The sequence below is a fragment of the Lampris incognitus genome, chromosome 10, assembly GCF_029633865.1.
Source record: "Lampris incognitus isolate fLamInc1 chromosome 10, fLamInc1.hap2, whole genome shotgun sequence".
NCBI lineage: Eukaryota > Metazoa > Chordata > Actinopteri > Lampriformes > Lampridae > Lampris > Lampris incognitus.
In genome coordinates this window covers 12,537,379-12,677,574 of record NC_079220.1, presented here as the reverse complement: position 1 = coordinate 12,677,574, position 140,196 = coordinate 12,537,379, and the positions used below count along the sequence as shown (strand labels likewise).

General features: G+C 43.2%; 12 protein-coding genes and 1 non-coding gene across 17 annotated transcripts in view; 7 read left to right on the top strand and 6 right to left on the bottom strand.

The window, feature by feature from the left end:
* The window catches only part of srebf2 (sterol regulatory element binding transcription factor 2), a 34,297-nt gene extending 22,784 nt beyond the window's left edge, over window positions 1-11,513 (top strand). The window contains exons 15-20 of the mRNA XM_056287355.1: window positions 2,134-2,243; window positions 4,013-4,145; window positions 4,646-4,817; window positions 5,609-5,785; window positions 8,100-8,211; window positions 8,955-11,513. Of these exons, the coding sequence (XP_056143330.1) occupies window positions 2,134-2,243; window positions 4,013-4,145; window positions 4,646-4,817; window positions 5,609-5,785; window positions 8,100-8,211; window positions 8,955-9,172 (922 nt within the window). The 3' untranslated portion in view covers window positions 9,173-11,513. The remainder of the gene's footprint in view (window positions 1-2,133; window positions 2,244-4,012; window positions 4,146-4,645; window positions 4,818-5,608; window positions 5,786-8,099; window positions 8,212-8,954) is intronic.
* An 8,411-nt stretch (window positions 11,514-19,924) lies between these two features.
* Window positions 19,925-23,272, top strand: nol12 (nucleolar protein 12). The gene is made up of 6 exons (XM_056288505.1): window positions 19,925-20,063; window positions 20,341-20,446; window positions 20,574-20,622; window positions 20,735-20,880; window positions 22,253-22,362; window positions 22,686-23,272. Exons 1-6 carry the CDS (start codon window positions 19,963-19,965, stop codon window positions 22,879-22,881), a joined length of 708 nt encoding a protein of 235 aa, XP_056144480.1. The 5' UTR covers window positions 19,925-19,962; the 3' UTR covers window positions 22,882-23,272.
* Window positions 23,273-31,731: 8,459 nt separating this feature from the next.
* Window positions 31,732-49,150, top strand: triobpb (TRIO and F-actin binding protein b). Of its 4 annotated transcripts, none has more exons than XM_056287811.1 (13): window positions 31,732-31,776; window positions 35,608-35,664; window positions 36,182-36,250; window positions 36,540-36,629; window positions 37,429-37,538; window positions 38,249-38,699; window positions 39,346-39,586; window positions 40,242-40,341; window positions 41,587-41,746; window positions 43,441-43,554; window positions 45,577-45,663; window positions 46,722-46,926; window positions 47,596-49,150. In XM_056287811.1, exons 1-12 carry the CDS (start codon window positions 31,771-31,773, stop codon window positions 46,881-46,883), a joined length of 1,647 nt encoding a protein of 548 aa, XP_056143786.1. In that variant the 5' UTR covers window positions 31,732-31,770; the 3' UTR covers window positions 46,884-46,926; window positions 47,596-49,150. The 4 variants fall into 4 exon arrangements, with proteins under 4 accessions (XP_056143786.1, XP_056143785.1, XP_056143787.1 ...); XM_056287810.1 differs by lacking the exon at window positions 31,732-31,776 and adding an exon at window positions 32,296-32,882; XM_056287809.1 differs by lacking the exon at window positions 31,732-31,776 and adding an exon at window positions 33,008-33,043.
* A 336-nt stretch (window positions 49,151-49,486) lies between these two features.
* On the top strand, window positions 49,487-52,900 carry ndufa6 (NADH:ubiquinone oxidoreductase subunit A6). Its single transcript, XM_056288061.1, has 3 exons — window positions 49,487-49,659; window positions 52,134-52,249; window positions 52,669-52,900. Exons 1-3 carry the CDS (start codon window positions 49,530-49,532, stop codon window positions 52,798-52,800), a joined length of 378 nt encoding a protein of 125 aa, XP_056144036.1. The 5' UTR covers window positions 49,487-49,529; the 3' UTR covers window positions 52,801-52,900.
* Window positions 52,901-53,039: 139 nt separating this feature from the next.
* Window positions 53,040-55,477, bottom strand: LOC130119536 (essential MCU regulator, mitochondrial-like). Of its 2 annotated transcripts, XM_056288062.1 has the most exons (3): window positions 55,292-55,477; window positions 54,679-54,823; window positions 53,040-54,423 (listed from the first exon to the last, which is right to left on the bottom strand). In XM_056288062.1, the coding sequence occupies exons 1-2, from the start codon at window positions 55,445-55,447 to the stop codon at window positions 54,686-54,688; spliced, it is 294 nt and encodes a 97-aa protein (XP_056144037.1). In that variant the 5' UTR covers window positions 55,448-55,477; the 3' UTR covers window positions 53,040-54,423; window positions 54,679-54,685. The 2 variants fall into 2 exon arrangements, 1 of the variants encoding a protein (XP_056144037.1); XR_008810853.1 differs by lacking the exon at window positions 54,679-54,823 and having other exon boundaries at window positions 55,292-55,431.
* Window positions 55,478-56,149: 672 nt separating this feature from the next.
* fam234b (family with sequence similarity 234 member B) lies at window positions 56,150-76,530 on the bottom strand. Its single transcript, XM_056288487.1, has 13 exons — window positions 76,459-76,530; window positions 74,287-74,829; window positions 65,729-65,842; window positions 65,020-65,271; window positions 64,359-64,471; window positions 63,186-63,336; window positions 61,018-61,159; window positions 60,280-60,474; window positions 58,904-58,982; window positions 58,529-58,696; window positions 58,181-58,301; window positions 57,354-57,580; window positions 56,150-56,754 (listed from the first exon to the last, which is right to left on the bottom strand). The coding sequence occupies exons 1-13, from the start codon at window positions 76,493-76,495 to the stop codon at window positions 56,752-56,754; spliced, it is 2,145 nt and encodes a 714-aa protein (XP_056144462.1). The 5' UTR covers window positions 76,496-76,530; the 3' UTR covers window positions 56,150-56,751.
* A 3,175-nt stretch (window positions 76,531-79,705) lies between these two features.
* LOC130120167 (U12 minor spliceosomal RNA) lies at window positions 79,706-79,859 on the bottom strand. The gene has a single exon (XR_008810890.1). It is a non-coding gene; the product is annotated as a U12 minor spliceosomal RNA (small nuclear RNA).
* A 498-nt stretch (window positions 79,860-80,357) lies between these two features.
* On the top strand, window positions 80,358-92,737 carry poldip3 (polymerase (DNA-directed), delta interacting protein 3). Its single transcript, XM_056287944.1, has 10 exons — window positions 80,358-80,425; window positions 81,437-81,537; window positions 81,736-82,175; window positions 83,032-83,076; window positions 83,163-83,240; window positions 83,354-83,575; window positions 85,263-85,340; window positions 85,492-85,621; window positions 85,903-85,969; window positions 90,319-92,737. Exons 1-10 carry the CDS (start codon window positions 80,358-80,360, stop codon window positions 90,521-90,523), a joined length of 1,434 nt encoding a protein of 477 aa, XP_056143919.1. The 3' UTR covers window positions 90,524-92,737.
* Window positions 92,738-93,652: 915 nt separating this feature from the next.
* On the top strand, window positions 93,653-99,384 carry rrp7a (ribosomal RNA processing 7 homolog A). Its single transcript, XM_056288322.1, has 7 exons — window positions 93,653-93,727; window positions 93,947-94,089; window positions 94,200-94,325; window positions 94,447-94,570; window positions 98,260-98,357; window positions 98,442-98,649; window positions 98,925-99,384. The coding sequence occupies exons 1-7, from the start codon at window positions 93,664-93,666 to the stop codon at window positions 99,008-99,010; spliced, it is 849 nt and encodes a 282-aa protein (XP_056144297.1). The 5' UTR covers window positions 93,653-93,663; the 3' UTR covers window positions 99,011-99,384.
* A 3-nt stretch (window positions 99,385-99,387) lies between these two features.
* LOC130119261 (zona pellucida sperm-binding protein 4-like) lies at window positions 99,388-103,896 on the bottom strand. The gene is made up of 12 exons (XM_056287710.1): window positions 103,791-103,896; window positions 103,415-103,536; window positions 103,207-103,327; window positions 102,269-102,403; window positions 101,948-102,120; window positions 101,272-101,351; window positions 100,977-101,110; window positions 100,565-100,748; window positions 100,189-100,327; window positions 99,996-100,065; window positions 99,738-99,872; window positions 99,388-99,546 (listed from the first exon to the last, which is right to left on the bottom strand). The coding sequence occupies exons 1-12, from the start codon at window positions 103,894-103,896 to the stop codon at window positions 99,398-99,400; spliced, it is 1,548 nt and encodes a 515-aa protein (XP_056143685.1). The 3' UTR covers window positions 99,388-99,397.
* Window positions 103,897-105,039: 1,143 nt separating this feature from the next.
* wbp2nl (WBP2 N-terminal like) lies at window positions 105,040-110,873 on the top strand. The gene is made up of 8 exons (XM_056287470.1): window positions 105,040-105,167; window positions 105,637-105,745; window positions 105,905-106,043; window positions 106,308-106,400; window positions 106,650-106,841; window positions 107,214-107,327; window positions 107,873-107,949; window positions 108,029-110,873. Exons 1-8 carry the CDS (start codon window positions 105,109-105,111, stop codon window positions 108,083-108,085), a joined length of 840 nt encoding a protein of 279 aa, XP_056143445.1. The 5' UTR covers window positions 105,040-105,108; the 3' UTR covers window positions 108,086-110,873.
* Window positions 110,874-112,961: 2,088 nt separating this feature from the next.
* Window positions 112,962-129,623, bottom strand: LOC130120112 (heme-binding protein 1-like). Its single transcript, XM_056288738.1, has 4 exons — window positions 129,546-129,623; window positions 118,002-118,140; window positions 115,914-116,094; window positions 112,962-113,139 (listed from the first exon to the last, which is right to left on the bottom strand). Exons 1-4 carry the CDS (start codon window positions 129,621-129,623, stop codon window positions 112,962-112,964), a joined length of 576 nt encoding a protein of 191 aa, XP_056144713.1.
* Window positions 129,624-133,310: 3,687 nt separating this feature from the next.
* On the bottom strand, window positions 133,311-136,130 carry fmc1 (formation of mitochondrial complex V assembly factor 1 homolog). Its single transcript, XM_056288557.1, has 2 exons — window positions 136,002-136,130; window positions 133,311-134,082 (listed from the first exon to the last, which is right to left on the bottom strand). The coding sequence occupies exons 1-2, from the start codon at window positions 136,128-136,130 to the stop codon at window positions 133,879-133,881; spliced, it is 333 nt and encodes a 110-aa protein (XP_056144532.1). The 3' UTR covers window positions 133,311-133,878.
* Window positions 136,131-140,196: the final 4,066 nt, after the last annotated feature.

The window sequence follows — 140,196 nt, the reverse complement described above, 5'->3', positions numbered from 1 at the left end:
TTACCCTCTGGTATATTTGATTCAGAGAAACAGAATTGAAGATAAGGTCAGAGAAGATGGCAGGAAATGGGATTTGAAAAGGATATTAAGCACACTGCTTTTTATGTTTCTGTCAGAAACAGGATTTTGAGGGTTTTTTTAAATCAGAAACTTGTACCTTTTCTGTCAGAAATTGTTACGGGAAAGAGGACATAGTCCACCGTTCTTGTTTTTTTTGAGGGAGTACAGTGTGATAGGGTCATAACTTTACACATTCCTATACAGGATGAGGAGGCACACGCTCTCTAGGTTGGCTTGCAGTCCGCCAATAGAAACTGAGAGGAAGAGGAAACTGACAAACTTCACTAATGAAAATTGACCATATACACTACCGTTCAAAAGTTTGGGATCACCCAAACAATTTTGTGTTTTCCATGAAAAGTCACACTTATTCACCACCATATGTTGTGAAATGAATAGAAAATAGAGTCAAGACATTGACAAGGTTAGAAATAATGATTTGTATTTGAAATAAGATTTTTTTTACATCAAACTTTGCTTTCGTCAAAGAATCCTCCATTTGCAGCAATTACAGCATTGCAGACCTTTGGCATTCTAGCTGTTAATTTGTTGAGGTAATCTGGAGAAATTGCACCCCACGCTTCCAGAAGCAGCTCCCACAAGTTGGATTGGTTGGATGGGCACTTCTTGCGTACCATACGGTCAAGCTGCTCCCACAACAGCTCAATGGGGTTCAGATCTGGTGACTGCGCTGGCCACTCCATTACCGATAGAATACCAGCTGCCTGCTTCTGCTCTAAATAGTTCTTGCACAATTTGGAGGTGTGTTTAGGGTCATTGTCCTGTTGTAGGATGAAATTGGCTCCAATCAAGCGCTGTCCACTGGGTATGGCATGGCGTTGCAAAATGGAGTGATAGCCTTCCTTATTCAGAATCCCTTTTACCCTGTACAAATCTCCCACCTTACCAGCACCAAAGCAACCCCAGACCATCACATTACCTCCACCATGCTTAACAGATGGCGTCAGGCATTCTTCCAGCATCTTTTCATTTGTTCTGCGTCTCACAAACGTTCTTCTTTGTGATCCAAACACCTCAAACTTGGATTCATCCGTCCACAACACTTTTTTCCAGTCTTCCTCTGTCCAATGTCTGTGTTCTTTTGCCCATCTTAATCTTTTTCTTTTATTGGTCAGTCTCAGATATGGCTTTTTCTTTGCCACTCTGCCCTGAAGCCCAGAATCCCGCAGCCGCCTCTTCACTGTAGATGTTGACACTGGTGTTTTGCGGGTACTATTTAATGAAGATGCCAGTTGGGGACCTGTGAGGCGTCTGTTTCTCAAACTAGAGACTCTAATGTACTTATCTTCTTGCTCAGTTGTGCAACGCGGCCTCCCACTTCTTTTTCTACTCTGGTTAGAGCCTGTTTGTGCTGTCCTCTGAAGGGAGTAGTACACACCGGTGTAGGAAATCTTCAATTTCTTAGCAATTTCTCGCATGGAATAGCCTTCATTTCTAAGAACAAGAATAGACTGTCGAGTTTCAGATGAAAGTTCTCTTTTTCTGGCCATTTTGAGCGTTTAATTGACCCCACAAATGTGATGCTCCAGAAACTCAATCTGCTCAAAGGAAGGTCAGTTTTGTAGCTTCTGTAACGAGCTAAACTGTTTTCAGATGTGTGAACATGATTGCACAAGGGTTTTCTAATCATCAATTAGCCTTCTGAGCCAATGAGCAAACACATTGTACCATTAGAACACTGGAGTGATAGTTGCTTGAAATGGGCCTCTATACACCTATGTAGATATTGCACCAAAAACCAGACATTTGCAGCTAGAATAGTCATTTACCACATTAGCAATGTATAGAGTGTATTTCTTTAAAGTTAAGACTAGTTTAAAGTTATCTTCATTGAAAAGTACAGTGCTTTTCCTTCAAAAATATGGACATTTCAATGTGATCCCAAACTTTTGAACGGTAGTGTACATATGGTCAATTTTCATTAGTTAAGTTTGTCATGAACTAATCATTTTATCAAATTCTGTTCCCTTGTCTTTCTGTTCTGTCTCCCTAAATCTGTCTTATTCTTTTTTGCTCTCACTCTCTCTCTCTCTCTCTCTCTCACATGCTCAGGGAGTTTGCCAGTGCCCTGGAGTTTCTCAAGCTCCTGAATAACTGTACGGAGGAGTCTGCCACTCCTTCCACTCCTTTTTCAGTCCCGCCCAATCACACCACCACCCCAGGTATGAATTCACAGGCACACCCAAGCCGAGTCACACGGGAGCGTGAATCCCATATTGTGTCTGTGCAAAGGGGCAGATTCTTATTCTCTGTTCCTTTTCTTCTCCACAGTGAAGATTAACTAGGTTGCCTTTCTCCATAAATGTGTCTGACCTGTATTGATTTTAGTCACACACTGACAATCAGTTTGGCTTTTGCAATTAACTTTTCTCAAATGATCACAAATAAAACTTCTAGTCATATACTATCTGTGGTGATACATGGCTTGTAGGTGATGAAAACACATTAGCAGTCTGATGCCTCTGAGAAGCTGACGGTAACCGGTCACCGTCTTGGTCAATAACCATGTCTGCCCACTATTCTACACATAAAGCATGTTGTCATGACAATACGAATGGAGTGGAAATCTAGTGATGTCAGGGTCGCTCCTCGGCTCGCCGTCACTGGCACACACCCTTATAATCTCTATCTCTTTCTTCACGAAGCAGAGAAGACCGCATGATGATGGCGTTGTTTTTTTTTTTTTATGAAAAAGTAAACTTACAACAAATATGCCGTACAGTGGAGGCTTCTAACTGAATTACCACAATCATGTGACGGCATCTAGCCAAGCTCACAAGTTTTCATTTACTGCCATTTCATTCACCATGTTAAATGGTAAATGGACTGCATTTTGTATAGCGCTTTTCTAGCTGCAACAACCACGCAAAGCACGTCACACTTCTTTAATACCTCACATACACACACTCTGTCTCTCTCATACAGCGATGGTGGTGTCAACCATGCAGGGTAACAACCAGCTCATTGGGAGCAGTTAGGGGTTAGGTGTCTTACTCAGGGATACCTTGAGAGTTTTGCAAGAGGGAGCCGAGGATCAAAGCAGCAACCCACCAGTTACCAGACAGTCTGCTCTACCTCCTACACTACTGCTGCCCCATCATACAGTTTTGTGCTTAGGGGGGATGGGTGGCAATTGTCATGTTTCTAGAAGCATGAGTACTGGAGCGAGTTTGGTTTGCATAAGGTAGAAATTATCCAAAGTATGGCTACTCCATTTTTAAAAAAAAGACAGACACAATTGGCTGTGTCTGAGGATTTGAAGCTGGATGTGGGTGTGTGTCCTGGTCGCTGCACTAGCGCCTCCTCTGGTTGGTCAGGGTGCCTGTTCAGGGGGGAGGGGGAACCTGGGGGAATAGCGTGATCCTCTCACGCACTACGTCCCCCTGGTGAAACTCCTCACTGTCAGGTGAAAAGAAGCGGCTGGCGATGCCACATGTATCGGAGGAGGCATGTGGAAGTTTGCAGCCCTCCCCGGATCAGCAGAAGGGGTGGAGCAGCAACCAAGACAGCTCAGAAGAGTGGGGTAATTGGCCAAGTACAATTGGGGGAGAAAAAAGGGGAGGGGGGGTTGAAAAAAAATCCAGATACAATTATCAAAGCAGCCTGAAATTCCTTTAACCAACTGGAGCTAAAATCCCAAAATGTTACAAACACTAAGAATTGTGACAGGTATTGTGGTGATAACGGGCAAATACTAAGAAGTTAGGAAAGCCAGGGGTGATATTATTGAGGAGCCACAGAAAGAAAGATTATAGCAACATTCAGTCCTTGGGCAGTTGTTTGAATTTACACACCAAGTCAAGGCACCAAAATGTACCCTTTAATGTGGGGGAAGAGACGGAGGCTCTTCACAGTTGGCTTTTTAAAACATTGATGGGGCCTGCTTTCCCCTTTATACTTCCTCATCATGTCCCTGTGTTCCTCCTGCCAGTTGGAGACCCAGTGTGCCGGTGGTGGGCGTTGGTCCTGAAAGCCGCTGTCTGTTGGCTGCAAGGTGACGACGCTGCTGTGAAGTCACTGCTGACAGAGGCAGAACGCATGCCCCGGGCTCTGCACACGCTTGAGTAAGTGAAGCAAAGTCTCCATGTATTTGTGTCTCTCTCTCTATATGCACTGCTGTGAGTATGCTAACAGCAAAGGATAAGGTCACTTTTAAAAGGAGTTGCACAATACATCTCAGGATTCAAGATTCAAAAGTTTATTCGTCACATACTACACTTACAAGCACAATGAGCAGTGAAGTGCTTTTTTGGTAAACTAACTCCGAACTGTGCAACAAGAAGAAGTAGAACAACAAGTAGAAAAGAATAAAATTTGAAAAGTAAAAAATCCAGGGAGTATACAGAAAGTATCCTCTGATAAATCTCTATATACAAATGTGTAAATAATGTAAATGTGCAAAAGTCTGTATGAAGCAAAGTGTCAGTCGTAACAGTTCTTGAACCTTCACCTCTCTGGAACCTGTTCAGACCCCAAAACAATAAACAAGATACATTTACTCTTAAACTTGTAATACCCAGATTGTAACCCATCTCTTGGTCCCTCTATCCGGTCTTCATCCCAGCCACCCTCTGCCCAAGGCCGTCCTGCTGCTTTGCAAGGCAGTCCAACTGAGTCTGTCCCCTCTGAAGGGAGAGGGTGCCATAGCCTGTCTGTCCCATTGCAACAGGGCCAGTAGCTACCTGCGCTCCAGCATCTCTGTGCCCCTTGCCCAGTCTGGGAACTGGCTTAGCAAGGTACAGAGAATCCCTCCAAACCCTGATCTATGATTCTCTCTCTTTTTTTCTTGCTTTTTTTCTTTCTCTCTTTCTATTTTATTGTTATACAGTCATTTGAGCACTGTCTATTTAATTGTGCACAAGAGTCATTGGGCTCCATTATAATCTACTTACCGATAGTTGTTTGAAGATAAATATCAGATGGAAGTTGTTGGATGCATTCTGGGGTTCATCATGCATGCAAACATTGGCAAAGCACTGTAAGGGCAGGCTGATGTGGGGCTGTGCGTGTGTTATGTGTGTCTGGTGTGTGTGTATGCATGTGTGCGCACAGTGTGGGTGGAAGGAGGTCGCTGTGGTGCATTGTAGTTGCATTGCATGATCCTGAAGCCCAGTGCAATGTGTCTGCAGTGCAGTACAGAGGCCTCCCCAATCTGCACGCACCCACAGCACAACCCACTACCTCCCACCAGTAACCAGTTATAAGCCTGGATAACATACACACATTGGTTTGGTGTTTACTTTTTACACGTGTGCTAGTATGGACCAGCTGGAGTAACAGTGGTGGTAGTAGCTGTAGATGGTGGTCCGGGGGTTTTAGTTTTTGTGACAGTAGCAGCATTAGTAGTGGTGGTAAAACCAGCCGCATTCAATTGAGCACCACTGTAGAAAGAGGATTCATGTCAACAGTACAAATAAAGCAGACTGTACAACGCTTTAAATGTAATGCACATTATGTAAAAGTGCTGCTACTACTGAACCAACAAAACATTTTGCCTGCCACTGAAACGGGTCTTCTTACTTTCAAGGGAGTGGAGCTCTTGGCTTGTGACCTCCTGCTAACCCTGAGGACCAGCCTGTGGCAGCGAGGAGGCAGCAGCAATGGAGAACCTGGCCCGGCCCCTGGATCGCAATTGGCTGGTTTCCAAAGAGATCTAAGCGCACTGAGACGGCTTGGACAGTGTTACAGACAGGCGCAACACAAGGTATGAAAGCCGTCCACCCGGCACAGCATGCAGTCAGGCTCGGCAGTAATGTGGTGTTGCCACTTATAGTTTATCAATGCTACTGTATCAGGATTAAATTGGGATATTGTCATTTTGGATACACAATTTTGTCGTTTCAATTAATGATAATGAGATTCTATCACCTAAAATTTCTCACAAAATGAGGTCTGAAATATTGGAAGGAGTATTATTTGAAACCATATTTTGGTTTGATATTAAACTTTACATTACCAAACATTGTGATTGTCCTTAGCTGGATTCTTAAACATGGTATATTTGTATATGTAACCGTATATTGTGATGTATATTGATATCATATAAAATACACTGTGATTATCATAATAACAATATTTTCCATATCGTCCCAGCCATAGCATGCAGGCAAAAAGTTGGCCACGAATAATTACTTTAATTACATCTAATAAGGACTGGATAACATAGGAACAAATGACAGAAAACAAACCCCTGAAAAATACTGCCGTTCTGCTTTTGAATTCTACCTGATAAAAGTACATTGCCCTAGAATGGTGCCCCATGTGTTTTCCCTTTTGAGCTTTTAGGAGTGTCCCCTGAGGCACTGATAATTGGCCCATGAATCAACTGAGTTGTATGGACTCAAAACACAGGGTCTTTCACAGCTGCCGTGTATTTCTGTTGGGAGTCACCCAGTGATAACATGCTGTATTAGCACAGTAAGGCACGTGTAATGGAAGTGTGGAAGATGTTGTCCTTGTGCCTGTATCTGTAAAGCTACGTAAGCTGTTGACAAGACAAATTTCTGTTCTTTTGTACTAGGTCAGTAGTTCTCAACCTCTTTTGGGCCAGCACCCCCCTATCCATTATCCAGGTCCCTTACCACCTCACAACAATTAAAATGTAGGCTAATTGTCTTCCCTGAGTATTAATGTTGATGATTATTCTGTATTATATCATTAAAAAAAGCATGTCATTGATACTAAATAACAGATTAGATTTAACTGGACAGTTGGAGTATCATTATCACAAGTTTCCCAGGGAGCAAAAAAGCCATATGAATAGAAATTATATTTCCATCCATCCATTATCTGAACTGCTTAGCCTGCTCTCAGGATAGCGGGGATGCTGGAGCCTATCCCAGCAGTCATTGGGCAGCAGGCGGGGGAGACACCCTGGGCAGGCCGCCAGGCCATCACACAGGGCTGACATAAATGCAACAGTTAGGCATTGGACATTTAAACTTTAATTAGGTCTCGTTATTGATCACAAGCAGCTGCCAATCAGAAAGCAATAATTTAGCACCAGTGCCAAACAAGAAGCATTTTTATTAATTGTTCCAACGGAAGACAGCCTGACCAAGGAAAAAGTCTGAGGCTACTGCAAAAAAAGCCAAAAAACAAGAGGATATGTAGGCTATCCTATATTATATGCCTATTTATCTTAAAGGTAGAACAAGTAGGATTTGTCAGTTGCTGTTTGTAAACACAACATTCAAAGTTGGCCCCTCCTCCCCAGCGCAACATCGCCAGAAGGACGCGCCCCTGACCGCAGTTGCCAGAACACATCCCAGTGTACAGGCCAACTTCACGTCGCTCTTCATCCCCATCCTCTCCTTCAGTGCTCGCCAGCGGTTGAACATCAACCCCAGATTCACTCTTTGGAACAAGCATTGTGTGCTTGGTATTTCGCCTCACTGTTTGTGTCTTTTTGGCACTGTCCACCATTGTCGTAGCTTCCTCTTGGATGCGTGCTTACGATCTGGATCTGGCACCACGTTTTTATAGAGATCCGCTGCCCAAAGGTTAATGCCCAGAAACGTCCCGTATACAGCAAAAGAGAAAATACAGGCAGAGGACGGGGTCTCTGCAGGTACAGACACCGCCACACACGTCTAGTGGGTCATAACTGATGATGAGAGGGACTATTTTTGTAGGAAAATCCTACTCATTCAACCTTTAACATTTGTAGGGAATAAGCTAAAATGACACAGTTTCCGTGTAAAAGACATGAGTTCTTGTGAGACACATTAGCCTAATGTCCTTGAGCCATGAGGGTTTCATGGCCTCGTTTAAAATCACTTGTTCACACAGTAAATACATTGGAACGTATTCAGTAGAATACTGGCGCCATTTTTTCTTGTTCTGTGCCATTTTACTGATATTTTGATATGATACAAATGCCCCCCCCCCAAGAACACCTCAGTGCCTCCCTTTCAAAAATATTGCCCCCCCTCCCCACGACGCTCTCTGAACGGCCCTAGCTGATGAAGGGATCACTGGTTCTAATGATTTCGTTTCGTGTTTTCACGCTCCCCCAGGTGTTCCTCCATGAGACCACGGTGAGGTTGATGGCAGGGGCCAGTCCCACACGGACACACCAGCTACTGGAACACAGTCTGCGACGCAGGACGCACAACTCCTACACGGCCGGTAAGAGAATACATGTTCAAGCTAGTCGAATACAGCGCCCCAATGCGGGGTCTGCAACTCCTACACTTTTACCAAGAAACCTTTAGTCAAGCATGTGCATGTGTCCGCACACACACAAATTCCTGCACAGACAAAAATACTTAGTCGCACACACCAGCCAGCAAAGTATTGCCAACAAAAAAGTGAGCATTTTAATTTGTTAAAACATCTGCATAGTAAATGGTTATGTAAATTTTGGATGTAATATGTATAATTTGTGTGGATTCTTGCCAATTTTTCTAATATACCTTAAAAGTAGCTGATATTAAGGCATCTTGTGGGCATCCACTTTCTCTTGTATTTTAAAGCTGATTAACTAGAATGCACTGAATTCATTGGTTGGAACTTTTGAATGTAACATCCCAACCTTCCAAACTGGATGGACGACTACAACCCAGGTCCAAACTCATTATGTGTATCTAGAAATTGTAGCTTTGGTCACAGACAGGGGTGTAACAACTGCCCACGGCAAACACTCTCATGACGCCACAATACATATGCCAACAGCCAGCCACACACACACACACACACACACACACACACACACACACACACACACACACACACACACACACACACACACACACACACACACACACACACACACACACTTCACTGGCCACTAATCTAGAGCCTTCCTCTTGATCCAATTCCCTTTAAAAACCCACCCTTTTCCTTTTCCCTCATCTCGTTCCCATCCTCAGAGGGAGTGTGCATCCTGGGGGAGAGAGAAAGGGCCCATGCCATCCTGCTGGCCTGCCGCCACCTGCCCCTGCCTCTCCTGACCCCACCTGGGCACCGTGCTCGCCTGCTGGCTGAGGCCAAGCGCACCTTGGAGCGGGTGGGAGACCGCCGCTCCCTACAGGACTGTCAGCAGATCCTGCTGCGCCTCAGTGGAGGCACCACCATCGCTGCTACCTGATCAGCTGCACTGCTTAAACAAACGCACGCACACACACACACACACACACACACACAAAAATACACATTAAAGCTAACACGTGATCAGCTCTAACACTGAACTTTGTGATTGGGTAAGATGGACTTGTACCAAGATATGTAAACCAGGCTACCCATTCCCACCAACATGACAAGAAGATAAATAATCTAGGACTCATTCACATCCTCACACTTGTTGAACAGCACTTAGTAAAGGGATCTATCTTTACACTGCCCGTCTATCTATCTTATAAACAGGGTTTAACCATCACAGAGGCATCCGACTCTCCATCCTTGTAGTCACACTGAAGGCGAACACACAAAGAAAGGCACAGGAATACTGGAAAGGCTATGCACGCACTTTACTAAAGCTCAGTGGTTTTGCTGCAGTGCAGTGATGCCACCATCTGGGCAGTAATGGTATCATCCTGGTTTACTGTCACATTCCTCACACCGCTTTAGTACAAGGACAATCAGGTTATATAGGCCCTAAAGGGAAAATGGATATTATATAATGGCTATTTAAATTAACCCAGTGCAGCATTGAATTGATAGGCTGCAGTACAACAAGTTGTACAATCAGTGTAAGTACACAGCATTGTCAGCGCTACAGCGCAAATATAACGTCTCATGTAACATGGAAGCTTTGGTTAAGGGCTACACTCCTTTCAAGCCTAGACAGCCAAGCTGTATTCAACTTGGCAGTCCCGTAGGACACACTTAAAACACACAAGCTAGCTTTTTAGCTGTACAGTGCTGAGTACTTTCTATTTTTATCTACCTCATACAATGTTTAATGCCAGCATTGTACAGTGCTGCAATATAGGACACCTTAGCACCACATCACTAGACTATAAAAGAAATCGAGTGACAACAAAGTGAAGTGTCAATTTAGTGCAGTGTCACTCCGACAATAGTACACTGGGCAGCCCTTTTCAAACTTGACAGCGCGGTGCGATTTAAATTTAGCTTGCTGTCGCTTTTCTGTGGGCCACTCATCAACAAACAAGGAAGAACTGGGGAGAGGATTTGAGAAATATCAAGAGGAATGCGGGTATAAGACATAAGCTTTCAGAATGGACTTGCCTAATTACACACACACATACACACGCACACATACACACACACACGCACGCACACAAGTTTAATCCATTGCTTACTCAAAATGTGACTGTATATAGGTTGTACATAGCCAAATAGAAATGCCAGTCTTAACTAGATCACACAGGACATCCTTACAGACTGCAAGAGAAGCCCATCAGAGAACGCATCACGATATCTTAAAATTGTCTTAAGCTGTTTTCATAAACGAGGCAGTTGTCAGTGAAAAGAACGAACTCTTGTTCTAATGCTAGCATTAGATAGCATTAGCATAGCAAGGTAAGCTCTGACCAACTCACCCCCCCCCCCAACTCTTGCCCTCGTAGTTAATATTGATGTGAAGATGGTTTAGTCATATTTGGTTAATTATGATCCGAGCAAGGAACGCTATTTCTGGGAAATGTACGCTGTCAAGCAAAATGGCCTTGATGTAGTTATTCAGAACTTTCATTTTGTTGTGTTTTATAAATGTCTTGGATATTCAGCAGAGTTCTGCTATTGTTGAATTTCAGTCTGTTTGCCCTTCATCTGAAATTGTTTTATGGCTTAGACATGATGCATCACTTCTCTCATTCCTTTTTTTTTTGGACTTCATGTAGCATCATATTTGCTCAAATTTTTTTGGGAAGTGAGCAATTATGCTGTTTCGTTATATACTGATATGGCAACATAGGGACAGACACCATAGGAGGGGGAAGGAGAAATTTCAACAGGAAGTTTTCCATTTTCTTGAAAAGGAAAGGTCTCCCTCAGACAAATTAGCATGCTATTTTAGGAATAGTCTTTTGCCATATGTGGGTGGTGTTCAAATCCGACTCAAAGTAAACACGCGGTGTGCTCTTGGAAGCTAACAGATGCTGGCAACCTTCAACTAGAAGAGCTTTGCTTTCCAGTTCAATACAGTTAGTTTATGCCCTGAATCAGTAGAGTCCTGAAACCGCTTTTACCCCGCTCTGTCTTCACCGATTTAGTTTGCCTGACTGGTCGATGCTCGCAAAAGAGAAAGAAATGCACAACCAGGCATTTGCAGCACACAGAATTGTTGTTGTTAATGTTCTTGTTATTATGTTATTATTATTATTATTATTATTATTGTTGTCCTTATGTTACGAAATATTTTTTTGTCTTTTCCCATGATGCCGTTTGTATTGTATTGTATTGTTTTCTGGATTTCTGTTTTCATTTTGATTCTTGTTTTTTTTTTTTTATTAAAAAAAAACTGAGGACAATGGTTTGAAATGGGTTTTCTTGAAAGATGGTCTCTCCTGCTAGTGGATCCACAGTTTTTTTTATCAAAGAACGAAATGATTACAGACAATTCTGCACAAAAAGAAGGCGCATCTTGAGATTTGGGTGAACTTGGCCTGGGTTTGAAGTGGTGTGTGTGTACATTTGGTAAAGGTGATCAATCCACGGGGCGTTTTGTTCTTTCAAACCTGGATGTAAACGGGAGAAGCCAGGATGCCTAGCAGCAGTAACACCGAACACCTCAGCCAAACTGAGACATTCCTGTGGATTAATAGAGAAAGACAACAGGCCGGGCGCACAAAAGATCCCTGACACTGAAAGGTGTGGCAGTCTGCTGCAGACACAGCTACTGCAGAAGTTTTTTCCAAGACCTCTTTTGAATTCATGAGAGGAATGAATCCCAAAGGAATCTGAGAAAAGTCAGCAAGTGTTTTGGAAAAAAAAGAGGAAAGTATCCACATCGTATAAACAAAACAAAACAAAAAACGTGTTGACACAGACTGTCAAACATGCCAGCATTTGGAACATGGTTTTATTTTGAATTCTTGTCATTAGTAAGAGTTGTCATTGCAGTTGCCTATTTCCATCCACCAACAAAGCCTTTTTGATTTATCTAGTTACAGCTGACCGATTCCCATCCTCTTTACCCTTGGCAGAAAAAAATGAAAGCAGGCGTTTTCAAATTTAGTGCACTTACTTTCCATCAACATGGCTTTACTGATTTATCTAGTTACAACTGATTTCTTTACAAGAATCCGCCTGCAATTATGACTTAGCCATTTAGCTGATGCCAGTATCTAAGGCAGGCATAGGTAGTCATGTGCCATGGAGAGCCATGTGTATGCAGGTTTTCTTCCCAGCCCAGCACCATCTTGGTTAGTCCTCCTCTTTGGTTGAAGGTGTGTTCATCGGTGAAATCAGCTGGTGTAGTGTTGGGTTGGAAAGAAAACCTGCAGATTTTCGTTTTACAATTGGGGGTACATTTCATGTCCATTGATGATAATATTTTTTTCTTACCTTGTGGTGATACACAACTGAGGGTAGATTCACCAGGGGCTGCTGCTCCTTTAAGGCAGACGTCCAGAGTGCTGACGTAGGCACTGCTTAGAGTTTCCGGGGTGGAGCCGTGTTTTTCAGCAGCCTAGCGGGCGATATTATTTTTCCCACCTGGATTCCGGGAAGACCCGCCCCTACTCTATCTCTGATTGGCTAACCCTAACCCTATCCCTAACCCCACCCTAACCCTAACCTTAACCAACCTAACCAACGGACGCAACAAGTACTAGCCAATCAGAGGCAGAGTTCCCGGAATGCGGGTGGGGGAAAAAAAACAAGGCGCCTAGCGGTTAGCTGGTTGCCACGAGAGATGGTGCTGTATCGGTGTTGTTTTGTGTGGCGAGTAAACTGAATTGACTCGATCTCTCCGTCTCCTCATCCCTGCACTCCCACACCTAGTGTTTTTATTTTAAATATTTTTCACCAATCAAAGGAAAGCATATTTTTTAAAAGCCAGACAAACATTTTGCGCACACTGTGTAAAATGACGAGTGGTCAGACGCTGGAGAACGTTTAACACGTTTATTGACTGGGAACAACAGAACTCTGTTTTTTCAACCCCCCTTTCTCCCCAATTCTGGCCCGGTCGCTGCTCCACCCCCGCATCGGCATGGGGGCGCCCCGACCGACCAGAGGAGGCGCTAGTGCAGCGACCAGGACACACTCACATCCGGCTTCCCGCCCGCAGACACGGCCAATTGTGTCTGTAGGGACGCCCGACCAAGCCGGAGGTAACACGGGGATTCGAGCCCGTGTTGGTAGGCAACGGAATAGACCGCTACGCTACCCGGACGCCCCGACAGAACTCTTTGTATCTAACCGGCAGCCCGACTGCTGACGTACTTCCTGTAGCAGTAGTAGGCGGTTACCTTGGTACGGTGGCTGTTACATGTCAAACATGTCGGAAGAAATACAACGTTCTACGTCCTTTCTCTTTAGCTATGCTTCTTTAGTTATAGTCCTGGCCATTACTGGTAAGTATGAAATAAAATAAATATGAGGTCAAATGTATCCAAATCCTAATGTCTTGTTGTATGCATATATACAAAAAATTTTTTTCCAACAACCCCTCTGATTGTTGTCCTTATACTGTTCATTGCATGTATTTTCTGTTTGGCTTTCAAACGCGGCCATCAACTAATTTCTGGATGGGCTGGACAGTCTTCTGGACAGTCTCTTGTTCACTGGCGTTTCGCTGCGAGTGTTGTTGGGGGTGCCTCATGAGAGACGGGATGACTGTCGTGTCCATGCTGGTCAGTTGGTTGTTGGAGAATGATGCTGGGGTCACTGAGGTCAATCTGTGGCGGTGGTGGTTCAAAGACAGGAAGAATGTGCCTCCTGTTTCTTCTGTACTCTTTCCCTTCTGATTATATGATGTAAGATCTTGGTTCTTGACAGCTGTTCTTTACTGTGCCCATCCGGTCAAACCCTTGCGGAGTCTGCAATCTTACTACATGTCCCTAGGCCAATGGCTGAAGGGGTCTGCTGGATATGTCATAGCAAGTGTTTTGAGCATTGCGTTTTTTGTAAGCTGTGCCTTGGCAGTTGGAACCAGCAGAGTTTTGCAGATGGGGAGGGTGGTACGTGTCTGTATTGACATAAGTCGTTCAGCTGGTGAACCAAGTGTCTGGTCACGTGGTACATTACGAAGGTTGAGCAGGTTCAGGAAAACATCTGTTCCATCTCGCTTGGACCTTTCCATCAGTTGTATATAAACCTGGATAAAATCCCAGGTTGAGGCAAACTCTTCAAAGCGTTGGCTTGTGAACTAGGCCCCACTTTCTGAGATTACTTTGTGTGGGCTTCCATGAACTGAGAAATGTCTTTTTAGTTTTCTTATCACAGTGTTGGATGTGATGTCGTGAAGCAAGTCAACCTCAAACCATCCAGAGTTTGAGTCGATCAATACTAGGTAGTGCTGGCCACTCCACTCAAAGATGTCAGGGACCCAACCCTTCAGAAAATAAGCAACATCATCAACCATGGATGGCCTACAAAGGAGTTCAGACTCCCAGCAGACGTTTGTCAGTAATTTACATTCAGGGACGAGCTCATGATCGAAGATGGCATCGTTATGAAAGGCCCAAAGGCAGTAATCCCCAAATCTCTACAAAGGGACTACATCACAATCCTACATAGAGGTCACCCCGGGACAGAGTCAACAAAACGCAGAGCCAGAGACATTGTGATTTGGCCCACTATGACAAAGGATAGTGAGAGAACCCTGTCTGTAACAGCACAAAACCACACCAACAAAAGGAGCCACTCAAGCTACATCCCACTTCTGACACTATGTAGAATGACGACTGGTCAGACACCGGAGAACGTTTAACAAGTTTATTGATTGAAACAACAGAACTCTTTGTATGTACCCGCAGATCGACTGCTGACGTACTTCCTGCAGCAGTTAGGCGGTCACCTTAGTACGGTGGCTGTTACATGTCAAACGTTTCATTTAGCTTAACATTTTCAACATTCCTAAATTGACAGTTTTTGCGACGTCCATTTTTCAATTGAGTGGGTCTTGTCCTCAAAATAATGATTAAAAACCATTAAAGTTAGAACAATCTACTTGTTAATAATTTTAAAGTTCCAAATACTTTAGAAAAATGCACTTTGGCGTCCGGGTGGCGTCCGTTGCCTACCAACATGGGGACGGCAGTTCGAATCCACGTGTTACCACCGGCTTGGTCGGGCATCCCTACAGACACAATTGGCCATGCCTGCGGGGGGGGGGGAGCCGGATGTGGGTGTGTCCTGGTCGCTTCACTAACGCCTCCTCTGGTCGGTCGGAGCGCCTGTTTGGGGGGGGGCGCTACGTCCCCCTGGCGAAACTCCTCACTGTCAGGTGAAAAGAAGCGGCTGGCGATACCACGTGTACCGAAGGAGACATGTGGTAGTCTGCAGCCCTCCCCGGATTGGCAGAGGGGGTGGAGCAGCGACCGGGGACGCCTCGGAAGAGTGGGGTAATTGACCAGATACAATTAGGGAGAAAAAGAAAGATGCACTTTATAAAATAGAGTTTCACATTTGAATTAAATAAATATCTCAGTTTATAATGTCCGCAAAAGTTCTGTCAACTATGTTACAAAGCGAACACCCCCTGTAACTAAAACATGGTTTGTCCCTCAACCATGTGACCAGTCCCACAGGAGCTCATTTCCCTCAGTGGCGGTTATGTTGAATACATTCCGGTGAGTGTCCTCTCACTTGTTCAAATATTTTATCTGTAATAGCACATTGTCAAAGAGTATATTAATTGACTGTTAACTATGTTGTTATGGTTTACAATTTTTTATGTTGAAATTTAAGGTTAACCCGATAAAGAAAATGACACGTGGTTAGCCATGCTAGCTCCTACCACTGAAAATATGGGCTAAAATACGGAAATTGTCAACTATGTTACTCGTCAACTAAGTTACCCAGTAGGGCCAAATCACAGGTAACGTTGACAGCTTGCCTGGGGACCTCAGGTTAGCTAGCTCAGTAACCACTTTTCAATCTCTTTTAAAAACTCGTTTTTATAAACAGGCTTTTTAAAATTCTTAAAGCAGTGGCTTGTTGCATTTAATTTACAGTTGAAAATACGCGAAACTCCAGATTTCTATGCTTGTCTATAATTTTGTATCACTGTTGTGTATTTGCATTTGTTGTTTTAACGTTTGGCGTCATGGTGGCGCAGTGGTTAGCGCGGTCGCCTCACAGCAAGATGGTCCTGGGTTCGAGCCCCTTGGTGGGTCATCCCGGGTCGTCCTCTGTGTGGAGTTTGCATGTTCTCCCCGTGTCTGCGCGGGTTTCCTCCGGGGGCTCTGGTCCTCCGGGGGCTCTGGTTTCCTCCCGCAGTCCAAAGACATGTAGGTCAGGCGAATTGGCCATACTAAATTGTCCCTAGGTATGAATGGGTGTGTCAGCCCAATGATGGCCTGGCGACCTGTCCAGGGTGTCTCCCCGCCTGACTGCTGGAATAGGCTCCAGCATCCCCACGACCCTGAGAGCAGGATAAGCGGTTTAGATGATGGATAATGGATGGATGTTTTAATGTTTATTTTAACTTCATTCTATCTGTATTTTATTTTATTTTACTTGTGCAAGCACCTTGTACCCTTGTTAAGAAAGTTACTGTACAAATAAAGAGTATTTTTATTATTATTATCATTATTATTATTATTGACGTGAACCTACTGGGTAACATTGTTCACTGATGATAATGGATCAGTTCCCATAGATCAGTATATTTTGTCATCGTTTAGGCCTATATGTGTCAGAGGAGACTGAGCATTAAAAGGATATTTGATGATGATTTTAAACAGATTTCAGCAGCTGAGAAATAGCGGAGATACAGGACTCGGAGCGGTGCTGATCCTGCAAGAAGGTCAGCATACTTGGAGAAATAGAGAGAGACATTGCACAAGCTTATAGAACAAGGCAAGGTCAAAGTAGTTGCAGAGATGAGTAAGAGACAAAAAAGAAGCAAGAGGGTATATTGGAAGAAAGCACAGGAAAGAAGCAGAGAAAGAAAGCACTGGCTTGACAACATGTACAATGTGTGTCCCAACTGCAAAGAGCCGGAGTTTGCCACAGCAACAGAGGGTAACCTGCAGGCAAATGTCCAAATCACTCAGTGGTCAAATGAAACAGTCATCAGGGAAAAAAAGAACAAAGATGGCAACAAAGAAAAGGTCCCTATGAACATCACTGTCAAGAAGAATGTGTACAGTGTTACATCATGCCAATAAAGCCATTTTAATTTTAATTTGAAAAACAACACAGTATAGGCAGATCTGTTAGAGATGTTTCAAGACCACTTGAAGCATTTCAAACGGCGCATATTCGACATCAGAAGTTTACCTACTACTGGGAAAGAAAAAGAAACATGACCAATCAAGAATACTTGATTCATGTGGATTTTTCAGAGAACTACTCATGCAAGCTTGCAGCAGAGATCCAGGTGATGCACTTCGCATCAAACCAGAAGCAAGCAACACTCCACATGGGAATTCTCCATGTTGGTGGGGCAGCACAGCACATGTGTTTGGCACTATTTCTGCATCAAAGGAGAAAGCCCCCCCCCCGCCATCTGGGCACACCTTTCCCCTATCCTGGATGAAGTAAAGGCCTCCTATCTATCCGTTGAGGCCGTACATTTCCTCAGTGACAGACCATGTACACAGTACAGACAGGAGGGAAACTTCTTCCTCTTCAACACAGAGCTGATGAACCGTGGCTTCAGAAGGGGGATGTGGAACTTTTTTGAAGCCAGCCATGGGAAGGGGGCTCAAGATGGAGCAGGAGGCCTCCTGAAATTAACGACTGACAGGTTTGTTAGTCAAGGCCATGATATCCCTTCAGCAGAACACCTCTACAGTACTTTGGCCAACAATGGAACTGTGAGAGTGTTTTACATCCAGGAGGATCTCGTGGAAGAAGCTACCAAAAAAATGCCATGTAGTCTGCCAGTGGTGCCCTCGACTATGCGGATCCACCAGGTAGTCACAGTGGCACCAGGAGAAATCATGTACTGAAATGTAAGCTGCCCTTGCACCGCCAAACAAAGTTATGAGTGTCAGTGTGACAACACTAATAGCTTTAGTTTTGGAGTTAAGCAAAAAACAAAACAAAACCTGTGCTGCTTCAAGCACACAAAAGTAAGGATGGTGAAATCCAGTGGGGACCTCGTGCGACTGACCAGTGGTGTACTCTGAAATACGATGGTAAAGTTTACCCAGGAGTCATTCAGGAAGTCACTGATACACATGTGCAGGTTAAGTGCGTGCAGCATGTAGGAGTCAACTGTTTCTTCTGGCCACTAAGAGATGATGTGCCTTGGTATCTGTTTGAGGACATTGTGAGAATGATTCCTCCACCAAAGCCAGTGACATCGAGTCATGTCGAAATTGATAAAGATATCTGGTCTAGTTTCTAAAAGGTCCAACTGAATGTTGCAATTATTATTCTTGTTCTGTTATATTGATTTTATAGTACTAATTTTAGGTTAGGCACTTGGAACCCTGTATAGCAGCAGTTGCTTGAACCCATTACTTAAAAAAAAAGCGTTGCTTCAAAAAACTGTTCTGTCATTCACCAGGTAGTCAAACTAAAGCTTGTTCCTCTACAACGTGTTTGCTTTTGTCTCACATCTGTAAAATTTCTAAATGTCAATGTAAAATATATTGACTGTTTTGTATGAATTTTATTAGTCACCGTTTAATTTCGGATTAAATGTGTGAATGGAAATAACTTGTTTGAACTCTTCATCAGTTGCTGGTCAATATGAATGTTTTATTCATAGTGTACGAAAGGTTGTTCCTCTACTATGTGTTTGTTTTTAGTAAATGTAAAATGTATTGTGTTCTGTATTCCTTTAATTAATCCTCAATCATGAATTCTGTATGAATTGAAAGTTTTAATTGAATGGCACTTCTGCCTTGAAATAAACACTTTGCTGATTGTTAATAATTATGTCCAGTCAACTATGTTACTGTCAACTATGTTGCTTTCATTGCCAACTATGTTACTCCTGATTTTTTTAACATTTAAACTAACTAAAATGCTGCTTCTGATATCCTTCAGGGTATATCTCACATCCACACAGGTTGCAGTTTTGCATAACATCTCTTAAAACTATCAAAATGACTTGTAAGGCAGATTTATGATTAAAAAAATGCTCCTGACCCCCATGACAGTGCTGAGCATATTACATTTATATCTGCAAAATATTAAATTTAATTTTAAACAAAATCATCGTACATGTGGCAGAATAGACACAAGAACTCCTAAAATTGTATATTACCTAAAGTAAAGCCTTTAGTCAAAGTCTGTAATGGCATACAGTTTTTCCCATAACATAGTTGACAAACTAACTAGCAAACATGTCCTTTCCCTTAAAATTCAAAAAAAAGTGTTTGATGTTTAAGCTTAGCAGCCATTGGATATATTACTCTGAAGGAATATTTTAACTTAAACCACAGACCTTTTTATTGAGAAAACACAATAATTTTGTACTTTTTTGTTTATGTGAAATGTACCCCCTAATTATAGAATGACTCACATATGCCTCTCCACGACAAATGGTTTCCTATGTAACATCTGTTGCTGACAGACCAGAATCAGAAGATGATTTGCATTTTTCATCGCTAAGATGTCCGCGGTGTAAGACATAAACCTTATACAACAACGTGATGTGTGTATTTTATATTGAAGTTATATTAATCGTTTCATAGAGAAATATCCCAGTTATTTGTGGTAAACGGAAGTCTTTTAGGATATTTAGAATGAGGAACGTGTGTGGAACCGCTACGTTTTGGACGTGTTTCTAGACGGAGGGGGTTGCACGGCGTACTCTGTCCCACGAAACAAACACGCGTAAAAATGAAGAACCACAACAACGCGTCGAAAAAAGGCAAACTCAAGCCAGGATCTCAGAAAAGAAAAAATAAATGCATTGTGATGTTTGACGACAAAAACCGACAGTAAGTTGACGTATTATTAAAACAACTAATACGTATATATTTTTAAAATATTAGCTAACAATGTTAGCGTTAGCCGCAATGGTCCTGTGTGTCATGTTAGCAACAGTCAATTTTGGACACATTTCCTATTTACAACATTGCTCTGTTTACTGGTCTCAAGTAGTCTACAGCTGTTAGGGAACTGAAAATTATTCCTGTGAACAGTAATGAGTTTTGAGACTTATGATGGCAAAATGAGTCTTTGCAGCTTCAAAGTTTAGTCCTCTGTCCTGGGCAGGGAGTTCCTCACGGGCTTCCATAAACGGAAAGTAGAAAGGAGGAAAGCTGCGGTGGTTGAAATCCAGAAGAAAATCAAGGAAGAGCAGAAGAGAGTTCGCGAGCAGGTAATTACAATATATAATTAGATAGCAAAAGCTGAAATTGAGAACAGTATGGTCATTCGATGATGAAGTGCACTGAAAGTACTGACAGGGTCAACAAATTGTGATATGGTTGTGTATCTCATCTTAGAGGCACAAGGAATACATGAAGATGTTCAAAGAGAGGACAGAGGCTCTTGGTGAGTGAAGATTTTGTGTGGTTTTACATACATTCAACTTACTCATGGCACTTAGAATCCTTATTTTACATTTCTTGCTCTTCTTTATCTCGCTTTCCATTCTGCCCTTCAGAGGAGGATGAAGATGATCTCGAAGATGTAATAACTGGTACAACAGAGTCCGTTCAGTTTGATCACCCAAACCACACCGTCACTGTAACAACTATCAGTGACCTTGACTTCACAAAGACAAGCCTTCTTGGGCCAGCAGAAAGACAGGTAACAAGGTCTCCCCCACTAATTTATAGGCTACATGTGTATTCTAGATTTTTGTCCCTTGTATGTTCCTTATGCAAGGCAAATTGTCTTGTTCTGTCATGAGAATTATTGTAGAGTTACTGTAGATCATACATAGGAAACCATTTGTCATGGAGAGCCATGTGTATGCCGGTTTTCATTCCAACCCAACACTACATCAGCTAATTTTATTTATTTATTTATTTATTTATTGAGATACTTTATTAATCCCCATTGGGAAATTCTGCTCTGCATTTAACCCATCCTAGCTGTGTAGCTAGGACCAGTGGGCAGCCGCCGTGCAGCACCCAGGGACCAACTCCAGTTCTTCTTGCCATGCCTCGTTCAAGGGCACAGACCCTAACATCCATACATTCATTAGCCAAACCGCTTATCCTGCTCTCAGGGTCGCGGGGATGCTGGAGCCTATGCATGTCTTTTTTTTTTTCTCCCCAATTGTATCCGGCCAATTACCCCACTGTCCGAGCTGTCCCGGTTGCTGCTCCACCCCTCTGCCTATCTAGGGAGGGCTGCAGACTACCACATGTCTCCTCCGATACATGTGGCGTCACCAGCCGCTTCTTTCCACCTGACAGTGAGGAGTTTCAGGAGGAGGACGTAGCACGTGGGAGGATCAGACTATTCCCCCCAGTTCCCCCTCTCCCCGAACAGTCACCCCGACCGACCAGAGGAGGCACTAGTGCAGCGACCAGCACACATACCCACATCCGGCTTCCCACCCGCAGACATGGCCAATGGTGTCTGTAGGGATGTCCGACCAAGCCAGAGGTAACACCGGGATTCAAACCACCAATCCCCGTGTTGGTAGGCAACGGAATAGACCGTTATGCTACCCGGACGCCATGCATGTCTTTTTCATGGTGGGGGAAACTGGAGCGCCCGGAGAAAACCATCCGCAGATACAGGAAGAACATACAAACTCCACACAGAGGATGACCTGGGATGACCCCCAAGGTTGGACAACCCGGGGTTTGAACTCAGGACCTTCTTGCTGTGAGGTGACAGCGCTAACCACTGGGCCACCGTGCTTCCCAAATCGATTTCACTGATTAACACACTTTCAACCAAAGAGGAGGACTAATCATTGAAATAAGATGGTGTAGTGTTTGGTTGGAAAGAAAACCAGCATACACATGGCTCTCAATGGCACATAGTTGTCTATGCCTGCCCTAGATATTAGCATAAGCTAAATGGCTAAGTCATAATTGCAGGCTAATTATAACTAGATAGATTGTAAATAAATCAATTGTAACTAGATAAATCAAAAAGCTATATTGATGGAAAGTAAGGTCACTACATTTGAAAATGCCTGCTTTCATTTTTTTCTGTCAAGGGTAAGGAAGATGGGAATGAGGAGGAGGAAGGGCAAGAGGAGAAAAAAGGGGTAGAGGAGAAAAGATGTGCAATTCCGAAGAGAGCCGGAAATCCCATCCTTAACAAAAAGTAAGCTGCTTGCCTGACAGACATGAAAAACATTCGCACATGCACACAACAAAATTAACATATACACCCTGACACTTATTAACAAGATTTCATTATGTAATTGCCATCCTGTTTCCATTCTTTCTTTCTGTGCATTCCTCTTTATTTACTTTATGATCAATATGATACCCAATGCCCCAGTGACGTAAAATGTAATTGTTGCATGCGCTGTGCACATCCATAACCCTGTGGTGCCATAATAGTCAATGTCAACAAATATTTTGCTGTTTTTACCCCCGCCCCCCATTTTACTATATTGTTCTTCTTCCCCTCTTCGTCTGTAGGATCCGCTCCCTGACAGCCTCGCTCTCTAATTACACCAAGCAACGAAAGAGGAAAGGGAAGCAGGAAGGCAGAGGAGAACGGGGCCAGCCAACCCACAGGAGGCCCGCTGTCACAGAGAACAAGAACAGGCTCGGTAGGACCACCAAGAAGCACAGGCGCCGACAGACAGGGAAGCGTGTGCATCACCAGGACTGAGAGACAAAGTGTGTTTAAAAAAAAGAAAGAAATGGGATATTTGTTGTGTGGACTATGAAGAGACTGGAATGTTTTTGGTTGGGATCCAACAAGTGACCATAATGGATTTGTAAAATGTACGGTGCTTTCATTAGAGCTGGAAGTGTCTGTGGCCAAAAAAGGTGCAGAAAAAAACAGACACTATCATTCAAGTCTGTACTCAGATGCCAAACAGAGAGCTTCTCTTCCAGCCGTTGTTCTTAGTAAATCCATAGGATCTGAGCTCTTCCTTCCTCGTTCACGTGGTCATATTTGTGCATTTTATCACAACAGCTTTTTATGTAATGTTCTGTTTCCTACATTGTACACATTAAGTATCGACATAGATTTTCATTAAATGAAAGAAGATATATGCCAATAATGTGCCTTGCTTTGCAGTCAAAGTTTTACACAGACCCGTCAACATATTCTCTGAAGATTTCTTTTTCACCGTAGCTATTGTTTAATAGGAAATATGACCCTCTAGTCAACATCCTTTTCAGAGCATCAGGAAATTCCTAGCTCTTTCAACCAACATAACTCAATAGTATTACCTGTGTGTGATGTCAAGGAGCCCTAGCCACTTTACGACTTACCACCTTATCTCTTGTGCATCTGGGAAACTTTAGGGTACAAAATCAACTGTTATATACGTTAAAGCCATACCTCACTGGTGTTTATTTATTTACGCCAACCTGAGACAGCGTGTGCCAGCTGTCACTAGCACAAGAGTTTCATTTCGCTTTCTAAAGCCCATGATATTTAATACAACCCCTCATTGGAGGAACTGTCATGCTACCGGCTCCATTTTGGCTCCGGGTCTGTCTGTAGTTTGTTGCCATACGCTGTATCGCGTAAACGCCATCATGGTGGCTGTGTATTTCAGTTTCATGCATTGTCAGAGTAGCCAATCAGACCTGTTTAAGAGCTAGGTTGCTTGAGGGGGGATAGTGAGCACGAGGAAGAGGCATGATCCTGAAGGGGGTTTGATGGGCAGTTTATCCCCTGACTTCTAATACGATGTAATACGCTCAACTGACGACGGGTGCTTTCTTCCATCAGGTAATAATGACAACCACAATTATTAGATCAAAATCACAGGAATTACACTACTTTTTTAATGCCATCAACTGCATAGTTTTACTCTTCAGATTCCCGGTCGCACTTTTCGGTTTTAATTTTTAATGTGTTTGTAGATGAGATGGTTTTAAAAGGTTTTAGATAATACTGCCTGTGCCTTGTGGTTAGTGGTAATGCTATTCTGTGGGGAGCTTTGATAGTGCCCTGCCTAATTGTGTTTCACTGTCTTGTGTCATTAGTTACTACCAAGCTTAACAGTTCCACTTCTGATTGTGCAGCAACCATGAATGAGCCTTTCAATTATTCTGAGCCTTCGCTCAGTGGTCACATCTGTCTAGTACTGAGGCATCCCACCTGGACTGTACTTTCATTGTAAAATATGCATTCGCTTCATAAGACGGTAATAGGTATTCTAATCTGCTTATTGTGGGAGGTAGTCTGCAGGTTTGGTCAGTTCTTCGATACCATCTTGGGGCGGCATGGCTCAGGAGGTAGAGCGGGTTGTCTAGTAATCAGAAGGTCGCTGGTTCGATCCCCGGCTCCTCCAGAGAGCGTGTTGAAAGTGTCATTGAGCAAGACACTGAACCCCTAACTGCTCCTAATGAGCAGGTTGGCACCTTGCACGGCAGCCTCCGCCATCAGTGTGTGAATGTGAGGCATTCATTGAAAAGCACTTTGGGTGGTCGGTAGACTAGAAAAGCGCTATGTAAATGCAGTCCATTCACCATTCATCTTCAAGTTTCTTGATTCACCACAATTACATACCAGAGCTTTAACTATTCGCCATATGTACACCTCAGATGTTTCATGCCGTGTTCCCTCACCATAGAGACTTTTCACATATCCTCATCCAGAGTCACCAGGTGGGTTTTCCTTGTGTGTTACAAAAGTCTCCGATTTTTGCAGTTTTTCTATGCGCGATGCGATGAGTGAGCAAGTGCCCCCTCGGTACGCGCCATGCCCCTCTCCGGCAGTGAGCCCATCTGCCCCAAGTTCCAGCCCAACATCTTTGACTCCTCCCGCTGCCACGACTGCCTGCGCCAGAAGCACCTGCATGTGGAAACAGCAGAGACCACAGAGGCAGCGCCTCAGCAGAGCCTCCCTGCATCAGAGACCCAGACTGGGAGTGGGACTGGGTTTCCGCCAGACAAACAAACTCAGTTACCATTGGTCCCATTCCAGCAAGGGGAGAGGGATGTCAGTGGAAAGGTAAGAGAGAAAAAAAGGGGGTCGGGAAAGCAAGAGGGAGACGTGACCCAGGCAGATGATATAAATGGATGGAGGGGGGGCAGTGTACAGATGTTGCTGGAGAATAAGAGTAGGTGGGCCAACAGGAAAGTAGGTAAATGAGGGTGTCAACATCCAGGGAGAGTATTGATAAAACACATCGGTGGAATATTAGACCATAAGAGAGGAGATGATGGGATGTTGTTTAGCTTTAGCTGGCATGACCTGTGTCTAGTAGATCTGTTTTTATGTACGGTTTCTGGTTGTCTTTTGGAAATCGCATGAGGTTTGGGGTTTAAAGAAGACATGCTGATGGGGATCCTGAACCCTGCGTCCCTGTGGGACAACACAGATCACCAGAGGCACTTAAAGGTGCAAAAACAGAGATTTCTCTTGACTCTTTGTTGCATCTAATTGTATTGAATTAAGAGAATGGTCAGAGAGGGGGGGAATAATGACGAGGAGCAGAGCAGCGGCAGTGGCTTCCATTACAAATTAATGAAGCAGGATCGTTTACTGCCTTTTTGGGAATCACCTGTAATATTAGACACATGGGCAGAGCAGAAAAAAGGACTGGCACTTTTCCATACAGTATTGAGACTGTGTAAAGCATTGAAAAGAGGAAATACTGTCAAGGCAAAGCATAAATGATTTTGTGCAGCCATGGTACATTTTTTTATTATCATTTTTCATTGTAATAGCTCATCTTTTATTTAAAAAAAATTTGTGGAGAGTAGCCAGTTGGTGGCATTTACAAGCAATGAAGGCAAAGGTTTGGTTGCCTTTTGAACATAGTCCATGAGAATGGAAGGATTTATGTCAAGAAAAAAAAACAACTGGTGAAATATTAATGAGGAGAGCCATGGTCTAGGTTGAATTACAACAGTGTAACCCTAATCGAGTGACAGACTGGGCATGTGGGTGTGTATAAGAGCAAGGTCTATGGAGGCAGTACAGTGAGACAGAAGGGGCACATGGAGAAGACGCCAGACAGCAGGATGCGGGAAACTTCAAGTATGTGAATCAATATTACTATTTAGAATTGGGTGACATGTGGTTAGCCAGTTAAGTAGTGAGGATTGGTTTGTATATACTGTGTCTTCGGTTAAGCCCGATGCTTAAAATGTGTCTGACGATCTATCAAATGTGTCACATCCAAGTTTTGGTAAGCAGCCTGGGGCCATTGCTCGTGAGGGATTTGCATCCAGTTGCATCTAGTCGTAGTGTAAATAGCACATGCAACATCACTGACTCTTCCTTTCTCAGATGCACCAATGTCACCTGGCACCTGGGGAGAAATGGTGGTTGGTGGTATTCCGTAATTGGTCGGCGTATCTTTTTCTTTCAGTCAGCCAATCAGGAGGACTCTGACGGCCTGTCGGTGGTGAGCAGCTACTGTGATGTCAGTGGAGGCCGTCCAGGTTACGAGAGGAGCTCCCTTTGTATCCTGAGCCCCGACTGTGAACTTTACATCTGTGATGGTGATGACGACAACAGCACGGACAGGTAGGGTCGCCTGATGATCCCGATAGGAAAAAGTCACTCGGGAGCTCCAAATCCAATGAATTATGGTGAAAAAAAGAGTAGAGTGTAATGTGTAATTCTTTATTTGTAGTGCTGACAGGTATGCTGGTTGACTATAATAGTTTAATCTTATTACAGAATTTCATTGAGATAATGTGTAACATGTAGGTGATGATACTTGATACACCATTAACGACTATCGCTAGACAAGAATATTGTGATAATTTAATGGTTTATGAGCACCGACAGGCAAGCTGAGTTGTGATGAATTACAATCAACCAGAAAATTATAGATTTTTTTATTATTATTGTATGATCACCAAATGCTTTCTCTACCAGATGAACAGAAGTTTGTTTTAGTGGGATCGGTGGGTTTATCACATGAGGTAGTGTCGGGTTGTTGTTGTTACTCAACAGGCAACAAATGAATATGGGCTTCTGTTTACAGTTTTATGCTATCATCATACTGTTTCTCTTGCGTCACATCAAATTGATACACTTTTTCCCCCTCCCCATTTCTCTTACCTGTCTCTTTCACTCCATCTCTCCCCCTGACTCCTCCCATCCCTGACTCTCTCTCTCCATTCTCATCATTCTTCTCCCTTCTCCTCTTCCCCTAGCTGTCATGATCAGAGTGACTGTCTAGACCTCAGTGGCTCCATCAGTGCAGAGGACGACTACCTGCCAATCCGCCACGTCCCATTTCAACTTGGCATGACCCGACTTGACCCTCCACCCCACCGTCCCAACCCCCGCGTCTGGATGGAGGAGGCAAAGTGCAGTGACCGCTTCAATAGGCACTCAGGTAGAGGAAAACTGATCATCTATTGATGCGTTCAATTGTTTCACTGTTGTTCGGCATTCACTTGGTGAAATTCTATTAAGGTACATAGTTCAACCTGTTTGTAAAACCTATTTTTTAGGCGATAAAAGAGTTTGGCTGTCTACCTTCCATGTGTATTTTCTTGATTTAGACAAACATCGCACAATGGATAGAAAATTGAACTTTAGTCTACATGCATTTTGAAATAAAATTTTCTTACTCCCATAGGGATTCAATAAGTAGTGATGATCAGTGCGTCACAGTAACTTGCTTCCTATCAGGGCTTTTTTTTTAAATGGTACACTGAAAGAGAAAAAATGTGACAGCATAACCTGTGAACATTAGCGAGCTGAGCCACCAATACCAATGATTTACTAAGCTGACAAATGTGTATCCAGTTACAGCCAAAGGTGTTATTTACATGGCAATACTGTCAGCTTATCTCTGCTTGATGTCACCAGTTGAGGTTTCTCAAACCAATTATCAGTAATACAATATAGTCGGATTTGTGTCAGGAACTCTCTGGGAGTTGCTTGGTAGTTGAACTTGGACATGTGCCTCCGATCACTCTTATCCGTTTGATCATCTTCTCCCTGTTTCTGTCTTTCTATTCTCCACCAGGGACAAGGAGAGGTAGAGAGAGCCATGAAAGCAGCTTCTTCTCCCTAGGAAGGGCAGGTGCACGTTCACGCCAGGACAAGAGCCCTCCTGCTCCTTTCCGCCATTTTGAGAGAGGACACCCAGTCTTCAACACCCGGAACATTGAGCCGAAAGACACCATCCCCTTCCGAAACCCTAATCTGGGAGTAGCCTCGGAGAGACAGAACCCGGAGGTTTTAAACCAGGATCTGACAGAGGAAATCCCCCCTCTTCCTCCTGACCCCTATGACATTGCTGTAGAGGTTGAGGCTCAAGTCGGGCCTCGTTCACCAAGTCCCACCCCTTTTAAGATAGCAGAATCCCTGGCATCCACTAGATGTAAAGGTTTTAACAGTTCATTTGGAAGGGGAAGCCTCTCCTCCTACAACTCATCATTTGGACGGGTTGATTCATCAAGACAAGGCTCTAACATACAGTCTCGTTCTTCCTCCCCGTCACATGGACAACTACTGTTCACGCGAAGTGAGACTACTACCTCCCTCAAAAGGCGGGATATTGACGGTGGCGGGTGGTCTCATGGCCGCGAGCAAACACCCAGAAGCCCCTTGCAAGCTACCTATGGACGAGGTGTTCAATCGGGAACACTACCTAGAAACTTCAAGTCAGTTGCTAGTTCGGTCAAATCCCAATCCAGTGCCATTTCGGACTTTAGGAGTACCTTGCGTAAAACAGAGGTAAATGGGCCTTTAAATGGGCATTGTCGAGACAGCAGAAGCTCATCTCCTTCAAAGAGAGATTATAGCCAGGCCTCCCTCCGTAAAACTGAAATTAACAGCAGTACATCAAATGGACGAGGAAACGATAGCCGTTCTTCTTCTCCCTCTAGAAGAATTTATCACAGCCTTCAAGATAGTCACTCCTTACCTTCAAGGAGAAATTACAGTTCATCCAGCCAACCCCTCTTTCATAAAACGGAATCAGTCACATCCCTGAACAATCGTGGTCACCACGGACGCTGTGGCTCTCCCATAAGAGAGGGCTATGATATTGAAAGCCAAGCTCAGCTGCGTAACCTGGAGGCTAGGATTGGACAAAAAAATGATCAGCAACATGAGAGCCACACCTCGTCTCCACCCAGACAGGGCTATGATACTCCAAGCCAAACCACACTGTGTAAAGCTGAATCCAACAGCTATGGCAATAGGCGAGGTCAGTACAGCCGTAGCTCCTCTCCAGGAAGGAGAGGCCACGAGGCGCCTGGGCAGTATCTACTGAGAAAAACAGTCACCAGCAGTCTGTCAAACAACTGTGGCCGTGAAAGTGTTAATTCCTCCCCTTCGAGGAAAAGCTACAACTCACCAAGTCAGTCCCTGGTACGTAAATCTGAGAATCTGAGAAGCCCAGTCAGAGATCACAATAGCTGCAGTTCGTCACCTGGTAGGAGAAGTTTTGATGCTCCTGGCCAGTCCTTGCTGAGGAAGACAGAAACTAGCAGGTCCACAAACAGCAGGAACCACGATATTCAGAACAGCTCTCCCTCCAGAAAAGGCAACAGTGATCCGCCAGGTTACTTGCTCCTGAGAAAAGCTGTCGGTGATGATTCAAGCCCCTCCCATCGGGTCAAAAGCACTCATAATGACTCAAGATATGACTCAAATCACTCACCACATTCCAGGCAGGAATCGACTTATTCCATTTGCAGTGGCTCTGTAGCTTGTGCTGCCTCACCCTCCAGAGAAGCCTCAGAGACCAGGAGAACAGCTTTCCCCCACCGGGCCTCTGTGACTACAATGGAAAGGAGTTCCAGCATCAGCAGGTCTGCTGGTGGAAGGAGGAATCTTGAGGTTAGAAGCCCCTCACCCAATGACAAAAGAACCTCTCACCGGGTACGGAGCCCTTCCCCGTCACCTCAGCTTCAAATGCGGAGGCACACTTCCTCCCAGAGCTCCATGGAGTCCTCAGAGTCAGGGCAGCTGTCTGGGGGGTCGATGGTACGGAGCAAGGAGGAATACGCCATGATGGCTGACCTGCCAAAGGTCAGGATGATCCATCAGAGGGAGGGAATGGGCCTTGTGGGAAGGCTTGAGAAACACCGTCCTTCAGGGAGGCAGGAGCTCTTCAAACCTGCCAGGTCAGAGTCATGTTACGCCATTGGGGGATGGAAGTTGTTGTAACAAGAGTAAGATGGGAGGAGGGTCATGTCGCCATACAAAGGAAGTACTTCACACTTTGTTTCCCAGTCATTTTTTATAACTTATAAGTTTCTTTATATTATGAAAATGTGTGTATATTGCCCCCTATGGTGACAGGCATGGATGCAAGTCCATGAATACTGGGATGGCATCCGGGGCTTTACCTGTGCCCCTGTCCATAGGGTTCGTGGTTGTGTCAGGAAGGGCATCCGACATAAAATTAAGCCAAATCAGTATGCGGATTGACAAGACCATACCGGATCGGTCGAGGCCTGGGTTAACAATGGCCGCCATTGGTGCTGTGCCCTCACATGGTACCGATGGACATTGTAAAATCCACTGTGGCGAACCCTGGGAAACAGGGAACAAGCTGAAAGAAGAAGAACTGTATATTGCTCCAATTGATCAGTTGTGGTAATGTCAATTTTTAATTGGTTACGTGATGATTGGACACCTCCAACTCCTCCCACCTCCTGGTTATGTTTAAGTGTGGGTTCAGTGTGGTTAAGGTCAGGGTAAAGATTTGATAGGGCAATCATCCTTTCTAGTAGACGCACTTGGAGGTGTCTGCAAGTCTGCTGCCAGACCCTCGGTGTGACATACCCTTTCTTGGATCAATTTTGAAGTCACCCCATTGCTAGCTTTAGCACCTCCATGCCATTCTTGTTGCTAGATTCGTGCACTGACAACCTCAATGTGTTATTTCAGCCATTCCTTGAGCAAGCATCCATCCAGAGAGTGGGAGGATCCAGCAGACCCTGAGAGGGAACACACAGGATGGCAACATAGTGGAACTGGGCATCTATCCAGAGTTTACTCCTCCACCTCATTGCACACACAGGTAGACGATAATTGAAAACAATTGCTGAAATAAACTGTTGAAAAAACATCTTTGGATTTGACCTGCAATTCTTTGTGCAGATAGACTTTTAATTTAGGAGTATGCCTGCACCAGATCAAAATAGTTAAACAATACTAAGAGAATGTAATACAGCTAGCAGCAATTGGACCAGGAAGTCCACCTCTCAAGTATTTCATTGGACTTGTGAAAGTACAAAGAGATAGGAGTGGGATTAGAGTGTTTGGCCAGACAGTGACACCTGCATCGTACATGTATTTACCAGTTCTGAGAGTTAATCCAGGGTTCACTCAGAGCAGCTGTTTTAAAATCATTCTGGTGAAACTAGAGTTTGAATCTATTTGTCTATATACTGGGACCACATGCAAATCTCAAACCACATGGCCCACAAGCCACACACCAGATAAAAGGGACCCTTTGTTGCTGTGAAACCCAAAGTTTCAGTGTTTGTTTAGTTGAACAAATAAATATCTTTATAACTACAAACTGCTCCTTCCCAGAGGACTGGGGGTCCTACAGTAGAGGATGGTAGTTCATGGAGAGGTCACCATCACAAATCTGAACAAATGCAGGTATGTTTTGCAGTTGGTCTATAGGTCTCTTTCTTCCTCCTTCCTCTGTATGATAGAGGGAGGGAGATCGAAAGCAGGAAGGCTACAGTGTATGGCGGTTTCCTGTCTTCTCACTGCTTTTACTAAAAAAGATAATGATTATTTCAAACCATTACAACCTTATTGCTGCATGGTCCACTTGAAAATATGTATTATATGCATCTACACGTGTAGGCACAATCCTACTGTAAACATGCACCTCTGTTATTTACAAAGCCATTCCACAATAATTTCTCTTACTGCTCGAATGAATGAACGATAGCCACCCCATATTTTGAAATTGTTTCCTTTTAACAGCTGGTGTGTCTAAACCTCACTTGAAACCCTTCCAGGCGTTTTTCGTGGCTGGTTGAGTTTTGTCAGTTGTGGTATGCTGGGGCTTGTGTTGAAATTCCTGACCTGAAGCCTACATACAGCACAGCCGCCATGAGATTAAAAATGAAAACGCCTCCTAATTTGCCTGCAGAGATTTTCGAAATTCTCTCTTTGGGTTTGTGCATGTTCAAGAAATAAATATTCAACGTGAAAATGTTTGGAGGAGGAATTAAAAAAAAGAAGAAGAAGAAGAAGAAGAAGAAGAGTTGGTTCTCAGTTATGCGTTCTGAAAACGCGATCTTCACGGCACCGCCCCGGAAGTGGCGACGGGGCCACAGAGCGAGCGCAGGTCCACACAGCAGCAGCTCGTCAGATAAATTAGTCGGCAGCTTGTTAGAAGAAAGTTTGTCTCGCCTTTCTACCAGCGGTTTGCCTGTTATCGTGTCAGTCGAAAGAAACGCGATTTATTCTTTGGACTGATTAGAAAATGTCTTTTTGAACACCCTCCCCCCTCCCTTCCAGGTCTGCTGGTTGAAATGGGTCGGAGCGGCAGGGTTTGTAATCATTTCGCGTAGCCTCAAGTGAGGAGAGAAGATTTCTAACCCGAGAGGATTAAAGGGCCAGCGAGTTAGAAAGTTGGGCAAAGGGGGGCATTACGGCCTCCGCGCTCTGTAGAATAATTCCCCCTGTTTTCTTTCCCCCTTTTGTTTGTCTTTTTACATTTTTGCTCTCTGGATTCTTTTGCGATGACGGTAAGTTGCACTTTAAAAAAAAAACCCCGACGTGTAGTTAAATCACTTGTGTCCTGCTTCTTACTCTCCTCCCCTACACTGGATTCAAACCAGCTCCTGTCAACGTATCAACGTAGTTGTCGAAGTTGAAATGTGTAGAAATGGCTGCAGCGCCCAAGCAGGTGCGTTTTCGACTGAGTGGGGTCGGTATGCTTTTTACAGCTTAACGTGCTAATTTAGCCAATTTCCTATAAATGGTTGTTTTTTCTCGTGATTCCCCGTGTTGTGCATATATGCCCGTGGCTGCGGTTTCTAAAATAGCGAAATGTTCGTGCGATTTCCAGGTGGCTTCATTGTTTGCCCTTAACCGTTTACCCAGTAGTAGGAAGCGTCTTCAGCCAGCGCTTGTCAGTTTTACAGCCTCCATTGTCTTCGCGTGCCCCCTTGTTTGCACATGTATGCATACAGAGAACAAGACAAATCGTTTTTTTTCCAGTTTTAAAACGATCAGATTACCCATGCAACACACACACACACACACACACACACACACACACACACACACACACACACACACACACACACACACTGTGTGTATATCTTAACAGACGGAGGACTCTTGTTCACTTTGTACACAATTACAGTTATATTCCATTTCTCTAAAAAGAAGTCAATAGAAGGCTAATGGGTTTAGGCATGACAATCAATGCTTTGCTTTATTGATGGCCAGCAGACCAGCTGTGGATTTTGTCTCAAATTGTATCCGGTTGCTCTTCTCTCCCTCTGCCTGTCCTCCATCGTCACTGATGTTAAAGCATATGACATTTGACCTGTTTTTGGGATGGGTCTTACTCTTCACACACACGATTCTGAAAATTCCTCTCTTCCCTACGTTCGTATTTTGTTCATATTATGCATATTCATGTTTCACCTATCCCCAGTAGAGGGATACACTGTTTGTCTGATACTTTGCACTTTGTTTACTTATTTATTTAGGTTTTTAACTTTAGGGCATTCCCCCTCATTTGCATCCCACCCAGTCAAATCCCCCCACTTGGTGCAAAACTGGTTCTCTCGGCTGTCAGTAAAACTTCATCAAGGGAAAGTGCTGCTTTCGGGTGTTGTCCATAGAGAAATAAATGCTTTGTGTGTTTCTTCCCCTTCCCCTTGACCTTGCTGATGAGCACACATTTATAAGGAAGTTGAAGGAATGAATGTACCATTGACTATCAGGGACACTGCCAAGTCAGTTTCGTTGTCAGTGGAGGACGTAAAAGATATGCCTAATCTAATCTTTGCTTAAAAATGCATTAGTGCTTCCCAGACAAGTTTCTCTTATGTCTCTATGACTCTCTCTGATCCAACCTTCAGTTAAGAACAGGATTCGTGTGTGTTGTGTTGTTAAGAGTGACCACGTGTGTATGGATGCATGTGTGCATGCAGTATAGTAGAGTAATTTTGGAGATCTCAGGGGTGTTTTCACATGCTACTGCACAAATAGGCCTACAAGATAAAAGGAATGTTAAATTGCACAGAAAAGTGTTTTCCTGCTGATCTGATGCATGCACACAGATAAGACTTTCATGAGGCGTTCCAACACCGTTCACTCCATTACGTTGTGCCCATTCCCCAATCTATTAACGTTCTCCAGACCATGTAATGTGTTGGTTTGAAGAACAAAGGCCAGCGGCCTGGTTAAGCTAAGTACAGAAAACTTAGAAGTTGCTGCAGCTTGCATCAGTAGATATGATGTAAGAAATAGACCAGAGATGAGGAAAGGGGGCTGTTTTGAGAAAAGCAAAAACGGAAATAAAGCTAGAAAAGAGAGCAGAGCAATTGGATGGATGAAGGCAACAAAGCTGAAGCAGAAGAGCATTTGCAAAAAGTGAGAAATGTGAAAAGAATGAGATCCCAAGTGTAGTTTGGGTGAGCACGAAAAGATTAAAATTGAGAAATGGACACATGCTAAGGGAATACAGATAAGAGATCCGAGTGAGGAATGTGCAGTGGAAAAATACCGGATCATCTCATCTTGAATTAGCCAACTCCCCCCCCCCCCTCACACCGTCAAAAGTTGGCTGTTGTTAAAAAATTATGGTTGATTATTCAAAACGTGTTGGAACTCTCTCCTGTGGTACCTCACGTTGAGAGATGGACAAGCTGTTTTAACAGCATGAGACAGTATTAAGAGATGAAAAGAGGAGGTAGGGTTACTGTAGAGATCTCTGGTCCCACTGTATATTGAATGAGTTTCCAAATTCCTCCCATCTCTGAGCATGCACTGCTCTAGTTTCTAATCCCTTTCACCATCTCATTGGCTTTGTCTCTCTCTGTCTTGACTTGTGACATGGTTACCATTCTCCTCCTCGCTTGCTTGTCGTTTCTTGTTATCTTTCACACCCGTAATCTGTCTCCATGTGCCTTCTTTACCTTTTTTTTCCATGTCTATGGTTTAGATAGAATCGTGAGGATATGGCAGCTTGTTGAAGCGAATGTCACTTTGTTCAGACATTGCATCAGGATAATAGAACTTTGGTTCTATTCTTATATATATATGCACACACACACACACACACACACACACACACACACACACACACATACATATATGTATATATAAAAGGCACTACGCGATTTAAAAAACAATAGTCCTTCTTTCTTCATCTTTTGCATCCGTAACACTTATTTCAAAAACTTGTACAAAGGTCTGTGAACATGAACCTGTCTCCTCTTCTTTGCCTTACAGCCTGACCTTCTTAACTTTAAGAAGGGGTGGATGTCAAAATTGGATGAAAACAGAGAGGTAAAAAAAAAATGCAAATGGCCAAGTACAGTTTAATCGGAGCATTTTAGTCCAGCCAGATGTCATGTTGATATAATTCAGTTAATTACTCTTTCATTTTATTCTGTTTTCTTGTCCTTATTTTTTGTGTCTCCCTCTGACTGCCCCCCTCCATCTCTTCATCTTTCCTAATGAGATTGGTTGCTTGTAAGACAATAGCAATGGATTATCCTTGGTATCGCAGTAATGGGTGTGCACTCGGACGTGCGACAGTTGTCTCCTTCTCACTTGCATGATAAGCTTGGACGAACAGGCGACTTAGTTCCTCACTTATTTCTTTTTTCATAATCACCTTTATCATTACTTGTGTAGATCAAGTTGACTCTAAATGCAAAATATTCATAACTTGACCAGCTTTTTGGTAGAAATTTTATTGATTCATGGTGATGAGATATTTATTATGTGTGTTGTTATGGTTGCTTTTGATTTGTTTGGCAATTGCAGAGGTTCAAATAATGTGACCTATGTGTCTCTTTAGTGGAAGAAACACTGGTTCGTCTTAACCGATGCTGGACTAAAGTACTACAGAGACTCTGGGGCAGAGGAGGTATATTTTTGACAAATCACATGTAAATTAACAGTGAATTACAATGCTCTTTTTCATGATTTTATATTAAAACAAGTTGTGACAGTGATAATATACTGAATCAGATGTTAATTTGTAGATTATTTATAATTTTAAGTGTTTATATTTAGCTTGTCATTACAACGTAGCTTGTTCTAAACAAGCTTGACATTAGGGCCACTATCGAATAGAGTGGTGTGTTTGTGGCTGTTACCTGTGGTGTTATCGCTGTAGTTTTCCATAAACTGGTGGTGCTGTGTTTTCGGGACAGAAAGATGATCTTGACGGGGAAATTGACCTGAAATCCTGTGTGAAGGTGTCTGAATTTGATGTGGAGAAGAATTATGGGTTTCAAATACAGGTGAGTATCTCTTTCACTGATCAGGTTGTCACATTTATTACAGTGTGTTTTTACTGGTTATTTTCTTTATCCTCATCCCTTATTCGCCCCACTGCATCCCACTGAAACCCACTAGCTATAGCAATAATGTGGCATCATATTATTACGTCGTCCAGCTCCACTTTTGGACAACTCTTTTTTTTTTTTATCGTCTCGGTAGTCCTTAAGTTTTTTTTTTAACTTGTTGATATTTTGTTCTTGTGTTCGAGTGAACCCATTCTTGGCCATCTCTTCTATTAATTCGCCATACAGCTTATTCTTTCTCGTGCTGCTCTCTAGTTTTTCCTGAAACTCGGGAGATGCCCAGATAACAACCAAACACTGAGTTTCCTCAGCTGACCACTGCGCACCCTTGTTATCTGCCGATTTCGTCATTATCTACCGTTAGGCTATCTCCTCTCTTCTTCCTCTGGAATGTCACACGCCCATTGATGTCGTCATGGCTCGCGCTGAAAAACCTGCTGTTTTTCGGTGCCGGTTCGGAACTAACTTTTCAGGTTCACAACCAATTTATTTTTGGTCGAAATGCTCTGAACCGTTCAAAAAAGGGTTTGCGAACCGGCACCGAACCCGTTCCCTGTTGGTGGAAAAGGGCTATTGGTATCCGCTGTACCCCTCCAATGTCCTTGAAAATTTTTTCAAACACCTTTAGTCTTTTCCTCCATTGACCTTATTACCTTCTATTGCATCTCCTTCCTCTCTCTCTCTCGCTAAACAAAATCGTTGTTTTAAACCTGTTTTTCTTCCTCCCTCTGGTCAGACACGGGAGTCCGTGTTCACTCTGTCCGCCATGACGGCAGGGATCAGGCGAAACTGGATTGAAGTCCTGAGGAAATGTGTGCGGCCCAGCAGCTCTCCAGACCTCACGCAGTGAGTAAACAACGAGAGGGAGAATAAAGTGATGGGTGGAGTGTAGTTTTTCATCAAAAGATTTTGTTTACTTGTTGGACACATCTTAGAATTTGTTTTTAGCAAACATTAGATGCCTCTATTTTTTTTTTGACTAACATTTTCTCCATGTCTCACACATTCAGTTATATACTGTCAAAGCCAACAGTGATTTGTGATGTGAAATAAAAGGAGCACTAAAAGGTTGGATGTTCTATTCCAAAATACTTTCATTAGCAGCATCATATCAATAACATGGGGTTCACTCCATTGGCGTGGACTCTTGCCTTGTTTCCCTTGGGCTGTTCCTTCCAGAGCATGTTCTACCTCAGCCTGAGCTGAATAACAACCAAATGGGAAGCGCCGTTGTTTGCATAGAGCATTAAAGTAGCTACATGCCTCACCAATGAAAAATTACATGTAGCGCCTTTCATTGGTCAGATTGTCCCTGTTTAGCCTGCTCACACAGTGACTCACCTATCACCACGCTGGGATTTTTTTTTTTTATGGCGAGGTTGTGAATGCTGAGGTATTGCCTACGCCATCAATCTTAATAAAATTGTGATTAGTCACTCGTACTTGCTATATGGGATTAATCATAGAAAATTTAAGGGCCAATCGAGGATTATTGGCAGAAATCAGTAGAATGGATCATCATGTCAGTCCCTCTGTCTGTTCTCCTTCTTCTGCAGACTGCCTGACAGCAGCAGTGACAAAGAAAACTCCCACTCTCGCCCCCTGTTATCCCTTCGTCGGCCACCTTCACGCCACGGCGAGGCGCGGTCTGAGATTCCCACTTCCGCCCCTCCCTCTCAACGCAGGTTTGACTACGTCGAGCTCACCCCTGTGCCCGCCACCTCCAGCCCTCTCCCATCCAGTCTGAGAGAAGCAGGGGAGGGGCAGGGGAGGGAGCATAGCCAATGGCAGGAAGAGAAGAACAGAGATGCCACAAGCAGGCAGTGGGAGGCTTTACTGTCCAGAAAGGGGCCAGGCTTTGGCTCGGACCCAAGGCTACGGATGGAGGAGGAAATAGAGAAAAAGTGGGCAGAGCTTGAACGAATGCCGTTAAAGGAGATGAGGACGTTGCCATCAATGGGAACACGGTTGTCCAGCCAGTCAGCCAATGAGACGCTGCAGAGGGAGGTAGTGTGTGGAGATGACTTCCCAATTTGCAAAGTTTAAGAAATTAAATGCAAATTAAAACTTCATCCGCCCAGATGAAGTAAACCTTTCCCGTTTCCTGCCTGTTAACTCTTTAATCACAATTTTTCCTGCATTGTTTTTAATTGAAGTTGCATGTCAATTTCACCTTCTCACCCTGACAAACACGAGCCTGATCAGACTTTTCCGCATGACCCATGTCATAAACTATAGTGGAAACATTGCTTAAACTCCTGATCCGTCTTTGTGTTGTGTGATGTGCTGTGGTTTTTTTTGTCTCTGTTTCTGCAGATGCTCTTTCTGTAAGATATGTTGGTGGTGGAACTTCCAGAGTAATTACTGAGTGGTTTCTAATCCTTACCTAGTTGGTTTACTCTGTTATGGCCTCAGTGATTCTAAATGAATGGCTCCTGTTGTGGAGTAAATACTTGATAATCCCTCACCATTTGGGAATTCAAATCCCTTCAATTTTCTCAATTATGGTCACACCACCTCTCAAGTAGTCTGACCCTGATTATGGAGGAACTCCCGCACCAATGCTTGTGTGCCATCACATTTAAACATTACATTTTGCCACCTTGCCCCCTCCCTCAGTGAGCTTTACCTCCTCCTGTCACCCCCCCCCCAGGTGGCGTCACTGAGGCAGCAGCTAGAGCGATTACAGGGAGGCAGAGGAGGGGGGAGAGTAGGAGAAGGTGTAGCGATTGGCTGTGGTCCAGAGGCCCCCTGCGGCCGCAGCTTGGAAGCTATGGAGCGTGCTCACCGGCAAGCACTAGAGGAGCTGCAGAAGCAACACAAGCGCCAGACCAGGGAGCTGGAAATGGAGAAGGACAGGCTGCTGCTGGAGGAGACCCGGGCCACTGCACAAGGTCAGGAGATGATGGGAGGGGCAGACAAGACAGGGCAGGATAGAGTAAATTCAATCAAGCCCATATACCATAGGCCTCAATTTTTTTTCTTTTGGAAATTAATGGATATCAAAGTGCGTTAGAGCCAGTGTCAAAAGACACCAGTGTAATTCAATCCATGTGGGGAAATGTTTAGGGATTAGGGTGGAAGTATATCGGTATTTGCTGCCGAGTACAGTGAAAGTTGAAGAAAAAAAGCATTGGTTGCATTCTTATGAATATATGTCCTATAAATGACCAGTTAAGAAGCATACATAAAGTTACACCCAGGTAGAAATTAGTTCAGATACCTCAGTAGTGTGCTAAATGGCTTTAAGTCCTAATGCAAAATGCTTTTATATACCCTATGTGGCCCCGAGGTGTGCTTTAGGTTAGGTCACGCAATGTGGAAACATCTTGTGGATCTATTTACAATTATCAGGAGTTCACATAGTTTACTCACAGCCTGTTTACTGTGCCTTCTTAGATGTGAGCTAAGGTTAAAGGTCACAGTTGGGTTTTGGGAGTCTTTGATAACATGACCAGCTCAGTAATTATCTATATGATAACACACACGTTAGACATGTGGCACATGTGTATGTTTATTTTTGTGTGTGCACGCATGTGGGTTTATTAGCAATGGAGTCTTTGAAGAATGCCCACAAGGAGGAGCTGGAGAAAGTTAAGAGACAAAGTGAAGGGATTGTGGACTCACAGACCTTGCGGACCCAACAACAGTAAGTCTCGTGCTGGCGTGGAGCATATATACACAGGCTAACCGTGTACTTGTGGGCGCAGTTATGTGACGAGATAAGCCACCACATTCTTGTCATCCCTATTTGCATTACACTGATGATAATGTCGGCAAGTCAACTATGAAAAGTCAACATCACCACAGGCTAACAAAAATATTAGTAGAGTTTAAATTTAGTTTAGTGAAAACCCCAAATCTATCTGGTTTGGATGGAATGTATGACTGGGGGATTAATGTTTATACTGTGTATCTTCCCTAATGTGGGTGTGAAGGCATGGAATGCAGTGGCCACGTAATATGTACACTTATGGAAATTTCCTTTCACCTGAATTCCACCAAAATTATTTTTTACTCTTCTTCACCTAAGATTTGAACGATACATCGGTAACTTTTAAGATGGTTGTTTGGATTTTAGGACCCCCCCCCCCTAATTGTTGAGGAAAGGGGCACAATGAAGAAGTAATAGAACAGCATCCTTGTTTATTGTCTTGTGTAGTTTGGGAAGCTCAAAATATCTTGTGCTTGCTTGCAGCATGACTTGTTTTTTGCAGACTAACATTGGTAATGTAAGTGAATTACTGTCATGTTTGAAGCGGGTGGTTTCTAGCCACAAAAGGACTTTCAATGCTATATAAGGACAGTAGAATTTGGAGACGCCATGACAACCCAGGATTCTTAAGTCTAAGGCAGGTCATTATGGTGGTGACCAGCGGTTTTTGTTTGGGACTTTAGGAATGTAGAAGAATTTGGTCATGGATTAGTTTTTACATTGTCATTTTCCCAAGGCTTTTGACTTGGCACTGTCTCAATGGTAGCTACTGAAAGGTTGCCTGCCCTGTGCTTTCACACTTCACCTGTTCTTCCCCCCCCCCCCTCTTCCCTTTTTATGGTTGTGAGCAAAAGAGGCCTTCGTCACCACAGTGGGAATGTTTGGCTGCGCTAAGTGGAAAAACTGTCTAAAATGGATGATCTCATGTTGTCTTTGAAAGCCACTGGTGTTTGGTCAAGTACATATGAATTAGGGCAGTCTTTTGTTTTAAAATGCTGAGCAGAATGGAGGAGCCAACACAGGCGGAACAGGACGTTTTCTAAGATTTTCTTTGACTGTCTGCATGTATTGTAAAAGAGGTCATTTTAACACAAGTGGACTATTTAGTCTGCCTTGCTAATCAACAACGGTGCAAATCCTCATGCATATTTTTGTTTGTTCTGTTGCCCTCCTCCTCAGGGCAGAAGCTCAGGCCCTGCAGAGAGAGCTTGCTGGTCTGTCGGAGCGGTACTCCCAGAAGTGTCTGGAGCTGAACAGGGCCGAGCAGAACAATGCTGAGAAGGAGCGGGAGATCAGCTGCAAGGAGAGAGACATGGAGCAGCTGAGGAAGGAGAACCAGGTGACCTCAGTTTATTAAAAAAGAACGTTTTCAGGCTAAGAATGTTGACATAGGACCAGTTTTCTTCTGAAGCCTCCCTGAATTAAACAAATCTTTTTTTTTCTTTTTTTTTTAACAATAAGCCAAGACAAGCTGTTCTGTGTGTCATACCTCGCCATTTTTTATGTTGCAGCAATGCATCCCAGCTGTTACAAGATCACTGAAGGCATCGCCTTGAATGGCTGATTGCTTTTTTAAAATAACACACCATTGTAATGGAAGAAACAGAAAGCCAGTAATTCATGTTTTTATTTCAGTTGGCAATACATATTAACAGTTACAGTGGATATAAAAAGTCTACACACCCCTGTTAAAATGGCAGGTTTTGGTGATGTAAAAAAAGAAACCAAGATAAATCACTTCAGTGGTTTTTCCACTTCTTTTTGAAATTGCAACCTATGAAAATATAGTGAAAACCAATCAATAATTTTGGAAAAAAATAAAAATACAATACTTAACAATAACCTGGAGATACCCTTGCAATCTGAGGGATCTAGAACATTTTTGCGAGGAGTGGGGGAAATATCGCCGAGTCAAGAATGTGCCAAGCTGATACCCAAAAAGACTGAGTGCTGTAATAAAATCAAAATGGGCTTCAAAAAAAGTATTAATTAGTTTCATATTAGTTTAGGTGTGCATACTTTTGCAACCTGGTTATTGTAAGTTTTGTATTTTTCTTTTTTTCCCTTATTGTTTGATTGTTCTTCGTTTTATTTCATCAGTTTCAGTTTCAAAAAAAAAAGTGGAAAAGGTTCTGGCATGACTCATCTTGGTTTCCTTCTTTTTACATCACAAAAACTTGCCATTTTAACAGGGGTATGTAGACTTTTTATAGACACAGTATATGTTATTCTCCCACCACACAATGTCTTAAACGGTAGGTGCTGCGAACTGACACCAGTACAAATAAAAGCGGTGAATTTTTTGGCGCATTAATATTTGAATTAATAGTTGGATGGTCACGGGATGTACATTTATCAGCTGTTCAATAATGGCTTCTACCCCCCCAGCCACGAACAGTGGACTGGGATGTATTTATTTTACAACATTTATACCATATTGGGAGAGGTTATGCTAAATTGTGAATCCTTTTGCAATTGTTTTGATACTTTTACATGGATTACAAGATTTTCTACCGTTTCATTAGATTGGAGCTTTTGTCACTTTGATAGCGTTAGTAAGATCCTCTCGTGTCATTATCATGGTCCAGCAGACTTCATAAGCTGTCAGTTTCGGGGTGACTAGAGGGTGGACTTGATGAACTGTTGTTTGCACTTTTTTTTATTGCCATAAAATTTTAAATTAATTACAGTAACAGGCTGTATCCAATTAAATTTTTTTTTTTTTTTTTTTTTGGATTTTGAGACGCTTTGTTGATCCCCGTGGGGAAATTACGCTCTGCATTTAACCCATCCTAGCTGTGTAGCTAGGAGCAGTGGGCAGCCGCCGTGCAGCACCCGGGGACCAACTCCAGTTCGTCTTGCCATGCCTCGGTCAAGGGCACAGACAGGAGTATAAACCCTAACATGCATGTCTTTTTTTTTTTATCTGGCGTTTTTATGTTATAACAAATTTTCATATAGTATGGAAATTAGCTGTAAATTTCTATCAGTGTATGGAAAACCCTAATTGTGATAACATGTTTTACTCTTTAGGATCTACAAGCTCATTTGATGGAAGAGATCAGCCGAATGCGCTCTGCCATTACAGGTCAGGGGTCAGCGGGTAACTCCAATGACAACACAAATAGGACAGCCAGTGAACTGGAGGTAGGTCAAGGAAGGTCAGGAGAGATCATCTTGCATGTCCCCTCCAACTGCATTTCTTTAACTAGGCCATAGTACTTGAAAATAGTTACACGAGATATTTTAAAGTGGACTTGGATTTTAGTGATGTGTAGAATACGCCTTATTAATTGGTTGTGTTAGCCACTTGCAAGCTTTACCACCGTGTCTTGTATTTCATCTCCTCCCTAGAAGTTGGCCCTCATGTAGGCTTATAGTTTGATATAAATGGCTACCTAGCAGCATCACAGCTGTCAAACATGAGTATGAAGCCTGGAGCATCACAAGCAAATGTTTTTTTACTCCCACGGTTGGACTAATCATTCAAATGTATTTATTAAATATAATTTTTTTTTTAATATTTGTAATGTTTGGGATTGAGATAGCAGTATTGGAGCTCCCTTCATCCTCTCTCTGTTCTGGCCGATGTGTCGGCCTCTCTGGTCCAGCTGGAGAGAGACATCAGCACGCACAGTCCAGAGGTCAAGAGGGCAGAATATATCAGATGGGCAGTGTGTGTAGTCCTGTGTTGCATAGTGCTGCTGGTGGTGGTGTGTAACATCCTTGGTCTTGTCCTGGGCCCTCTGGGATTAAAACCCAAGGCAGACCCGACGGAACACTCCTGCACAGCCAACTGTGGAGGAACCTCAAAAAAGGAACCTTTTTTGATTTTTCTCCCAATTGTACTTGGCCAATTACCCCACTCTTCCGAGCCGTCTCGGTCGCTGCTCCACCGCCTCTGCCGATCTGGGGAGGGCTGCAGACTACCACATGCCTCCTCTGATACATGTGGCATCGCCAGCCGCTTCTTTTCCCCTGACAGTGAGGGGTTTTGCCAGGGGGATGTAGCGCATGGGAAGATCATGCTACCCCCCCCCCCCAACCAGGTGTCCTGACCGACCAGAGAAGGCGCTAGTACAGTGACCAGGACACATACCCACATCTGGCTTCCCACCCGCAGACACGGCCAATTGCGTCTGTAGGGGCGCCTGACCAAGCCAGAGGTAACACGAGGGTTCGAACCGGCGAGCCGCATGTTGGTAGGCAATGGAATAGACCGCCACACAACCCGGATGCCCAATCCTGAGTTTTTTTTAATCTTGACAGGTAGTTAATTATGCTCACTCGTTGTGTCAGCACTACAAACACCCTGATCAGACAGCTGGAATACCTAGTGGAAAAGAAAACTTGCAGCCCTGGTGGTTTCTGAGGACCAGAGTTGACGGCTAGAGAAGTACAACAGCAGTGCCCTGATAGCTTGTATAGGCAGTCCATGTCTCACTCAAGCCACATTGGCTGCTTCAGTGCTTGCTGACAAGTAGGCTTTCACCAAGGTCCTCTTGATGGAAAAAGCTTCCTCCTTACTCAATATGCCACCTTGCTTCCCGAACTAACTTTCAATCACAGCAGACTAACTACCCCACCTTCAAACAGACAGGGGAGGACTGAAATCAGCTGGTGTGATGTTGGGCGGGAATGAAAACTTGTGTACACATTGCCCTCGATGGCACATGGTTGGGTATCACTGGCATAGGGTTCCTCACAACACTAAAAGTTGTTAGGGAAGAAGACTTGGAAAACAAACACAAGTGTATACATTTGGCAATATATGTTGATTTATTTAACGTACTCTTGTGTCTGAGTTATTAGTTGTTGCATGCATTGTACTTTTGTTGTAGATTAATGATGAAATGGATATATTTTCTTGAATGCAACTTTTAAAACTATTTCCAGTAAAAAGTGGGCATTAATTGACAGAAAAAAATCCAAGTCAGAGTTGCAGCGAAAGCTCTCTGTAAATTGACTTGAAGCCTGGGAGTATGTGGGGGTTATAAATTACCAGAGCACCACTACACGTAAATATTGACTGTACCTGAGGTTAATTTTACCCAGTTGCTTTGGTAGCCTATATCTAATTAAAATGGTCGTGGTGAAACTGGAGAGAAGCATAGATGGATGTTGTGTCACTTACTTCAGCTTATGATCGCCATTCTGTTTACTTCCCAGGTTCTTCTCAGGGTGAAAGAAAATGAGGTGGATTATTTGCACAAGGAAATCAGCTGTGTAAGGAATGAGTTACAGTTTCTCAAAACGGTAAGGGGTGTGTGTGCCTGCACGTGCTACACGCTACTCTCAAACTACACAAGTCGTGTGCATGCGTGTAGTGTGCATCTCTCTTTTTATGTTAACACAACCACGCCATGCTGCTTGTTGCATTTAAACGGGATCACTTGAAGTCTTTATGCATGCTCAGTAATCCAGGTTAAGAAAATCACAGAAAGTTGAATCAGTTCATCTGGACACATTTGTAAAAACGTTACGTCCAGATGAACTGATTCAGCTTCCTGTGGGTACTTGGAAGTGTCTAATATTCTAGATTCTCTTGAAAAATAAAGGTGTAACAATTTCCCAATATTATCTGGTTCATCATCATAACGCTGGATTTGGATTTGTTTGAGTGTTCAAAAGTTAACTGAACACTTCGAAGTTTCTGAAAAACAGGTTTGAAGAAGCCTTTCAGCATGCCAAAGAATCTTTTAAGTTCTAGTCTTGAAGATCATTGTTTTTGTTTAACTTTCTGAACTCTATGGGGATAGATGGTAACTGCAGTGGTGTTTGAGCATCCCGAGTCCTTGATATCTATTTCAAATGAAACGGATTATCTGGGGTTCTGTCAGCACCTTTCACATCGTCAAACAAAAGAAATGTGTTTCAATCTGGTCTTAGCCACTGATGTTGTATTAGCTGTTGGTAAAGGTCTTTTTCAGGTTTGTTCTGCCATACCTGCTTTTTCTTCAAACTCGCTGCTGCTTGGCTTCTTTCACATTTGGCTTCTTACACTGAAGATATAAAATGCTATCCGAAATATGATTGTTTTTTACCCCTGGAAAAGTTATTCCCAACAGTACCTATTAAAATGAGCAGCTCCAAAAGCATTCATAATTTGGATATTCATGGAATAAACATGGTCTTAAATACATCAGTGATAAAGCATCAAAAAGGACATTTGCTTGCATGTAAATCTTCTGGATTGTAGATTTAATGTTTTGTATTTGAGTCTTATTACCCCTAACCAGCATTTTCTTGAAGGACACTACTCTACATGGGTTATCTGCTCCACCTCGTTCTCATTTATGAATTGGTTTTCTCAGGAGAAGCGCCTGGCCTGTGAGCGATATAAGGAGGTGCAAGAGGAGCTCAGTGGGATGAAGGGCCGCAGCGAACGGGAGATTCAGAGTCTGAAGGAGCATCTGAGGCTGGCCATGGCTGCTCTGCAGGAGGGACAGACATTGGGCAACTGCCTGGACCACTGAAATGCATCCGCTGTGGCTGGTGCTCAGCTAGACACACAGACGGGTAAGGACTAAATGAAATCGCAGTGTTCCTGATTCCTAATGTGGCAGAGACAGGGATGGAGGGAGTTAAAGACAGATTCTGGACAACAGCTTGAATCAATGAGAACTGGTTGCTTGGTGTAAAGACCAAAATGAAAGAAAATGGTGGGAGGAGTATACTGTGTGAGAAAGAAGGGGGGAAACACAAGAACATTACAGTCAATACCATATTTTACCACGTCCTGTTGTATTCAGTCTAACCTTGATTCTCGTTTTTGGTTGGGCTGCAACAACAGGGCCAGCCCTACACATGCGGTTGTCTGTGAGTGGGTGGCTGAGTCAGTGATGCCGTTTAACCATAAGTTGGATGGCCGAGTTGCAGTTTCCCCGTTGGCCGTAACTCTTTCAAAATGAAATGATCGTTTTCTATCATGTCATCAGCTGTTCACGGAACCAATGTCAAAAAAACAGCTGCTTTTTAAATATAGTTGCGCAAAAACAGCCATTTGATAAATGTAGTCATGGTCCAGCCATATACTAGATTTTAACCTAGTCTTGTTTTTTTAAGGAAAGACGTGGAATAATGGCAACCTCCAGTGCTGTGTCTTATGCATAATCCTTTATTTCTTCACACCTGTTTTATTGTACTTAATGTGATTGAAATCTAAAATTATATACTTTTCTTTTCCAGTTATTTCTGCACTATGGTGACTGCAACAAAGGAGGATACAGTGAAGCAGAAGGATTACGGGACATTACTGTCTATTTAGGGGACCACGGTTGTGCCTTAGTTTTCAATCATTTTGCCAATCAGCAACATAGAGTAGCTATTAGCTGATCATTGTAATTACACTGGGCTGCATGTGATGTATATGAATGTGCACTTTTTTATTGTTTTGTTTTTACATTTTTAATTTTAAGTGAAAGTGAGACTGTGTGAGTGCATATTTGGTCAGAAAACTGGAATATATGTCGAAAAACTTTAAAAAAAAAAGTTTTTTATTACCATGTATTGTAGTGGTAATACAGAGAGCATGACATATATTTTAACTGCCTGTACCATCTTTCTTACCATTGCTCCTGTTTGTATCTACTGCCTGGATGAAACAACAGGAATGAATCCAACATTTGATTTCAAAAATAGAACTACTGACGTCTCAATTTTCCATTTAGTACATTCTTGTCAAGTTTAGTTGTGAAAACACGTTGGTTTTCTTTTTTGATCCCCCCCCCCTTTTCTCCCCAATTCTATCTGGCCAATTACCCTACTCTTGCGAGCCGTCCCGGTCGTTGCTCCACCTCCTCTGCCGGTCCGGGGGGGGGGGGGGGGCTGCAGATTACTACATGCCTCCTCCGATACATGTGGAGTCGCCAGCCGCTTCTTTTCACCTGACAGTGAGGAGTTTTGCCAGGGGGACGTAGCGCATGGGAAGATCACGCTATTCCCCCTCCCCCAAACAGGCGCCCCGACTGACCAGAGGAGGCGCCAGTGCAGCGACCAGGACACATACCCACTTCCGGCTTCCCACCCGCAGACACGGCCAATTGTGTCTGTAGGGACGTCCAACCAAGCCGGAGGCAACACGGGGATTCGATCCGGCGATCCCCGTGTTGGTAGGCAATGGAATAGACCGTTACGCTACCCGGAGGCACATGTTGGTTTTCTTTTATGTTTCGTCAGAAATGGGGGCTTATCTCCTGTAATGGCTCAATTTTTTTATTTTTTTAGAACATTTGTGCTTCTTTTAACACCTTCCCTGAAATACTATATACAAACTCTTCACTGAGGTCAAAATGGAATAGTGCAAATTTCAGACTACTTGGGAGCTCATTTGAAAATTGGGCCATGATTTTATATTAACAAATTTGGGATTAACTTTCTATGTGGATGGTCCTAAAAGTTGAACAATCATTGTCTGGCATCCAGGATTTTTTTTTAAACCTTGGCCAGGAGCCAGACTTTAAATTAACCTTATTCTCTTATCCCAATTATCTAGTATTTGCATTTCGCTACCACAGCAAATGACTAGTTTTGCATCAATGAGCCAATTGTTTTTATATCCTGTATATTATGATGAGCTAATAAACCAAGATAGCTGTTTGGGCTACATTTTCATATTTAAATTGCTGTAGAACATGTGACAGCTCTGTAAATTATCCATATTTTTATAATCAATAAAATACAGCTTAATAGAAAAATTGTTAATGTTGTCATGTACGGTTCTTCATACCTGCACGTTGTGATATTTGTGATATTGGACTATACAAATAAAATTGACTTGACGACCTTCAGACAAACATACCAACTCAGGCTATGATACAATAATCTATTCGATAACCATGTAGTGACCAATGTCAAGGAAATAGTTTTTGTACACGAGTAAAACCACTGAAGTCTTTATACCAACACGTGTATTCCAAATATCTCCTTTTCCTGAAGCTGACGTAACTGTCAGCACAAATATGACGCCAGACACGGAAGTGATGAGGAAACTTCCTGCTGGGAAGAGTCGTTAGTTCACTCTCAGTTCACACTCCTGCTCAACTGGTGGCGGTAGTGCGTCAGAAAGTTGTTGGCAAACCGCTTTAAAAAAATCAGGGGAGGAAGACGCAACGGTAACAATCATGGCGTCCACAGCGGCTACCCGAACCGCTGCCAAAGTAGTAAAACCAATTTTTAGCCGGGACCTGGACGAAGCCAAGCGGAGAGTCCGGGAGCTGTACCGGGCCTGGTACCGTGAGGTCCCAAATACAGGTATGTCGGCCTCCTTACATGGGTCCATGTTGCACAAAAAGCCTTGTGTTGGCGTCAAGGTCGTGTGTGCACAGGGTTAGTAGCTAGCTTAAATGCTAAACTGGCCAAATAACGAGCAGTCACACTTTGGTTAAATTGATTACTTTAGCGTATGTCACATGTTTTATGAAATAAAGGATGAATTACCAACATATATGGAGAAATGCAGTGACAACCCCAAATTCAGGTGCGTTGTGTTATACCATAAGGTAGCGCCATGTTACTTTAAGCTATTGGCATAACTGACGCAAACGATGACTCAAATCAGTCAAGTTTTATTAATATATTGGCACATTTATCGTACGAAGTATGCTGTATAAATTACGTTAAGGAGGGAATACATAAATAGACTAAAAGTCCAAATTTGAACTTATTGAGATAGTTTAGATGTAATAGAAATAGAATGGCATGACTCAAAACAACTGGCATGAACCAGTTGTTTTGTGTTAATGTATTGTTGTCTCCCTCTATGTACGTCGTGCGGTGGTTTGTATATATGTACATGTATTCATATATGAGGCTCTGTACAAAAGCTGAAAATCTTGTAAGACAAAGTATCTATCAAAATTGAAACGGATAGAACCCATAATTGATCAACAGCACACAAAAATAGAAGGGATTAACCTATAGGTTATAGATCAGTTTAAAAAATGCTTGAGTACATGCTTTGAAGTTGGCTGCTACCGGCTCCGATGGGAGACTGTTACACAGTTTTAAGACCGTATGCACATGAATGCTGCTGCTGGCTGACACGGATGTTGCACTGGGTCGATGCTGGTTATATTGCATTGCCCAAACTCAATTCAATCCAAATTATTGTCTTGATGCTGTCAACCAAGTTGTACGTGTGCATAGATAGAAATACATTCCTTGGTAACCTGATGATATTTAAAGACTGATGTCGTCCCATCGTGAGTGCACACAAGTAACTCATTTCATGAATGAACATTATTTTATCCCCTCAGACACTGCAACATTTTTCCTCTGCCAGACAAGTTTATTAGCTTATTCGTCAGCTGATAGTGATTAGTCCTGATTGATGTTATATACATTAGATGAATTGCGCACCTGGCATGGCAGCTGGAGAGAATGCACTTCCTTATTAAATTATCTTTTTTTTAAATCACTTATGTAGCACAGACCCTGTTGAGCACTCGCATGCTCTTGCCATTGACTGCAACTCAGTTTTTAGTGTTTGTGATAGTGAGTGTTTGTGTTTACTAAACTGAGTATGTCTGCTACGGTGTGACCCCAGAGTTTGACTTGATAATCAGTTAAAGATAGAGTAGGATTTGTCAGTTTCTTTTTTTTCTTCTTCTTCTTTTCCCAATTGTACTTGGCCAATTACCCCACTCTTCTGAGCCACCCTGGTCGCTGCTCCACCCCCTCTGCCGATCTGGGGAGGGCTGCAGACTACCACATGCCTCCTCCGATACATGTGGAGTTGATAGCTGCTTCTTTTCACCTGACAGTGGGGAGTTTTGCCAGGGGGACGTAGTGCATGGGAAGATCACGCTATTCCCCCCAGTTCCCCCTCCCCCCGAACAGGCACCCCGACCGACCAGAGGAGGCGCCAGTGCAGCAACCAGGACACACACCCACATCCAGCTTCCCACCCGCAAACACGGCCAATTGTGTCTGTTGGGACGCCCGACCAAGCCAGGGGTAACACTGGGACTCAAACCAGTGATCCCCGTGTTAGTAGGCAACGGAGTAGATCGCCACGCTACCCGGCTGCCCAATTTGTCAGTTTCTAAACACAATATTCAAAGTTGGCCTCGGCTCAACGACACCAGAAGCGTGTGCCCCCTGACCGCAGTTGCCAGAACACATCCCATTGTACAGGCCAACTCTGCGCCACTCTTCATTCCCATCCTCTCCTTCAGTGCTCACCAGCAGGGGAAAACCAACCCCAGATTCATTCTCGTTTTGGAATGAACTTTGTCTGCTTGGTGTTTCGCCTTGCTATATGTGCATCTTTTTGGCGGTCCACCATCATCATAGCTTCCTTTTGGACGTGTGCTCACGAGTTCAGTCTGGCACCTGGTCGCTACATTTTTATAGAGTCCCACTGCCCAAAGGTTAATGCCCAGCAACATCCTGTACACATCAAAATAAGAAAATATATGCAGAAAACAGGGTCTCTGCAGATACAGACACCACCACGCATGTCTGGTGGGTCATAAGTGATGATTGAGGGATTATTGTTGTATGAATTAGTACATTATTTTTTAGTAAAATCCTACTCATGAATGGGCTTATGTAGTCAAAAATAACTTGTACTAATTAGGAGGTCCCATCTTCATTCAATCTCCCTCATCACATCAGTACAACACCTTGTGTTAAGTCCAGGATGTAAATATCATAGGAGTAAATAGCTAAAACTTACATGCTAGAAATATACATTGTGTGTGTTTTTCTTTCCCCCTACACAGTGGCGGTGTTCCAACTGGACATCACGTCTCGTCAAGGAAGAGACAAAGTGAGGGAGATGTTTAACAAAAACAAGCATGTCAGTGACCCACGTGTGATTGATATGCTAGTCATCAAGGTACAGTCTCTTTTTCACTTCATCCCAAGTCACATAGACATGTTTATGTGTATGTTCTTAGCTCAACAACACTGTTCCCATCCCTAATGAGCCAATTAGTAAGTAGTCTACCATTCTGCAGTTATAATAGTATGCAGTTCTTTTGAACCATGCAGGAAAAAATATTTTGTTTGTCCCGCCATGACAGGGAGGTCAGAGCTGCTATGGAAAAGAAAAAAGCCTGTTCCGTAATTTTTTCTTAATTAAGCAAAGCCCAGGCATCATGGTTGGATTTATTAGTTTAGCCTAGGTAGTCTATCAAAGTTTTCTTCTTTGTCAACACATTGGAGCTAAAGTTGCGCTGACTGATGGATGTATTTGTATGCCATATTTAGCAACATTTAGTGATGTAACTCTTTGTGTTCCTGTTTCAACCTAAGGGGAAGATGGAGCTCCAGGAAACCATCCATGTCTGGAAACAGAGGACCCATATTATGCGCTACTTCCATGAAACCGAGAGACCTCGCCCTGCTGACTTCTTGTCTAAATTCTACCACGGTCATGACCCGTGAACTCTGTATATCTGTCCCCTGACTGCTAACCCTTCTGCTTGTCTCCAGTGTGGCAGATGTTCCCTTTTACTGAACTGTAAATATACACATTACACACAAATACTCATGGTTGTGCCTAGTAATCATTCATTTTAAAAAGATCAGTTAAGATTGGCTTCGGGTTGTATGGTTTGCCTCAGAAATAATGGTGCCATGGTTTATGCAGGCGGCATGGTGAAGCAGTGGTTAGCGCGGTTGCCTCACAGCAAGAAGGTCCTGGGTTCGAGCCCCGGGGTAGTCCAACCTTGGTGGGTCATCCTGGGTCGTCCTCTGAGTGGAGTTTGCATGTTCTCCCCATGTCTGCGTGGGTTTCCTCCGGGGGCTCCGGTTTCCTCCCACTGTCCAAAGACATGTAAGTCAGGTGAATTGGTCGTACTAAATTGTCCGTAGGTATGAATATGTGTGTGTGTGTGTGTGTGTGTGTGGGCCCTGTGATGGCCTGGCGGCCTGTCCAGAGTGTCTCCCCGCCCGCCGCCCAATGACTACTGGAATAGGCTCTAGCATTCCCGCGACCCTGAGAGCAGGATAAGCGGTTCAGATAATGTGTGGATGGATGGGTGTTTTATGCATCTGCAGGCAAAGCCTTCCCTCAAAATCAACCTAGAGGCTAAATGTTCCAATGCGTTCATCTCACAAACTTTTAAATTCATCTGTCCGCTCCTTTTTCTCACATATGTCTAAGCACCCTAAAAATAAAAGGACATTTCAGCCAATATTTTAAAGCCTGGCTTAACCTGTGCAGGCTTATATTAATGACATAATTTGAATGGGTTTCCTCTTGAAAATACCGTGAGCTTTGTATGGAAGAGGTTTATGACGATTCTGTAATGGTTTTGGATCTCAGAGATCTCCTATGAATCACATTTTCATTTTAATTAAATCGATGAGGATGTGTATTGAACCAGACAACTGAGAATGTGGACATGGAGACAATTTTGGAATGCCATTTGCAAGCAAAAGCTGAATTGCTGAATATGGAGCTGCCAGGGAAGAGGAAAAGAGGAAGGCCAAAGAGGAGGTTTATGGATGTGGTGAGAGAGGACATACAGGTGGCTGGTGTGACAAAGGAAGATGCAGAGGACAGGAAGAGATGGAAACGGATGATCTGCTGTGGCGACCCCTAACGGGAGCAGCTGGAAGATGGGGATTTGCAAGCAAAAGCCTCAACCTTGTATTTTGAAACATATTGTGATTAATGATCGAAAGGTGCTCTTTTAAATCATCATATAGACGCACTGAACGATTTCTCTGTTCTCTCCTCATATGCATGGGTCTATGCTCATTGAGTGTTTATGCACGCTAATTTGCACTGATCTCCATTCAGCAATATGCCGCTTAACTATTCATTTTTATTAAGACTTCTCAGTGCATGCACATACAGTACGAGATCACCAGACTGGGACAGCCCTATCTTTTCTTTTCTGGGTCAAAAACAGCTCCAACTCCCTATCCAAGGCAAGTAGAAGTGACAGTCAAATCCAGCAAATTGAACTCCAGGAAGCCATAGCTGAGTGAAATATTCTTGATTTGTCCATTTCAGAAGCTCGAGGACTCGTCCCGGTGTTTTTAACAGGGTGGGATGATCTGTAAGGGAGAGAAAAAAACGTTTAAAAGTGATGCTCCAGAAACGTCAAATTTTTTGACTGCAATGCTTCTGCAACATTTATAACCCGTCTTGTGAAAAATTGCAACTTCAAAAACATTACTTAACTCATTTCTGAATGTAAAACCTAGAACTAGTTATGCAATGGGTACAAATATGGCAAAAATCCTACTGATGTGAGAATTGTGAAGCTTGAGAGCAAAGGCAATAATAACATAACCAGACAGCATACAGACCCCTTTCTTAGTCATTATCGTCATCGTCCTCGGGGACAAAGATGTCATGCTCCTCCAGCAGGGCAGCAAAGCTCTTGCTGATCTGAGTCCCCACATACAAGAAGGGCACCACTACCAGAGCAATCCGGATAAGGCCAAAGGAGGTCTACTCTCCGGCGTCACACATCCCATCATAAAAACAGCCGAGTTAGTTGATTCTGCAAGGACTTTTTTTTTCCGACGACCTTTTATATATATATATGTGTGTGTGTGTGTGTGTGTGTGTGTGTGTTAAGACTGATCAGCTGTTCACTGACAGTGTTAACTTCAAATCCTGAGGAATACGCCCAGATCCAGTTCGGCTCTCATCACACCTTTTAAGTCAATAGTGTTGCCAGATTGATCACTTATGATTTAAAATTGGATACAGTTTTGAATTATTGTCCAGAGCCTCTGTGTAATGTCGACTAGTTTGAGCAGCCAACGTGTGGTCTGAAGTGTTTGGAGGCCATACTTCCCAAATGTATTATTTCCCCCATATGCCAGGTAACTCCTCCCCCTTCACCACCGTCTCATGTACCGATACCCCACCCTGAGCTCCAGCCTCGTCTGCCCTCATACATTCGGCACTCACCTTCTTGGGTTTGGGCAGAACTGCACCCGATTGTGTGCACACGGCTGTCCGACACGGCGTCGGTGACGTCTCCGACCCGTTGGGGGAGAGAAACTGTCTGCCGCGGGTGTTTCTAAGCGCCCACAGCCTGGCCAGGCGACCGAGGGCCGACGCCATCTTTACAGCGCCTGAGGCGGCGGCAATGCGGAAAAGATAACTATAGAGCCGCGCACCGGAACACCGCCCCCCCCTACACACACACACACACACACACACACACACACACACACAGGTTTTACCTGTCACGTTTTTTGCTTTATTATCACAAATTCCCCCAAAATAATTCTTATCTGGTTTCAGCAATTGACGTACATCTGTTTATTATTCTAATTTAGTTAAAATGCCAGTTGTATCAGAAATTACGGTTTTGATGTCGAAGTTACGTTCCCAACTTGATCTCAGAAATAGAAACGCTCATAATTGGCGTTTTAACGACTCGAAATTCAATTTCCGACGCCGACAATTGAATTTCCGAGAGCCACACCCGCCATTTAATTCCAGGAAAAGTCCAAATCTCGTTTAAATGAATTGGGTAAAAAGTTGTATTTCTTATTAGTTGAACGTACATTTCTGATAACAACTGAAATGCTGATGTCGACCCCTGACATTTGAGAGTTTTGATATCAAAAACTCTGTGGCATTTCAAGTAGTTAAAATTGAACTGAAACCGGTTTTAATTCAATTTCTGATACCAAAAACTGACATCTTAACCTGTGAAACTTGAAACTGGGATATCAAATCTGTATCCACGGTTCAGACGCGTCAGTTCCCATCATGCAGGAGTGAAATCAGCACGCGCACACACAACGTGTAGCAGTAACAATTGCGTCTTTACTCCCAAATTTTCAACAGCAATATTACAGTTATCTCAATTTACATTTTAATGCCATAACCATCAAGTGCTCAGACAAAAAAAAAAACTAATAAAAAAATCTAAATATTAGAGAACCAATAAATACTGTACAGCAATAATATTTACAGACGTCTATTCCTACAGTGGTTTGAACAGAAAGGGCACAATTAGTGGCTTAATAACAAAGTGCACCAGAGGGAGGGGGGTTGAATACTTGGGAAGGAACTGGCCCTGCAGTGATACTGGCATATTTATGAGAAGCATAAAACCTGAACATTTCACTTTCTCTTATCAGCCTTCTTTTGAACGTCATCCTTTCACAACCTTATGTGGCAAACCCCAATAATCTCTAAGCATTCAAGTAAATATGGAAAAACCCTTTCCAAAAATCCAAGTTAAATAATCAAAAATAAATTAAAATTTCATAAAACAAAAAGATATAAACAGCTTTAAATGTCCTCTTGATGCAAATGTCATCCCTTTAGCTCATGAAATGGATCCCTTCAGTTGTACCTCTTGTAGTGTGCACCTCTTGTTACACAGGGCGTTTGGCAGTGATGGAGGGTCGTCACTAAACAAAGCAAGCATATTAAAGTTGAAATTAAATCACAGCAGTCAATCAGTTATGTTCAGGGAGAGAAGTATTGTTCATTCAAAATTGTGTCACATAATTTCAATATCACAGTTAATGTTTACTCTTTACACTGAACAATGTAAAGTGAAGATGACAAGAAGGGAAAGTCAGACTGATTTTCAATTTTTCTTGTACGTGTGATGACAAAACGGGATCTTCTGAGTTTTGAAACAAGATTGTTTGGTAGAAATGCTAAATGAACTGCATTTATATAGCGCTTTCCTAGTCTACCAACCACTCAAAGCGCTTTACAGTGTATGCCTCACATTCACATACAGATTCATACACTGATGGTAGAGGCTGCCATGCAAGGTGCCAACCTGCTCATCAGGAGCAGTTAGGGGTTCAGTGTCTTGCTTAAGGACACTTCGACATGCTCTCTGGAGGAGCCAGGGCTCTACCTCCTCAGCCATGCCGCCCCGGATTAACCATAACCACATTACAGGAGAGAATTCTGTAATGTGGTTATGTACTACAGTATTACATCTGAAGAACACTAGGGAAAAAAACAAAACGCTTGAAACTGAAAATCTCACCTGTTTTTTGAAGGAGAGACGGCCAAAGAATTTGTTGAGCTCAAACACACTGGGCTTAACGGGGCCTCTGGCTTTGCTGCTTTCTCCTAACCTCACAACTTGTCCTTTTGAGATGGCAGCCCTCAGGCTCAGGCTTTTGACTAACTGTGCCCAAGGCTCTGACTCGGTTGTAGGCCTGGATGAGACAGTGATGTATGAAGCATCCTTCTGATGCTCCTGGTAGCTCACTGTGGGAGAAGAGTTGCATGCAAATGAGAAGACTTAGTGAGCAAGCATGATTGTTTGTTTAAAAAGTTATGTCCTCAATTAATTTTGCTTATTTAGCACAGCAAAAACCAGCTACTTGCATACAGCACTACTTTGCTTATTTGAGTTTCACGCTGTTCAGAGTAATGATGGGTTCAGATAATCAGAGTATATTAAAGTAGGGGCCTAACATCTAAGTATGTCTTGCCATCCTTATGCAATCTAATCTAAAACTATTTTAAAAGTGGTTTTCACTGCATCCACACTAAGAAGTTCCAACAACTGCAATTATAATGTATGGAAGTACATGAAATTAAATGACAAATAAAGGATTCCTGATAATTGTGGATTAGTACTGAAGTCCAAGATATGGAAAACAGACCACAAAGCATATGGCAGAGAAGATAATAAAGTTGTCTATCTTAATCAAATTATTCTTCCTCTTGCTCCTTATCCACATGGCACAATAACATAGCTCTGTTACTCTAAAGGGTTTAGTTGATTCAAAGTAATAAACAGCCATTAGAAGACATCATTCAATGACTGCTATTACAACTACATCGTAATGAATGCTTCTTAACCTGCAGTAGTGACGGTAGTGTCTGTGGTACTGGTGAGCTGGAGAAGGATGGTGGGATGTGCAGGATGCAGCAGGAAGAGATTTCTGACGAGGGGCTCTGCTGCAGCTACACCTGGTGCCACCTATGGTCAGTGGAGTCAGTTTAGTGGCTATTTGATAAGATGAACAGAATTTTTTTTTCATAAATGAGGCTACAAACAGGGTATTTAGTCAAAATTAGCTGTGCTTGTGTACAGACTAGGATTTTTCATTTTTGAAATACTTACAAATAATTACACGCCAACTAGACATCAAGCAAAACAGACCAGATATCCCCTGAAATTCATCTTGTATTGTACAGCAAACTCACAGTTGTCTTCGTAAAGTTCTTCTGCGTTCTGATTGGTTCACTGGCCCAGAAGAGAAAAACTGATACACCAGTAGTGGTGTAGATTGAGGAAGCCTCCAATACGAGATGAGGGCACAAAAATTCTGCTGACCAGAGGACATATCCACTTGCCCCATCAATTATCTGCACCTGGTGAACATCAAAATCAAAATGGTAATTAAAATCAAAATACGACAATGTGTTAAAAAGGTGCACTTGCAGCTGCAGTGTGCACCCCCCCCCCCACACACACACCTAAATAGGACTATATTTCTTATACATAATTCATCTGTGTGTGTTTTCCAATAAAATGGACGATTTGTGCTGAGTCTTAAAAGCGGCATGAGTGACTCATACCTTTCTGATGCCATTTGCAGAATGCTGAATGAAAAGATCTGGGATTCCATCACTGTTGAAGTAGCCAGGCGTTGGTTGACTACGACAGAACAAGAAGCTCTCTTAGATTTCCCTGGATTAAGATATGACGTTCTCACTATTTAGCAATCTTAAAACTATCTCTTTAATTCACTACAATGTTTAGGCGGTGCTGGACGATATGGAAAATATTATCACAATACCCATAGGGGATTCTACACTTTATCAAAATATATCACATCTAGCGTAGCGGTCTATTCTACCAACACGGGGATCGACGGTTCGAAGCCCCGTGTTACCCCCGGCTTGGTCGGGCATCCCTACAGACACAATTGGCTGTGTCTGTGGGTGGGAAGCTGGATGTGGGTATGTGTCCTGGTCGCTGCACTAGCGCCTCCTCTGGTTGGTCGGGGCGCCTGTTCGTGGGGGAGGGGGGACTGGGAATTGTGTGATCCTCCCACGTGCTACGTCCCCCTGGCAAAACTCCTCACTGTCAGGTGAAAAGAAGCAGCTGGCGACTCCTCATGTATGGGAGGAGGCATGTGATAGTCTGCAGCCCTACCTGGATTGGCAAAGGGGGAGGAGCAGTGACTGAGCAGGCTCGGAAGAGTGGGGTAATTGGCCAAGTACAATTGGGGAGAAAAGGGGGGGGGATTCAAAAAGTGTGTGGGAAATTTCTGGGATTAAAGACCCCATGAAATGGCTAGCAGAGTGCTATTTGATTCCACATATTTACGTGTTTCCTGTAAAAACAGGAAGCTGGGGAGGGACTGGTCACTGGTATTGATTGCCGTTTACAGTAGCCAATAGCGTTGAATGTGCTGCAGATGGAAGGGGGCCTTGTGAGACGGTGTTCGATGCTGTGTTGAAAGGCGGGCTGGCGGAGGGGACTGGGAACGGCAGTGTGCGATGGCGACTCTGGACATATGCCGGGCCCTTCTCGTGGAGCTCCTTAGCTGAGGTGACCCACCAGGGGGTTGCGGGAGTTAGCACAACCAAAAACACAGTGACGACCCATAACTGCTAGCTAGCTCATAGGTCCTGTGTGCTGGTCAATAACTGGCAGAATTTATAGCCATGGGGAAGGGACATAAAAATTCAAAAGCGTTTCATTGGATGCAAAATTAGTATATGTCCCCAAGTGCAGGATGAGTAAAAAATGTTTAATTATAGTTTTCCGTGACACACTCTAAAATACGATTAAAACCTACAAAACTACTTTTTTTGTCATTGTTGGGTGAGATACTGCCATATAGGGGACAAACAGTGCAATACATGTGATAAAAACGTAAATATCTACATCATGGGGACTTTAATGCAAGGTAGAGCGATGAGCTTTACACTGGCTACCACCGTACCTGCGAATGCGAGCAGAGTCGAAAGTCCATTCTTTATATATGTCCCGCTCTCGCAAAACTGATAGTTTACTGGAACCGTAGACCAGTGCCCAGTCACTTTTAGTGGAGTTGAGGTTTGAGACGGTGTCCAGGTTATTGTGGTTGTTGTCAAAGCCGGCCACAAGAGGGAGCAGGAAATCCACATGTTCTGCTCCACTGAGAGGAAGAGATGAGAAATCAACTTAGCAGACAACTTTTTGCTTTAATTTATCTATCCATTCCATCTACTATCCAAACCACTTATCCTACTCAGGGTTGCGGGGCTGCTGGGATAGGCTCCAGCAGCCCCTCTATAAAAGCGATGGACACAGATATTGAAATACTTTAGTTTTCAATACATCAGTGAAGTACTTGTTGCGCTTGTTCATATGCTATGACACGAACTAGAATATCTCAAATCGCTACCGATGTAAATCTTGAATCCGAACAACAAGCCGAAAACCAAGATCAACACGTAATACTGATGCCTTTACAATTTATGTACATGTAAATGCAAAAACTATCCATGTGCAGCATCTAACAAGCCACTTCACCAAATGGGGGAAAGAAAACGGGAGAAGATGATAAAAGACCAAACGTTCCTAGTAACATTACTCCTAACAATTTTTCTACTGATCCCAATGGACTAAAGGTTTATCATTTGACAGAGGAGTCTTTGTAATGAGCAACTAGAGGAATCTGCCAGCAACTGAGGCTTACTTGTAAATGTGTATAAGAGAGGAGGAGCTGGTTTTCTTGAGCCTTTCCCAGCTGGGCTCCTTCTTTTTGAGTGCCTGGGTTATGGGCATTTTGCCAGTGGCCCGAATGTAGATATCGTGCAGAGAAATGGCCTCGACGGTACCTGGAGGAAGAGTCGAAGATACAGAGTATTACTTGAGAGTAAAGACAGGAGTGACTTCACTAGTATGGAGAGAGCATTACAGGTCATTTTCACCATCCATAAAGGCCGTGTTCGGGTTTGTAGCTAATAATCACTACATGTAATATCTGACTTATCAATCACAAATCTGTTGTATGGAAACAAGGTATCTATAGGGCAGGATTGAGATCCTTGTGCTTTCCAGTACGAGTGCCTATGTTTTCACTCTGGCTGTAAGCATGCAGTATACCACACAGCACTATCACACACTGCAATCAATTGCTGAAAGAACAGTGGATATAAAACTTTACACACCCCTGTTAAAATGGCACGTTTTTGTGATGTAAAAAGAAAAGAAACCAAGTCAGAAAGTTATCCACTTTTAATGTAAAATTCAAGTGAAAAACAAACCGAAACATTTTAAGGGAAAAAACCCCCCAATGACGTGGTTGCATAAGTGTTGCACACCCTTGCTGAAGCACCTTTTGATTTTATCAAAGCATTCAGTGTTTCTGGGTAAGAGCCTATCGGCTTGGCACATCTTGACTTGGCAATCTTTCCCCACTCTTCCTTGTAAAAACACTCTAGATGCAGCAAGATTGTTAAGACATTCAGGTCTGGGCTCTGGCTGGGCCATCTCAAAATGCTCATCTTGTTTTGGTGAAGCCATTCCTTTGTTGATTTGGATGTATGCTTTGGATTGTTGTTGTGTTAAAAGGTGAAATTCCTCTTCGTTTTCAGCGTTCCAGCAGATGCCTGAATGTTTTGTGCCAAAACTGACTGGTATTTGAAGCTATTCATGATTCCCTCCACATTGACTAAAACCCCAGTTCTGGCTGAAGAAAAGCAGCCCCAAAGCATGATGCCACCACCATGCTTCACCGTGGGTATGCTGTTCTTTTGGTGATGTGCTGTGTTGTTTTTGCACCAAATATATCTTCTGTAATTATGGCCAAAAGGTTCAACCTTGGTCTCATCAGACCACAACGTATTTTTCCACATGGTTTTGGGAGACTCTTTTTGCAAAATGTAGCCAGGCTTGGATGTCTGGTTGTTTTTTTGAGTTTTGCCACTCTACCCCATAGCCCAGACATATGAAGAATACGGAAGATTGTGGTCACATGTAGGGAGGGACCAGTACTTGCATGAAATTCCTGCAGCTCCTTTAATGTTGACGTAAGCCTCTTGGCAACCTCCCTGACCAGTTTTCTCTTCTCATCAATATTTGAGGGACATCCTGTTCTTGGTAATGTCCCTGTTGTGTCACGTTTTCTCCATTTGTTGATGATTGTCTTCACTGTGTTCCATGGTGTATCTAATGCCATGGAAATTATTTTTTACCCCTCTCTTGGTCGATGCCTTTCAACAATGAGATCCCGTTCATGCTTTGTAAGCTCTTTGTGGACCATGGCTTTTGCAGTTGAATGCAACCAAGAAGATGTCAGGAAAATCCTACAGGGACAGCTGAACCTTATTTGGGGTTAATTACAGTCACTTTAATTAATGGCAGATGTATATTAACTACTATTCAACATGAGTTTGAATGTGATTGGTTAATTCTGAACACAGCCACACCCCCATTTATAAAAGGGTGTGCACACTTATGCAACCAGATTATTGTTAAATTTTGTATTTTTTTTTCCTAAAATGTATAGTAATTTTTTTCCCTATAATGTTTTTGATTGCTTTTCACTTTTATTTTATAAGGTTACAATTTCACATTAAGGGCAGAAAAAGTTTTGACATGATTTCTAGCGGTTTCTTTTTTTTCCATCACAAAAACCTGCCATTTTAACAGGGGTGTGTAAACTCTTTATATCCACTGTATGTTTGTGGTTGGAAATGCCGGCTCGTCTTTCTTGATTAGCCTTGCACAATCCACTGCAAGACCTCTTCTGGTTCCTTAATATGTGTCTGTACGTATATACTGTGTATATTGTCAATGGCATCACTGCATAATTGAAACCAAAACCAATCTTTGCACAGTAATTGTACTTGACTCCTTTACCTAGTCCAAAGAGAATGTAGTACGCTCCCTGTTGGGTCTCATGCAGCAAAGGCCCTATCAGCCTGCCCTGCGCAGTGAGGTTGAAGGGCACGGGATGTCCGAGCTTTGCCCCCGTCAGCCCAGAGAGCAAACTAAGGGAGAGGTCAGAAACCTATAAATAAATGAGATATGTATACACACACACACACACACACACACACACACACACACACACACACACACACACACACACACACACACACACACACACACACACACACACAAAATCAGTGAACTTCAGTTTTTCAAAATATTATCTTTGAACAATATATTAAAAGTAAACCATTTCTTTGTCATGCTGAAGTGTGTGCATTATCATCATCATCATTAAGAAAAAAGTTTTATTCACAATTGGTCATCTTTGTTACACATGGAGTTACCCACACCATTCCATGAGCTAATTTGCTGAAACCATTCACTGAAAAAGGAAATCTGCTTGGATGGCTCTTCAGAGTCATCACTGAGATGACTGATGACCAGATTTCCTGTATTGCCACTGCCTTCCTTCCACAAATTAGAAAAATTAGGTTGTTCTACTTAGATTTAAAACAAGAGGTGATCAGACCTTTCCTGTCAGGTCTGCCACACTTTGGAACAGCCTACCTACTAGGCTGGCTCAACAAGAACAATACTTCACAACACTTCCCAAAACTCCCCATCAAACCCTTGTGTAATGCTCTTTTGTTAATGTCCTTGACTTCCCTTTTTATCTTTTGCTTTTGTAATGTCTGCTTTTTTTATAGCAGATTTTCTTTTTCCTTTGTAACTAGGTTTCAAAAAGTGCTGTTCAAATAAGATGATGATGACAATTATTAGTCATTTGAAGTGGTGATAGCAGTACTATGAGCCTTAGCAGTAGTAGTATTAAGGATAAAAGTAAACTGTGTCTCGCAGGAGGAAGGTTTTTTTCTGAGTTGAGTTCAGAAATATATAGGTGTTAAACTATCAAATTTATAATAATCATACGATAATAGAAATCAGTCTTTGCTTTTGTCTCAACAAACTGACTGCAACACAGCACAATAGTATGAGTAAAATAACACGCGTGTAAGTCTTCCTGTGGGAGCGGTCATGTGGCTCGACTTCCACATGAGTAATTAAAGACAGATGCAAAATTCTGAATTTGAGCAATACCTCATCCTCCAGAGTGGCAATCAGCAGATCTGGGACTGTATCACCTTGGAGGTCTGGAAGTGACACTGTCTGGGACCCAATATTCTCAAGGGGAACTGACCACAACTTCTTCCCTGATGAGAAAAAAGGAAAACACTAATATGAACATCACCGTTGTGTGCAGAGTGCACACAACTTGACTGACCTGATTTTGCAAGCCAAAGAGAATTGATCCTCTTGACATTTCTCAACTGTCTGGCCAGGGATGCTATACGGTGTGTGAGTTTCATTCCCAAACAAAGGATCAGCATCTACTTCCTTTTATACATATGAGATCATTAGAAAGATGAACCTAAAAAGGGCATTTCTATTATGGACATTTACATAATGGAACAGGTCCACAATTTGCCAAAATATAACCCTAACCATCACCCATCTAATTAATATCTTCACCAGCACTGAATTAACAAACGCAAACCTGGCCATTAACCATGAGTCCCCCTGGGCTGTATTGAAATTTTCATTGGAACTATTTAAATCGTATGTATATACTATCGTTTTGAGAGCTGATACGAAAATCAAACTTGTGGAATTGTTCTTTTGTTGACGTCAAAAGACTGACCTGGTAATCCAAAGCTGTGGTAAGATTCGTTTATTTACTGCTAATGGGACATCTTCTAACCTGTTGTGCCGTTGACAGCTGTGAGGACAGATTTTCCTATAAGGAGACACACAGGCCCGCTAGCCCTCTCCCTCTGACCCATCAGAAGAGGGGTGGTCTCTGGGTAGGCCCTCAGGGCTGCTCCCCCAGCTGGGAGAGGGACTGGGTGGGCTTCATACTGAAGACCACACTGGATGTACATCACAGACTCTGGCATGACTCTCCTCCACAGCACCTGGCCACTGATACCCGACAGTGCCACTGTACTATATACTGGGCGAGTAAGCAGAGAGAGAGAGAGAGAGAGAGAGAGAGAGAGAGAGAGAAGAGAGAGAGAGAGAGAGAGAGAGAGAGAGAGAGAGAGAGAGAGAGAGAGAGAGAGAGAGAGAGAGAGAGAGAGAGAGAGAGAGAGAGAGAGAGAGAGAGAGAGAGAGAGAGAGAGAGAGAGAGTGCATCATTACACCGGCACGGGTAACAATAAATCTGAAGGGATGCAAAAGATGACAGTGTCTAAAGAAGTGAACTGGGGTGAACCTTTAGTTGACCAAACTAGTGTTTTTTTGGGGGGAAAATGTCCATGGGCACTACTCTCTCTCTTTTTCAGTCTTTGATTCCCTCTCTATGATGTCCCCATCTTCACTGTACTATTTGATAAAGCAAGGTAGGCTGACATCATTGTAGGGACCCACTGATCACCATTACAATCTCAGAAAACAGATTCCATAGAAACCTTTATTCCCCTGTAATGGATGGGTGTCATTGGTCCGTTCCGTTACACCCAGCAGCACGTCTTCCACTGAATCCCCATCAACATCCCACAATGCCATCGCCGGTGAGATGACACCTAGACACAGAAATCAAGACAATAACTGAGCCATGATACCTGCAATAAAGATATTGAAAACCTGTCATTGATGAAGCTTCATGGAGTGTTTCAATAAGGCTGGGGAGGTTTTTTTAACAGCTTACCAGCCATCTTGACGGTTGGATACTTTTCTAAAAGCTAAATTTTGCTGATCAAACGTTAGGTGAGAAAAAATTGGAAATCACCAACCTTCTCTGGCCAATGGACAGAGAAGTTAGCATCTAATCCTTTACACATGCTTTTACTTTTAAAATGTGCAAATTGGCGGCACTGCCTACTTGGGGGAATAGCACTATCATGGTCCTTACAGACAACATTATCCAACACCTGTGGCAATGCATGCTGGAACAGAATGGGTGGTGCAATGATAACAACAGTCCTGTTATTACTGCAGTTGGCTAATTAGAGTGAGACTCACATGTGTCTCGCCAAAGTGACGCCATATAAGCCTGTGTAAGTCAGTAATATCAATAGTGCTCCTTATGCTTGAACCCCTCACTTGTACACTTCACCAAGAGGACTGTAAAGTAAACACATTGGGCCTCATTCATCAATCGCTCGTACGAACAAATTTGTTCTTAGACACCCATGGAATATTTCTAGCTCTGAAGATGGTCTGACAGTAAGCGCAAAGCCTGATGGTTATTCAAATAAAGTTCAATCAGTGCATCTGGACACAACGTTTATTGAGAGAAATTTTTTTTCATCATTCATCTAAGGGACCTCTTCAGTCTAAAGGTCACACCTATTTGCATATGAAACTGATTGTTGGTTTCGGTCGTTATGCAGTCAGTTTAGACTGACGAGTTCACTTAGACGAGTGATGAAACGTTTCCGTCAATAAACGTTGTGTCAAGATGAACTGATACAACCTGCTTTGATTTTCTTACCTGGATTACTGAGCGTGCATCAAGACATTCTGGGATATAAAATTCCATGGGTGTGTAAGAACTAATTTGCATGTATGAATGATTGATGAATGAGGCCCATTATGTGTAGCGAGGCCACTCTCGCTCTCTCAATTCCCTATCACACTGCATGGCCAAGTTGACATCAACCAGGTGAGAGCCTCCATGTCTTTGTCATTATTAGCAGCCCACCACAGGACACAGAGACCTTTCAATGACCTTCCCAAGCTATCACAGATGGAAACTCACCAGGAACCACCCTGCTTTTGATATGGGTATCAGATTCACAGCAAGACATGGGACCACCCGATGACCTTTCCAGTTTATCCTGTCCTTCTTTGTCACTCCCAATGAAAATCTTAGCATCTTCAACTCTGCCACCTCCAGCTGCGCCTCCTGTCTTTTTGTCAGTGCCACTGTCTCCAAACCATATAACACTGCCATCTTGTAAACCTTCCCTTTAAATCTTGGTGGTACCCTCCTGTCGCAAATCACTCCTGACACTCTTCTCCACCCACTCCACCCTGCCTGCACTCTCTTCACCTCTCTTCTGTATTGCCCATTACTTTGAACAGTTGACCCCAAGTATTTAAACTCATCCACCTTTGTCCCCTCTACTCCTTGCATCCTCAACATTCCGCTGTCCTCCCTCTCATTCATGCATATGTATTCTGTCTTGCTCCGACTGACTTTCATTTCTCTTCTCCCCAGTGCATACCTCCACCTCTCCAGGCTCTCCTCAACCTGCTCCTTACTCTCGCTACAGATCACAATGTCATCTGTGAACATCATAGTCCACGGAGACTCCTGCCTGATCTCGTCCGTCAACCTGTCCATCACCATTGCAAACGAGAAAGGGCTCAGAGCCGATCCTTGACGTAATCCCATCTCCACTTTGAACCCATCTGTCATTCCAACCGCACACCTCACAATTGTCACACTTCCCTCATACATATCCTGCACCACTCCTACATACTTCTCTGCAACTCCCGACTTCCTCATACAATGCCACACCTCCTCTCTCAGCAACCCTGTCACATATTTTCACTAAATCCACAAAGACACAATGTAACTCCCTCTGACCTTCTCTATACTTCTCCATCAACATTCTCAAAGCAAACATCACATCTGTGGTGCTCTTTCGTGGCCTGAAACCAAACTGCAGCTCGCTGATTGTCACCCCTCCTCTTAGCCTAGCTTCTATTACTCTTTCCCTTATCTTCATGCTGTGGCTGATCAACTTTATACCTCTGTAGTTGCTACAGTTCTGCACATCGCCCTTATTCTTGAAAATCGGTACCAGTATGCTTCTTCTCCACTCCTCAGGCATGCTCTCACTTTCCAGGATTGTGTTCAACCAACTGAATCGACTGAAATATGATTTTAAGGTTTTAAGGGCATTCCTGCTATACTGCCATTTATGTAGTTAAGTCTTTCAGGTTAAACTATATTCTGTTAATTTATTTTATTATTTTCTTTTTCGTTTTATTTTATTGATGTTATTCTAGAGTCACCTCATATAAGATTTATAAGTCTTTTTTTATCATCAACGATTTGTTAACTTCTGTTCATCTACTATAGGAACTCACCTCACTAGTTTATTTAATTAGGAATATCACTTTAGATGAGTATTTAATGTGATAGGATGATTACTGTTTAATAATATGTTCTCTCTGTTTTATGCAATACATTGTCAAATACTTTCCAGGTCTACAACCACTACTGACTGCCCATGGTTTTAGCGTATATTTAGGTATTTGTGCGTATAGTCTAAATTAAATCATCCTCTCTCCTAAAATCACGGGGTGAACATCAGTGAGGTGGAAGTCGGCCTTTGCTCTGGGTTCAAACGTTGTTCTTTTAAGAGTTCACACTGTTCAAATCTTGTGACTCTTCTTCATGGCTCTTAAAACTCCACCTTTTCTTGCACGCTTCTAAAATCCTCTCCTTTCTAAACAGTTTTCTTTTCCATTTTAGTCTCGAGTCTATTCCCTTTTTAAGTTTTTCGAAGAGTCGTATGCTAATTTTCTGTTTCTCTTATACCTAGTATATGTATGTGTGTATATATATATATATATATATACACTACCGTTCAAAAGTTTGGGATCACCCAAACAATTTCGTGTTTTCCATGAAAAGTCACACTTATTCACCACCATATGTTGTGAAATGAATAGAAAATAGAGTCAAGACATTGACAAGGTTAGACATAATGATTTGTATTTGAAATAAGATTTTTTTTGCATCAAACTTTGCTTTCGTCAAAGAATCCTCCATTTGCAGCAATTACAGCATTGCAGACCTTTGGCATTCTAGCTGTTAATTTGTTGAGGTAATCTGGAGAAATTGCACCCCACGCTTCCAGAAGCAGCTCCCACAAGTTGGATTGGTTGGATGGGCACTTCTTGGAGCAGATTGAGTTTCTGGAGCATCACATTTGTGGGGTCAATTAAACGCTCAAAATGGCCAGAAAAAGAGAACTTTCATCTGAAACTCGACAGTTTATTCTTGTTCTTAGAAATGAAGGCTATTCCATGCGAGAAATTGCTAAGAAATTGAAGATTTCCTACACCGGTGTGTACTACTCCCTTCAGAGGACAGCACAAACAGGCTCTAACAGGTACTATTTAATGAAGATGCCAGTTGGGGACCTGTGAGGCGTCTGTTTCTCAAACTAGAGACTCTAATGTACTTATCTTCTTGCTCAGTTGTGCAACGCGGCATCCCACTTCTTTTTCTACTCTGGTTAGAGCCTGTTTGTGCTGTCCTCTGAAGGGAGTAGTACACACCGGTGTAGGAAATCTTCAATTTCTTAGCAATTTCTCGCATGGAATAGCCTTCATTTCTAAGAACAAGAATAGACTGTCGAGTTTCAGAGGAAAGTTCTCTTTTTCTGGCCATTTTGAGCGTTTAATTGACCCCACAAATGTGATGCTCCAGAAACTCAATCTGCTCAAAGAAGTGCCCATCCAACCAATCCAAATTGTGGGAGCTGCTTCTGGAAGCGTGGGGTGCAATTTCTCCAGATTACCTCAACAAATTAACAGCTAGAATGCCAAAGGTCTGCAATGCTGTAATTGCTGCAAATGGAGGATTCTTTGACGAAAGCAAAGTTTGATGTAAAAAAAATCTTATTTCAAATACAAATCATTATTTCTAACCTTGTCAATGTCTTGACTCTATTTTCTATTCATTTCACAACATATGGTGGTGAATAAGTGTGACTTTTCATGGAAAACACAAAATTGTTTGGGTGATCCCAAACTTTTGAACGGTAGTGTATATATAGGGCAATATATATATATATATATATATATATATATATATATATATATATATATATATATATATTGGGTTTTTTTGCGTTTTTCCTTCGCCAAGGTGCACGCATGTCAATTTTATTGTTGAAACAAACCTCAGCCCTGTGTATCTTTGCAACTGAGTAAGCCGAGCTTTGATAATTTTTATATCACAAGGAAAGCCTCGCATGTGACATGTTTTGGAAATTTTATTATCCGGCTCACGAAATTACTTGGTGATCATGTGAATCGAGTTGGGTAAATTAAATTCAGTGAAATAGGCGACTGGGCAGCGTAGCAGTCTATTCCGTTGCCTACCAACACGGGGATCGCCAGTTCGAATCCCCGTGTTGCCTCTGGATTGGTCGGGCGTCCCTACAGACACAATTGGCTGTGTCTGTGGATGGGAAGCCTGATATGAGTATGTGTCCTGGTCGCTGCACTAGCGCCTCCTGTGGTCGGTCAAGACACCTGTTCAGGGGGGAGGGGGAACTGGGGAGAATAGCGTTATCCTCCCACTTGCTACGTCCCGCTGGCGAAACTCCTCAATGTCAGGTGAAAAAAAGCGGCAGGCGACTCCATATGTATTGGAGGAGGCATGTGGTAGTCTGCAGCCCTCCCCGAATCGGCAGAGGGGGTGCAGCAGCAACTGGGATGGCTCGGATGAGTGGGGTAATTGGCCAGATACAATCAATTGGGGAGAAAAAAAGGGAGGGGGGGATTCAGTGTAGTAATTTACTATCCAACTAAGAATCGGCCTGCTGCCCAATGACTGCTGGGATAGGCTCCAGCATCCCCGCGACCCTGAGTAAGGATAAGCGGTTCCAATAATGGATGGATAGATGGATGAGAATCGGCTGGTGACCAGACTGACAAGTGCGGCAAAGATCCAATCGCCTACCAACGTCAGACTGTTTGTTAATAATCCAGGTAGTTTTTGCCAACAAATCAGCAAAGACTAACACTTTCAGCATCCTGCCCAGGGAGCGCTACATACAAATATACAACACACAGCGAGATAACAGCCAAGGACCGGCCGCAGGCGACGCTGTTGCCTGGTAATCTCGGCTGCCCTGTGGGTCAACCCTCGCCAGGGAGTCAGGAGTAAGCCTTCACGGCTGCTAGCTGAAGCTGATCATAGCATCTTCGACGCATCATCTAAAGTAGTCTCGAATCACATCTGCTGCCTTTGATAAGAGTTGATGTCGGGTAGTAATCTGAAATCTTTTTTTTTTTTTTTTGCCTTAGAAAGATTTTAACCCCTTTTCATAGTGCCTGCCTTCTCTGGTACTTCTGAGAATCACATACCCTCTGACACCATCATCAAGCTAAGTGATAAGCCCTGTTTGTTGTTATTTCATTTACCTTTTTGAATCTGATTTTCCATTTATTCATTCATTTACCCATTTATTAATCTTCCTCTTGTTGACAGACATTTAGCTATGAATAAATGTTTATTATTGATAGCTGCCTGTGTGTTTCTCTGAAGCAAAGATAAAAAGGCCTGTAATCGAGAATTTACAACTTCAGATCTGAAACAGATTAATTTGGTTTATCAACTTCCTACGAAAGTAGATGGTTCCCCTAAATTTATAACGAGAATATTAATAAGGTAGACACACACACACACACACACATATATATATATATATATATATATATATATATATATATTAAAAAACTGTCTCACCATGCACATCATGTCCACAATGTCCAGAGTGGGGAAGGGGGAGATGCCTATATCTTTTCTCCCTAATTGTATCTAGCCAATTACCCCACTCTTCCGAGCTGTCCCGGTCGCTGCTCCACCCCCTCTGCCGATCCGGGGAGGGCTGCAGACTACCACATCTCCTCCGATACATGTGGAGTCGCCAGCCGCTTCTTTTCACCTGACAGTGAGGAGTTTCGCCAGGGGGACGTAGCACGTGGTAGGATCACGCTATTCCCCCCCAGCCCCCCCCCCCCCCGAACAGGCACCCTGACCGACCAGAGGAGGCGCTAGTGCAGCGACCAGGACACACAGCCACATGCGGCTCCCCACCTGCAAACACGGCCAATTGTGTCTGTAGGGACCCCCGACAAAACCGGAGGTAACACGGGGATTCAAACCAGCGATCCCCGTGTCATAGATGCCTACATTTGAATACGTATGATTGATGTGTTGTAGGCACCTCTCCCATCCCCACTGGATGTTGTACACGTGATGTGCACGGCGAGACAGTTATATGTTATGTTCTTTGTTGTTTAGCTCTCTCATGTAGCATGAAACAGGCTTGTACTGTCTGGATTAAAGAAATTATTTGAATCATATATATAGTATATATACTGCTCAAAAAAATAAAGGGAACACCTAAAAACACAATATAGACCTCGATGAATGAAATATTTCAGCTGAAAATCTTTATTTCTTAGACAGAGGAATGTGTTTAGAGCAAAATAACCTAAGAATGATCAATGGAAATCAAAATCATTAGCCCATTAAGGTCTGGATTCAGAATCATACTCAAAATCAAAGTGGAAAATGAGAACATAGGCTGATCCAACTTCTGTGGAAATTCTTCAAGACGATTCAAAATGAGGCTCAGTAGTGTGTGTGGCCTCCACGTGCCTGTATGCACTCCCTACAACGTCTGGGCATGCTCCTGATGAGACGACGGATGGTCTCCTGAGGGATCTCCTCCCAGACCTGGATCAGGGCATCGGTCAACTCCTGGACAGTCTGTGGTGCGACATCGCGTTGGCGGATGGTACGAGACATGATGTCCCAGAGGTGCTCGATTGGATTCAGGTCTGGGGAACGTGCAGGCCAGTCCATAGCATCAATGCCCTCGACATACGGGAACTGCTGACACACTCTGGCCACATGAGGACGCATTGTCATGCATGAGCAGGAACCCAGGGCCCACTGCACCAGCATATGGTCTGACAATGGGTCTGAGGATCTCATCCCGGTACCTAATGGCAGTCATGGTACCTCTGGCTAGCACGTAGAGGTCTGTGCGGCCCTCCAAGGATATGCCTCCCCAGACCATCACTGACCCACCGCCAAACCGGTCATGCTGGAGGATGTTGCAGGCAGCAGAACGTTCTCCACAGCGTCTCCAGACTCTCTCACGTCTGTCACATGTGTTCAGTGTGAACCTGCTCTCATCTGTGAAGAGCACAGGGCGCCAATGGCGAATCTGCCAACCAAGATGTTCTCTGGCAAAGGTCAATCGGGCTGCACGGTGTTGGGCTGTGAGCACAGGCCCCAATTGTGGACGTCGGGCCCTCATACCATCCTCATGCATTCTGTTTCTCACTGTTTGAGCAGAAACCTGCACATTAGTGGCCTGTTGAAGGTCGTTTTGTAGGGCTCCGGCAGTGCTCCTCCTGTTCCTCCTTGCACAAAGGACCAGATAGCGGTCCTGCTGCGGGGTTGTTGTCCTCCTGCGGCCCCCTCCACGTCTCCTGGTGTACTGGCCTGTCTCCTGGTACCTCCTCCATGCTCTGGACACTGTGCTGGGAGACACATCAAATCTTCTTGCCACAGCACGCATTGATGTGCCATCCTGGATGAGCTGCACTACCTGAGCAACTTCTGTAGGTTGCAGATACCGCCTCATGCCACCTCTAGTGGTGAGGGCACTAGCAAAATGAAAAACTAACCAAAGATCGGCCAGAAAAGATGAGGACAGGCAAATGGTCTGTGGCCACCACCTGCAAATCCATTCCTTTTATAGGGGTTGTCTTGCAAATTGTCTAATTTTCACCTGGTGGAAATTAGACAATTTACCAACAGGTGAAATTGATTCACAAATCAGTGTTGCTTCCTAACTGGACAGGTTGATATCTCAAAAGTGTGAGTGACTTGGAGCTACATTGCATTGCTTATGTGTTCCCTTTATTTTTTTGAGCAGTGTATATATATGCTTATCCTTTACTATTTTCTTCATTCAGCTAGTTCGACAGACTCATTAGTTGTCACCCCTTTCCCTTAATTCCAACTGGTATATCTTCCACAGAAGGAGAACACAATTGGAGGCAGAGGCAAAGCTGTGCTGTAGTTCAACTCCACATTCTCAGGAAAGAGACTTGTCTTTCCACTGAATACAGCTGTTAACAGTAAAGAAGGTACACATCCATCAATCATCCTGTTAAAAAGTTATAGGACTAACTGGTTAACGTTCAACTACAGTGCGATAACGATTCTATTTTTGTACTATTGCCCCCTTACCTCCTGCGTCTCCTAATGTTCTCTCCCATTGCGGCTGTTTATCCGGCGCTCCCTTCTTGCATGGTATCAGAAATGCACACAGCAGCACAAGCAGTGTAGCACAGACTGGCGGCACCAGGAAAAACGCAGCTCTGATAGCGTTCCTCAACCTTGTCCTCTTCCTATCTCCATCAGCACCATTTGACCCCACCCCAGGCCCCCCAGATGTCCCAGGACCTCCTTCTTCTTCTCCCACTCTGTCCCTTCCTGTTTCCCTTTGACTCCAGTACTGCGTGCCTTTCGTATCGCCTCTCTCCTGCCTGGATTTGCCAGAGAGACGCTCTCTCCACTCATCCTCCTCTTCCTCTTCTTCTGCCTCATCTCCGCCCCCTACAAGTCTCCCAGATCTACTGCCCCGCAGGTCTGAAGGCCCCATGCCAAGGCAGTTGCCCCTACCAAGGCCATTTCGTGGGTAGTTGAGTACCAGGTCATCCTCCTCACTTTCGTCCTCGCTGTCAGCTTGAGTCAGAGGATCATACTCCCCTAGTTCAGAGCCCTTCTTCACTGCAGAGAAAACACAGAATTGTTGACAAGGAGCTAATTTGAGTGATTTCAGCTGTCTTATGCAGCAACCAGGTTTTTGCATACTAGACCTAACCTGAGATGAGAGGGGTTTTTTAAGTCTTTTTTTTTTGCTTTTGTTATGGGACGATCATTTTTAATCTGGGGTCTGTATAGCTGAAACTTTGTGAGAATTGTATGCTTTAGGAGCACAACAGGGTAATAAGTACATATCATAGTTTATCGGGATTCAATAGTATTGTATCGGCATGGAATTCGGATGTTGTCAATCTACCCTGTTGACTAAAATATCCCACAAAATGAAGTCAGATATATTCAAGGGGGAATCATTTGGAAAACCAGTTTTGGTTTGATATTATACTTTATCAAACAGTTCAAAGTGATAAATCTTAGTTGGATTCTTAACTTTGTTTGTATGTAAGCAGATATCATGATATATATATATATATATATATATATATATATATATATATATATAAAACTTTGTTAAAAGAAACACTCAACAATAGGAAAAGTGCTCAACAAATAAGGAGCAAAATAATCGAGTGAGTCAAGTGAATTCTTTATGAGACAGTACAAGCCTGTTTCATGCCATAAGCAATCGACAGCTGATGACTGCAAGCGTTGAATCACTGGATTATTTTGCTCCTTGTTTGTTGAGCACTTTCTCTACCATTGAGTGTTTCTTTTAACAAAGTTTATATATATATATATATATATATATATATACATATATACATATATATATGAATCTTGTGCAAGAACACCTAGGACTAATTAGGACTATATAATACTAACAGTGTGTCATGTTACAGAATTGCCAGACATGTACTGGCAAACAATAAACCTCCGTCTTTTATGAAAGACAAGGTTATGATTCTTAAATTCTTTTTTTTTTTTACAAGACACTGAAATCTTATAAATGTGTTGCTCATATGGTTTGATATGGGTAAGTGGATTTGGAAGTAGCATTTCAACATTAAAAAAAAAGTCAAATTTATGCAAAAAATAGGAACGTCTTTTTTTTCAATAAATGTAAAAACAAGTGTTATATCACACATTGCATGGCATTTTATTTGGGGTAGCCAAATACAATTACAACACGACCCTAATTAGGGATGAATTTCTAAAACATGTGAGGATTAAAGATTTGAGGTTTTTGTCTTGGTTAAAGGATTGTTTATCTCATTGCTTCGTTTGTAAGAGTCGTCGGGGCCACAGCCTGGTGGTGATGAGGGGAACCGTCGTTGCGCTAGTTAGCTGGGCAGTTTAGCAGCTAGCTAGGACGCCACTTGGCAGCTCGCAAACCCAGCTTCAGAGGCGGCCAGTGGCACGTAGGTGAAGGCTGTCGTCCCAAATGCACGATCAATCAAACGTACAGCCTCCGCAGATTTAATCGTGACACAGACCATGCACGCTGATGAAATACGTGACAAGTGCGACACTGTTTATCCGGACACCATGTATAAACCAACAGTTATAGGCAAATAGCCACGAAGCGCCGGACTACGACAGATGCTGTCTGTAAACTCGAAAAAGGAAGAAAAAAAAGGAAAAGACTTCGGGTAATTTAATCACGTTTGTATTAGATATATGTAAAGCACACCTTACCGGGTAGTTTTAAAGCACGGGAGAGAGCTGCAGCCATCACTTCTTATAACGGTCCTCCCTCGGGGAGCGAAGCCGCAGCATATGGGATGAAGCCGAGCGAACCGACTCGCCAGGTTTGGGTTGATGCTGCAGCAATGCATGCTGGGACCTGGCGTTTCTTTGGCTTGTTCAAAATCTATGGTCCGAACAGGTTTGTACGTCTTACTTGTAATGTCAGTGCAGATACATTTTCTCGGCTCTGCTGGTAAATATTTGAGAGATTCCGAACGGAAACTTCCTCTCAGAGGAATCCCATTACACAAGGAGGTGGAACCTCTCCTTGTGTAATGGATTTATTTACCCAACGCCTCAAACACAAATAGCCTGCCACCTAACCTGTGCCTGTGGCATGCATTGTTGTGTGCTAAACTATCTACTACTATTACTACTTTCGGCTACTCAAGTTAGAAAAAAAACTTTGCTGGGATTTTTTTTTAAAGTTTTTTATTTCCCCCATTTAAAACGCTCCATTGGCGTCAAAGGAGGTTCGGGGTTATTCTGTGGTTTTAATACGTGAGTCACCGTTGGCATTTTCTCGGAAACCACGAGGACCACCGAGTCTCATTCTCGGCGAGCGGTGTACAGCCATTTAAAAGCGTCTGCAGCGCATGTGCAAAAGTCAGTTGTCCCGACTACTGCACGGAAAACTGAACCTGCAGTTCTTAAATGTTGGGTTAACGTTAGGTCGTGGTTAGTTAGGGCGGCCGTCGTGCAAAGAGTCGGCGCGTCGTCGAATCACGTGGTTTCCGACAGAATGTATACGGGGGCGGCGCGTTCTGGAGGAGTCGTAAATCGTGCGGTAGAAGGTCTGATTTGTGGGCGTACACAAATCAGGAATCGCCCGATTATTGCCAAGTAAGCTAATGTATGTCCAATAAAAGACACAATGAAACATTCTGCTCAGCAAATCTGGTCTGAAAGAAACAAAAAAGAAAAGTTGTGCCAAGTGTGCTAGTGTAGCTTTTCAGTGCACATTATGTTGATCGATAAATGCTTCAGAATCACTCAAAGCACCTAGGCCCATGCCAACACGGCCCTGTCCCATTCAAACCCAGATAGAATGACCACAACATGACTATAGGTTTAACACTGGGGAAGATTTTGGAATTATTTATTATTATTTACTGCGGCTGACCTCATCGTGACGACCGGCATGGGTGCAAGTGAGGTGAGGTGAGGTGAGGTGAGGTGAGGTGAGGTGAGGTAGGGCCTTTATTTCAAACATAGAAAGCAAATGTTATTATTCCAAACATAGCAAACAAACAAACGTTACATGTTTGAAAAGGAGCAGGAGGACGTTTCTACTTATAATATCCTGCCCCCTCTCTGATGCTCAATCTATACAACTCGTTAATAAACTTGTTTTTTTTGTTTTGTTTTTTCATACACATCAGAGTATGCCTTCCTTACTCGTATACCTTGTCAATGAGTCAGAAAACAAACACAAAAACAACAAGAATAGTAATGACGGACATTAAACGTGGAATAAAAATAAGAAAAATTGTGGAAAATTTAAATTGTGTGTGTTTGTGTGCGTGCGTGTGCAAGCAAAGGAATTAAAGCAATAAAAATACCGAGAACAAGCGAAGAAGAAGCCCAGATAATAAAAGCAATAATAATAATGGTGTCCCATTAGAAAAAGAACGGCGACAGCAATAAAATACTGGAAAAAATCCCCAACAATAAAAACAATAACGAGGAAGAACAATAATAGCACCCACCAAAGAAGCAAGGCCTCCTCCTCATCCTTAAACCGCTTTAAAACACTTTTTTTGGGGTACCTTTTCTTTCTTTCTTAATGATTTACGTTTGTGCCTTCCTTGAGTTCTTGATCTAACCCATTCCACAGGCTAACGCGACAGTACGAAATACACATACTTTTGCAAGTGGTGCGAATACTTTGTCTTTTAAATTTCAATATTCCTCTTAAATTATACCCACCCTCTCTACATGAGAACAGCTGTTGCTGCAAGTCCATGAATACCGGGATGGCGTCCAGCGCTTTACCTGTGCCCCCGTCCATAGGGTTAGTGGTTGTTTCAGGAAGGGAATCCGACGTTAAATTCTGCCAAATCATTATGCGGACGGATAAGACCAGATCAGCGCTGTGCCCTCACAGGGTACTGATGGAAACTATCAAATCCGCTGCGGCGACCCTTGGGAAACAGAACTAGAAGAAGAAGACTGCGGCTGACCTCATCCAGGATGACTTGGAAAACACAGAACAGTTAAGTATGTTTAAACTCCTAGACTGTCTTATAAATAAGCAAAGTTTCACCATTATAAATGTAACAGGTGTAATGTAAAAGGTGTGAATGTTACAGGTCTTAGTCTGTGAGCCTATAAATATATTAAGTGGTTCACCATCCAATCCTTAGGTACCACCAGTGCTGTATTTTTTTTCTTTCTTCCTGTCCTGCAGGTTGGATGCTGGAATAACTGACAATGCTGACAATGAGGCAATTCCCTGCCAGTTAAGACTAGTCGCATGCACTGATTTATTTTCTCAATCGTCAAAGGCATGATGGCTGATCTGGAAGGATATTTATGTCTGTAGGTGGAACTGGGGGAAGCCTGCTTTCTTTGTTTCTAATTCCATCAAACTAATTTCTAAACAGATGAAGACAGTGTAATATTGACTCTTAAACAACAACATCGGGCCAAAAGGAAACTAAGAGATGTGGTCATCACACTCTCTAAAATACCTCTCTTCAATGGACTCTTGCTGTAGTGTAACACAATCAGCGATATCGTGCCAAGTTTCCATTCACTAACTAAAACCCTCAGGCTCGCCAAAAGTAATAAAAGTTGCACCTTCATATTCAACCGCTGAAATAGGCCACGGAGTTTGAAACTGGAAAACTATTGTACCAAGCCAACTGTTGAAGTGACCCTCTGCCTTCTAGTAGATGTCCTGAAAATAACTCTCACCAACATGTGACACTTGCACACCTTTTACCTGTAGTAGAGATGATAAAGGTATACAGTAGCGATGCACCATGTCATGTTATCTGCGGTAGCCTACCCGTGTTTATATTGTTCTAATTTTAACAGTAATTACGTGCTTGGAGATACAGTTCGGTCCCGTGCATTGGATGTTAACTATGATTATCACTTTATTACATGCATCAGTGGGGGCAGCACACTCTGGAGTCCGCCAAGGGAGATTGCTTCCTTTCTTGCAAGTTGTTTGTTACACAGAGTAGGGCGGGCAGATCCCGGCTCTGTAGGGCATCTCGCAAAGTAGGCGAGTCACCCAGACAGACAGACCTGTGCCCGGGCAAAAATTCATCTCGTTAGTTTTACGAGGACACGGGCGTCACCCCGCGTCGTTATTTTCCTTACTCATCAGTTTAAGGCATGAGAAGCCGATTGTCGAAGGAGACTCCCTATGACGTGCCTATATATTCCCTGTCACGGTCCCACCAGGATCAGCGAATAAACCACTTTGTAGCATACTACGACCCTTTCACTAGATACCTCAATTGAAATCGGTCGTAATGTTTCAACCGTAATCGTGTAATGTTAAAACGTATGTTCGTTTAACTCACAATTTGCAGCAGATTTGCACAAAGGCTCATGGGAAACCAAATGACGCACGCCATTCATTTGCAATCAGGGAAGAGCGAACAAGAGTGTCGCAGCTGTAGAAAAACAGCTATGCTGAATGAGCATATAGTGTTTTGCGATACCTTTTAAACGTTAAGGATGTGTTTGAGTTCACATAGTTTACGTTTTGAAATCGTCGTCAAGCCAATATATCAGTTAATTTGAAAACAAATATTTTGGCCGACATCAGGAGCCGTAGCCACGGTTACGTATTTTCAGACGCGCAGGCGCGGGATAAACTGAGGAAGAAAATGGCAGACGTTTCTTTGGATGAAGTGATACGACAGCGCGGCATTAACACCAAAGTGGCCGTTAAAAGGTAACGATTAACTACTTTGTCAGTAGATGTTCGTTTAATTTTCGTTTGATGGACACAAATAACGTTGGCGGTGGTGCAAAAATTTGAGACACAAACTTGACGTTAGGTGTTGTGGGCTGGTTGGCTAAATAGCTAGCCAGACCAACGCTAGGTACTGCTGAATGGCTGTACACGGTTAGCTAAAGGCCTGGACGTCATTACTGGTCGTTCAAAATTTCTAGCTAATCGTCGTATTTGTTTTCATTTAAAACTTTTCGAAAAAAAATGAATAAAAAAACCCGAGGTCTTATAAACGAAGCCGTTCGCAGGCAATGCCGTAGGCAAGCAATTAGTTAATTCTGTCTTTATGCATGCTCAATAATCCAGGTAAGAAAATAAAAAAAAAAGTTGAATCAGTTCATCTGAATATGTTTATCGACAGATGCGTTTCATCATTCATCTAAGTGTCTTTATGCATGCTCAATAAACGTTGTATCCAGATGAACTGATTCAACTTTATTTGAAATTCAGTCAACTGTTTTCTCCCATCGTTGCTTTTTTAATCTGCACATAATTTAAATCGTATTTCACCGAATATTGATTCATAGGATGTGCAATTTCGATAAAGTTTAGTTGATTTGATTGATTTCAAGTCATTGATTAATTCAGTTGATTTGAATTGCCAACAGACTAAACGTTACTCCGCTCAGAATTGCACATCCCGTTACAAAAGATGGGGGTCATTAAAGCCAACCACCTAGTTATCTCTTGAACTTGTTCCCTGTGTGAAAATGTATTGGTCAGGTTGGGCTGTAAATCCTAAATTATGACACCGTTTTTAATCTGGTGTAGAACATTAGATAATGGCTGGAAACAAATCAAATGTTTGTTAAGTTTTAATGACACAATGTTAATACTAAATCTAGGTAGCATGAGCATTTTTGTATTTTTTTTCCCAATAGCACTCGAGCTGTTTCTTCTGTTTTTATTGAATTTAATGACTCAATCTAATCTTGTCGTTCTCTCTCTCAGACCTCTGTTTAGCAGGGGCGCAGGGGGGGCTGGCAGAGGCTTTGATGCTCGGCAGAAGATAGGAGCCAACGATGTCAGACAGAGACTTGGAGGAGGAGCAGGTATGGTCAGCCATGTTGTAGTGGTGGATCTGATACTCTCCAAGCAAATTCTTTTTTTGTTGTGTACTACAACAAGGTCGATGTGTGCCAAGTTAGATCAGTGTTGTCTGTGAGAAACTGTTTGAGGTCCCAGGAGTTCTGTTCTCTGTAAACTAATGCCATGTCTTCTTGTTCACTTTTGGACCTGTCTGTCAACAGCTGGTTTTCAAGTGAAAGATGCCAGAGAGAAGCTTGGGCAGAAAGATGCTCGCTTCAAAATTCGTGGCAGAGGAGGAGCCACAGCAGGAGGAGTGATGCATGATGCAAGGCAAATGATCAACTCGCGCAAACAGGGGCAGAATCAATTTAGTGTCCCTTCACAGACCATCCAGCAAAAAGCAGTTGCACACCTACAGAGCCAGACACACGTGCCGCACATACAGATACACACGAGCAACAGTCCTGCCATTATGAACAGTAGAGCGTTTACTCCAAATATAGTGGGACTCAGTGTAAGAGGAGGGGTCACGCCGCAGCTGGGCAGTGCCCAAAAGAGGATGATCGATGCTCGTGATAGATTGAGTCTGAAGAGGAGCATTGGAGGAACGCAGACTGGGACGGCTGCTGCAGTGCCCTTTAAGATAACCAAGACGATCCAGGTAAGGGAATAAATAATCTATTGTTCCTCCTTTTGTTGATGAAAAAATAAGTGCTTTTTGGAATGTTACCTTATAGGGCTGGGCGATACGGACAAAATCAAATATCACAGTATTTTTGGACAAAATACCTCTATTGATATTGCGGGGATGACTATTAGTGCTTTGACAAAACATTTACACAAACAGCTGGAACGTTCTGGTAAGTTCAGAAAATTACACCATTTTACTATAATGCAGCCTTTAAAACCAGGAAAAGACAACACTTATGCCATATCACAATCACAGAAAGTTAAATAGTTCATCTGGACACAACGTTTATTGAGAGAAATGTTTCATCACTCATCTAAGTAACCTCTTCAGTCTAGACTGACTGCAGGTATCCCTGCCCTTATAAACAATTTAGTGGCATTACAACCAAACACAATGATCAGTTTTATATGCAAATTGCCCTTGACCATTAACTAGAGTTACATTGGCAATGTTTACTGTTCAGAGGATTGGGGAATTTTTGCAATCACAGCATTGTAAGATAGTAACCAGATGTACTATTTGTACTGTTAGCCCCCCCCCCCCCCCCCGATTCAGGGATGTTCGTTCCCTCTTCACATATAACCTTTTCACACTGGCCAAAAAACCCGCTAATGTCCACCTTTGGTCAATGTAAAAAGGCGGATGTTAGCGGGTTTTTTGGCCAGTGTGAAGGGGGTAATAGATGGCCTCTTTGACTCCCCGTTCTGTCGCCGTTGTTTGTGTGTGTGGGTGTTTTTTTTGTTTGTTTGTTTGTTTGTTTTTTCCTATAAAAAAAATGTTGCTATCATATGCTTACCACACTCGGATCTGTCATGTCTTTTTACAGCAAAGGCCAGCAGGAATGTCAAGTGGGATACGTGTCGGCACACAGGTAGAAGTGTTTTCCCATTAATATTTTAACAGTTGGTTTGATGAAGAACTATTCATTTTGTAATTCTGTAATTTTATCTCTCTCAGTCTGTCTCAGATGAGCGTGATGGCCCCCCTAGTAAAAAAATGAAGATCACCACCAGTAATAACGTGCTACAGTCAAGGGTAAGTGTTTCCTCCTTGGACTGCCCTTTGGCAGATATAGCTGGCACAAATAAATGCTCATTCTCCATTTATGACACTAAGCTTGACCTTGTTCCCCCGTTTGTCTTTGTCAGCCTGGTTCCATGGGCTCCCCATTCTCCATGTCGGCTCCTATCACCAAGGTTGTTAAAAATGATGCATACACAGCCCCTGGTGCCCCTGTCCCTGTAGCCCCCACCAGGCCAAACCCCAGTGCTGCAGCCTTCCGAGCCTCTGCTGCAGCCTTACAGCCAGTGTCCAGGACTCTCCAACAGACCACAGCAGAAGTCAGTGCACCACCACCCACTCCACCTCAGGTCAGCATCCCAACTTGAATCTGTTTCAATTTCCTCTCCTTTTTCATTTCCCATTACCTGCCTCCCCCTCTATTCCTCCACACCAGTTGGAAAAACTTGCCACAAAATGTTATTCCTGGGTCAGTTTTGTTATTTACATGAAACATGTAGAGGAAAATTTCCCTGCGGCCCTTTAAAAGAGTAGTAAATGCTCTGATGAGAGTAGTGGCCTAAAATCCATTATCCTGCATGGTGTGAAACCAGAGTTATTCCCTCAAACCACTGTGCAAGCTTCTATTAGCACTATGGACAAAAGAAAGTTAACCAAAGCTAGGTTTGAGTAAAATAATTGAAATATAAACTTAGCCTTACCTTCTCAGGGGTCATTGCTAAGACCACTGCACACAAAGTCCCAAATGAAAAATGCGATGTGACATTCAGTCCTAGTCTCAACTAGCCAGTTCTTTCTCCACACTGTAAGTGCTGTACCAGCGCACAAGAGAAAGGTCTGGCTGAACACAGTGTCCAGTTGACATAGACAAAACATTCTGCATTGTTTGTATTTCTAGAAACCAATCAAAATCATCCATGTTGGTGCTAAACTGAAGGTATGGTGACAGTGTGCTACCAAAATAGTGTTGGATTGTTTCCAAGTGCGACAGAATCGGTTGGCTCCAACAGGAGGATTATGCCAGTGGTTAACATCCAACAGTCATAATAGTAATTCCAGACTGTCATCCTCATTTTTATTGGAAGCCATTTACTTTTGTTGCACTGGGTAATGATAGCTGGCCATACCTCACTTGCACTGAATACATCGGCAAGGACTGGAAGCTGAAAATGCAAAATTCCTCCATTTTTTACTTTCTCACCACAGACGAGGCAATAAGATGAAGTTAATTTGATGTTATGAATTTGACGAATGTCAAGACGTCAACACAGAATGCTTCATCCATCCACCTAGATGTATTCATATAGTCAACCTTCATGTATTATAAATTAACTAAAAGATTTTGTCGTGGAACTTCACTTTAGTTTTAGAATTTGGTGCATGGGGTCTGCTCTTTTAAAGGGAAATGTTGTTGATATATATTTAAACTTGTTTCCATGTAGTAATTGTAGCGGTGGCTTCTGCACAATACTTGCCAATGTTGTCTGTATCACCGTAGCCTGATATAGCAAACTTGTTTATTTGTGCCAGCCACTGATGTCAATGCATATTGAAAGAACTACAAGGTTTATTGGCTGAGATGTTTGTTTTCTAATCTTTGCGGTTGAGAAACTCTTCCGCAATGTATATTGGTGCATGTAGGCAATATTGAACAGCTCTCTTGGCGGAGAAGGTCGATTTCTCTGTTGGAATGAATTGCACTGAGGCAGTTATCGTTTTAAAGACAGGATGGACCACCAGCATTTACTGGACGTGCAGATTATTAGCAGGGACATTTTTGTTTTAACGGAAACTTTACTTTGACAGCAACTACTCCTAGGCTTTCCTTCACCTAGTTAGAGAATTTGATTTTATATGAAGTTAACTAACTGAAAAAGTGTTTGGAGTGGAGCCTAAAGAGCGTAAAACGCTTTTGTCACGCCAGGATTGGATTAGTTGCATATTTAAATGTGTGTACATTATAAAAATACAGCAAATGTTGTGAAGCTAGGATTTTCTGTGCATATATTTGACCCATGGTATTCCACTTTTTTTCAGCCTGCTTTCAGTCCTTTAGAAGGGACAAAGATAACTGTGAACAACCTGCATCCCCGTGTCACAGAGGAAGACATAGTGGTGAGAGCATCACTTGGTGTTTGGCAATATCATTTTACACTTGTGTTTAAGATTCAGGCTTTGTGTTGAGTGGTGCTCTTCTGATGATGATATAATGACTCATTCTATGCATGTATAAATATTCTTTATGGTCCCATCCGTTCTTCCACAGGAGCTATTCTGTGTGTGCGGTGCCTTGAAGCGAGCACGGCTAGTGAAGGTTGGGGTGGCTGAGGTGGTGTTTGTCCGCAAAGAGGATGCTGTGAGCGCGTACAGGAAATACAACAACCGCTGCCTGGATGGTAAGTGCCAAAAGCAAGGGCACATACATAATGAGTCTCTGAATGTTGGGCACAGAATTCTGTTTTGCATGCAGGTCATTGACTAATTCTGATGACGGTGTTTTGCTTTCTGGGGGACATCTGTTGAAACAAAATGTATTTATATTCCCTGGATTCAAGGGTTGGCTGCTTGAATTTGATATACCATTAAAAGATAAGCAGTAACTAGACTGATGCAGAACTTTTTTTGTGTTTGTGGGATTTTATCTGAGTTTTGCTTTTGTCTTCTGCTCCACTCCCAGGCCAACCCATGAAGTGTAACCTTCACATTCAAGGAAATGTCATCACGTCAGATCAGCCTATTCTCTTGTAAGTCAGCTTCAAGTGGTAATTGCAGTGGTATTTGAGAATATTTGAAGCGAAATAGTCATCAGTGCTGCTATGTCAGCACCTCCCCCAGTGCTAACCTAAAAAACTTTATTGAGCCTGCAATTTAGCTCCTGATGTTGTAGTATGTGTTGGGATGTACTTCTTGAGTGAATAACCCGAGATTGCTCAATGAAAGACAAGACATACGTTTTTATTTCTGTCACATTGGTTATCAATATAGCATTGCACCATGCCCCTACTGTTGTCTTAAGCTCACAAAAGTGGAGCAATCTTTTTACAATCCATGTGGAAATTGCTAGTTTACTGAAAAGTATTCATTGTCACTGCTATACAAAACTTGGAAGAGGTTAAAAAAATGTACAGCCTCTGAAACTTGGTGCTCATCTGCAATTTGCGTTAATCTCCAGTGCTAATCTTCAAAATCTGAGCATTCCACTGGTTCCATTCGCTTCCTCTTTTACTACTCCTATATAAAGCCGCGAACAGGAGTTTTTCACTGATTAGTTATTGGTCCTAGTTCAGTTTTGATGTCTCTTGACCAATGTAAGTAAATGAGACCATCAGGGAGAATATTGGATATTGTTTTATATTGATGGTAAATGTTTGTCTCTAGGTTGGATTCCCTGTGAAATCTGACGAAATAATCTATGCCCTGATTAGAAATACATTAACTCATCACTGTATATTGCAAACACTAATTTTTCCAAAACACCACTACATCTCTATGTTTTCTTCAAAACAAATGCACCAGCTTGAATCTAGATCTTTGTGACAAGTAACACTTGTGCAAATTGAAGTCGTTCATCCGTGAAACACTTCCCCTTTAGTCCACAGGGGTGCCCAAAGTAAAAAATAATCTAAATTCTGTAATGGCTTTAAATTTATTACCAATAGCCACATGTAACATGAAAAAACTAAGAGAAAGATAAGAATCTTCTGCTTTTTTGTATACATAAGGAGGATGATAGGTTATCCTTGATGAGGAACAATTCTTGAGTCACTTAACAGCAACTAAAGGACTGCATTGGGATTGGGATCCCGCGGGATGCAAATCTCGTGGGAGCAGGCGGTTTTAACTTGCTGCGGGGTGGGAGCGAGCAGTCAAAACACAAAAAATTTGCAGGTGCCGGGATTTAGCTAGCGCTAACCAGAAGGATGGAGACTTCAACAAAGGAAGTTGAAAAGAAGCTCAAAGCAGGCTATTACAACAGAAAAGCAAAACAAGGCAAGACTGACATTTGGAAAGTTTTCTCAGTTGGTACTGACAAAGATGGAAATGCACTGGAATTTGTTAGTTGTGACACGTGGAAAAGTATTGACCTACAGTGGGCACAAATCTGGCACCTCTGGGTTGAGGCAACATACCTGTTCTGTTCTCCCAGGTCAAAGCAAGCTCTCCTTCAAGCATAAAGCACATCTTCCGGCACATTTTAAACAAGATACTATCGAGAAATGTGTTGGATTTTGCTGTAGAGACATTCAGCCACATGACTTCGTCGCCAGGAAAGGCTTTGTTGACATAGAATAGAATAGAAAGCCTTTATTGTCATTGTACAGAATACAACGAAATTCAGAGTGCTACTCCTGATCAGTGCGTTACGACAGGGAAAGAATAAAACAACCACCGCCAATAACACGTTCTAAAATAATAAGTAAAATAAATACAGTGTAATTTTGCCCTAGAATAGGTGTACTTATTGCACAAGAATAACTAATCATTGCACTAATATGAATACAATTATACACTAGAATTTAATTTCGCTTCGTTATGACCGACGGGTATGCATCTCTTTATTAATACTACACCGTAAAATAACATGTTTTCCCGATGGAGCAGGAGAAACAACCAGATGGCTCAGTAGTTAATACCGCCAGCTTTCCTGCCGGAGATCGTGAATTCAAACCCCTGTTGAGACGAGTCTCCAGTAAAAGTCAGTGGCTTTGATTCCTAATTCTATACAAGCCAGCTACCTCTCAGCTGTATGTTGCTTTGGATAAAAGCGTCTGTTAAATTAAACTGTAAAACACAAACTCAGTAGAACTCTTATTGTGCAGACGTAAATGGTCAGGATGTTTGTGGGTGTGGGCGGGAGTGTAACACACACATTGCGGGAGTGGGTGGTAATGGTACGAAATTCAGCAGGAGTAGGATTAAGAAAACAGTCCCACACAGGACTCTAAAGGCAATTTATCAGATTGCTACTTGGTATCAACCAATGCTTAAACGCTAGAACGACCAAGGCCATCATTTTGACGGTTTTGGATTTTCAAAGTTTAATAACTTTGTGAGGAAGAAAAAAAAGATACAGACCTGCCGCTCTCTGAATGCTCCTAAAATGTCATATATTTGTATTAAAATGAGTTTTAGATCAGTTGCGCAAAAACAGTTACAATAAGATCTACCTAAACAAACTTCCACTCCTCACCTAAGTTTTTCTTATTACATGATGATGCTGGTCGCGTGGCTTGGGTCCTGGACTGCTCCGTTGGCACGTGGACACTGCTTGGCATCCTGTGCATCATGTTCTTCATAGATTTTATGTCCATTATAATTCTGTTATCCTCTTTCAATGTTGTATTATGTAATTTGCGTGAACACAACATCCATTGCACGCTGTCCGTCTTGGGAGAGAGATCCCTCCTCTGTTGCTCTCCCTGAGGTTTCTTCCTATTTTTTCTCCCTGTTAAAGGGTTTTTTTAGGGAGTTTTTCTTTATCCGATGACAGGGTCTAAGGACAGGATGTTGTGTTGCTGTTAAGCCCACTGAGGCAAATTTGTAATTTGTGATATTGGGCTATACAAATAAAATTGATTTGATTTGACCATGAGCTGTCAAAAAGACGGCTTGTGATTTGCACGTGATCGTGCGCGTCATGTCTCTATGACGTGTTCGTCGCATCATTTCCTTCACGAAGGTCATTGCTCTGTCCTAGAAACACACTAACCTTCTCCAGTGCAGAGTAATGGTCTAACCTTGATTTTGGATTATTGCCAACATGTCTGATTACAGACGCCACTTCAGACGCACCATGACTAGCACTGAGGCGTTGCAGTATTTACAAGCGTTGGACAGCGGCGATTTGAAATTGTTTGAAAAATAGTATTAAAGTTATTAAAAAGTTAATTTTGGTGTCAATCATTTAGTAACAGACATACTAACGTGCAATGCATTAATATCTCAATTGGGAAGGGTCCGCGGTGGTGTAGCGGTCTAGGCATCGGCTTTGTGTCGATGCAGTTGTCCACTGGGGACCAGGGTTCGCGCCCCGGTCTCATAGGATCCGACTATGGCTGGACTCGGTGAAGCAGCAATAATTGGCAGCGCTGTCTTCGGGAGGGGGGCGGAGGCGGCTTGTGTTCATTACATGAATGCGTCTCTGTGTTTGTCGGAAAAAGCAGTGGTTCGGCCTGGATTCGCCTTGCCACTCTCGTGACAAGGCGTCTCCTTCGAGACTGCTGGCCAGTGAGATGCAGTTGGCGAACGCATGCAGTACAGGGGTGGGTGTTTGAACTAAAATAGGGATCGATTGGCCACTAAATTGAGAGAAAAGGGGAAAAATCTGAAATAAATTAAAAAAAAAATCTCAATTGGGTATTTATCTTGACAAACCGTAGGTGGTCATTTTGATGGCCCATGGTCATTCTAGTAGTTTTTAGGTTCTGGTCATTGTTTGGGACAGTTTCAATAGTTATTTTTAGTTATTTTTTTACATTTCACATTATTTGGCCTTGTTATATTCGTTAGATAAGCAATATGTGTTTTCCATTTTGTTTTTCAGGTAATATTTTCACTTTTTCAATTTTGCCATTCAAGTTCAACCATGTCTGTCCGAAGTTTAAATTGTTTAAACTAAATTGAAATCCCGGTCTTTCTAGTGTTAAATTTGATAGTTGGAATTGGCAATAAAAAGTACTATCCTACCTTGTCGCTGTAAAACCAGCCCTGTTATTTGCGAATGACCATTGTGCTTTTGAAAGGGCATCATAGCTGCTGGGCGTGGTTGCATTGTTATGGTAGAAGTTAGCTGGAAAGTGAGATGAGGTGAAAGCCCTACTTAAAAATAACCTTCAAAAATTAGCAAGTACCAAAGCTTGAATGATTTGGATTTTCCTGGTTAAAAAGTATCAAAAGTGACCATATATTTTCTTCAATCTTAAGGATTGTGGCGTTGAAGACTCGTTGAGCCAAGTAAATTGCCCCAACAATCTGTTATAGGTGGCTAACTTGCAACTTTGGCCATTCAGGTCACATTTTCCAACAAAGTGCATATGGTTTGGCTCTTGGTCTTGTGAAATCAGCTCTTCTTTCTTTTTCCCCTCTCTCACAGGAGGCTCAGTGATACTCCAGGTTCTGGCACTGGTGTAAAGAAAGACGGTCTGCCAGCCTCCTTGTCTCGCCCTGGCAGCCAGAGAGCCTCTTCTCAGCCCACCCCAGAGGTGGACCCCCAGACCATCCTCAAAGCTCTGTTCAAGTCCACCTCGACCACTGAGCCTTCCAGCTCACAGGCTACTGCCTTTCGCATCAAGATATAGCTAGTCTCGTGTAAACACACAAGAACACAACACAAACGCATAATAAACCCCAATATTTTGGTTCGCAGCTTTCATAACGGAAGGGCCGTGTTCTGTAATGCGAGACACAGATTTGTACCTGTGACACACTACACGATTACGTTGAACTTCATATTGATATTCACCATCCTTTTCTTTCCTCTTCCAACTGAGTGTATTCGTTTTTGTGACATCCAAATGTCATCCATGTCTCTCAAGATGGACCATTGAAAAGCAGTCTCGTGTGTTAATTTGTTGTTTTAGTTACGTAGGAGAGGGGTAAACTGGACATGGGAATGGACTTTATCACCCCGTTTACACTTGGTTTTAAAATGCGTCCCATCCCCCCCCATCGAATCACAAGTGGACAGCGCTAAATACAAGTGTAAACGACCACCAAAACGTTTTGTGAACCGGTTACTCAAACCTCTTGCCGAGGTGGTCTGGGACGCATTTGACAACATATCTTTTGTAGTGTAAATGCTAATGCCTCCCCGACAAGGACCTAACAGGAAAATGCGTCATCAGTGCAGGGTTTGGTGGTGGTTTTGGTAAGAGCGTGCCAACTTTCGAAAAAAATGGAGAGAGAGGAGAGTGTAGGTGGTTGGGAGTACAAGTGAAACGAGATGCCTCATCTCCATTTGGGCAGAAGAATCGGTCCTGTCAGTCTCAACAGTTGGAATAGTCCGTACATGTATATTAGTGCTTGAAACCTCTTCAAACGTTAGCTATTGTTTTCACAGCTAGTCAGCAAATCTGGCGCTTGACCGAGGCTTCCGCTACAAGAAGCGAAATCTTCTTCTTCAGAGTAAGGAAATCTGATCACAAGTGGTCAGCAGGACGCATTTGGAGACGTTTACACACAGGTGTAAACGGCAACGTGTCTCGCTGTCCACTTGTGATCCGATCGCCCAAAACGCATTTCAAAACCAAGCGTAAACGGGGTGTGTTTTCAGAAAGCTTCACATTTACTGGTTGTTTGGTTCTCATTGAAAGCCATCCTGTTTTTCACACATTCAAGCTTACTTTGAATTGAGGATTATACCCATCTCCCCTGTAAATGGGGACTTTTTTTTTGTGTGGCATTTTTCTGCCCTTACAAGATAGTAATAGGCGAGAGGGACAGGAAATGTGGGGGGGGGGGGTGACATGCAGCAAGGGGCCCGGGCTGGATTCAAGCCCAGGCCGCTGCGGTAAGGACTCAGCCTATGTGGTATGTGCTTTACCAGGTGAGCCACTGGGGTGCCCCTGTAAATGGGGGCTCGTTAACAACAAAACTGATATTCATACGCTGATTATCATGCAAAATATGCAATAGCCAGTGGTCTGTTCGTAATAATTATTTCAGTAAACTGATTTCTACAGATAAATTCCACAGAACTTTGTACTGATCCACCTCTGGGTGAGTTTCATTAGCCTCATCAGCGTACGAGTGTGTGTGAATGGGTGAATGGGAAGAGGTGTACATTGTAAAAAAGCGTTTTGAGTGGTCGGTAGACTAGAAAAGCGCTATATAAAACGCAGTCCATTTACCATTGTTTTTCTTAGTTATCCATTTTGAATTGGTTAAATGGGAGCTGTTCAAGTTTCAACTCATTTGATTTTTGTTCCTGAACTTTAAATGTCTATTTCTCTTGTATGCCAGTCAAGAAGAAAACTGTAGTGTGACAAGTCTCTGAATTTCTGCCAGTAAATATTTTGCTTTGTACACTTTGACTATCTTTTCAATTTGCCACATGATTCATTAATGTTGCACCGCAACAATCACATCTTTTTATGCATGCTCAATAATCCAGGTAAAATTACAGAAAATTGAATCAGTTCATCTGGACACAATGTTTATTGAGAGAAGCGTTTCATTACTCAGTGACCTCTTCAGTCGCAACTGACTGCAGGCATCCCCACCCTTATAAACGATACAGTGGTGTAACGACCAAAAACAAAGTATTGGCTGTTACTGTGTTTGTACTGGTGTACTTGTGTAACGAGAAAGATGGCTACTGAAGAAGGAGGGATCATTGAAAATGTCATGTTCCCAAATTATTTGATATCACTTGTCCTTGTGTACTTTATACCTATGGGATCATGGTCTGGTTAATGAAAATACTGAAATAATTTTCATATCATGTTCACATATTACTTAATATCACATATTACTACTGTTTTCTAGAGTAAATAGACAGATTGCATTTTTTTCTCCCCACTCAGTATGTTAACTTTAACTGGGGATTTAATAGTTTGATCCTAAATCATAACTCTAACCATAAACAACTCAGCATAAACTGTTCTGGGTTGGTATTTTTATTTTAAGATTTAAGTTTTTAAGATGAGTTTAAATACTTGGGGTCAACTGTCCAAAGTAACGAGGAGTGCAGAAGAGAGGCGAAGAAGAGAGTGCAGGCAGGGTGGAGTGGGTGGAGAAGAGTGTAGGAGTGATTTGCAACACAAGGGTACCAGCAAGAGTTAAAGGGAAGGTTTACAAGATGGTTGTGAGACAAGCTATGTTGTATGGTTTGGAGACAGTGGCACTGACGAAAAGACAGGAGGTGGAGCTGGAGGTGGCAGAGTTGAAGATGCTAAGATTTTCACTGGGAGTGACGAAGAAGGACAGGATTAGGAACGATTATATTTGAGGGACCGCTCAGGTTTGGCGGTTTGGAGACAAAGCAAGAGAGGCAAGATTGAGATGGCTTGGACATGTGTGGAGGAGAGATGCTGGGTATATTGGGAGAAGGATGCTGAATATGGAGCTGCCAGGGATGTGGATGTGGTGAGTGAGGACGTGCAGGTGGCTGGTGTGACAGGAAGATGCAGAGGACAGGAAGACATGGAAACGGATGATCCGCTGTGGCGACCCCTAACGAGAGCAGCCGGAAGTAGTAGTAGATTTTCATTTTAAGATTCAAGCAAATCTCAAATCTGGCATCTACTTTGAGGTGTTATTTTTGCTAGTGAGCTCACACAGCACATCTAGTTAAGATTTTTTTTGTAAAAAATCTGCGCACGGGTTTTGTTAATCTGGAAAGCTGTCGAGGTTTTTCATTGGTGCTTATCAACGGACTACAAATACCGAGCCACGTTTCGTACAAGTTCTTCCGGTGCGAAACGAAAGGTCGCCAAAAATGGCACCGTCCAAGAAGAAACATGCCGCTAGCCAGGCTAGCATTATTCCGGGAGGATTTACAGGTACAATTACGACGAAATCAAACCTGTATTCTGTAAATCTACCGGTTCTTCTTAGAATACAAGTAACGTTTGTCATTATTTTTATTTTGTTGTTGCCGCGTCACATCGTGAGCCCCTCTGTAAACAAAACTGGCCGTAGCAACGGATATATAATTTGATGTTTTGTGATTTCTGATGCTGTGCACATCGTCTTTGTTTAAACCTGTTGTCTTTTTACAGTCTTATCTCTACAATTCACGTCTGACAGTGCTGCACAGCACAATCTGTGTGTTAAGGAGCACAGAGTGCGAGAAGAGAAGTCTTCCCACAGACCCCTGGACAGAACATTGTTTGTGCTCAACGTCCCTCCATATTGTTCACATGTATGCGCTGCTTATTGTTGGTTTGATATTTACATGCTTCTCTGTTTATTGTCTAAATGGACACGTAGGCTTGCTGATGCACCTTCTCAAATTTTAACCTTTATTTCCAGGGCATTGTAAAAGAATTATTCTCGCAGTTTGGAATTGTTCAGTCTGTGGAGTTGAGGGACCATCCGGGTTCCTCTGACCGCACTGGACCCAAGCTGACCAAGTTCTTCAAACCAGCTGAAAAGCAGGTTGGTCTTCTTAATTGTCTTATAAATGTATGATCAAAGTCTTCTGTTGCTTCTCACAGCTATATGATGTTACTTATCTCACTGGCTTTTCTGCCTTGCATCTATGTCCCATCTATTCCAGGGTTTTAAAGTTGGTTACGTCGTGTTCCAAGATGCCTCTAGTATCTCGGCAGCCAAGTCACATCCTTATAATGTCCCATTGGTAGCCTCCAAACAACAAAATCCAGTGAGGACAGGTGTACAAAGTGAGTTGAAACTTACGTGACGCATTCCTCAATCAGCTAAAACCAGAAACACACTAGACAATTTAAAGGCGGATTATAACCCTGATTTTGCCACGACAACTGATTTTCAAGATTGTGGAGAGTCTGCGCCAGCCTGCACAGAATAGCATAGGTCGATCCACAGTCGACACACAATGTGTTGTAGTAAAGTCCATTTTATTTGAATAGCCCTATATCACAAATTTGCCTCAGGGGGCTTTACAGCAATACAACATCCTGTCCTTAGACCCTTGCATCAGACAAGGATCAGTTCCCTAAAAAAAACAAAAAACCTTTAACTGGGAGAAAAATTCGGGGAGAGCAACTGAGGAGGGATCGCTCCCACAAGACGGCGAGACATTCAGTAGATGTTGTGTGTAAAGAATAGAATACAACACTGAACAAGGACAACAGAATTATAATGCCAACAGAAAAGCCTAGGACCTGAGCCACATGACCCCATCACCATGGAGACCTGACAGGAGGGCAGACTGCACATGTACACAGGGGAGACTCGCATCACACCATTCATATACATGGGAGAAGAGACAGGGAAAGACATTATTCACACAGGAGAGAGAGAAGGATGAAGACATCATTCAGAGAGAGAGAAAGAGATGAGAGAGAAGAGAATAGTAGCAATAATCAATCTACTCTATGATCTCGTCAGCAGGACAGTGCTTGGTAAATTCATTGAGACAGAAACTGATCCGCCATGCAGTACAGGTTGTGAAGTAGTCAATTTGAAGACAACTATAATTTTAGGTTAAGTCAAATATATGAGTTTTAAGTTTGGATTTAAAGGATTCAACAGACTAGTTGTCTTGACGGCAACAGGGAGGTTATTCTATAAGAACAGTGCCCAATAGGAAAAGGCCCTGCGACCTGCTGACTTCTTTTTAATTTTGGGTACACACAGGAGCCCTGCATTTTGAGAGTGAAGAGCTTGAGATGGAATATATGGTTTAAGGACATCAGACAGGTACGATGGGGCAAGCCCATTTAAGATTTTGTAAGTCAGCAGAAGCACCTTGAAGTTTGATCTAACATGGATAGGAGGTGAATGAAGAGAGGCAAGAATTGATGTAATATGGTCAAACTTTCTAGTTTTAGTTAGGATTCTAGCAGCTGCATTCTGAACTATCTGAAGACTTTTAATACTAGCATGTGGCAGACCTGAAAACAGAACATTACATTAATCAAGTCTGGATGAAACAAATGCATGCATTAGAGTCTCTGACAGCCAAGGACAGGAAAGACTGAATTTTAGCTCTGTTACATAGGTGAAAGAAGGCAGTCTTGGTGATTTCTTTAAAGTGCTTATCAAAGGAAAGGCTGGGATCAAGCATCACACCGAGATTTATGGCTGCCACACTTCATGAAATCACAGAGTTGTTGAGCGTTACTGTTACTTGATCAAACTGGTGTCTGTGTTTAGAAGGGCCAATGACCACAGCATATCAGTTTTATCCAAGTTTAAAAGCAGAAAATTTAGTGACACCAATTTTTCACAGCAGCCAAGCAGGCCTTTAAATTAGTAATTTGAGTATGATCGTTGGCACTTACGGGCACATACAGCTGAGTATTGGCTGCATAGCAGTGGAAATGTATTACATGGCTGTATATAATTTGGACAAGAAGTGAAATATAAAGAGAAAAGTAGAGGGATAAGAACCAAGCCCTGAGGTATGCCATATTTAACATCCAAGAAGAAAGAAAGCCACTTTATTTTTGTCATTGTACAGTAGTTTGGTTACAATGAGATTTGTCTTTTGCATTTAATCCATTTTATTGTATAGGAGCAGTGGGCAACTGTGTTGCAGCACCCAAAGACCAACTCTAATTTTTTTTCCTATTGCCTTGGTCAGGGGTACAGGCAGGAGTATTAACCCTAACATGCATGTCTTTTTTGAGAAGAATGTCAATGTAATATTATTATAGCAGAAACACTGTGTTCTTTCAGGTAAGTAGGACTTAAGCCGAGACATGGCTAAGCCAGAGACACCAAAATTACAATTTTTTCTGTCTAATGGTGTCAAAAGCTGCACTGAGGTCCAGTAGTAGAAGCACAGAGGTGGAGTCAGAGTCCATAGCTAGTAAAAGATTATTTACCACTCTGGTTTGAGCAGTTTCAGTAGAGTGACAAGTCCTGAAAGCTGATTGAAAAGATTTATAAAGATTGTTTTCATCTATATGGGTCGAAAGTTGTTGATACACAACTCTCTCTAGTACTTTAGAAAAGAATGGAAGATTAGAGACTGGTCGATAGTTATTAAGAGACCCTGGATTAAGGTCCGGTTTCTTAGAAGCGGTTTGACCACAGCTATCTTAAAACTGCTGGGAGCAGTGCCAGTAATAAGTCCATCCATTATCCAAACCGCTTATCCTGCTCGCAGGGATGATGGAGCCTATCCCAGACTGGCGGCCAGTAATAAGTGATTAATTAAAAAAAGTCTTGCATTGTAGGTCTCAGGAAAGGCCAGAGGTCTTTAAAAAGTTTAGTTGGTAAAGGTTCATGTAGGCTTGTACTTGGTTTAGAAGCTGACATGAGCTTAGTCAAAGTATCAAGAGTGATCATCTCAAAAGCTGTAATAACAGGGACTATCAGTGACTCATTGTATAGATATGAATTTGGTAAGACATGATCTGCAGGAGTAGCTGGAGTTGAACTAGATTTTGTTTCTGATCTCATCAACCTTATTGCAGAAAAAGTCTAGAAACACATGGGCCATAAATGGTGAGCAGCGAATAGACAGCTGCTTTTTAGTAAATTTAGCTACAGTGTCAAAGAGAAATCTAGGATTATGTTTATTAATATTAAGCGAGAGATACACTGCTTTCGCAGCAGATAAAGCACGCGTGTATTTCAATTAACAATCGTGTTAAGATAGATTTAAAAAAAAAAGTTGCAAATTTTGATTTTAGCCATTTACGTTCCGGTCTCCTGCAAGCCCACTTAAGAGCACGCGTTTCTTCATCAACAAGGGTGTAGTATGTTCAAAATGCTCACCTCTTGATTGAGCCTTTCACCAGTAGGAGCGGTCACGATACCAAAACATGTTTGAGTTTTACGACTCACATCTGGACAAGTGTAGCTACTCAACGTCAAAAGAACATTAAGTGTTTTCTAAAATTAGAAAGGCTAGAAATCTGCAAATTTCAAAGGTTAGGTGTGTGGTGCCTTGCCTTTTCAAAGTCTGATGCAATTATAGAAGTTGTGTGGTCTTTACAGGGCTTAGAGGCATTACTTCCGGGTTTTACCTTTCAATGGAAAGTAACCAGGACTGATAAATTTCACATTTCTGATCAATCGTGTAAGAAATTCTGTTGCTTAGCTCCTATTCATGTGTGTTGTCTTCTGTTTTTCCTTATTTTGCCATTTGTGTTATGATGCTTCGCACTGCATTAACTCTACCAATAAAGGCCAGGTCTTCCCTTTGAGCAGTTTTGAACACAGGGCCAAAAGAGTTAGCATAACAATTATAGTGTGTTAACATAGTACAGGTTGTTAGTTAAAATCTGCTATAGAGCACTTGTCATTTGTTAGGAGTAACACATTGTGTGTAGTACAAAATTAGCAAATATATTTTGGTATTCTGGTCAGAAACATTGAAGCCTTTGAGCGGGGGGATATTAGTCTCCAACTGTATTGGTTTGATTTCATCTTCCAGAATGGATTCAGCAATATAGAGAGACATTTGTTCAGCCAGAAAAACTCCAAGAAACAGTTGATTCCTTCATGCAACAGTATGACAAGAGGAAAGAGGAGGTAAGCACTGATCACACTTCCCCCAACATCACTGTCTTCTCTTGTTCCCATGACACCAACTTGGATTTGTCTTCTTTGCTTCAGGAAGCTGAGCGACAGAAGGAGGAAGCTGAGAAGCAACGGGAGGATGAAGAGGGTTGGGTGAAAGTCAAAAGAGGTAACAAGGCCGTTAAAGCCCGCCCTCACACTGAGGCAGCCAACCAGAAGGCTCTTCAGAGGGAGATCAGGAAGAAGAAGAGGAAGGAGCTTATGAACTTCTACACTTGGCAGCACAAAAACACACAGAAAGAACGTGAGTTGTGATGTCAAAACTGAATGGTCACTGCAAAAAAGCTTTCAAACAACTTAAGACCGTAGAGGACATTAAGTGTGCTTTGTTTTTTCTTGCCTCCTTAAAAATATTCAGCATGAACCGAGTTATGTTCTTAAACTTTATTTTCCCTCTGAAGAGTTTGTTGGAAGAGATGGAGAGTACATTCAGAACTGGATTGTTATTTTGGAAAAAGAAGCTTTAATGAGTTTGTAAAGCCCAGGTGTATATGGCTGAACTTACTTTTTCTCTTTCAGATATTGCGGAACTAAGAAAAAAGTTCGAGGAGGACAAACAAAGAATAGCTTTGCTGAGAGCACAGAGGAAGTTTCGACCTTACTGAGCTACCTTCAAATTCCTTTTCACTCACCCCCCATTTTTCAGCGTTTTGTTAAATTGGTTTATCTGAATATTTCAGTGTAATAAATCCTATTCGGTAAGATCTGACTTCTTACTTGAATACCACTACATACTCTTGACACAATAAGGTATGGTTTATACACGGGGAAATTATTTTGTAAGTAGGGGAGGATGGCTTCGGGTATAGCAAGCCTTAATAATGATGACCTTATGCTAAATTATATTGTTGTTACAAATAAGATGAGATATTACAATTTTCCAACAAACTGTCAACATACAGTTGCAAGAAGTATAGGTTTCAACGCACTGTTTAGTAAAGAAAAGTGTGAGAATAGTGAATTAATATTTTGAGCAATCAAGCTGAAAAGCTTTAATGGGTTGGTTCAGTATCTGCTGGTGTATCAGAAGGTTGCTCAGCAGCCAGATGATGTGCCCTCGTGCTCGTCCAGACAGTAAGCAGCAGGATCAACAGCAAGGTGGTACCCACAGCAGATAACGTGTATAACGTCACCTGAAAAGCTGAAAATGTATACCAAAAAAATAAAAACAAAAACATTGTCCCTGTTGCTTCATCTTTTTTGAAGGATTTGAACATTATGTATGGGACTCTTCAAATGTCATTAGCTCTCAATGAAATATTTACACTACTTAGCTATTTATGGACAATAGAGTTGTACCATATCAGAAAAACAAAACAGGGAGGTGCCTACCTCTGCTCTGTTTATTACATGGATTCTGTTCCAGTTCTGTGCTGCTTTGGCCCAACAGCAGAGGTCCCAAGGAGACCAGCTGGACCTGGTTAGACCCAGACACAGCCTCTCTCCTTTGTCTTTTCCCCTCAGATGCTGTTGGAGGAAACAGCCGGGTTACAGAGCATAGCTAGATAGCCGCTGTAGTTCCATGTCAATGCTGAGATGGTATAAGGACAGCCTTACATATTGCACTGTAAAACAAGAAAATGCACTAACAGATGAAGGAGCAAGCCTGCGCACACTCGACATCCACTGTGCAGATTTCCACCCAACAGTAGAAATACATCTGTCGGAGAGATAAAGCTCATGAAAGCAACCGTATGGCCCATCAGGAGACCCAAGTTCACTGTACGCAATACCAAAGTCTCCTTGATTGTTAAAGCAGGCTGATGAGATGAACTCACTGTACCTCCTCAGCACTCGGGCGGCCCGTATGAGGATCCAAGAAGGCGAAGGTCTTGACGTCAAACCTCCTGATCTGGGAATCGGTCTTCTCTTGGTGGTCCACGAGGATGGAGCTTCTCATGTTGTCCAAGGGGTTCGGGCATCTGCCCAAGCAAAGAGAGGAGGATAGTATTAACCATAAAGTGTGGAAAGGGTGAGCGACCCTCAGAAATGTGCCAGGAAACTACAGGAGGTGTGTCGCAGCATTTACTTACAATACGCCCCCCCCTTACATTAACTAATGGCAAAAAGGTTACTGTATGGACTAATCAGTAATCCATATGCAACATTTTCCCCCTCGATTTTCAGAATCAAAGTTTGGGTGACTCTCTTCACCTCACCCATCATAGAGAAGTGTCCAGGCAGAGTGTCTGGAGGCTGGGTAGGCAAAGCAGTCCCGGACACGCAGAGAAAGGTCAGGGTCAGGGGAGGGCTGTGCAATGGAAACCTCCACATATATGGCTTTTTGCAAGGGAAAGGTCAGGGGAAGCTGCTCCTCGGGGTAGAAGGATGTGAAGGATGCATCTGGAGAAGACAAAAAGTCAGAAATAGTTGAGGTTCGGCTAACGTGATCTGACAGCAAGTCATTTTGGCCCTGATGTTCCACATGGCTAAGCTACGACAAAAAAAAAATTGTTCTGTTATTTCTTGACATTTTCCCTTGACCAAATCTTCTCTAAATTATTTACATGCATCCCTCTTCCTAGCCATTGACATAAAAAACTATTTTTTTATTGGTTTTCAGTGCAGTACCTGTAGCAATTCTCATCTGAACTCTTACGGTACCCAGCGCAGTCACAGGCGGTGGGTTGGTGGCAATATGAATGGAGCGCCAGTTGGCTGCATGGCTGAGGTCTGATGCAACGAACTCACACTGGACCTGGAGACTGACAAAACCTAGCTTTGAATGGCATGCAGAAGCAGCAGTCGGTATGTTTGACATCACTCACGTCTTCAGAGGTGGAGTTGGAAATGGCTCCACTGTTGCTTACACCGCCAATAGTGCATAAATCCCCAAGGGAAACTGAAAGCAGATGGAACATGGTACCTGAAGGGTGAACGTTTCAACCCTGGCTTTGTCTGCATCTCCTCCACCTCCACCACATAGCTTGTCACTTCACCATCTACCTAAAAACCCAATCATAAGAGCCTACTCAAAATCAGAAGATTCAGATTTGGTCAAATAGGTGATATATTATTTATTTTTATGTGTATGAATGCAGTTTATGAAGAAAGTTTAATTCAGATAAATAACAGTCCATGCGGTTACAAAGGAATGTTGTAGTTGTATAGTCTAAGCCGTGTGTGACAAGTTAAAACAGTAATACACTAATGGTCTGCTACAAGTTTAAAAAGACAGTGGATTCTTGGTTTGTAATGTGATAAGGTTAAAAATATCACACAGCCATGGGAAAGTTTATAAGATATGCTTAAAAATGGCTTAAACCCCAGTAAAAACTCATATTCTGTTGGTGGGGGGGGGTGTTAACAGCCAGGGTCCCTTGGAGCTCCTGGACCTCCACAGTAAACAGCAGGGGCGTGTTAGACACCAATGTAGCAAATTCAGGGGCAGCTGGGAACCACTGCAGCCGGGAACTGCCACAGCCAGGTCACCCGCACCACGGGTGACTATGTTAACCAGTCGACTAAAGGGTCCGACCCATAAGCCAAGAGCTAGCGAGGCTAGTCATTCATGGGCGTTACACGTGCACAGTTTGAAATACCTTCATCTTTGCACCACAATCCGTGATGCCAATCTTAAAGACAGCGATGTCTGCAGTGGCGATGACGGGGGAGCAGTGTGGCTGGTCCTTGACTATCAAGCTGCTCGGGTTGATGGGGGGATCTCGGTCTTCTGCCTTCACGGAGAAAACAAAGTGCCCATCTAAGGAACAAGCTAGAAAGAAAGACAAGAACAAAGGCTAGGTATTAAGTTGCACGTATATGCAAATTCATCTCGACTTACTTTTATGTTGTTATGTGCATGTTTTGACTCATGTCTATGATATGCACCAGACTGCAGATAACCCAAATACTCAGCTTACCATTAAGCCTGTAAAAGCAGGAGGAATGATGAGCGTCATAGCAGCATCCCAGTTTGTGGCAAGTGGCAGCAGAAAGACTTTGGGGGCCGCAGTTTACCCGCAGGGCATTTGGGGTGTTACATTTTTCCGGTAATGCTGGAAAACATCAGTCTTTTTAGTGTTCTAAACTGCTAACTATTAAGTCAATGACATTCTGCAGAAACACTCATCACAAATGTTGAAATCTCCCTTTTTATTGTCAGATGGCATCACTTTCTGTGTATCCATCCATCCATTATCCAAGCCGCTTATCCTAATTAGACTCATGGGATGCTGGAGCCTATCCCAGCAGTCATTGGGCGGCAGGTGGGGAAAACACCCTGGACAGGCCGCCAGTCCATCACAGGGCCGACACATTCATACCTAGGGACAATTTAGTACGGCCGATTCACCTGACCTACATGTCTTTGGACTGTGGGAGGAAACCAGAGCACCCGAAGGAAACCCACGCAGAGAATATGCAAACTTCACACAGAGGATGACCTGGGATGACCCCCCCAAGGTTGGACAACCCCGGGGTTCGAACCCAGGACCTTCTTGCTGTGAGGTGGCTGCGCTAATCACTGTGCCACAGATAATAGTATTAGACATAAATTACCTTGTTTTATATTATATTTGTTAATTGACCTATTACTTACATATTTGCCTTCTGTGTATATGAATTAAAACTGGTTAAGGACTCTGGGACAAAGGCAAATCATGGAGGGCAATTTGTAAAGTGCCAAAAAAAGGCATGAGAGTCAATTTGCTTGCCAACTCTCCAACACGCTTTTATGAATTATTGAACTTTCATGAATTATTTGTAGGTCACTGCTAAAAAAAAAAGAAGAAGGAGCATTGGATTAAGATATTAAAAAGCAAAGTTGAGTCTATGGGGACAGCAACATCTCTCTACTCACAAGCTGGGCTGAGGCTGGGCCATGGACTATGCCTCTTAATTAAAGAACAGCTTATGTTCACCGTGAACCGCCGATCATCTCCAGCCAACTGGACCACCAGGGGCACGACCACCGTGTTACCCTGCGGATTCATCACAACACGGATGTTAAACATGTTCTCTCACTCATTCATTCATTCACTCACTCACTCACTCTGACGTCATTCTACCTCAATTTGTGCGTAGCAGCTGTCATATCTACTGACGAAAGAGAGACTGTGTTTTTTGTCTCTGCCCTTTCTCACCCCACAGTGTTCCTCAGCTGGCACCAGGACTTTGGCCCCTGATTTGTCTGGGAAGAGAACGATATTTATATATTGCGGCGAATTCGGGGGGGGGGGGCAGTCCGGGAACCGCCACAGTCGGGACGCGAACCCGTATCTCCCACTCCGCAAGCGACAACGTTAACCAGTCGACTAAAGGGTCCGACCCGTTAGCCAAGGGCTACCGAGCCTATTCATCCGTGATCGTTACAATATGTATATTTTTGACCGTCCTTATCGAGTAACAACGAGTCTGTCGGTCAAACAAAATAAACGGCGTTACCTTTAACATGCAGATTACTTTGAACGAGTGGACCGAAAACCGCTCGTATTCGCCGGCTGGAGCAGGTGACTCGCGGCAGGGCGTTTCTCGCCCACCGGTCAGGCATTCCCCCCGTCTGGCGGAGCGAGAGACCCCAACAATATCGAGTTGTAAAGGCAATAATTAAAGAAAACAAAGCCAGTTTTGCAGAAGATGAATTCATTTTGTTTCGTTTGAATGTTTAGGATGACAGACTCCTCCCAGAAATACTTTTTAGACTGACCCCACCCCCCTCCCGCAACTAAAATACACGTGACCTGTGACAATTAACCTTAATTAGTTTTACTCTTGCTGCTTGTCCGACGGAGTCTGGATGGAGAGTGATTGAGTGATAACTTGACTGTTTTTTTTCTATTTTAAAAATTTAAGAACTTATAGGACCCCTTTGATATTTTGACATTTCTAAGTCTAGAAATATTTGGGTTTAAACACGAATGCTTGTTTAGCGAACAAAGAAGAGCTGAAAGAGAAATAAGCTACTAATTAATTAAAAGGTCACAGTTTAAATAATAGACGTCCAGTGCTTTTCCTCACAGCATGGTTCATCCTCTCTCCAAGGAGCTTGTAGAAAGATCATTACGGCCCCCTCTCTCTCTTTTGCCCCTATGGCAACGATGGAGCCGACCTAATTAGGCTATGTTAACCAAGACTGTATTTTAATTCTTTGTGGCAAATATGAGTTTTTTTCACCACACAATGCCACATTAAACATTCGTTGTGTTAAAGTCAATGACTTCTGCTCATAGATATCAACTGAAATCATTAGTTCCTCAGTCATAACTTTTGAATGATTGATGCGAACTACAAAGTTTAGTTAAACGACGCACTAGTTCTCCTCATTAATTATAACTTCCATTACGTCATTGTATTTCTTAGTTTAGAAAGAAAACCGATTTAATGAGATTGGCACATTCTGTCAGGCATTATGTGTTTGGCTATTGTACACTCCCCACACTCTCCTACTGTCCCAAACGATAATTCTTTTTAAATGTAATTGTCCATCCGACAAAACTAGTTGGACTATCCAAACAGCTATTTCCGCTGTGGCATCGTCGTATGCTGCTTTCGGAGGAGTTGGGATATGATATGCTTTCACATACACTTTCATACATGACATGTTGTCACACATGGCGGATGATTTATTTAATCGTCAGTCAGTGTTACGTCTTCAAGCGTGGCAGAGCAACGCATTCTGCCGACGTGGTGACGTCACATATCTGACGTAGACCGGGCGTCCTAGTTAAGTCGAGAGACTCGCATCCCCAGACGTCTTGTAAACATGGCTTTAAATCGAAATCACTCACAAAACGGCGGCGTTTTGATAAACAACGGAGAAAGGTATGTGAATGACGCTATAACAACAGCAACAGTCTTGTCAACTGGTAGTTTTCTGTTGTCTCTCGGCTTGTTTGTCTAAGTTTGTTTTGCGCAACGTCGGTTAGCCGTTAGCTGGCCCGCTTAGCACGTTAGCACGTACTATAACACTCCGAGCCGTCGACTACGTTGACTACGCACTTCTCGAGAAAGATCATTAGTCTTCTGTTCTGCTCTTACCGCGGTTGAGCTTTAACTTCACATTCGCTCCCAACTTTAACGTCTACCTAAGAAAGTAAGCCAATAGTTGGCTACCAAAACAGGAAGTAGTTTTGTGGCTCTTATATGATGACGCCTTGGATTTTTCAGTTTTGACGTGCCATGTGTGGGCTACACGTTCCCATGCACGCAAATATACACATAAGACAAATGCTAGGGCAATTTTCACAACCAGTGAAGTAGGCTACGTTGACCTGTTGACCCCTTTTCCTAGTATCCTGAGAGAGTGCAAGGATGTTGAGCTGTCATTCAGTGACGCCACCAGCAAGACAGACCTACTGAAGGGGACCAAGAAGGGAACTGTTTATCTCACTCCATACAGGGTAAAGACCAATTTGCTGCTGATGAATTCGACATTACATACTAATGGTTTCTGCCGGCCCAAACAGATGACAATTACCTTGTTAGTCTCAGTTTCCGCCAGACATCCGCTCTTCCTTTCTCTGCCTCCTGTCATTTATTTTTCTCCCCCCCCCCCCCAGCTGCTGTTTGTATCCAGTAGTACCAAGGATAGCCTGGGGTCTGCCATGTTTCCCTACTACCTGATGAAGGGCTGCAGCATCGAACAGCCAGTTTTTGCACCCAACTATATTAAAGGGACTATAACAGCTGAGCCTGGTGGTAGGAGGACCTTTGCATTTCCTTTTCCAGCCCCTTCTCTTTTCCAACGTCTTATTGCCTCCTTTTGTCTCAAATTCATTTTAAAGAACAGCCTTGCATAAGGCCACCTTTCCTTATGCACAGGTACACTAAGCTAACTTGAACCATTCATTGAAGGGGATAAGGGACATGTCATCTCTTAATATCTACTATGAAAAGAGATTGTAGGTTAACTTTTTAATGTTGTTCTAAACTTGCTAAACAACCATCTAATTTTTTGGCCAGGTGGCTGGGAGGGCCAGGCTAACTTCAAGCTGTCCTTTACCAGCGGTGGAGCCATAGAGCTTGGACAGCATTTCGTTAAACTGGCCACAAATGGTTTGTCTGTTTGTCTCCTTAACTGTCTTTGCCCCACATTTGTCAGTGCCAAATTTTGATTGTGATGATAGCCTGTCTTTATTCATTATATGGAAAACTTTGCAGATATGGAAACTTTGATACAGAAAATGTGCAAAAATATCCAAATGTGCCTGATTTATTATATTGCACACAAGACATGAAAAAATGCATGCATTGGGAAAATTGTAAAGCTTTGGCTAACCTAGTGCAGTGATATCTCTGTCTCAGCATCCCGTGCTGCTCCTGCCCAAAATGAGACTGCCTCCTATGGATATCCTTCACCTGGTATGATGAATGGTTATGGCCCTTCACCTGCTCCACAGAGCTACCCATATGCCCCTCCACCTCAACAAAATGGATTTTATCAGGGCCCCCCACCTGCTGCAGGAAACATGGGTTACCCCTATCCAACTGCTGCAGGTACAAAATTTAGTGCAAAGATTGCAATGTAAAAGAATGAGAAGAAATGTTAGTTGAAAGACTATTATTTTTATTTACAAATATTTCCTTGACTCTTACAAGTTATTTCTACCTTGATCTTTTGCAGTTTGCACAACATTTTGAGTGCACAAATTGTGCCTGTCCACCTCATTCTACCCAAGTTAAAATACTTACCTTCCGGCAAAGATGATGCAGTTTTATCTCTCTCTTTGTGCCTGCCTCTGTCTGCATTATGTATATTTTATGTTTTTTCTTTTCTTTGGTCTTTGCTTTGAAGCTTATCAACCCTTTAGGGATAAGCTGGAACTTTCTGTTAACCTTGAACCTCTCTCTCTTTCTTGTGTGTTCCAGGAATGTACCCATCTGCCCCTGCCTACATGGCCCCACCTCCCCCGTACCCTGGGCCACCCCAGAACTGGGTTCCACCCCCTCAGAATTGGACTGCACCACCATCAGCCCCTCCAGGTGTGTGTGTGTGTGTGTGTGTGTGTGTGCGCGCGCGCGCGCTGTTTCCCTCTCTGTATGTCTGTGCCACTGCACCTGTCAGATCTGATCAGTCTGCCTCAAAGTGAATCACAGTGAAGCACGACACTAAAAAAGGGGTGCAGATGTCTCTTCCACTACACATCAAAATTTGAGAGGATAAACAATCCTTCTCTTCCTCTCTCTCTCCATACTCTCTTGTACCACCTCTGGATTTTGGCAAACAAGTTGCATCCTGAAAAGTAGGTGAACTGGCTACTATGTGCTGAAATGTCAGTTTGCCACAAGCCTTCTTTAAGTAAGAGCATGAACTGGAGATCTTGCCTCTGTGCCTATTTAAAAAAAAAAAATCAGTTCTTTTTTTCTTTTTTTTTTGCCAGACTCCTGGGTCTGTCAGTTGTTGTGCTTCAAATGACGAATAGTGCATTCTTCACAGCAACTCCCCTAACTACAGAGTTATGTGCTGAAGCGTATTCCCTCAATTGTCTTTATTTTTTTCTCATTCTTAACACAAATTCACTTCGCAGGTAACTCCAAGGCCACTGAGGCAGCAGGCAGTGCTTACTACAACCCAAACAATCCACACAGTGTCTACATGCCAATGGTGAGTGATCTTGGATTTTTTTTTTTCAATGGCTGTCTCGTGATCAAGATTATACAATATCTTTTCATTCTCTTTGTAGGAACAGCCTCCACCATATGCTCCTTACCCAAACTCTCCTGAGAAGAAAAACAACTGAGGCACAAGTGCCATCATCAAACATGACCCTGGTTTTTCCTGTCTGACAGTATATCCCTAAAGCAATTAGTCATGAAGGAGGATATGGTTATTTTCACATAACCATAAGCTCAGACTATAGAAAAGAAAGCAGTTTGTTGTTGATAGGTTTGAGGATGCCGCTGACGATTCAAATAATTACTAATTTTGGATACTGGAATGTTTTATAAAGTGATTGTATGATATTTTTTCTCTTTTCAAAAAGGTAAACTGTAATGACAACATGTTAATTTTTGACAGCCTTTACACACTGAGGACGTGACGAATAAACGACACAAAAATGCAAAATATTTCCCTGCGAATATTTCACATCAAAACTTCATACTGGCAGCAATACGAATTTGCAACAGAAACCCACCTTTCTCTCGCAAATTCGCAAGATGCGAGGGGGACTTAACCCGGTGGGTTCAGGTGTGGCGGTGCAGTGCGTGGGGATCTCCTCTTCTTCCCTACGGGGTCATGGGGGGGGACCTCCGCCCATTGCCGGTTCACCCCCTGCCTCTGTTGCGGTGTGCTTCAACCGGTTGTGGATCGGTAAGGAAAGTTTGCCTTGCTACCATGAGCTACTCACTATCCTGATAGCCTACTTGTTCGGTAACGCTCCTCCACATGTAGTCCTTGAGTTCATTGTTTTATAATTTTGTGCCCTTTGCCTTACAATATAGGGTGATGAGAAACAAACAATCAGTAGGTCCGCCATTGTCATTAGGAGTTATGACATCGTTCTGTGCAACGCGATTCATTGATGGCTTTATTCGCGACGCAAAAGCTCAGAAAAATCGACCTCATTCCAGAAAATTTTTCGCCGTGTAGTATTCGCGTTCTGTGTGACAGCATTACTGGCAAAAACAACAGTTTGAAAAAAGATATTGGCATGCAAATTGTTCACACAAAAAAATAACGCCCCCATTGTGTAAAGGCCTCAGTCTTTTCAGTTATCCTAATGGGATTAATTCTCTTCTTGTTGTTTAAGAATTTGCAGTCGCTTGATATTTTCAAGAAGAGCGTCTTAACTATACCTGTCAAAGTTACAGGGAAAATGATAGTATTTGGAGGTATTTTGAAAGGATAAGGTGTAGTTTATTGGTTACAATTACAATGCTTATTAACAGTAACTGCTGTAGCCATCTTTGTAACATGATTTTTTTTACAGTCAATTTGAAAGTATGACTAACACATATCATGCAAACATATTTGCGTGATGTGATTCTGTTTAAGGCCTGAACATTATGATTTCAAGTACATTAATCCCACGAAGACATGAAGACTTTTGATTATGATTCCATTTACAATACAAGTACCGGGTTCGACAACATTTGGCAACATCGGGGCTCATTCATCAGTCGTTGGTATGTACAAATCTGTTCTTACACATCCATGGAGTTTTTTTAGCCCTGAACTTTGTCTCGGGGACCAGTGTAGAACCTGGTAATCTCCAAATTCGGACTAACACCGATGCCTTTTCAAGCCTGGGTGATTGCTCATTAAAGAGGTAGACAATAGATATTAGGGGGAAGGAATTGCAAATAACCATCAGGCTTTGCTGCTGACTGTCAGACAATCTTGAGAGCTAAGAAAATTCCACGGGAACAAATTTGTACGTACGAACAATTGATGAGTGAGGCCCGATCTCATTTTGACAAAAAAATAACGAATTGAAGCTTGTTTGGTAATTACACGACCAAAGCATGCTTCTTTTTGGAGGGACCAGCTTGACCAGCTAAACTTCATTAAGCTCCGTTTAGTAACTGCAAACACTGTACAACTGACATTTTATAATAATCCAGTATAATCTGTCATGGAGTCCTTTGATTTGTAGTTGGATGGAGCTTCATTTGAGAAAGAGGAGCGGAGAGATTTGTGAAATGATGTTTGATCAATGTGCAATATTCCAACATTTTGTGGCTGTCATTGGTAATGAGCTGTGGTTATCCTTCTCCTAGCTTTTCTTGTGTTCATGTATGCAAAGCCAAGCTGAAACCAGAACGCTCCTCTCCGTGTAATTACACTCGTGTGGGGTTACAGGGCCATGTAGTTAGTATATCACTGCCCATCGCTAGTTTGCCTGCAGCTGAGACTCGTGAATTCAACTCATTTATTCCTGATCAAACTGGGGTGAGGTGACTAACAGACTGTGTAATTGCATCCCTCTGTGTGCACCAATTAAGACCTGTTTAGGGGACTTTTTGCACTAGTTTTAGAGAATAAACGACCGCAAGGTTTGGATTGTAATTTGCTTGAATTACTCTTAATATCTTATCAGTTTCTCGTTTGTAATTCCTTATCTTGAGTTCCTTCTATATCAATTTAAAGTTTTAATAAATGTGTATATGGAAAATGTCCAACTGGTTTTTAGTGTTGCCAGTATTGAATGATGCCTTTAACGGTATATAACCATGTGTAGAACAGACTAGAATTTTCTACGTACAAATTGGTACTTCAGATGGGTAATACATTTATTATATGAAATGCTATCAGCTCTCCATATCTTCACTTTTTTTTCACAGAAAATCACACTTTACAGAAGTATTCCATAACGCTCTCAAGAATCATCCTAAAATAACAGGAAATGTTCAAGCACTAATGCCAGAGCACAAAACACCCACAACACACAAATACTTCATGTAACAGGTAATGTCACTAACACAGAGTTGAGGATCAAACATTTTGATAACATTGATAACTATCTGATCTGTTCATAAATTAGTTAATAAATAAAGAGAAACGTTTGACTAATTCTACTGTATGGCTTAAGTCCTATTTCATTCCAGTTCCTTCTGCCGGAACAGGGAATTGTGGTTTTCCATGTATCTATTTTTTACAGTTTATACATTTCTACATCAAGTTAGCTATACTGTAATAAAGATGTGCATAATCCTATTTGACGTTCCTCGGGGCAGTAAGAGCTCTACAAAATAAGCCTTATGATAAACATGTAATTTCCAATGGGAATGAATAATGAAATGGATTCAGGCCTAGAATAAAGTAACGTTATTTACCTGGCATCACCCACTAGTATCAGGTCAGCGAATGCTGTCAGGCTGGACTACTCTGACCAAAGGGCTTCGACAGTAAAGTGAACTTTATACTGCAGTGCACAACCACAAAATATTAAGTTACCAGCGACTGACCTCTCTATTACTCTCCTTCAGGCCGGCGGCGGCACAGCAACTAGCCAGACTGGCAGCTCCTTCAATATCTTTCTCTTGCATTTGTGCTGCATCTGAAGAGCTCAGGAAAGTTGAAAGTCAATAGCTGCAGTCTTAACGTGTTGACTGCATCCAGCTGAAAATGTGCAGCAACAGTTGTGGCGTGAGCCTTCATTGGCTGGCTTGCATGCACCTATAAGCCTTCGGTCAACTTTTCTTTCATGCGCTCCTCCTAATGTATTTAAACCTTGTGTGGTTGAAAGGTACGGACTAGAATCAACACTAATCAAGAATGTGATGGGATGTTGAAGTTGGTGCTGCGCGATTAATCGCAACCACAAATCGCGATGTCAGCCTGTGCCAATTATACAACCGCAAAAGGCTGCGATTTAATTAGATAATCAAATGTGCGCGCGTGAACGTCTGTTTGTGCGCAGTCTGCATATCCACGCCCGTAATTAAGAGATGACCAATCAGTCTCTGTTGGGGCAGTGAAGCGCGTGCGGTCTGCGATATTATGAACCCTACATAGGCCTCGCCAAAATCCCGTTTCTGGCTTTGTCACGTGTGCGCCACCGTAGCAACGCGAAAATATGTTGTTATGGGGTTAGCGCTCATCAAGGAAACGCTGTACACCCACAATTTAACCTGTCTAAGTTATCCACAATCAACATTAACGTTTTTAACTCAATCTTTGCTTGCTCCACGTTTGAGCATAGGATACTTCACCCCTTACCTCCGTTCTGTTGTTGACAGCCAGCAGTCCAAAATTACAAAAGCAGCCAGCTGTCCAAAATTGCGAAAAATACAAAATTACAAAATTGAAGGTAGCTAACGTTAGCTTTGCTTCGCACCGAGTTGATAGTTGATTGTTTCCTTAGCAACGCAGCGGAAATCCGGCGTCCGTTCGCGAGATTTGGGACAGGGTACGGGATTTTGGCGAGGGCTATGTAGGGTTCATAATATCGCGTGCGGTCTACGGTCACATGACTATCCGGTGTGCAGACCAGAAGGGGGGGGGGGTGGACGTCGATGACAACGAGCAGGTTAAAGCTGGCGGCAAACAAAAAAAACCGCGACCTCTGACCTCTGACGACGATATTTTGGATTCAAGCTCAGCGATACTGAGCAGAAAGAAGTCCTACGTAAAACATGCAAAATGGAAGTCGCTACGCGTCAACACAAAAAAACTTGTATTTGTGTATCGATATATAAATTTGTTCATTTAAATCGCAATGTTGTTCACAATGTAACCGGTTATTTTCTTGCCCGGTGCGGGATTCGATACGAGGTGTACTGCCCCACAAGGCGACATCACTAACTGCTCGGCTAAGGGGTCAAACCCGTTAGCTAGGGGCTAACGTGTCTTATTAGTAGTTTACAACAATAATCGTAATATGACTTTTTTTTCCACCAAATCGTGCAGCACTAGTTGAATTCCAGATTGACCCATCGTGTAACAGCCTAACACTCCCTAAAAGGTTTCTATGTCTCACATGATATCAGATAAGTAAAGGCAACGTGGGTGATCTCCTATCAGGCCATCTAGGTTTAAAAGTCTAGCAACTGCCATATTGCTTCTAACAGTCCAGTATTTTTTTTTAGATCTAACGCACTGACAATAGGGTTAATTCAGGCTCAATGAGGAATTCAGCATGAGATTTTCGGACAGATTTGGCTAAGCGTGACCTATGGCTCCTCCTGTAGAAACCACACTTCATTGCGACGTCCGTAAGGTTTGATTGGTGAGTCGTAGCTGCAACAGAAATACTGTTTGCGCTGAAAAGGGGCAGTTTCCCCCAGGGTCCGCGTCAGGCGTAGGGCCTCTGCTCGGTACTCGCTCTCCCCTGCATACCCTCCAAATTGCCTGTGAAGAGAGAGAAGAGGACATACTACAAAGTCAGACTTGGCACACAAAAAAAGAAGAATAACCTGAGTCACTATAGTATTTTCGGTCACAACCCCAAACCACTGGTATTAAATCTCCGATTTTGTCGTTTACTTTGGTGTGAGAGGAACTCATAAAGCACACCGCAGAAGGTTCTGCCATCCAGTGAAGCCTATCTTATGACCAGCTCCTCTGCTGTGGCCTTACACATCTTAAGAAACAGGGTGCTTTTTTTGGCCCTAACGTGTAGCTTATTGGATTTAAACCTGCCTCTCCTTCAACAGGAACCAAAAGCTCATGCTAAGAGCGAGAGAAGGTGCTCGGGGCTTACAAGATGTCTGGCCAGTCTACTCCAGGGGTTAAAAATTGGGAGCAAATATCCATCCATCCATGCCAGAGCCTATTCCAGCAGTCATTAGGCGGTGAGACACCCTGGACAGGCCGCCAGGCAATCACAGGGCCGACACACACACATTCATACCTAGGGACAATTTAGTACAGCCAATTCACCTGACCTACATGTCTTTGGACTGTGGGAGGAAACCGGAGCCCCCGGAGGAAACCCACGCAGACACGGGGAGAACATGCAAACTCCACACAGAGGACGACCCGGGACGACCCAACAAGGTTGGACTACCCCGGGGGCTCGAATCCAGGACCTTCTTACTGTGAGGCGACCGCGCTAACCACTGCGCCACATAAATGCCAACGTCTAGACTTGTGCCTCATTCACACGTACACGAGTATCTTTGAAAACGGGGATTTTTCTCTTTCGCCCCCCCCCCCAATTTTCCCCAATTGTATCCGGCCAATTACCCTACTCTTCCGAGCCGTCCCGATCTCTGCTCCACCCCCTCTTCCGATCCGGGAGGGCTGCAGACTACCACATACGTCCTCCGATACACGTGGAGTCGCCAGCCGCTTCTTTTCACCTGACAAGTGAGGAGTTTCGCCAGGGGTGCGTAGCGCGTGGGAGGATCATGCTATTCCCCAACAGTTCCCCCTCCCTCCGACCAGGCGCCCCAACCGACCAGAGGAGGTTCTAGTGCAGCGAGCAGGACACATACCCCATCCAGCTTCTGGCGCAATGCAGCTTGGGATCGAAAAGCGGACGAACAATTCAAACAAGCACGCGCAGCACGCCTTGCTTTCATACGTTCCAACACAAGAAATGAGCGAACTGGAGGAATTTTGGTTGTTTTAATCCCGTGAGTGGTTTATTTCGGGTTTATTTGGACGTTTTCTGACAAGCGTATTTAACTCGCTAAAGAGTGATCAGAGCTGCGATAAAACGAGAATTTACAGAGCTGGCTGCAAACGAAAGGCGCGGAAGGTAAGGGCTGAGATTTGAATGATGAATGCGACCGGTGTTCTCGCAGGAACAACACTGGAAGAAGAGGACGTTCCGGGGGGTAAGCTTACGAAGCCACCAAAGGACTGTAACCTGACTGAGCTGAGGCGCTGGCTAGAATACCACGAAGGCAAGAAGACCGGCCAAAGGGCTGAGCTAATTGCAAGGGTGGAGGGCTGTCAAGCAAGCGGAAAGAAGGTGGACCCAAAAGTGGTTGGGGGAAATTGGTATCATGTCAAGGCAAGCAAGGCTAATACGAAGGCTCCAGGAGGGTCAGGATGGTCTTCCGTAGAACCCTTCCCCCGAAGAAATGTATATGTAAGTGTCCTTCTTAATGTCCGAAAGACGACAGAAGTCTTTCCTTCCACATGCATGAAGCCACCTCTTTGCTTTTTCTGTCATCTGTTCGCGTTTCTTTCCCCACTCTGTTAGGCCATCTTTCACGGGTCCTGGCTTTGGGAATCTCAAAAATTCTCTTCCTTCAGGCAGCCTTTCTTTATATCGTGAATCCGATCTACAAGTTCCCCAGAAGCAATGCTTTGTGGCACCTTTTCTAGATTGTTTTGCTCCCTCAATGACAAGGTTACCAGCCATCGTAAACACAAATCTTCTGCAAGACCACTTTCGCACACTATGAAACGAACGAAGAGCAGTTTGTCCGCAAATCAATCCCATGATTCAATGCGCGCTCAAGCCTGTTCTATTTTTAGAATCGCAGTGGCGCCGCAGTGTCTATAGGGACGCCCGACCAAGCCGCAGGTAAAACAGGGTTTCGAACCGGCGATCCCAATGTTGTTAGGCAACAGAATAGACCGCTACGCTACCCGGACGCCCCCCTCCTCCTTTGTTGTTAAAAAGAAAAAATATCAAGCAATATTTTTTTTTAAAAAAAAAACCTGTCCAAATGAAAATGCAAAAATACGTGCTACTCAACATAATTAATGCGCTGTCAAGAGCATGCCAAACCAACAGGTGGCGATATAACGCTTACCTAATGTCATGTTGACCAATTAGAAGCCTGAAAAAAAGCCAACAAGTCAAAAACTCTGTTTTCCCTCTCTGCATGTGAACACTGAAAACAGGTTCTGAAACACTGAACCCTGGAAGGAGTTTTCCAAAATGCCAATTTTCAGTGACCCACAGCGCAGTTTGTGTGTGGACGAAAGGCCAAAACCCAAAGAAAAAGCTACATTTTCAAAAATACCCACGTATGTGTGGACTAGGCATTGAAACCTGTATTAGCGGTTATCTTAAGGGACCCGACCACAATGCACTCTCATGTGCGAGAAGAGATACCACTGTGAATTTTGCTGCTGTTTGTACAGCACATCACTACGGGGGGGGGGGGGGGGGGTCAGCAGCTTCAATTGAAACCAAAAGTAAAAAAGAAAAAAAATCCTACAGTGCATAGACGGTCATGCCAGGCCGGTCTTCGATCCTGATGGCACTGTCGGTGGGAGCGGGGGGGCTTTTTTGGTAGAGGGAGGGGATCCGGATGGCGACCACCAAACGGCGAGACATCACCCCGTCGTCTCGGGGGTATACTGTAATGGTGATGGGGGCTGCTATTCCCATGGCCTCGCCTTGGGAGATGGCAGGGGTTGGAATGGGAGGAACAGAGACAGAGAGTGAAGGAGGAGAGAGCACACTGAGCATGTTTAAGCCACATATAAGCAAGCAAGCAAGCAACATTTTATTTATATGGCACTTTTAAAAACATACAGTTACAAAGTGCTTTACACTCAATACAGAAAATATGAATAAATACATACAATAAATTGAATGAATGCAAGACGTGGCGTTGACCCTGCTAAGAGGTGCCAACTAAATCTAAAAGGTCAGGTTATTAAGATATCCTTCTTGAGCAGGAAAACTGCAACACATATTCCTACGCAAATAGAGTAACTAGACGGAACCGTAGAACAGGCCCTCAAAAACATTGGGGTGAACGGAGTTTGGGAACCCATGCATCCCACAGTTGTGTTTCAGTAATAACTTGACATGTGTGGTATCTTAAGTTTGCTTCACAAAGACAGAAGCAAGATTACATGAAAAAGAAAGACATCGGAAGAAACCTAGACAGCCATGAAAGTAGGGGTGAGAACACAACCCTTGGTAAGAGTTATGCGTTTGTGCATGTTTAAATGGGCATTAGAGAAGGTAATGGGTGTGTGTGTGTGTGTGTGTGTGTGTGTGTGTGTGTGTGTGTGTGTACTACGCACTGAACAGCAACAGTGATGATGGGATATGAACCCTGGTTAGGAGAAGGGTTGCAAGGTTGGGTGGGCGGTTTGGACACAAACTAATTGCCAAAAATTGGTTTCCAGTGAAGCTAAACCCTCTTAATTCCCCCCCACCTTTTTTCTCCCTCAATTGTACTTGGCCAATTACCCCACTATTCTGAACCGTCCTGGTTGCTGCTCCACCCCCTCTGCTGATCTGGGAGGGCTGCAGACTACCACATGTCTCCTCCAATACATGTGGAGTCGCCAGCTGCTTCTTTTCACCTGACAGTGAGGAGTTTCGCCAGGGGGACGTAGCACGTGGGAGGATCACGCTATTCCCCCTAGTTCCCCCTTCCCCTCCCGAACAGGCGCCCTGACTGACCAGAGGAGGCGCTAGTGCAGCGACCAGGACACATACCCACACCTGGCTTCCCACCTGCAGACATGGCCATGTCTGTAGGGACGCCCGACCAAGCCGGGGGTAACACGGGGATTTGAACCACCGATCCCCGTGTTGGTATGCAATGGAACAGACCGCTACGCCACCCAGACGACCTAAACCATCTTAATTAAACTTACATCAGTTGGACTCAATGAACATCATACATCAATGCTTTCTTGTTTATTAGACATATCTTGGTTCCTCTTTTTCCTAGAATAGCAAGCTATATCAATAATTCATATACAACCATGAAGAAAGAACCAAACGATGGATTCTTATTTCAAATGAGGCATGAATTTAACTTTCAGGCTGAGTAAAATGTGGCAATCTCATAAAAACAGAAACAGAAAAAAGATTCTGATGACAAACAGGTGGCTTTGGAGATATATATGGGTCAATGGAGCACTATGCATTAAATTGGTGGAACTGTGCACTGTCTGGATAAAAGGTGTTTTTTTTTTAAACATAGACCTAAAGCACTCCCTGACCAGTAGAGAGCAATTAAAACTTTCTTAAATGCTTGCCATGTCTGCTTGAAATAGGGCCTAACATCTTTTAGTCATAATCTTTCTAATATGACCAAGAATTGCGCTTTTAAAACTGATCAGGAATGCCTTTGGTCAGTATTTTGCTTGTGCATGTGACCCAGAGACGTGTTTTTTCTGTTTTTTTGGGGGGGGGGGGTTTCTGACATTCTCAGTCGCACACCAGGGAGAGAGAGAGATGGTAATTAGTTGTTTTAAGAGCTCAGTATGCGTCTCAGACAACTGATTCACCGCAAGGCAAAACTGATGGAATCTGTCTCGTTTTGTGTCCAGCTTACCATGTTCGTTGCTTCCTCCAATGTACATGAGCAGCTTCCTCACCAGCTCCCACGAGACCTGGTCAAAGGTTCGCCCTTCAGAGGGGATAGTGGCGTACTTGGCGGCATCATACCGACGTACCTCGTAGCTCACCCCATCCTGAGGAGGAGAGGCAGAAAGTAAGGGTTTATTTATATAGCATATTTTAAAACAAAGTTACAAAGTGCTGCACAAGGTACAGATATAGAAAAATAAACAACATACAGTTATTTACAGAAAAGTGTGAATTACAGCCCCTTTACAGGGAAGGCAAGTCATTAGAGATGGGGTTTGAGAAGTTTTTTTAAAGCCATTTACAGACACAGCTGATCTAACAGAGGTGGGGAGACTGTTCAATCAAGAGGGACGAGGCCCTGATGGCAAAAGCACAGTCACCCTGGTCGGAAGATCCGAGTGGCCTGGAGGTGGAGTAAGGATACAAAAGTTCGGAAATGTATAACGGGTTAAGACTTTGTAGGGCCTTGTATGTGATAGGCAGTATTATCTATTATTAATCTCTAATCTATTTTATACCTATGGGAAGCCAACGAAGGGATGCGAGGATTGGTATGATGTGGGATCTACGATCAGTATTGTTTAGCAGCCTGGCTGCAATGTTTTGCACGAGTTGCAGGTGGGACAGGGCTGCTTGGCTGAGACAAGAGAAAATAGCATTGTAGTAGTCAAGGCATGAAAAAAATTAGGGCATGGATTAGTAATTCTAGAGCTCTGGTTGATAGCATTGATTTGATGTTTGCGATGTTCTGGAGTTGAAAAAAGCAGGTTTGCACAAACTTATTTATGTGTGGGTCAAAGTTCAGATTTTGGTCAAATATTACACCCAAATTTCTTGAGGAGGGTTTAACATTGGTGGCCAGAGGGCTGATACAGGGTTTCGCTTCTGAGACAGACTTATTAGGACCAATAAGGAGAACCTTGGTTTTGTCTGAATTGAGCTGAAAGATATTGAGTAACATCCATTCCTTAATAGCAGCCAGGCAGTCATGAAGGGTACCAATATTACCCATATCATTTGGCTTAACTGAAAAATACAGCTGCATGTCATCAACGTAGCAGTGGTGAGAGATGCAACTGCACTGGCTTAACCAGACTGCCTAGAGGTAACATGTAGAGTAAGAAAAGGATGAGACTGACGATTGAACCCTGCAGAACTCCACAGAGTATAGGGGCAGGTAAGGACACAAAGTTGTCTATGACAACCTGAAACTTGCTGTTAGACAGAAAGGATGAGAGCCAATTGAGAGCAGAGCCTGATATACCAACCCACTTATTTAAACGTTCAGCTAAGATGGAGTGATCAATAGCATCAAAAGCAGCAGTTAAATCAAGCCGGATCAGGATAGAATGTTCATCATTGTCAGCTCACATAAAGATTTAATTTGTCACTCTTAGTAGTAATGTTTCTGTACTATGTTGGTGGTGAAAGTCTGATTGGAATTTATTGAAAATACTGTGTCCTTCAATGACCTCAAGGAGCTGCTTTGCAAAAATTTTTTAAAGAATTTTGGAGAGGAATGGTAGTTTTGAAATAGGTCTGTAGTTATTTGGCTAGGTTGGATCAAGGGCAGGTTTTTTTTTTAAATAGGTGGGATGCTCGCCATCTTAAAACCATCAGGAACACAGCCAGAGGTGAGAAAAATATTAATAATGGAGAGCAGGCTAGGGCCCAGGGTAAGGAATTTGGGGGGGGGGATTACCTCGAAAGACAAGAGGACAGGCACATATGGGATACAGTGTCTGCATGGCTGGCATTGGGGGCGGGCCGGACCAGTCTGTGCCCGCTCATTTGAACTCCTTGCCTGCTGTGGCCTCACCCTCACATATACCTATCTGTAACTTAGTATGTCAGTTTTGACCTGTCACAGTGTTGCATCACTTGACTCGAGTTTTGCATTAAGTTGGTGGGTGGGATTAGCTCACAGTGTAGGAGAGGAAGAAGGCTACACTGCCATCGATAAGATCATAATCAGGCTTACAAAATGGACATCAGGAATTAGTTTTTAAAAAAAAGACTATCTCAACCAGAACATCAGCATCCTCACTCTGCATGCCACCAGCCTGTGAGAACTCCACCTCTCTTAACACTATAAAGTCACTGGCGCCACAACCAGCAACATCAGCCTCCTCTAGTTCAACTTCAACAACAGCTGCTCGCCTGTTGCTAACCGCAGCTGAACAGAGCACACAGCAATCAGTAGCCCTGGATGACCTTGGTGATTATATGCCTGACAAGGTAAAACTGGACATGCTTCCAGCTCAAATGATTTCAGAGAAGGAGCGGACTTCTGCAGCTGCAGACAGACCCTGGCTGGAATACTCAATTAAAGCTGATGTTTTCCATGTTTTTTCGATCAAAAATGTGACGTTTTTCAACTAAAACCTTTTGTTTTCCATGTCGCAAATTTCACCGGGGAGGGGGGGGGGTTGCTGGAACCTTTAATAATAATAATAATAATAATAATAATAATAATAATAATAATAATAATAAAAGCAGTGCATGCTCATCGACATGGCAATCCCATCCGGAAAAAAAACAAAACACCTCAGGGAAAGTCACAGAGAAGCTGACCAAGTACAAAGACCTGGAGATTGAATTCAGCAGGATGTGGGGAATGAAGACCGAAGCAACACCAGTGGTCATCGGAGCTCCGGGACTGATGAAGAAGGAAATGGAAAAGTTCACCAACCGTATCCCAGGCAACATCAACATCCATGCAGTCCAGAAGATCGCCCCCTACTCGGAACAGCCCACATATGACGACAAGCACTGTCAATCAAGTGACATCTGCCCTATCGTGCCTCAGGTCCATCGTTTGGACCCGGCTCTACAGGATGTAAAACAGGAAACATGAAATAATAATAATGATAATTACATCATATAATTATGAAGCCCTTTTAATTCACGGAAAAAATTAAAGTGCCCTGTAATGCGGCAGGGCGCATATGCAGTGGTGCTGTTGTTGCTGTTTTGCAGTTGCTGGGGTGATCTTGTGTGCCCCCTCAAGAAAATCAAGTGCCCGCCCTATTGATTTGCTCTAGCGCCGGGCCTGTGTGTCAATAAGACTGTGCCTGGACAGTAGACTGATGAATCAGAGGAAATATTAACATTGTTAAAATTAGATTGAATATTATTGAGTTTGTCGACAAAGGAAGACAGAACACTTTGACAGTCCACTAGGGCGGAGGCCGCTCCAGCAGTATGGGCAGGGTTCCCAACTGGGTCAACGGTTTTAAACAGGAACCTCGGATTAGTGTTTATTGTCACTACTTAGGCCTGCAAAGTCGGCAACTCTCGCCTCGCATGTTTTGGTTGAGCATGGGCAGCAGTTCAGCTTCAGACGGAGTTTGGATTTCTTCCAGCTGGGCTCCACTATTCTGACTTCCCTCTTCAGATGACGGATGTTGTCATTAACCCAGGGCCAGGAGTTAGCCCAAGAAAACGACCTGGTGGCATAGGGAGCTGTGGTATCTGGCGCAGAAGTACATTGATCACCGAACCAGGCTTCCGGATCATTAACGTTGGAGGAGTCAGGTGGGGGTGTAAGAATCGGAGAAACGGGATGAAACAGTAGCTGCGGGGCGGGCATTGAAGGAGCGAGAGTGTACTCTGCGCTCCCGCAGTCGAGCGAAAGACTGAAGAGAGGTGTCAAAAATACTGCATTTGTGATCAGAGACCAAATCCAACAGAGAAAGAGAGCTCAGACTCAGAGCCAGGGAGAAAACAAGGTCAAGGGTGTGACCACGCTGATGCGTGGAGAGAAGGGAGGGCTTTGCACTTCAGGAGGCCAACCACCACCACGAACTACCCCCATCCACACACGTGCAGGGACAGATGCAGAAATATAGCCATTATTTATGTGTATCGTCACACACATGCATTCAGACATCAACCCCCTCCCCCCCCCCCCACACACACACACACAAACACATTCATTTAATTGTCCTCTTCCTGGGGATGGTTCCAGGAGGGAGGTCAAGCTCGAACATGATTCACCTCTGACACATTCATGTTGACAATCTGCTCAGAGGGATGAAAGCCCTCAACTAGTGGGTTTTACACACACAACATTTAGTGTGTGTGTGTGTGTGTGTGTGTGTGTGTGTGTGTGTGTGTGTGTGTGTGTGTGTGTGTGTGTGTGTGTGTGTGTGTGTGTGTGTGTGTGTGTGTGTGTGTGTGTTCATGTGTGTGTGTGTGCACACGTGTGTGCATGTGCGAGAGCACAGAGGCCGACCAAATAGTTCTGCGGTGGAAGAAGATGCAGATTAAACATATTTATGCTGATTTGATTCTGCTTCTTCTTCCTCCTCCGTTCCTCATAGAGCCCTGCGGGGTTTACTCAGCCTGAAGAGAATAATGGGCAAGAGCTGCATGTCCTTACATAATAATACCAGAGTAAACACACACACACACACACACACACACACACACACACACACACACACACACACACACACACACACACACACACACATATATGAATCAGATGGGTTAATGCGTCACGTGGTCACTCAGCCATACTTCTGTATGTTTTAATTGACTCTGGTTTAAGTGCTAAATACAGGCTTTACATGAAATCCTCACGGTTCAGAATCTTTGTCAGACTTTATCAGTCATCTGAATGGTTACATATAGAGTTCATGGCTGTACTGCGTATTTCTGTATGCGTGGTAGCGCGTGTGTGTGAGCGTGCTTGCGCGTGTGTGCGCCCGCGCAGCCGGACATATAGGAATCATCATGCCGCCCTTTTCTATAGGTTTCACATCCATGTTGGTTACCAGAATTATCAGCAAGCGGTAGCTCGCTGCTGACAGCATAGCAAACATCCGTTCATATGACGTGTTGGTCAGGCGAACGGGCTTGGTAGCGCGCTAAAGGCGGGGTTCTCAGTGCGTGTTCGAGTCTTAGATGCTCCTTTTTCCTTCCCCTCCTGTGATGGAAAATTTGGCAACCCTCGAAATGTCCTAAAAAACGTTTTATAGCTTAATCTTGGGGTATTTTTCTTTTCTTTTTTTTTAAATTTCCCCCTCCCTTACCAAAAATGAGTATACTTAAAGTATATTTTTAAGTATACTTTAAGTTAAGTCCAACTATACTTGTAGACTTATATTTATAGTATACTTGTAGTATACTTGCTAAAATACTAAATTCGGACCACTTGAAGTATACTATGATTATACTCTGAGTAAGTATACTCTGAGTAAGTATACTATAAGTAAGTATACTATGAGTAAGTATACTATGAGTATACTTACTCAGAGTATACTCATAGTATACTTCAAGTGGTCCGAATTTAGTATTTTAGCAAGTATACTACAAGTATACTATAACTATAAGTCTACAAGTATACTTGGACTTAACTTAAAGTATACTTAAAATATACTTTAAGTATACTCATTTTTGGCAAGGGAATTTTCTCCCCAGTTGTGTCCGGCCAACTACCCCACTCTTCCGAGCCATCCCGGTCGCTGCTCCACCCCCCTCTGCCGGTCCGGGGAGGGCTGCACTCTACCACATGCCTCCTCCGATACACGTGGAGTCGCCAGCCGCTTCTTTTCACCTGACGGTGAGGGTTCTCCCAGCGCGTGGGAGGATCACACTATTCCCCCCCAGTTCCTCCTCCCCCTGACCAGGCGCCCCGGCCGACCAGAGGAGGTGCTAGTGCAGTGACCAGGACAAATAGCCACATCTGGCTTCCCACCCGCAGACATGGCCAGCTGTGTCTGTAGGGACGCCCGACCAAGCTGGAGGTAACACAGGGATTCAAACCGGAGAGCCCTGTGTTGGTAGGCAACAGAACAGACCCCTACGCTACCCGGATGCCCATCCTGGGGTAATTTTAAATGGTGCATGGTCCTTCCTTAGGTCTAAGGAATACATTCGCCTTATGTTTAATCCTGAATCCTGAGCTTTCAACCTCTGGTCCTTGGGCAAAATCTACCATCATGACACCAAAGGGCCACTATAGATGCCTGAGAGAAATTGCCAGAAAGTCCTTTAATCGAACAGTGGTACTATGTCTTCCTGCAACCTCCTCAGCATGTGCCTGATAATAACATGTTATCACAAAGTTGTAGCTGGTAGACAGGTGGCTATGCTGCCTGCGTAGTAATTATGAGGCTGCGCTCAGCGGAGTGTGTCCCGGGGACCACCATTAACATTGCATATAGGTGGCACACACAGGCAGCAGACTCTGACTTCACTTAAGACGAGCAATTAATACACCCCATTTACGAGTGTGTTTATGTGCGTCCGTCTTTGGTTGCTGTCTGATGCTGGCCTTCATAGGTAAAAATTACTCTGCCAGCAGCACGGTGGCCCGATGGTTAGCGCTGTTGCCTCACAGCAAGAAGGTCCTGGGTTCGAACCCCAGGCTGTCCCAAGTCCTTTCTGTGTGGAGTTTGCATGTTGACCCCGTGTCTGCGTGGGTTTCCTCTGGGTGCTCCGGTGTCGTCCCACCATCCAAAAAAAAAATTACTCTGCCCCTGGACAGGGTACGGAGCCCCTAAGGGGACATGGGCTAATTTTTGTTGTTGTTAACTATCAGTTAGTATCTCGTGAGCACCAGTTCGCCCATGTCCCCTTAGGGGCTCTGTAAACAGGGTGTGCAAGGGGCATAATCAATACAAAAGTCAAATTACCACGTCACTTCCTTCTCTGTCAGAATCATCAGTAATAACAAATCAGTTTGTATGTGTGTGTGTGCATGCAAGCAAGCAAACACAATTTTATTTATATAGCTCTTTTAAAAACATGCAGTTACAAAGTGCTTAACACTCCATACACAAAAATACGAATAAATACATAAAATAAATTGAATGAATGTAAAAACATGGCATCGGGAGTAACAGACCAAGCTAAAAATGAAACAAAACAGAAGTCAGGGGTGGGAATGTATAAAAAGGTTTGCCTGAAAAGATTCAGCGAATCTAACGGATTGGGGGAGATTATTCCAGAGGCTTGGGGCTAAAACTGCAAAGGCACAGTCACCTTTTGTTTTGCAGTTGGAGTGAGGGATGGATAAAAGACTGAGGTTTGAGGATCGGAGTGGTCGGGAAGTGGAATGAGGAATGAGAAGATCAGAAATATAACTAGGGGCAAGATCATGCAGTGCTGTAAATGTAATCAATAAGACCTGATAGATTATTCTGAATTTTACGGGAAGCCAATTGAGGGATGCAAGAATAGGGGTAATATGGGACCTACGGCTAGTTCTAGTTAGTAGTCTAGCAGCTGCATTCTGAACCAACTGTAGACGATTTAAAGTAGCTTGGTTGAGGCCAGAGTAGAGGGAGTTACAGTAATCTAGACGGGAGAAAATGAAAGGGTGAATTAATTTTTCGATATCCATAAAAGAAAATATTTCTGATTTGGCAATATTTCACAGCTGAAGAAAACAGGATTGGACAAGTTTAATAACATGGTGATCGAAAGACATTTTCTGGTCAAATATGATACCAAGACTTGTAGCGGAAGGTTTGATGTTTGAACGAAGTGGACCAATAAACTGATCAACTGCAGTGGCAAAGTTCTCAGGACCAATTAAGAGAACTTCAGTTTTGTCAGGGTTTAGATGGAGGAAATTAAGGGACATCCAGTCTTTGGTGGCAGCTAAGCAATCATGAAGGGAGGACAGTTGATTCAGGTTATTGGGTTTGGCAGAGAAACAGATCTGAGTATCATCAGCATAACAGTGGTATGACGTGTCTTGAAAGTGACTAAACAAATGACCCAGAGGAAGCATATATAAAGACAAGAGGATTGGCCCAAAGACAGACCCTTGAGGGACTCCACACAGTAGCGGAGCTGAAAAGGATACAAGACTGTTAACACAAACATTAAAATATCTATTAGTCAGATAAGAGCAAAACCAATTTAACACTGTACCAGAAATGTCAACCCAGTTCTCCAACCTATCAAGTAAGATGGCATGACCGATGGTATCAAAGGCAGCAGTTAAATCTAGGAGAATAGGGAGCATCCGGGTAGCGTAGCGGTCTATTCCATTGCCTACCAACATGGGGATCGCCGGTTCGGATCCCCATGTTACCTCTGGCTTGGTCAGGCATCCCTGCAGACACAATTGGCTGTGTCTGTGAGTGGGAAGCCGGATGTGGGCCGACCAGAGGAGGTGCTAGGGTCACTGCACTAGCACCTCCTCTGGTAGGCCGGGGCGCCTGTTCAGCAGGGGAGAGGGAACTGGGGGGAATAGCATGATCCTCCCACACCCCACGTCTCCCTGGCGAAACTCCTCACTGTCAGGTGAAAAGAAGCAGCTGGTGACTCCACATGTATCGGAGGAGGCACGTGGTAGTCTGCAGCCCTCTCCGGATCGGCAGAGGGGGTGGAGCAGCGACCGATTTGATCTGCAACAATTTTTTCAAGGATTTTGGATAAGAAAGAAAGTTTGGAAATTGGTCTATAATTCTCTACCCTTGCCCCGATCAAGAGAGGGTCTTTTGAGGAGGGGCTGAACACAGGCAATTTAAAGTCGTCAGGTACAGACCCGGTGTGAGTGAGCAGTTGATGATAGACAGCAGGCTGGGACCTAAGCCAGGGAGGATGGAATTTAAAGATTTTGCTAGAACTATATCACAGGGACTGGAGGAGGGACACATAAGGTCTGCAGTATTAACAAGGAGCTGAAGCGATACGGGATGCGTGTGTGTGTGTGTGTGTGTGTGTGTGTGTGTGTGTGTGTGTGTGTGTGTGTGTGTGTGTGTGTGTGTGTGCGTGTGCAAAGTAAACGTCTTGTGACACAGTTCCTCTGTATTCTCTGTCGGGTTTAACTAAGCGTGTAGGGTGTCAGAGTCGGGCAGGTTTACCGCTGATCAGGTGACATGCTCTGATTTCAACACATGCCATTTAGACCCACTTAAACCCAGACATTAGACAGACCTCAGGATTTGATTGTTCTGAGGCTGCAGAATGGACATATATATACCGGATGTAGTGAGCAAGGACGGCATCCTCCACCTGGAGCACCCACATTCAAACCTCTCTTTAGGGCAAGTATCTTTCCTGCAGAGTTGCTTGAGCCAGACATTAAGTCCCTACCAGCTCTGGGCATGCGGCTCTGCAGCTGATCCTGACTCTGTGTCCTCCTCCTTGTGGGGGAGCGGAAAGAGAATCTCTCTCTGGGGATCAATAAGGAATCACAAATTATTAATTGTGACCCTCTTTTCACGCCCTCAAACAAAACTCCATCAAATATTTATTTAATTGTTTTACACCTTTGAGACCGGCAATGAAATGCACTATAAAGTTACATCAGCTATGATTCGATTCTTGGACTGAAAATGTGCTGTGGCGCATGGACCACTGGCTTCAGCACTATTTCTGGCTCCTCAGTTCGAGAAGACACGGTTGTTCGTATGTAATGTCAACATGAGTGCTATCCCTCTGTGGGTGCTTGGGTAAATCTGTCAGTTTGAGTCACCTGATTTCCATGTTTCTCTGGTCAGCTAAGCTGCAAGTCCTCTATGTTCCTGTTTGTATGGTTTTGGCTCCACTTCAGACAGAGTTCTACCTCAAGAGATAAAATCACGAAGCCCGTTTCAAAGCGTGCATGTTCAGTGATAATACATGGCCGTATACTTGAAGAATAAACCTGAAATGCCAATTAGCTTTTGCTCCAGTTAACAACTCAGCTCGCCGAGTTCGCTGGAATTTTGCCGAGGCATACACCGTACATTGACTATAAGTAAGCAGTGAGGGCAATATGCACACACACACACACACACACACACACACACACACACACACACACACACACACACACACACACACACACACACACACACACACACACACACACACGAGAAAAACAGGGAGAGAGGAGAGGGGTTGGAGGGAGGGCATGACCTTGCTCTTCAGTAATGTCAGTTTTTTCTTCTTTTCAGCGTACCAGTATTCACATAGTCCACATCTGACATATGAACGTTTGTGCACATGCATGTGCACAGACATATGAATTTGCATGAATGCACCCCCCCACATACATACATACATACATAGATATACATACATACCCACATATATACATACTATGTTTGTTTTTCTTTACCTGTAAGGACCCACGTTGACTACGTTCATTCTCTAGCCCTGAATCCTAATTCTAACTAACCCTAACACTAATTTACTTTTAATCAGAACTACATGCCTAACCCTAACCATAACCCAGCTGTAATTCTGTCCTGGACCCTCACCCCCCAAATAGACCCTTGAAGAAGCGGAGACTGGACAAATTGTCCACCTTTTGTAAAAAAAAAAAGTTCTCATTCTTATGGGCTAAATACTCCAAATGACCCTCACAGATATAGCTGACCATGAAAACACACACACACACACACACACACACACACACACACACACACACACCGTGTTGGATAAAACAGTGGTACAGAGAAGCGACCTTTCATGATGGCGTAGGTGTCAGGATATTTTGGGTTGGCCTCATATTGTTCATTCACGGTGTGTTTCTTGAGTCTTCTTTAGTGATGGTCTAAACTCTGACGTCAGACTGGCTAATACCCCCAGCACAGCAGGCTGTAGGTCACGAGGTATAATTGTAAGGCTGTTGGTGCTCTGCTGATGGCCGCATCAATACTGATCGGCATATAACCAGGGCTGCGCTGCTACATTAGAAAAGGAGGAGGAGGGGGAGAGGGGGGAAATGAAGGGGGGGGGGAGTAAACTATGATCTTCAATCAGTGACAGCCGGACTGCCGATATGGGCAATATTTTCAGCATTTTCCCGTCGAAATACACCTTTCCCTATAACTCACGTCAGGTGGGTACTTTTCAGCCCTATGTATAAACTACTATGCGTTTTGTTTTAATGGAGATTTGAGTCCGCCCTTAAGAAACAGCCTAAACTATAATCCGCAAATAGCGGAGACGGGTAAACTGCGTCCGCGTGCGTTCACCACTGGATCTAACGTGACGTGTTTGGGTTTGTTTTTTTTTGGAGAGAGCGAGAGAAAGAGAGCGAGAGAGAGAGAGAGAGAGAGAGAGAGAGAGAGAGAGAGAGAGAGAGAGAGAGAGAGAGAGAGAGAGAGAGAGAGAGAGAGAGAGAGAGAGAGAGAGAGAGCGAGAGAGAGCGAGAGCGAGTGAGAGAGAGAGAGAGAGAGAGAGAGAGAGAGAGAGAACGAGAGAGAGAGCGAGTGAGAGAGAGAGAGAGAGCGAGTGAGAGAGAGAGAGAGAGAGAGCGAGTGAGAGAGAGAGAGAGAGAGAGAGAGAGAGAGAGAGAGAGAGAGAGAGAGAGAGAGAGCGAGAGAGAGCGAGAGAGAGAGAGAGCGAGTGAGAGAGAGAGAGAGAGAGAGAGAGAGAGAGAGAGAGAGAGAGAGAGAGAGAGAGAGAGAGAGAGAGAGAGAGACCAGACAGCCGGGTGGAAAGTACTTGTGGAGATAAGTGCTTTCCACAGCTTTGCCGGTATCAACAGCGGATGACCGGCTCGGTCTCGCTCGCGCCAGGCTGTCTGTCAGTCAGTCAGCACGTCGCCTACCTTGGTCTCGCTGCTGAGCAGTTTATACTCGGTCTCCTCGGTGTTCCCGAAAAGGGAATTCTTTATCATCCCAAACATGTCGGCCAGGTCACTTCTGCACCCCCCTTTTTTTCTTCTTCTCCTCACTCAGCAAAACGTGTCTCCTCTTCTGTCCTGCCCTTACTCTCAAACGAAAAGTCTCCTGCTTGGTGAAAGAGAGATTAAACTGATACAGCCCTGACTTGTCCAGCTGTTTCAGACGCCCTCCTTACGCTCCTTCCTTCAAAGAGCTGCTGCGGATTTTTTAAAAAATATATATTTTTTGTGTCCTGGTCAAGATTCAGTGATAATGTCACCAAGACACAGAAGTTGGAGATGCTTCCCCCTCTCTCCTCTCTGGTTGAACTAAAATGAATAAACAGCATCCAGTGTGACCAGTGATGTCTCCGCCCCCCACCCCCCACCCCCCACCCCTTAAACCCCCTCCCACCTCCTCTTTCACGTCTAACTCTTCTCCTGTTATCCATTGTGTAGTCGTTTAAAACAGCCATCATCATCTGCCAATCACAGATGAGCACTATAAATATAACATCACACCGATTCAATCATTCTCCGAGGCTTAGTTTATTTAACAGGCATTAATTGGGTGTCCATCCCTGGAGGTCAGATTGGACGGGCATCAAAAATGTATTCAGCCAAGACAGTGCCAATGTATGTGATGCATAATAATGACGTGGACTCATGGTTTTAGATCATTTTAGATTAGATTAAATTAGATTAGATTAGATTAGACTTTATTGTCTTCCTTAGGAGAAATGTGTCCATTTGAGAGAACACAGTTGACACACAGCACACAGCCTCTCCACACAACATGCTTGTTTACATGTATGATGATCAAACTACAGTTAACATGCAGTAGCACTGCACCAAAATATTACACAGATGCCCTACACCAGGATATGGCACCCCCCCCCATAAGAGCAGTAATGTTTCAACCCCCCAACACACACACACACACACACACACACACGCACACTTCATCTCTTCTACTTCCATGTACTTCTCATACGGGGGGCAGTATTATAGGCAGAGGCATGGTGTGCTATGGGTTCCCCAGTCTCACCTGTAGTGGCCAACTTGTATGTGGAGGACGAGGAAAAGAGGGCTCTGATGTCCTGTCCAGGGGCACCACCTAGCCATTGGTTCAGATTTGTGGACAACATCTGGGTTAAAACTTAATCTCAGGACGTAGCACATTTCACAGACCACATTAACTGTGTGGACAACCACATCAAGTTGACCAGGGAGGATGTGAAAAATGACAGGTTAGCCTTGTTAGACTGTGAAATTGCAATGGGTGATGGAGGACATTTGATTGTTGATGTACCATAAACCAACACATACTGATCAGTACTTAAGGTCTGACTCTCATCCTCCACTGGAGCACAAACCAGGAGTCATCAGGACGCTGCACCACCGAGCTGCCCCACCGACACAGCGGCCGGGGAAGGGCAGAAACCCCACATTAAACAGGCCCAGGTTAAGTGTGGTTATCCTAACTGGGCGTTTGTCAAAGCCAGGAAGGCGCCTAAACAGTGCACCAGCCGATCCAAGAGAGGAGAAGGACAACAGCCGCCTAAGCTTAAACCAGTGCTGATATCGTATGTGGCGGGAGTGTGGGAACAGTGGAGAGGCGTATTTTCCAAACACCACGTCTCAGTTGCTTGCAAACCCCAAAACACACACAGAAATTGGTCCACCCCAAGGATCAGGTCCCCCGGCACAAACAGAACAATACAGTGGATGCTGTTAAGTGCCAGGAAGATTGCCGTGACTTGTGTATCGGGTGCCTGGATTATTGAGCATGCATCAAGACACGTTCGTCTCTTATTGTTCAGTGGTTTGATTGACAGCGAAACTCAGGAAAACCTACACCCGTTCAACGTAGTTTGGTAACCTGAGCCTTCTTCCCAAAGGCTCATCCTTCAGGTCAGGCTTGCTGTTCGTGAAGAATGTGCTTTGGGGGGTCACAGGTGATTTCAAGGCCCTGCTTCCTCACCGTCTCCTCAGAAGATGGGGGGTAAAAATCCTGACAAAAACCAAACGCAAGAAATATCGTATGTTTGGTTTGATAATAACCACCGGGGACACTTAACTTGTGCAGGGCTTCTCTCCCGGTCTGTGCTTGGTTGGGCACAAAACAGTGGGCGAGAAGCACGGTTTGCTTTTCTGCAACATAATTTGACACTAACCGCTGGTTTGTCAGCATGCATTTTCTCTCAATGAGCTGTGTGTGTATGAGCGTGTGTGTGTGTGTGTGTGTGTGTGTGTGTGTGTGTGTGTGTGCGCGCGCATGCATTTTACTCTTTGTGTCACAGCGAGTTTCTAGGCTTTGGGGTTGGTCTATTTAAATGCACACTGAAGGCAGTGTTAGTCAGCACTGGAAAGCAGGAGCAATCAGGTCGGGTAGATTTCACTGAGGAATAAGCGGAGTAGATAAGACTGGGTCAGCACAACTGAGGTGGTGAGGCCACTACACGTGAAGGAGCTGAAGACAGGAGAGAGAGAACAGCCCCCCAGAGGAGAGACAAATATTGCACAATTGCCCCACAAAGGCAGTGACAGGAGGCGACAGACGACTGCGCTGCACACTGAGGGGGAGATGACAGGTGACACAAAACCCGCCGTCTGCCTGCCACGATTTATAACGGGGGCAGATGACGTGGCTGAAAGCAGTCGTGCGGTTGTGAACCAGCCATTTTGACAATCAATAATTAACGCCGAGCGCTTAAAGGCACCGAATGTGATCACATGAATTTACGTGCAGGCCCTCTGCAGTTGCACGTCACGGCCGTGACAACCTCCCTAATTCAGCGGCGACAGGCTTGTATAATTAAACTGTCAAGTCATTAGTTTAAAATTACGACGGGGCACAAATTCCTATTCTTATTCTTTATCTGGATCCCCGTTAGCTTCCGCCACAGCGGTTGCTCATCCCCCTGCAGTCTGCTGGGGGGGTCCGGATAAAATTATACAAACACTGCCAGCATACACATTGCAAACATCGACGCACACCCGTCAGTCTAGACAGAAATTACATAATTAAAGTCAAAGTGATCAAAATATCAGATAACTTCCAACAATGGATGTAGAGAGGTTATCGGACAAGCTGATTAATTGAAAGCCTGAACAAAACATCACAGCAGGTGGCACCTTCCCTGTTGTGTGGTCTCTCGTTAGTCTGTTTTTGTGTTTTGAATAGGTATTTGCTTCTGACTTGTTCGATGTAAGTAAATGAGCTCCACAAGTTGGTTTGTGTTTGGCTTTGGAAGTTGCGGATGACCCATGCTGACCTGTCTTGTTACAACAAATAGCGTTGTGTTCTGAATACAGGGGTGGATATACCATCGCAGCAATATGCAATGTCAGGAAGTTGTCCGCTTTTATTTTTTTTGGATTCTTTTTCAATGCTTTATTTAAATTAACTTTCACCCTGATTGGCCACGGTTGTTCTTGTTACTTTAAATAATAATAATAATAAAAAAAAATCTTGGAGAATGTCCGTTATGTTATGCCTGGCTAAACTGAAACAGAAAAATCCCCAAATGGCTCTTATTACATTCTGCTCGATGTACTAGTGTTTCTTTAACTGCTGGTTGACAACGCTCTTACAATCCAACACTAAGACAGTAAGGACATCCCAGGTTCTAGAGGTCAAAATTAATTCACTGTGATCCAAAACAAATGCGCGGCTATTGAATTGATTGTCACAAGGTCTCATGGATTTGATTGTTAATTTTATTGGTGCAGAACCAGAATGTCATGTGATGGGTTTTATGAAATCAGTCCTGATCCACAAGAAAAATTAAAACATTTTGACAGAGAATAATATTTTAATGGGACAAATAAGTCTCAATTAATACGCATTTACATTCCTATTCATACAATTCTGTCATTGGTGTCAACAAATGAAAACCAGGTGTGTGGCACAGTAGATTTACAGCTTTAACTACAAGTCTAATTTTCGCAGTTTACAACAGGCCTTACGATAGTTACAGTCAGAGCATACTGTTCACAGCCATCTCTTTAATGGATGATGGCAAAACAATAGCCCATTGAAAACAGGGTCCATTTCTCTCATTGTTGTCCATGGTAGGAAAGTTCCATTGTTCCAGTTCTCCAGACAGACCTGGATGACTTGTTTACTAAAAAAACTCCTGTTGGATTACAAGGATTTAGGTTTTAAAGTTCAGGTCAAACCCACAGACAATCAGAAAAGACAACCGAGGAAAAGTAAATTGACCCAGGTATGTGTCCCATTCTTCCCCTCTTCCTTTGCCCCCTTTTCTTTTCCTCACTTCTCCCATCCTTTTCCTCCTGGTTGAGTGGGTAATTTAAGCCCCACTAAGCCAGCTACCTCATCTGGGCAACGTTCTCCCTTGCCATGGTACAGGTTGTGCAGGACCATGTGGTTCCTGGTGGAGGCCAACAGGCAAAGGTAGGTGTGTGAAGCATGGAGCGCTACCTGTTGGGCACGACAGTACCTCTCCTCTGTTACCTGATAGAAGGAGAGAAATGGGAGAGAAACAAACAAAAGTTGAGCCAAACTCAGAAAACAACTTAATCAAGTAATGCTAGTGACTGTAGCCTTTTTAGTCAAAACATCCTTTTATAACAACTGATTTAATGGTTTGCAAGGGAGCTGGAAGTTGCTTGACATCTTTATAAACTGACAAGTTTAGAGTAACATATAACGAAATCCCTTAAGACTAGTTGGTGAAGGACAATAAAAAGCAATGGATCTATAGGTGCACATACAATAATATAACAGTGCAAACTGAACATCACAGGAGTTTTCCACAGTTGCAATACCCCCCCTCCACACACACACACCAATCCATAATGTATGCAAGCTTTATTGACAGTCATTTGGTTTTTTTAAAATTATATTTGACACAAGTCTCTCACCTCTGGGCTATTTCAAGAGGAGAGAAACTAATGGATAATGCAAGATCTCCCCCTAGCCGACTCTCAAAGGCATATCTTGATGCTTTGGTGACTACACATGCACACAGTCACCCTGGCAAACCATGTTCTGTGGAGCATAATGAATTACGGCTGCAGTCCATATGCTTCAAACCCCGACACTTAATCTCAAAAGACAGTCCAAGTGCTACGATGGGCTAAGTGATAGATATGAATAGACAGTTGGGTAGACAGAAAATAGATGGCTATAGCTAGCTAATAGATAGCATTCTCTTTGAAAGCCACAACTCAGTGGAACACCCTACATGACGATATGCAGAGCTGCAGTTCCATCAGTGCTTTTAAACCCAAATTGCAAAGTCTGCTAAAAGCTACTCAAATCTGTAACCATTGACGCTACATTTTATCTCATGGTCTTCTCCTGTACACAAATAATCTTTAGTTTTAATTTGACATAAACACGCATTTGTCATTTCTAGTTGACATCGTCGCTGTATGCAATGCGCTACTGTGTGTAACTTTGCACCATGTGTCCTGTGTGTGTGTGTTTTAGCTTTGTACTGGTTATTATTGTGTTGTTATACACTTCAATTGTGACCTGCTAAAGGCACTGCAGATGAAAATTAGCTGTAAGCTAACTGTGGTACAGTACGTCAAATGGCAACATTTATGTTTAACACTGTACATGGTCCCTTACAAATAAAATAACTAAAATAACTAAATATCCGAGAGAGCACTTGAAATGGTTTAAATTGTGAAAGTTGTATCCAATGCAAACAATCTGAAATTCACGCTCAAATAGATAAAATGTTAGAACTGCCGTGAACATACTTTGAAGATAAACGTTTTATCAATTAAGATTTTCTTTGGATTGGAGTCAATCAGCAATTATGCTTAACAATTAGATCGAAAACTAAGTTAAGTGATTTTGCAGACGTCCGAGGTTTCGAGAGTATGACGTATTCCCGTTGTGTGGTTTAGCCACGACAGTTCACATGTGACGTAACCGTATCTCGGTTACGTCACATGTGCGACTCACAACATTGCACTTAACAGTCAGCTACGGCTAACGTTAGCCACGATTAGCATTAGCTACAACAAAACTATCACACGCCGGTCACGGTCACCTTGCGTCTTCGTAATTATCACTCATTTGACACGATCAGCTCGATTTCTGCAAAAACCCGACGCAGCATAGACTACAACGCTCTCACGCCGGTCACGGTCACCTTGCGTCTTCGTAATTATCACTCATTTGACACGATCAGCTCGACTTCTGCAAAAACCCGACGCAGCATAGACTACAACGCTCTCCAAAGACTTTATACACGATCGGTCCACAAGAAGACGCAAATTAGGTGTAAAGACAAGTTGCCCTCGACGCCAGATAAACAAGCGCCGTCCATGCTGTCTGCAGGTACCCTGCCTCTGGTGCTGGGTAGTTGACGCCTAAAGGCTGGGTGTTTCTAACGATGCGCTTAAGCGGCTCACCTGGTTTTTACGAAACTGGTCCATGACATAGCTGTACGCCAACGACTGCTTATAACCTGACCCCTGAATCGTACGTAATTCCTTCAGTATTCCCCGGCAAACCCGAAGAGACGATGGCAGCGCCGCCATCTTTGATTTCTGTTTGCGTGTTCTTCAACAAACTTTATTCACCCCGCCAGGCTGTTACAGTCAAATACCACTTGTGTAATAACGCCAAGTAGCTAACGCGGATTTCGCTTGTCTTCGCTTTATTTTATCGCTTATAACGATCCTAGCGGTAATTACGTTTACGTTCAAGTTGTCAAAACAGAAATCATGTTAATAAAGTAAACTTTGAGTTGCGTGGAATATGCATTTTGTGAGAAAAGGGGTGGCCCACGTCACTAAAAAGATGTATACATTTTCTTATACATCGAAGGTTTCTATGCATTTTTTTACATAATCGAGCCCATCTTTGAATATTGCTCAAATGTTGTTGTTGTTTGAATATTGTTGTTTGAATGTTGTTGTTGTTGTATTGGTGGTGGCTGAAGTGAGTTTCCCCCTTCAGTGTGAAGCGCTTTGGGTGTCTACCCGTCCATCCATTATCCAATCCGCCTATCTTGCTGTCAGGGTCGCCGTGATGCTGGAGCCTACCCCAGCAGTCATTGGGCGGCAGGCAGGGAGCTCTGGGTGTCTAGAAAAGCGCCATATAAATGTTATTATTATTATTATTATTATTATTATTATTATTATTATTATTATTATTGATCACCTGCGCGTGCGGCACGCTCAACCCAATTTCGGTCAAATCGACCGAGAATGATCAATCGATCGCTTTGATTGGGTCGAGGAATATAAATCGTGTTGCCCCCTTAAAAGAAACACAGACAGAGGACACTATTTACTCGCTGTTGACTCAATAAGAGCATCGGTCAACCTAAAGGCAATGCAGCCTGCCAATCCCCACTTCACGCATAGCTGGCTAAACCCACTTTTTTGTTGAACAGAGAAAGTAAGCTGGTGTCTCCGGTTAATTAACCCATTTTATTTGGACGGTAACACTTTACACAGTCGACCGTTAACCTCTAAATGTGTGGTTTGATTTTAAGGGCCATTTCAGTTGGTCTGCAGACTGCAGTACATCAACTGTCTCTGTAGTTTAGATATGGAAATGTTAGGCAAGGTAGATTAGTGAGGACGCTAATTGGTAGAGAGTTCACTGGTCTGAACCCCTCACCCAACTAGGAAAACATGGAAAGGAAACGGGTGCCTCTATCTTATTAACTGTTGTTGAGATGAGTTTAGGAGCAAAAACAAAAACATAAAAACAAAAACACGACACTTCTTTTGCTCTTGTACATCTGTCAGAGGTAGAGCAGGATAGACGTCAGCTAAGAAACGTCAGTGTGGACATTGTAAATCAGAGCTCAGCACAAAACAGTTAAGAAATGGCTACAAAAGTAGAAAGCAGATTGACCACTATGGTTTACTTTTGTTTACTAACTGTTCATTGTTATCTATCTATCTATCTATCTATCTATCTATCTATCTATCTATCTATCTATCTATCTATCTATCTATCTATCTATCTATCTATCTATCTATCTATCTATCTATCTATCTATCTATCTATTCATTGTTTCTATCAATAAATCAATCAATCAATCAATCAATCAATCAATCAATCAATCAATCTATCTATCTATCTATCTATCTATCTATCTATCTATCTATCTATCTATCTATCTATCTATCTATCTATCTATCTATCTATCTATCTATCTATCTATCTATCTATCTATCTATCTATCATTGTTAGCTGCTAGTTGTGACTCGGCCACTTGGGAGCAGTGTTGTGTCTCCACAGCAACACTCAGTTTGTCTGGGAGAGAATACTAGCAATAACATAATGACATATAATAATGACAATAATATACTGTCATGTAATATCATCATACTGTTTCAAAGATTCAAAGGTTTATTTGTCACATACTTCAGAACAAGTGCGGGCCAGTAAACAGGGCAAGCCGAATGAACCGGAAGTGGAAAGTCTTCAAACGGTAAACAACAGAATTAGTTGGGATCCAAGCGCAAAGCCAAAGGGTATATAAGGTGGACACCTAAATATACGAAGTTAAAAATCCAAAAGTGATCAGATAATTCATATGTTAATAGAGTCCAACTTAGATTTCCTCTGTTTATCAGAAACTTGGCTTCATGATAACTCCCCAGCTGCTGTTCTACAACTTCCGGGTTATACATTTTCAGATTAGCCTGACCGGACGCAGAGGGGGGCGAAATTATGGCATTTTAAGTAAAGGACAGCGTTCATTGTAATGAGATTCAATGGCAAGATCCAATTGATTTGGTAAGTATAGGCCTGTAACGACCATGAATGACTAGACTCGCTGGCCCTTGGTTAACGGGTTGGACCCTTTAGTCGATTGGTTAACATAGTCGCCTGTGTTGCGGGAGACCCGGGTTCGTGTCCCGGCTGCGGCGGTTCCCAGCTGCCCCTGAATTTGCTACAATGATGTCAGAAGTGGGATGGTGAGACCACGAGGCCATCGGAAGCGCGTGCGCCCAGAGGCGTGAGGGAGCTGATATGCTGAAATGTAACGACCACAAATGACTAGACTCGCTGGCCCTTGGCTAACGGGTCGAACCCTTTAGTCGACTGGTTAACATAGTCGCCCGTGGTGCGGGAGATCCGGGTTCCGGGCTGTGGTGGGTCCCAGCTGCCCCCAGAATTCGCTAAAGGCCTAAACATGATTTTATCATCTCAGATGTCCTATACACTTATAGTCATTTATCAGCCACCCTCTTCAAACATTAGCGTAATAAACTGAAGAAGATATTATGTTAATGTGATTTCAAGAAAGAGGTCATTGTAATGGGTGACTTCAACTTAAATTGGTAAGACAAGTCCTTAAGGAAAAAGCTCAAGAAAACTACTGATAGTTTTAATTTGGCTGAAATGGTTACCACTGTCATCCTCAATCAAAGGTCAAAGGTCATCCTCAGTGGCTGGGTTACCCAGCCACTGAGGATGCACAAGCCAGTGCATTCACAGTGCCAGTCCCAAGCCTGGATAAATGTGGAGGGTTGCATCAGGAACCAAATCAAATATGTGGATCGCAAGTCAGATTTCCATACCAGAATCGGTCGAGGCCCGGATTACCAATGACCGCCACTGGTACTGTTGGCCAGCAGGGTGCTGGTGGAAACTATGCTACTGTTGGGCGAAGGAGAAGGAGAGGGGGAAGGCATGCCCAGAGGCAGTGGGAGAGGAGGAAGGGTAGGAGTGTGAAAGTGGGAGTTGGAACCTTGAATGTTGGCACTATGACTGGTAAAGGGAGAGAGCTGGCTGATATGATGGAAAGAAGAAAGGTACTAGGTATACTGTGTGTGCAAGAGACCAGGTGGAAGGGGAGTAAGGCCAGGAGTAAGAAGGAAGTTTTTATCTCTGGCCCACTTCCCACTTTCGGCCATGGCATTGATCATTTTAGCAGACTTTTGCAGCTTCACACCTGGCTTCAGTCGCAGTGCTCTCATTCACAATTTAGTTTTATTGGCAAATTTAATCTGTTCTGGGAGTGCTCTTCTATTTTTAAATGTGATGGACTCCATCTGAATCGACCAGGCTCACGAATGCTGGCTGTAAACATGTTTTGTCTCCAACTCTCATGTTTGTGTTTGTGCTATGGACAACAACATTTGGTGCCCACACACAGGTGCGGACAGTTCCATCACTAATTGACGTCCACAGGAGGAGAGTGCTTTCAATTTTGGTTCCGCTGTAAACCATACTTATTCAAGGCCTTTGGTGAGTTCGATCCATCATACTAATGACTGTCATTCTGCCATACTAATTCCTGTAATTAATAAACCATAGACACAGACCCCGTAATCTCCCTGTAACATACAGGGAGCTAAACAATTTATTTCCAGTTCAGACTTCAATGATCAGTGCCCCACAAAGTCATGTACACTACCGTTCAAAAGTTTGGGATCACCCAAACAATTTTGTGTTTTCCATGAAAAGTCACACTTATTCACCACCATATGTTGTGAAATGAATAGAAAATAGAGTCAAGACATTGACAAGGTTAGAAATAATGATTTGTATTTGAAATAAGATTTTTTTTACATCAAACTTTGCTTTCGTCAAAGAATCCTCCATTTGCAGCAATTACAGCATTGCAGACCTTTG

What these genes read in the sequence shown, in the direction of transcription:
- nol12 (XM_056288505.1), top strand. Translation starts at nt 19,963, where the DNA reads ATGAAGAACCACAACAACGCGTCGAAAAAAGGCAAACTCAAGCCAGGA. An exon ending in TTTGACGACAAAAACCGACA is followed by an intron (nt 20,064 to 20,340) that starts GTAAGTTGACGT and finishes TGTCCTGGGCAG; the next exon opens with GGAGTTCCTCACGGGCTTCC. An exon ending in TTGGGCCAGCAGAAAGACAG is followed by an intron (nt 20,881 to 22,252) that starts GTAACAAGGTCT and finishes TTTTCTGTCAAG; the next exon opens with GGTAAGGAAGATGGGAATGA.
- rrp7a (XM_056288322.1), top strand. Translation starts at nt 93,664, where the DNA reads ATGGCACCGTCCAAGAAGAAACATGCCGCTAGCCAGGCTAGCATTATT. An exon ending in TCAAACCAGCTGAAAAGCAG is followed by an intron (nt 94,326 to 94,446) that starts GTTGGTCTTCTT and finishes CATCTATTCCAG; the next exon opens with GGTTTTAAAGTTGGTTACGT. An exon ending in ATGACAAGAGGAAAGAGGAG is followed by an intron (nt 98,358 to 98,441) that starts GTAAGCACTGAT and finishes TCTTTGCTTCAG; the next exon opens with GAAGCTGAGCGACAGAAGGA.
- poldip3 (XM_056287944.1), top strand. Translation starts at nt 80,358, where the DNA reads ATGGCAGACGTTTCTTTGGATGAAGTGATACGACAGCGCGGCATTAAC. An exon ending in GAGACTTGGAGGAGGAGCAG is followed by an intron (nt 81,538 to 81,735) that starts GTATGGTCAGCC and finishes GTCTGTCAACAG; the next exon opens with CTGGTTTTCAAGTGAAAGAT. An exon ending in CAACAACCGCTGCCTGGATG is followed by an intron (nt 85,622 to 85,902) that starts GTAAGTGCCAAA and finishes CTCCACTCCCAG; the next exon opens with GCCAACCCATGAAGTGTAAC.
- LOC130119536 (XM_056288062.1), bottom strand. Translation starts at nt 55,447, where the DNA reads ATGGCGTCGGCCCTCGGTCGCCTGGCCAGGCTGTGGGCGCTTAGAAAC. An exon ending in TTCTGCCCAAACCCAAGAAG is followed by an intron (nt 54,824 to 55,291) that starts GTGAGTGCCGAA and finishes GCCGGAGAGTAG; the next exon opens with ACCTCCTTTGGCCTTATCCG.
- wbp2nl (XM_056287470.1), top strand. Translation starts at nt 105,109, where the DNA reads ATGGCTTTAAATCGAAATCACTCACAAAACGGCGGCGTTTTGATAAAC. An exon ending in TTGATAAACAACGGAGAAAG is followed by an intron (nt 105,168 to 105,636) that starts GTATGTGAATGA and finishes CCCTTTTCCTAG; the next exon opens with TATCCTGAGAGAGTGCAAGG. An exon ending in TTTATCTCACTCCATACAGG is followed by an intron (nt 105,746 to 105,904) that starts GTAAAGACCAAT and finishes CCCCCCCCCCAG; the next exon opens with CTGCTGTTTGTATCCAGTAG.
- ndufa6 (XM_056288061.1), top strand. Translation starts at nt 49,530, where the DNA reads ATGGCGTCCACAGCGGCTACCCGAACCGCTGCCAAAGTAGTAAAACCA. An exon ending in CCGTGAGGTCCCAAATACAG is followed by an intron (nt 49,660 to 52,133) that starts GTATGTCGGCCT and finishes CCCCCTACACAG; the next exon opens with TGGCGGTGTTCCAACTGGAC. An exon ending in TTGATATGCTAGTCATCAAG is followed by an intron (nt 52,250 to 52,668) that starts GTACAGTCTCTT and finishes TTTCAACCTAAG; the next exon opens with GGGAAGATGGAGCTCCAGGA.
- triobpb (XM_056287809.1), top strand. Translation starts at nt 33,023, where the DNA reads ATGGCTGCAGCGCCCAAGCAG. An exon ending in ATGAGACGCTGCAGAGGGAG is followed by an intron (nt 38,700 to 39,345) that starts GTAGTGTGTGGA and finishes CCCCCCCCCCAG; the next exon opens with GTGGCGTCACTGAGGCAGCA. An exon ending in ACCTTGCGGACCCAACAACA is followed by an intron (nt 40,342 to 41,586) that starts GTAAGTCTCGTG and finishes CCTCCTCCTCAG; the next exon opens with GGCAGAAGCTCAGGCCCTGC.
- LOC130120112 (XM_056288738.1), bottom strand. Translation starts at nt 129,623, where the DNA reads ATGTTTGGGATGATAAAGAATTCCCTTTTCGGGAACACCGAGGAGACC. An exon ending in TGGAGGAAGCAACGAACATG is followed by an intron (nt 116,095 to 118,001) that starts GTAAGCTGGACA and finishes CCATCTCCCAAG; the next exon opens with GCGAGGCCATGGGAATAGCA. An exon ending in GGCATGACCGTCTATGCACT is followed by an intron (nt 113,140 to 115,913) that starts GTAGGATTTTTT and finishes CTCTCTTCACAG; the next exon opens with GCAATTTGGAGGGTATGCAG.
- LOC130119261 (XM_056287710.1), bottom strand. Translation starts at nt 103,896, where the DNA reads ATGCCTGACCGGTGGGCGAGAAACGCCCTGCCGCGAGTCACCTGCTCC. An exon ending in GCTGCTACGCACAAATTGAG is followed by an intron (nt 103,328 to 103,414) that starts GTAGAATGACGT and finishes ATGAATCCGCAG; the next exon opens with GGTAACACGGTGGTCGTGCC. An exon ending in GCCCAGCCTCAGCCCAGCTT is followed by an intron (nt 102,404 to 103,206) that starts GTGAGTAGAGAG and finishes GATGTTTTCCAG; the next exon opens with CATTACCGGAAAAATGTAAC.
- fmc1 (XM_056288557.1), bottom strand. Translation starts at nt 136,130, where the DNA reads ATGGCGGCGCTGCCATCGTCTCTTCGGGTTTGCCGGGGAATACTGAAG. An exon ending in ACCAGTTTCGTAAAAACCAG is followed by an intron (nt 134,083 to 136,001) that starts GTGAGCCGCTTA and finishes TCCTTCTATCAG; the next exon opens with GTAACAGAGGAGAGGTACTG.
- fam234b (XM_056288487.1), bottom strand. Translation starts at nt 76,495, where the DNA reads ATGGCTGCAGCTCTCTCCCGTGCTTTAAAACTACCCG. An exon ending in AGAACTTTACGAAGACAACT is followed by an intron (nt 58,302 to 58,528) that starts GTGAGTTTGCTG and finishes CACTGACCATAG; the next exon opens with GTGGCACCAGGTGTAGCTGC. An exon ending in CACTACCGTCACTACTGCAG is followed by an intron (nt 57,581 to 58,180) that starts GTTAAGAAGCAT and finishes CTTCTCCCACAG; the next exon opens with TGAGCTACCAGGAGCATCAG.